The sequence below is a fragment of the Octopus sinensis genome, linkage group LG13 (assembly GCF_006345805.1).
Source record: "Octopus sinensis linkage group LG13, ASM634580v1, whole genome shotgun sequence".
Taxonomy (NCBI): Eukaryota; Metazoa; Mollusca; class Cephalopoda; order Octopoda; family Octopodidae; genus Octopus; species Octopus sinensis.
This window is the reverse complement of record NC_043009.1, coordinates 62529034-62659033: the sequence shown is the minus strand read 5'-3', so window position 1 is coordinate 62659033 and position 130000 is coordinate 62529034. Positions and strand designations below refer to the sequence as shown.

At 38.7% G+C, this 130000-nt stretch overlaps 1 protein-coding gene across 1 annotated transcript; it reads right to left on the bottom strand.

Annotated features, from left to right (window-relative positions):
• Window positions 1–51087: 51087 nt before the first annotated feature.
• On the bottom strand, window positions 51088–111030 carry LOC115218356 (kinase D-interacting substrate of 220 kDa). Its single transcript, XM_029788120.2, has 23 exons — window positions 110493–111030; window positions 90195–90408; window positions 89179–89277; window positions 87336–87434; window positions 86040–86138; window positions 84706–84804; window positions 82608–82706; window positions 81331–81429; window positions 79072–79170; window positions 76602–76700; window positions 73713–73811; window positions 72179–72277; window positions 71726–71903; window positions 70047–70208; window positions 68657–68836; window positions 66719–66872; window positions 65778–65926; window positions 60770–61461; window positions 59624–59804; window positions 56715–56877; window positions 55720–55907; window positions 54552–54871; window positions 51088–52396 (listed from the first exon to the last, which is right to left on the bottom strand). The coding sequence occupies exons 2-23, from the start codon at window positions 90309–90311 to the stop codon at window positions 51299–51301; spliced, it is 4572 nt and encodes a 1523-aa protein (XP_029643980.1). The 5' UTR covers window positions 90312–90408; window positions 110493–111030; the 3' UTR covers window positions 51088–51298.
• Between the last annotated feature and the right edge of the window lie 18970 nt (window positions 111031–130000).

Genomic DNA, 130000 nt, shown 5'->3' with positions numbered 1-130000 from the left:
ATTAGTCATTGTAAACCATTACTGACTTTCCATTCCAGAATGATGTAAAGCTTTCACTTTTCTCGCAACCATATAATAATAATAATATCTATGTAAATGGTTATTTCCTTTGCTGCTTTCGCTCTTCTCCTCGACCACGGCCATATTTGCACATCATAGCTGAAAGAAACTAGGTTTATTCATGATGCAATGTCGTTTATACTCCATAACAGTGCATGGAGACGACAGAATCAAATAATACTTTTATACAGAAGATAAATTTGTTTATTTATGCGTTTTAGCTGATCTTCGTTAAAACGTCACCACTATTAACAATACTAATAAAATGGTTGGAGATAACTACAAAGTAGCTAGGACAATGTTAGAAACAGCATCGCGTAAGCAGTCTTGTCTCTAACAGATGACTAATTCTGTAACTACTAAGGAACTCCTTCATCACTACCATTGCATAGCACCTTTATCATCATCAGCTTCTCTCCCCAATTACCATCACACAGCTACGATTTCCAAGTCCCTCATCTCAACCCATCGTCTCTACCACCGCCATCTGCACATGTCAATGTGCAAAATCGGTCACAAGAGATAAGTGGGACGGCGGCGGTGCAGCGAGAAAGAGAGAAAGAAAGACAGAGAGAGAATGTAACCATGGAGATCTCACAGATTTAATGCAAATAACATTGAATAGCAATTAAAGAATGCAGTGTCGAACTCTCTCTCTCTCTCTCTCTCTCTCTCTCTTCGTCTCTCTCTCCCTTTCTCTTTACTGCTTCGGTCATATTTTATCTCTCTCTCTCAGCCGCATCTGCCTTACTTCCTCTATTTTTCTTCCTCTGTCTCTTTCTCCACTCTCCAGTCGATTACTTTTCTTCACTGATATTTCTTTTTTTAGTCTCAATTACCTTTAGGATAAAGCTTTTCACGATTACTCTCTCTCTCTCTCTCTTTCGCTTCACTACCTCTTCCCCTACATCTGTTATTCCTCTCTTATTTTTTCACTTTCAGTCGTAGCATTTTCCACCCCACTTTATTTCCCCCGTCACTGTTTCTACACCTCCCTTTCCTGCTAAAAGTAGCAGCCAAATTTCCCTTAATTCCCACTCCACCATCTTTAACAGGCTAATATCTAAGGCCACACTGGATTATGTGGTATTAAATACATGATACCCGAACAAAAGACGAGATGGTCATAGCTGGAATGCTTTTGATTTATATTTACTTAACCAGGACTGACCTCTAAACAACCCTATCTCCTCCAAATCATTCTCCATCACTCTTTGACACCCCTCCATTTCCTCTTCTGTCTATCTCTATACTTTTTCATCCTTCCCCCCCTCTCTCTCTCCTCTTGTACTATTTCTTTCTCCCTTTCTTCAACAATAACTTGTATAAATAAAGAGAAAAACCAATGTTTTATATACATTACAGTAAGAGGGGAAAGAGAGCGAAAGAGAGAGAGGTCAGTTTCGGAAGCGGGGCGGTATGATGTAGGAAGAGGAGGAGGAGGAGAGAAGTAAAATATGGTGTCGGTGAAGATTTCATGGCAACCTTATAATTTATAAAGATATAAAGGCAATTAATAATATGACGAATTTATAAAGTAGAGATAACAGTTGGGATATGTATGTGTATGTACACACAGCGTATATCATACATATATATGTGTGTGTGTGTCTCTAGTGGATAAGAGTCTGTGATTGGTTTCAATTCTTTGTTTCAGTTATTCCACTTCACTAACATACTTTAAACAAAGAAAGAAATCTCACAGCTTCCCACCCATCCACTGCCAACTTTCCCTAGAATATTAAATTTCATTTAAGCTGGTGAAAGAGACTGGAAACATTCCAAGGGACTCTCTCGAACACACATAATTGTGAGGTTCTCAAAAGCTACAACTAGAAACAGTTTGCGTTTTAACAGAAGAAAAAAAAGAGTATATAATGCAAGAACTAGGCATTGTTTCCTCGATAAAAGGTTTCCAGAAAGCATCTTTTAACTCCAGCATTTGTCTTGGACAAAATGCCGCAGAACATTAAAGCATTTTATCAAAACTATCGTTTATTTAATTATTTTCATTTCATTGCATTTCAATTTCATGATAAAGCTAAAATGTTACAAATGACTTGAAAGAATCTGTAAGAATTTATGTTGTCTCGCCTTGTTTGAGTGATCATTCATTACTTATTAATTTCTCTCTTCTTCAGTACACTGCTTAAATGTCAATATTTACTTGAATGTCTCTTTAATATGCCATTCTTTGATGCTAACAATAGGAAAATGGGAGCTGAGAAGGAAGGCAGTAAACGAAAGTTACTTTTTTTTCTTCTTCTTTGTTCTTTTTATTCTTGTATCGTATCTGTAGTTAAAGTGCTTCAGCCAAGTGTGCATATCAGCACTAGATGCTGGCAGTTTGTAATAGCTGATAATAGCAAAGCTGGTGAAATATTATGGACTGGCTATCGATTTTTCTGGCTCGCAACCAAACCTGGGTCGTGTCTTGAAAATTAATGAAAGATTTGCAGTTTTATGGTCTGCAATAAATGAATGGAGTTCATTGCACTATCCCTTGTAAAACCATCTTCTTAAATGGCCTGGAGATATAAAAGCTTAAAGCTTTATTAGCTTCTAACGACATCACCTTAATGAAAATACTTAATTAATCATTATATGTCGTTTTTGTAGACAATATCATTATTAAATTTTGGTAATGGGAAGATAAAAGATTAACAGCCTACTTATTACAACTCGTCACACATAAATAACATTATACACACATACCTATCGACCCACATACTTATATACATGTGTGTGTGTGTGTGTAATATCTTTATAGCTGTTATTGTTTTAACATCTGGTTATTTCATTTTATCATTTGCATGGGTTGGACAGTTGTGCAACATTTTCCATACCATTCTTACTTCATTTCATCTTTGACCCTGAACTTTCTCGGGTTAAACACGACTAATTTTCTTAAATGGTGAACTAAGTGCTAACTTAATATGGCGAGCATGATACTTTTAATAATCATAAACACATCGTTATGATAGATGTTGAAGAATACTTAATGAAATCAAACAAAGCTAAGGGTAACAGCTCAAAACAGACATAAAACAATAATTATTGAAATTCGTTATTCGCAATTCGTAATTCGTGCCAATAAAAACCACAATGTCGTGTGTTCAGGCCCCATATTGGCCAGTTGCTTAGTTTTTATAGTGATAAGAAGTTTGCATCTCAATTACATGGTTCCAGGTTCAGTCTCACTGCGTGGAGGCTTTGTAGGTGGATTTGGTTGACGGAAACTGAAAGAAACCTCTTGTATACATACATGTGTGTGTGGGGGGGGAGTACGTGCGCGTGCCTTTGTGTATGTGTTTTCCTCCACTGACCCTTGACAACCAGTGTTGGTGTGTTTACGTCACTCGTAACTTAGCGATTCGGCAAAACAGACCGATAGAATAAACACCAGGCTTTAAAAAATAAGTACTGGGGGTCGATTCATTCGACCAAAAGTACTCCAAGGCGGTGTTCCAGCATGGCCGCAGTCAAATAGTTGAAACAAGTAAGAGATAAAAGATAAACTGCAATAGAGTTCTAATTTGGTAAACCCGGAAACACGTCATGTAGCGAGGAGAAGCATTGTCTGATCTTTAGCAGAACATGCTGACAACTCTGGACTTTTCGGTCTTATCAGACCTCTTCAGCAATGCATGGTCATAAGTTTCTCTCACTTGCTATCTTAATCTCGGACATCCTTACTACTTCAGGCCTTTTTTTCAAATGCATCTTAAAATGGAAACTTTGCCATCTGCATCTAAAAGATGTTATGATAGCAAGTCATGGTAGAGTCAGGTGTTGTAAGGTGTTAATTCTAGGACGAAAGAGACTAGATTTAATCACCTAGTGCTTACAGGTATCCTTCTCTGTTTCTCTTCTCATACTCTGTTCATTCTCGTCCTACATTTTAGCTCCTGTAAAGAATTTCAACAGCTGTCTCAATGGAGACAGGTGAACTTGTTATTGTTGACGATTATTCCCAAGCTTGCTTTGATCGAGCAAAACCTATGATCAAATGGTTTCCAGCTGTGACTGTGACTGACTTTTTGTATATCTAGGAGTGTGGCAGTTGTTTCTCTAAACTTTATAATTGGGTGCAAGGGTATCTCGTTACAAGATATTAACGTTGCTATTTGTGTGCATGTGGTTGTTTGTCTGCACAGACTGTGGGGAATAGTGTTCTTAGGAAGGTGTTATGGATGTGTCTGTGAGTTTGTGGGTGATGGGTGATTGTATACGTAAGTTTGTTGGAGTTTACTGAAGAAACAAAGTGACCTTCTTATACGTAGATGATGTGTTTCATTTGGAGTATTTTTGTTTTATTATGTAAGTGAGATTCAATTCTCTGAATACTTCAGAATGTTGTAATTGAGTTTCCATCATCGCCCTGCTAAATAACATGGTCTACAAATTGTGCATTTAAACCTAATCACACCATAATTTGTGTCTGTAGACAGAATATTGTATTTGATGACAAAAAAATGTCTCAAACATCAACTCAGGTCCTGTAAGCGAAGTTGCTTAAAACATTACATTCTTTAATGCAGTAAAAAACTTTTCTCACTGAATATGCGCAGCTGAAATTAGAGAACAACTAAATATGCCCGTATGTGTATTTTCATGCCATCAAAATTCGGTTTATTTCCCATAAAAACCTTATGCCACACCCATTGATGTTTCTACTCCTCTTATAATTAAATTCTGTCAGTCACGAAAGTTTTGTTGACGTCATTTATATTTTCTAACATTACATTCAACATTAGATTACCCTCAGGTTCACCTGACCTCGTAATATCTCCGTCTTTATCCTATATTCAAATCAGATCAGTCAGCGATCTGCATAACCCCTTATATCTGTCTACTTCCACTCGACATTCAACATTAAGATCGCCATGTAATTAAATATCTCCATGTAGGTTATTGGGAAAATTATTTATTTGAATAAAAATAAGAGAATTATTAATAATTATAAATACTTCCTGAAAATGTTCCAGTTTGTTTCAAGAATGCGTATTTTTTTTCTCTCTTTTTCTACACTAAATATCTCTCTTAAAAAAAACCCATTAATATCGTGAGATGCCATCGTAAGTAGTGTTGTCAGGAACTCTACAGGTTTCCAGATGGCTGTGTGTTTATTAAATTTCTGACAGTGATAATAAACTCAACACAAATACTTGAAAAAAGATTTCTTTCACAAGCCAGTTTGTTTTACAACCTTTTTCTCTAATGTTCCTCTCTCTTTCTCTCTCTTTCACCCTGATGCTATTATGACATTAAGATAAAAATAAAACGCTTCAAGCATGACATATTGGAAACATATCCAGTCAGTCGTACACTAAATAGGTCAACAAAGGGAAATTGTACTCTAAACACAGTGGAAGCTAACAAGGGGTGCTGCAGACATAAATAGCCTTCCCAACCTCCTGCTCTCGATAATTTCTGTCTACATTCTTCTTTCTCTCTCATTGACTCATGGCTTAGACTGGTATTCTTTCCCCATAGGCGTATGTCTAATCTTTTAAAAATAAAATAGAGAAAGGATATCCCTTTCTTTTACAAGAGGGCGACTAGTTTATCTAGAGAGATTTATTGAAAATGTGTGTTTCGGTTAAGAGTAATACGATACAAATGACATGCAGTAAACCTGTTATATATAAAGGACAGCTCGTAATATACATTTTCACTTTCTATATTTGGAATGGAGGAGAGCTCTTATGGTCTGATATATTAAGTACATACTCTGGAAATGAAGGAAATAAATGAATGGTATTGATTTTTTGATATACTTCTCAAAGACTGAAATAAAACAAGTTAAGTAGGAGGAGGTGAATTCTATATAGAAGACCAACCATGGAAAACAAATACAAACAAGATATAAACCATTTTGTGAAGTTGTAATGTCAGATTGTAAATATAAACAGAATCACATTCTTTTTTGCTGAGTCATTTTAGCTCATTAGAATTACATTAGAGAATGGTATAGCATGGTGCTAAAAGAAACACTTGAATTGGTTCTATCTTGTTGATTCGAGGTGGGGAGAGTCATTCAGTAAGATTACTCCAGAGATTTAAACATAATATAACAATACAGGAAAATAATTAGCGACTTGTTTAATAAATGAGGCATGTGTTCGTCAATGGAGTGAGTCTTATTACATTTACCGTTAGTAATTTGAAATACTCTTAAGAATAAGAACTGTGGAAATTGGTGCCTACAGAGGAATGGTTAATAATTGCAGGTGGCAAGCCGGCAGAATCATTAACACGCTGGACAAAATGCTTTGCGGCATTTAATTCTGCTTTTACATTCTGAGGTCAAGTTGTAAGGGGAGCGACTTTGCCTTTCATCTTTTCAGGGTCAATAAAATAGGTACCAGTTGAGCACTGGGGTCAGTGTAATCAACTAGTCCCCTTCTTGTAGAAAGGGGTGGGAGAAATATTGCAGAATCTACTTATTTGAAACTATAAACAAGTTCGTGATGAAGAATGAATGGACACCCGAGTAAATTAGATAATAGTTTGATGTCTCATGCAGTAAATTTAACCATGCATAAAGATATATACATATATATATATTTAGGTAATTGTTTGGTTTAGTTAAATAAAAAAAAAGGGTAAATAAGGGGGAGATAAGTAGTAAAAGAAGCAAAGGGACATAGGGTATTCGGTGGCATAGAGAGTCTCAAGAAAGTGCTTTTGCGTTGAACTACCTGACCGCAGAGAAGAAACTTTTAACTGAACTAATTAATACAAAGATGGGTTTTGCCTGGGTCTCACACAGTCAGCGATGGATGGCGAGCATATAATAACATGGGTATCCTCAATGGTGGTGCCTACACGGCACGATGTGATTATACACCAACATTTTGTTGATCCTCATGATCAAGACGTCCCACACACAAAATGTGGAAAGTATGTGGATGCAGGTGAAACGGAAATTGAGGCAACAATTACCATATACACACACACACACACATGTACATATATATAACTTGACTCCGTTGGTCACGAAGTTCTCCGGGGTACAAATCTGAGCAGAGAGTTGCTTCACCGGCGAACGCACAACTTAGGGTTGTTTTTATGGAAGACCAGCAATCGTCCATGCATACCAGCCTCCCTTCTCCACACCACCGATGTTATCCATGGGAAAGGCAAAGGGGCTGATACAGCTTGGCACCAGTGATGTCGCAACTCATTTCTACAGCTGAGGGAACTGGAGCAACGTGAAATAAAGTGTCTTTCTCAAGAAAACAATACGCAGCCCGGTTCGGGAATCGAACTCACAATCTCAAGCTCGATGATGAAAGCACTGAGCCAAGCGCCTTGGCTGTGTGGTAAGTAGCTTGCTTACCAACCACATGGTTCCGGGCTCAGTCCCACTGTGTGGCACCTTAGACAAGTGTCTTCTACTATAGCCTCGGGTCGACCAAAGCTTTGTGAGTGGATTTGGTAGACGGAATCTATATGCGTGTGTGTGTGTCCCCAACATCGCTTGACAACCGATGCTGGTGCGTTTATATTCCCGTAACTTAGCGGTTCGGCAAAAGAGACTGATAGAATAAGTACTAGGCTTCCAAAGAATAAGTCCTGGGGTCGATTTGCTCGACTAAAGGCGGTGGTCCAGCATGGGCGCAGTGAAAATGACTGAAACAAGTAAAAGAATATATATATATATATATATATATATATATATATATATATATATAAATAGATAGATAGATAGACAGACAGACAGACAGACAGACAGACAGACAGACAGACAGATAGATAGAGAGAGAGAGAGATACATTTTTCCTGTTTGCATCACCAAATCTCTCTTTATATACACACACACACACACACAATATGTGTGTGTGTGTGCTTGAGGTTATTCAGGTAAAGATTAATTGGAGCAGTGAAAATGGTTTGCTAAAGTGTCAGAACTGTGTGAATAAAATCTAAAATATCCTGTTACTTTTGTGATACTAATGAATATGTCATGTTTGCAGTGAGTTCAAAAGAATTATAACCGATAGTGTATATATTAACTATATGATGGGGTTACTAATGAAGTTGGAGCCATTCTAAAATTAGGGAGATAGGTGTGAGGATGGTGGATGAACATAAATACAGAAAACTGATAAAGTATTGCTTCAACAGCAGAGAAAATATATTACATGGACAGTGAGTATTGTTGTTGTTATTGAGTATTCATAAGCGTGGAAATAGGGGGTGCAAACGCAAACCCTAAAGATTTTTTTGTTTGGGGGTGCAATGAAAATGCTCAGTACATATGTTGTATGGAATCCAGCTGATTCCTTTTCTGCATATCAAGTTTGGCCACTTTTTGTTGAACACAGTATTGTCCTAACTTTAAAAATAAATAAATGCACCCTTTTAAAGTCTAACCAGGCTCATGGGCCCAGTTTCTCGGTTTCAATGGCGTATGTGTTCCCCAGCTGGACGGGACGCCAGTCCATCGCAGCGTTACTCATTTTTGCCAGCTGAGAGGACTGGAGCAACATGAAATGAAGTGTTTTGCTCAAGAACACAATGCCTTGCCTGGTCCAAGAATCGAAACCACAATCTTACGATCATGATGCTGACACCCTAACCATTAAGCCATGCACCCCCACATTGTCCTAACTTTACTGCTAGCCAAATCTTTGATCTTTGCTTTGTTTTCTTTGAAGTTTCTTGATTCTAAGATTTGCTTCTAAGTTGGGAAAATTTAGGTCTTTGACTGATTTAACTATGAGAATAAGCTCAGTGGTATATAGGAAGTTCTGTGGACAACTGGTCTTAAACTCCTTTATTATGGCCTGGAAGGTTATCATAAAATTAAGGGGTTGAAAATGGTGCACCAGCCTACCTGTTAAAGTTTTTCACTGAACATAGTATTAACATAATGAGTCAGAAGAAACAGCACTAAGCATTCTGCCTGACACTCTAACAACTCTGCCAGCTTTCCACCTTAGAAGAGGGAGTAAATATGAAAGACTTGTGGATAACAATAAAGGTAGGGATGACAAAAGTAAGGAGTAATTGGGAGAGAGAGTGGGGGGAGTCATTGGTTGTGAGAGAGGGGGAAAGAAAGAGAAAGTGTGAGTGTGTGTAATGGCTAGCAATATAAAAAAAAGTGATGGCTAGTTGAGGATTGAATATGGACAGATGCAATGTAATGTTATCCCTTGTTGCACAGGCTGCTTGATAGAAAAAGGAGTGACAGCATCTCCAAACATGGCTTGCATGGCTCTCAAGCCATTTGTTTGCTCCTAGATTTTTAGCAACCACTGCTAGACAAGAAGAGATCATGGGACCTTATCAAAGGCTTTTTTCCAGTTCACAAAAGTCAAGTAGAGTGGTTTACTCCTAGCAAAGTACTTGCAGTTGTCTCACTAGAAAGAAGACATCAGAAAAGTGGTCCTGGCATAAATTTAAACTGCATTTTGTTGAGGCCAATTCTCTTCTTAATCAGTTGTGTTATGTCTCAGTAACTTTGACAGCCTGGTCTATCGACATAACACATCTATAGTTGTCTTTCTCTAGAACAAGCATAAGCAACTGTTTTTGAGAAGCAGATCACATGGCACATGGCTTATCATTAGGTGAGCTGCACTACTAAAGATATTCAAGCTAATTTTTCACTAGTATGCCATTCAGAAAGTCTCACAGGCCACAGGTTTCCCACGACTGATCTACAGCAGTGGTTCTCAAAGTGGGTGGTATTGCCCTCTTGGGGGCTTTGAAGAAAAGTGGGGTAGTGATTCATATAAAAACAACAAAGTAATGGGTTCATTAGGTTAAGTTTTATTTGTGAAATACAGTTGCTTTGAATTTGTTTCAGAAAGAGGTCTATGTTTGTGATGGTTAGTTGTGGGGGGGAGGTGCTAGGAATGTGGCCTGGGTGTCAAGGGGGCACCAACCAGAAAAAGTTTGGGGACCACTGGTCTAGAGCAATTCTTTATGTTACTTGACGGTATTGCTCCACTAACCATTGACTATAATACCTTCCTGTTTGACTATGTGTGTGACTTACACATGACCGACTTTGCCAGGTATTTCCAGCACCTCAGGGACTGTCCCTCATGCTTCACTTCACTTCTCTGCCTTCACATCCATAATTGCACATTTGGCTGTCCCATTGTCAACTTCAATAAATTTTCTTTCTCTCTCTCTCTCCCTCTGTCCCTGCAATTGACTCCTTATTTCATACCACTTTCTTTCTTAGCATTAATGAGGGCAAATGTGTCTCTTTTATTCCATACAGGCTTCTCCTTTACAATACCTCCCTTGTAATACACTATCTTATTTCTTTATTGCCCACAAAGGGCTAAACATAGAATGGACAAACAAGGACAGACAAGGGGATTAAGTCGATTACATCGACCCCAGTACGTAACCCTGAAAGGTTGAAAGGCAAAGTCAACCTCGGCGGAATTTGAACTCAGAACATAATGGCAGACGAAATACCTATTTCTTTACTACCCACAAGGGCTAAACACAGAGAGAACAAACAGATTAAGTCGATTATATTGACCCCAGTGCGTAACTGATACTTATTTAATCGACCCCGAAAGGATGAAAGGCAAAGTCGACCTTGGCAGAATTTGAACTCAGAACATAGCGGCAGATGAAGTACTGCTAAGCATTTCGCCCGGCGTGCTAACGTGTCTGCCAGCTCGCTGCCTTAACACACTTGTAATACACTATTATGCCATGCAGAACATGTTATACCCCAGGGTGTTGTGTGGCTGCCATGTTTTCCTAATGCTATGCAGTTGTGGTGGTTGCCAAGATCCATCATACTGTCTGGCATGAAACGTGGCTGCCATGTTTATATTTTTCATTCTCCAGTTTGTTTTATGGTTGTTTGGTTAAGGAAAACCCATTTCACAATTACAGCTACAGAGTTCTAGATTGAATCTCACTGTGTGACACCTTGAGCAAGAATTTTCTACCATAGTGTTTAGGTTGTCCAGTGTCTTGCAAAACTTAGAAGCCTGTCACTTATATCTATTATCTTTTACTTGTTTCAGTCATTAGACTGTGGCCATGCTGAGGCACCTCCTGGAAGAATTTTAATCAAATAAATTGACCTCAGTACTTATTTAAAAAATTTTAAGGCTTGCTACTTATTTTGTTGATTACTGTTGTTGAACTGCTAGGTTACGGGGACATAAACACACCGACACTGGCTGTCAAGTGGTGGTGGGGACAAACAAGGACATGCACACACACACAAATATACACATGATGGTCTTCTTTCAGTTTCCACCTACCAAATCCACTCACATGTATGTATATATGTATATATGTATATATGTATGTATGTATGTATGTATGTATGTATGTATGTATATACATACATATATATATATATAATATATATATATATATATATATATATATATAGATAGATAGATAGATAGATAGATAGATAGATAGATAGATAGATAAATAGATAGATAGATAAATAGATAGATAGATAGACAGACAGATAGAACTTCTTTCAGTTTCCATCTGTTTAATCCACTCTTGAAGCTTTGTTAGGTTTCGAACCATAGTAGAAGACACTTGACCAAGGTGCCACACAGTGAGACTGAACCCAGAACCATGCGATTGGGAAGTAAACTCCTTACCACACATTCATGCCTGCACCTTTATAAAATTTTGGCACAAGACCAGCAATTCTGAGAGAAGGGTCAAGTTGATTACATCGACCCCAGGGCTGAAACGATAATTTGTCAATCCTTAAAGCATGAAAGCCAAATCCGAACTGGGCAGAATTTGAACCCAGGGCATAAAGAGACAGATGAAGAAATGGCATTAAACATTTTGACCCACATAGTAATGTTTCTGCCAGCTTGCTGCCTTACTGGATTTCATAATATCAAACAATAATACAGACGAAGTAATGAGATGGATAGCAGATTAAATCTCTGATATTTCTGAAGTAAATATGAGGAAAATATGAGATTATAATCTGTTAAGGCTGAATATTAAGAGGGTCACATGGCCACAGAATGGATATGTCTTCACCAAGAGATATATTAATTCTTATTTTATTTGCAGGAAAATGAAACTCAAGAAATGTGTGTGTGTGTATTTTTCACCTTTCCATATATAAGATCTCTGCCTAAATGAAGATCACACAACATATTCTTTGGGTGAAAGTATGACTGTTTGGTTAAGAAGCGCTCTTTGTAATCACATAGTTTTGGGTTCAGTTCTACTGCGCTGCACCTTGGGTATGTTTTTCTATTGTTCTTGGCGGATGAATGCCTTGTAAGTGAATTTGGTAGACAGAACTTACATATATATATATTCTTTTATTTGTTTCAGTCATTTGATTGTGGCCATGCTGGAGTACTGCCTTTAGTCGAACAAATCGACTCCAGGACTTATTCTTTGCAAGCCTAGTACTTATTCTATTGATCTCTTTTGCTGATCTGCTAAGTTACAGGGACGTAGACACATCAACTGTTACATGTTCATATATACATATACCTTCGCATACACATAGATATGAACGTGTAACATGCCATGTTATGTATTCTTTCGGTTTGTGTTGGGACAATAAACAACTCACTGAAGGCGTTATTATGATTCTACGTGCTTATTTACTTGGCATGTTTACAAACTGTATATGTATAGCGGAGTGATACACACTGCGCTTAACAAAATAGTACTAATAGAGGGGATGTATTCATATATACGTATACACATAAATGTGTGTATGCATAGATATGTGTACGCATACACATAGATATGAACATGTAACACCAACATTGGTCGTCAAGCGATGGTGGAGGGACAAACACAGACACAGACACACATATACAACAGGCTTCTTTCAGTTTCCATCTACTAAATTCACTCACAAGGCTTTGGTCAGCCCGAGTTTATAATAGAAGACACTCGCTCAAATTGCCATGCAGTGGGACTGAACCCAGGGTTATGTGGTTGGGAATCAAGCGTCTTACTACACAGCCACTCCTGTGCCTATATATATATATGTGGGGATGAGTTTTTGTTTTTTTACCCCCACCACTTGACAACAGATTAGTATTGGGATCACTTTATTTGATGAAACCCTACAAAGCAGTGCCTCAGCGTGGCTGTAGTCCAATGACCGAAACAAGTAAACAGTAAAAAACTAGATCCTTTCTCAACCAGTGGAGAGCCATAAAGGTGACATGGCATCATCTAATTATAACTAATTCACTTCATTTATGTTATTAGTCTGCTGGGAAAATACATGCAGGAATCATCATCATTATCTGGTTGAGCTTGCTCAGACATTTTTAACCCATGCAAGCTTGAAAACAGGAAATATTTTATTTTATTATTCTCTGCTTCTGAGGTACCATAACTTCATATTTTACCTCCAAATTTTAAATCATGTTACTATATAAGAAATGAAATACACTGAGCCTTAACTCCTTCTATCATCCATTGCACTCTACCTCTCCTACCCTTCACTAGATCTAGGTATAAAAGAGATTTGAGCCATTTTGGCATAGTTGTTTTGGCACTGATTCGATGCTGACTTATTTGACATTACTGATTCGATGCTGACTTATTTGACATTACTGATTCGACGCTGACTTATTTGACATTACTGATTCGATGCTGACTTATTTGACATTACTGATTCGATGCTGACTTATTTGACATTACTGATTCGACGCTGACTTATTTGACATTACTGATTCGATGCTGACTTATTTGACATTACTGATTCGACGCTGACTTATTTGACATTAGATGTTTTAATATTTTTCTTCTTCTCTCTCTCTCCCTCTCTGTTTATGTGTGAGTATATTTCTCTTTATGTAAATTAGAAGAAAAGTACTGTCAATCATGCTCAACCGATGAATTGTAATCTCTCTCACTCTCTCCCTCTCCCTGTCTTTCTGCATGTATATATTTGTGTGTGTGTGTGTCTGTTTGCCTCCAGTGCCAAAAACTACTGTTACTAAACCATGCTGAATGTCTGGTCAGTTGTGCCCAAATTGTCAGTTGTCCAAACAACTGCACCTTGTCATCTCAATCTGGTACAGGAATCAGCTTTATCACTCTACCTCAATCTCTCTCCACTGAGGCTATGAATAAGAAACTGTGTAAAAGCTGGTATACCCGGTATACTCTAATTTTGCTCTTTCTGTACTGCCATTCATTACTCTCTCTTCTTTAGATCACTTCTATTGTCATCAGTGGCATAGTTAAAGTGTGTTCTGCCCTAAGCAGAACCTTGAGTTTGCCTTCTCCTCCATGCTCCAACTCTGTCTGTACAGGCTTATACGGAAGACCCAAGCATGCCATTTCCATAAAAGCATCGCCTCGTCCTGCTGTTGTCTACCTCTGCTCTTACTCACCACACCCCTCCCATCTCTACCATCATACTGTTTCTCCTTTCATCTACCCATTCTTGCCTTTCTGCTGTCATCACCCTGACTCCTATTCCCTTCCTTGGTGACATTATCTAAATAAAAGTATATGTCTTAGAGTAGTGAGTTGTTGTTTGTTCCTTCTTGAGCCAAGCCTGGCTTATAAGGGCCGGTTTCCTTGGCATATAGGTTCCCCACCTGGACGGGATGCTGGTCCGTCGCAGGTGAGGAGGAAAGAGTGAGAGAAAGTTGTGGTGAAAGAGTCAGCAGAAGTTCGCCATTATCTTCTGCCGGAGCTGCGTGGAGCTTAGGTGTTTCACTCATAAACACACATATCGCCCGATCTGAGATTCGGACTCGCAATCCCTCGTCTGCAAACCACTAGGCCATGTGCCTCCACAGAGTACTGAGTACTCCATACAAAACACCCTGTCTTTAGGGTGAGTTAAAAGAATGGGCAGAAGTGGGATTGAAGGGTCCTTTTAGTCTAGGATTTGAACCTTCTACTGCTAGTGCCACGAAAAAAAATACACCCTGTACTTAATATAAAGCTGGTATGGGTAATTTTTTTCGAGAAACGGGTCCCATCAGACATGACTCATCAGGTGGGTCACATTACTAGAAAAAAAAAGATGGAGGTAACTGTTCGTTTGGCGTGCCATTCAGAAATCCATGCAGGCCGTTGGTTCCACATGACCGATATAAGGCAAAGAGCAAAGAAACGAAGTGTTAGGTCAAGTAGTCTCTTTAATTTTATTTCGCGAAGGACATGACAAACTTTCTAGATCTAGTGTCACGAAAAATACGCAAAGTACACTCTGTAAAAGTGATTGGTGATAGGAAGGATATGAGGCCGTTGAAACCAAACCAAAATGACAAACGTACGGGCGCTAGTCTATGAAAGCAGCAGATTTTAACGAGAACTGACTACATTCTTGACCCGCCTAACCCATGTCGGCATGGAAAGCGAGCGTAAAATGATGTTGATGGTGATGATAACAACGTGGTATGTAACAAGGCCAACACTGGAGTATTTTATGTTGTAGCTGTGAACTTCCTGCAGACATAGATGCTTTAAAACACATCTGCTCTCCACGTTTTACATAAGTTTTCAAGACTAAATTATCAAGTGAACTTTCCTCTGAGTGTTAGAAAGGATCTAACACAGTTGATGTTTCCACATCTGGTTATTACTTGTAAGCCATTTCAGCAATCTAATTTACTGTGATGGTGGAGGCGGTGGTGGTTGAGTTGGTGATACATTAAGAAAATGTCAGTGAAGAAGTGTTTTGTTTGAAGTGTTTTGTTTGGCTGAGTGTATTAATATCTGCAATATTGGCAATGTGTTTGAAAGAGAAGGACAGAGAGAGAGAGAGAGAGAGATTGAGAGAGAGAGGGGGAACAGAAAGACAGAGATGGGAGGTGAAGGAGAGTCAGAAAGAATGAAAGCGATCCAATAATACACTGACTGACATATTGCTTTCTATCTAAAACAGAAATTAAAATGGAAGCTTCTGTCAAATTATGTACACACACAGAACCCCCCACACTCAGACATACACACGGAATCACACATTGTTAGTAGTAGTGAATAACTAGTTCAACAGAGCACTATCAGGTGTACGCGTAAACAGGAATTAAACTGCTTATTACACAATAGAAATATTCAGAAGACTTTTATATTGGTTGTTCAAGACAGTTAGGCAATATTTAACACATACTGCCATCTTTTATGTTTCTAGAAGTCGACATATTCTATCAGTGGCCAAAATACGGCAGCAATATCTTTAGAAGATAAAAGCTGTGAATATGGACTAAATCTGCTCTAAGGTTCACAAGTTTAATTAACTAGCTAACTTGCAGATAATTAACAATTATCATAAATTATTCAGCTGGTAGATAATTATCCTTATTGGTGGTATACATTAAATCCTTTGTTTTTATTTTGTGTGACATGTCTCTACGACATTTCACGTATGGTCGGTCATTGATGTGTATTACTTCGCCATGTCACATTTAAAAGTGCTTTTATTACGACCGGCTTGTTTAACAGAAGTATGAATGCTGTGTGTGTATGTGCGCCTGCCAATATAAGTCACTGTATGCTTCTGTTATTTTTCCAAGTGTGGCATTTGGTGCACAGTATGTACGTATAATTTGTGTTTGTGTCGGTGTGAGTGATTGTTCCGAAGTGAATATATGGCCAGTTCATGTATGCGTGTTAATCTAGCTAAAGAGAAAGAGAGGTATACGGAGAGAGAGGGGTACACAGAGAGAAAGAGAGGTATACAGAGAGAGAAAGAGAGGTATACAGACAGAAAGAGAGGTATACAGAGAGAGAAAGATAGGTATACAGAGAGAGAGAAAGAGAGGTATACAGAGAGAGAGAAAGAGAGGTATAGAGAGAGAAAGAGAGGTATAGAGAGAGAAAGAGAGGTATACAGAGAGAGAAAGATAGGTATACAGAGAGAGAGAAAGAGAGGTATAGAGAGAGAAAGAGAGGTATACAGAGAGAGAAAGATAGGTATACAGAGAGAGAGAAAGAGAGGTATAGAGAGAGAAAGAGAGGTATACAGAGAGAGAAAGAGAAGTATACAGAGAAAGAGAAAGGGAGGTATACAGAGAGAGAGAGAGAGAGGTATACAGAGAGAAAAAGAGAGGTATACAGAGAGAGAAAGAGGGGTATTCAGGGAGAGAGAGAGAGAAAACAAAGCATAACCTGCATACTTGGATCTTTCTCCTTACCCTGACTCCTAACTAAACCAGTCAACTCTCTCCCCCCCTCTCTCTCTCTCCCCTCCAACACATCTTCTCACTATATTAATCCAGACATACATACTTACAGGTTCACATTACCCGCCAGCATTTGCTGTTCTTTCATTCACACAAATCTTAACGATTGCTTTACGTAATCTGAACATCTCAGATTTATAAGGCTGGTGTAGTCAGAACAGGCAAGATTTGGGTATTGGATGCTTCTCCTAAAGCTCTTTTAGCCTACCTTTGTAAAAGGAGCTAAGCATTTGCTAAGAGGACTATGTTGATCTGCCCAGAAGAATATTTGATTGAAACTACTAAATAGAATGGCAGGTATATATAGGGAGGAATAACAAGAACGGCAATGTTTCTAGTATTGAGCTGGTTAATTGCAAGAAGCAAGTGTTTCTGTACAGCTGTAGCAATCGTGGATTATGAGCTGTAAATAAAGAGAGGAAAAGGTAAAAGAAACATAGAAAGCAGGCATCGAGTGCTTGTGTGAAGGAGAAGGTTGTAAACTGGGCTAAAGTCTGCAATGGCAGGGGTGGGTGGTGAAAGAGAAGGAGAAGGAGGAGGAGGAAATGGATTGAATTATTATCTTTTGAAAGCTAAATGAAATACAGGATAGTTAATAAAATGTTGTCTATTTTGCTTCAGTTGGACAGTCAGCAAGGGTGAGGTGGGGGTAGGCGATGTGGAAGAGATGAAGAAGGAATGGGAGGGACAAATGTAGAGAAAGAGAAAGCGAGAGAGAGAGAGAGAGAGAGAGAGAGAGAGAATGAGTGAGGCGGAGATATATAAAAGCGAAGGCGGGCGGAGATAAAATTAGAGTGAACGAGGAAAAGAAAAAATAATGGAAAATGAATGACGGAAAAAGGTGGAAGAAAGCAAAGAAGAAACAATCTGGAATAGTAACAGGGGAAAATGGTGGTGGTGGTGGTGGGGAAGTGTGAGACTTAGTACAAAGTAATATATGTGTGTGTGTGTGTGTGTGTGTGTGTAATTGAGAAAGATGAGATTGTTTAGAAAAGAGAACTAAATAAATAACATCTTGGTGCTTAAATCTTATTGATTTTTTTACCTTCTTATTCTATTTAACCATTGACTTTTATTTCTAAATCTTTCTTCCGTCATTTCTCCCGCCCTCCGTCTCTCTCCTTACTCTCCTGTATCCATGCACTCTATTTTTTCCTTCTTGGCTCTATCTTTTTTATTTCTTACTGTCTCCCTAGCACTTCTATCTCCGGCATCTTCAGTCTCCCAAGGTCCAATTTCACTAGTACTCCCTTAAAAAAAATATTGGTTTGGTTTGTAGGAAGGAAAGATAAGACTGATGCACGGATAGGTCGATAGCTGCAGGGAAAATGTACAGGTTAAGAGTTGTGGCCGGCTGATGTTCAAGGGACGAAGGATCATGAGCGTTAAGTGGGGCCTAGGGTAGTGGACATAATGTAAGTGATGGACAGAGGCAAGAGGAGTTATACTAAGATGGGCCTGGGTTAATCTGATACAAGGCCAGTCACCTCAGAAAACCAGAGACCCCTCTAATTACTGTAGAAAATACAGACAGGAGACAAGCCGGTCTGTGTACCAAAGGTTGGAGTTCGTTGCTGAGCGATTGCATGTTAATCAGTCGTTGAATCTAAGCATCATTTATAGCACCCTGTCTCTCTAAACCTCCTCTTTAATCTACCGTTTTCCGTAACATCCTGCATCTGGACTCCCTGCCTTTCTATTTCACTCTCTCATAACCTCCTGCTCCTCTTTTTCCTAATTCCTTACTTTTCTACTCTCTCTCTCTTTTCTCGTCCGTTGTTCCTACCTGGCTACATCCTTACTCTACCTCTCGCAATGCTTCTCCGCCTATCTTTCTCGTTGCCCAAAACTCTCTACCTCTTCCACTTCCCCCAAATCCCTACCTCTCTCTCACAGCTCCCTACCTCTCAACTTCCCTGCTTTTCCCTCCATTTTCTTACCTTTCCTATTCCCGTCCCTTTAGTTTTCTCCCTCTCTGTTCCTCTTACTCTCCTTTCACATGCCTGCAACCTCATCCTCCTTTCTTTCACTTCCCTTTTACTCCTTAATTTTTCACATTCCTCCCTCTTTCTTACTCCTCTCTGTCACTCTTCTCACTCCTTCCCTCTCTGTTCTCATACCACTACCTCACATTCCTCCTCTCACTTTATCACTATCTCTCTCTCTCTCTTCGTATTTTCTACCTACTCTCCTCCTCCTTCTCGTTTACCAAACTACTTCTTCCTCTTCTTCTCTCACATTATTCCACTCATTCATTTATTTCTCTTTTCAATATGTCACATAACTCACGCTACCTCTCTTCCACTCCTCTCACTTGCTCTCTTCTCTCACTCCATCAATTCTTTCTGCATCTTTTCTTACACTTCTGATACACCGCCACCATTTACATCGTCGTCATCTTAACGAAAGATGCTTGTATTTTTATAAAGATGGTCGAATGTAGTTGGGAAGTGAAAGCAATCGCCATGCTTTTACGGAAAGAGTTTAAACTAAAATGTTCAAGACATGATATCGTGGCGGCGGCAGTGGTGGTGGTGGTGATGGTAATGGAGGTGAACATAGATGTAATAGTTGTGTTAGCAGTCGGATGGTGGTGGTTGATGGTAGTAACTATGGTGATAGTAGTAGTGATGACGTGAGTGGGCTGGATAGGAGTTGTTTAGCCCAAGGTAGTACTGAATGAGCGCACTATGATCAAAGGTATTCCACCAATCCATGACTATCCCCTCATTTTCACGGGCGCAGGGAATCCAGGACTACATTATACAAGGCATCCTTTTTTTTTTCTAAGACGGTAGAGAGTGATTTAAGGGAGATTCGGTTACTATTTCTACCCTTTCGAGCAGCCACGAACAGGATCTCACGTTGACTTGTGGTGATAGTGGAGACTTGGTGATGACTAGTAAGATGGTGGTAACGGCGACTATGGTGAAGATAGTGATAGTAGAAGCATAACGGTGAAAGTGATGGTGATGATGGTGGAGGTAGTTAGAGGGGACAATGGTGGTGGTGCGGGTAAGGATGACTGAACGGGAGAAACTACTCCCCTCTTTCTCTGTCAAGAAATAACGAGATATTGACAAGAAAGACAGTAATAGAGGAATCTTCTGGAAACAAAAACAGCAGGTTTCATTGATTTTCTTTTCTTTTCCTTTTTCCAGCTATAAAGGATAAATAAGTGATAAATTTATCAGGTAAACTCCGCTGTGCAGAAAGTCGTTTAAGGGTCAGAATGTAGTGCTGCTTAGGTAAGAGGGATTTAGTCAAGGCTGTGGAGAGGGAAAACATACATAATGCTATATTACTTCAAAAAGCCCCTCTCTCTCTCTCTCTCTCTTTTCCCTGAAGCTAGGGAACACTTGAGAATATTCCATTTCAATAAAGCTGTTCTTTCACCCGCCCTTTGGTCTCTCTTGTAGCCCCTATTCAGATACACTTTGTGTAAACACACACACACACACAAGCACAAACATATCCATCTGTATGAATATAGGTGTAGAAGTAATCGAACACACGCATGAGTATATTAAATAATATGTGTGTTAGTGTGAATAACCAGGAAATAAAATGACTGAAACAAGTCTTATTTTTAAGTTGGAATTCGTTATTTCTTCCATTAACACGCTCGCGCACGCACCCACACTCACACTCACGTGCACATACATGTATACGGGGCCAAGCGATGGCATTGAAGTTAAATAGATTGTAGTGTATATTAATCGGAAGTGACCTTTTAGCTAAGCTGGGTCAGCAGCTGAGGACCTTGTATATATCGATAGCACTGACTGTCGTTATCTCTCGCTCGCTCTCGCACAAAACAAAATGAGCTAAGAGAAATAACTCGGAGAGGCCAGTGATCTGTATATGAACAACATCGCCAGATACAGGAAAATCAAATGCCATGCAACATAAATTCTCGATTTATTAAAAATATCTCCACTTTTAGAGAATTTATCCTAATTACCAAATGGTAATAAGAACAACCTCTAACGAGAAGGGGAGATAATTTTAAAATTGAAGATTTTTCTTAAGTTGATATGTCATTTGGGGACGGACAAATTTATTGTCTGGAGACAAGAGGACAGTCGTGGACACGAGTTTCTACCTCAACAGGCGTCCCCAGCTCTACAATTGTCTTATAATTCTTGAGATTATCTCCCTTTCTCAGCTTCAGCTGTTCCCAGTTACCATTTGATAATTGGGACACGTCTTCTAGAGGTGGAGATAATTTTAATAAATCAAGAAGGTATGTTGTAAGGTATTGATATTCCTGTATTTCCTTCTCTCTCTCTGGTACCACATAGGCCCTGTCAGCGCTGGTGCTATGCAAAAAGCACCCAGTACACTCTGTAAAGGGGTTGGCATCAGGAAGGGCATCCAATTATAAAAACCATGCTAAAACAGACAATGGAGCTTGGTGTGGCTCCTGGCCTTACCAATTCCTGTCAAACCATCCAACCCATGCCAGCATGGAAAATGGATGTTAAATGCTGATGATTATAACACACACACATGAATACACAAATATATACACACACATACATAATAACAATTTGCTTTATCTCCATATAATTTAAAGTTTCATGGGCATGTAGAACTTGTCCATCTCATTAGACATTAGGAGGAAAACAAGAGATTTGAAACAAATTCTAGATATTCGTTGGAGTAGGCATAGGAGTGGCTGTGTGGTAAGTAGCTTGCTTGTGAACCACATGGTTCCAGGTTTTGTTCCACTGCGTGGCACCTTGGGCAAGTGTCTTCTATTATAGCCTCAGGCCGACCGAAACCTTGTGAGTGGATTTGGTAGACGGAAACTGAAAGAAGCCCGTCATATGTGTGTGTGTGTGTGTGTATGTGTATGCTTGTGTGTCTGTGTTTGTCCCCCCAACATCACTTGACAACCGATGCTGGTGTGTTTACATCCCCATAACTTAGAATAAGTACTAAGCTTACTTATGCATTTTTTTCATTTTCTTGTTCTGATAAATAAAGTTTACCAATACTGTTTGGGGAGAGCTATGCATCAACTCTACTTTCATGCCTCTCCTCAAGTTCATTAGCTATCCTAATGAGGTTGGTATTTTTATGCCTGCAAACTCGAGCAAGATATTTACTGACCTCTTTGCTCTGCTGCTGATGTTGCTTCAGTGTCACAATGCAGGCTTCATATGACGTCAATACTGATTTAAGACCATGGCCACCACCCTTGCATGGAAAGTATAGCCTGTCTACATCTCCCTTGTTGTTGAAGATTCCAGTAACACTGAGTAGCTTGCAATTTTGTACATCTATGTCACTGAGCTCTTGCAGCAACAGAAGGCCAAATGTTGCAGTGAGGATTGGCACCGCAAAGGTGTTGTACACACCTGCCATAGGCCATGAGGTTATGGTCTCACTTGGCTTGCCAGGTCTTCTCGTATAAACTCATCAAATTTCATTCCAATATCTGTAGAGAATTGGGTTATGAGATCCAGTTGCCTTTTGATGAGGTTAATATTTGGCCCATACAGCTTCAATTCATCAACAAAGAGAAAGTCAGACATGCTTGTTGTATACTGAGAGTTCAGATGATCATTTTGTCTTTAACTCTCTTGAGGTCCTCATTCTTTGTCCTCTCCTTATTGATGGGTTCATCATAGATGACATTTTCCTCCAGTCCAAGACTTTTATAGCTTTCCTCAAAGAGTAAAGGCTGTTTTTTTAGGTTGTTCATGTTTAGTGTCTTGGGTAAGAATAAGATTAGGATGGTCAAAGTTCAGAGAGCTCCTACCTCTGCTGGCAACAAAGGGCCTCTCACTCAGAGTGAAAGGCAGATTGTTTGATACCTGTGTGCAAATAGCTATGCTGCATAGCAGTGAAACATGGGTTGTGACAGTCAAGGACATGCGTAGGTTTGAAAGAAATGAAGTCAGTATGCTTCGCTGGATGTGCAATGTCAGTGTGCATGTTTGAAAGAGTGTAAACATCTTCAGAGAAAAGTTAGGCATAAGAGACATCAGATGTGGTGTGCAAGAGAGATGACTTCACTGGTATGGCCATGTGATGTGTATGGATGAAGACAGCTGTGTAAAGAAGTGCCAATCTTTAACTGTGAAGGGAATCTGTGGCAGAGGTAGACCCAGGAAGACATGGAATGAGATGGTTGAAGCATGATCTTCGAACTTTGAGCCTCACAAAGGCAATGACTGGTGACCAAGATCTATGGCAATGTGCTGTGCTTGAGAGGACCTGTCAAGCCAAGTGCACTCATGCTGGTGGTATGTAAAGAATGCTTTTCAAGCTTTGGGCCTCACAGAGGCAAAGTTGCTGAGTTCCTTTTGAGTCTTGGGTCTCACAGAAGCAAAGACTCAGACCTTTGGCATTATGTCGTGCTTGAAAGGAAGACCTATCAAGCTGAGCAGAATTGCAGTTGTGACAGACACCGGTGTCATGCAAATTGCTATCCATGCTGGTGGCATGTAAAAGCACCCATTACACTCTTGGGGTGGTTGGCTTTAGGAATGGCATCCAGCTGTAGAAAACTATGGTATATCAGACTGGAATCTGGAGCAGCTTTCTAGCCTGGTCAAACTGTCCAACCCATGCCAGCATGGACAAAGGACATTAAATGATGATGATGATAAGGAGGAGGGCACAAGTTTCCCACATTTTACCACCAAAAATATACATATAAACTCACCAAATTTCATTCCAAAATCTGTAGAGAATTGGGTTGTGAGATCCAGTTGCCTTTTAATGAGGTTAATATTTGGCCCATACAACTTCAATTCATCAACAAAGAGAAAGTCAGACATATTACTGGATCCATTCCTATGCTGCTATATTCTGTGATCAAATACGATAGGGAGTTTAAAGTGAAAACCAACACTAATACTGATGGGCTTTCACCCTGTAGGATGCCTTTTTGATAATGTTTGTTGCCTTTAAGGAGTTGGGAGGTGTACCAGTTTTTGGTGAGGTAGTGGAGGGACATTGGCTAATTGCAGGACTTTGGTATTCCACTTTTTGATAATTCAACCACATCACAACCAAATTCTTGCAGTTCCTTCTTGAATCAGTTTGTTAATCACTAGATGTTCAAAACATCCCTACCACTTTCTATCTTCCCACAGCTTGTTAACCCTTTTGTTACCAACCCAGCTGAAACCGGCTCTGGCTCTGAGTACAAATGTCTTGTTTTCATAAGTTTTGTATTAATATCTTCCACCAAACTTTAGTCACAATTTATGTGCTTAACACTAGCTTAATTTTACTAAATTCTTTGTTATATTTAAAGTAATTGAAAGAAACAGAGAGCATCTCAAAATAAATAGAGTAACGAAAGGGTTAAGGAATTATATTCTTAGTGATAGAATGATCCTGTAGCAACAGGTTGAAGCAGCCAAGGTACTATATCTTATATATGATATTTGGCAGGCTATTGGGTGATAATTTTTAGCTTCTATAGTTTCACTATTTCAGGGTATGAGAAGATTGATGTATGTTGACAGCCATGTGGGTGTGTTTAATATACCTGTGATACTTTTCTAATACAGTGTTCATAAATCTTGCTTGATAATAATTAAGATATCTACTAATATCCTGTAATATGATCTGGGTCAGAGAATTTCCTGTTTGGTATTTTTTTTCAGGATTGTTTATAGTTCCACACTGTTGATTTTGTAAAGCTTTTGTTCAACATGCTTGTAATATCCTTCTTGTAATTCATCAGCATTTATGTTGAATCCATTATTGTTTTCCCATACTGGTCTCCAGTAAATTTCAGCTTGTTCTATTGATAGGATGTTTTTTTATTGATATTGTGTTATTATTGTTGAAGCTGTGTGTGTGTGAGATCATCATCATCATCATTTGCTGTCAGTTATCCATGCTGGCATGGTTTGACTGGGCTGGAATGCTGGAATGTTGTACCAGACTTTAGTCTGATTTACCATGATTTTCTACGGTTGGATGCCCTTCCTAACACCAACCACCCCGAGAGTGTAATGGGTGCTTTTACGTGCCATTTGCATGACACTGGGGTGTGTTTACGTGCCACTGGCACAGGTGCCAGTTTGCATAACAATGGTATCTGCCATGACTGCAATTTTGCTCGGCTTGATGGGTCTTCTTCTCAAGCATGACATAATGCCAAAGGTCTTGGTCATTGCCTCCGTGAGGCCCAACATGCAAAAGGAACTCAGCCACTTTGCCTCCATGAGACCCAATGCTCAAAACGATGCTTTTGGCCATTTGAGTCGATGAGTCACCTATATGGCTATCCACCTTATAGATGTGAAACCAATGGTCACTCTATGACCAGCCATAACAATGTATTTCCTAAAAATATATATTAATATATAGGCACCGGTGTAGCTGTGTGGTAAGAAGCCTGCTTCCCAACCACATGGTCCTGGGTTCAGTCCCACTGCATAGCACCTTGGGCAAGTGTCTTCTACTATATAGCCTCAGGTCAACCAAAGCCTTGCGAGTGGATTTGGTAGAAGGAAACTGAAAGAAGCCTGTTGTATATTTATGTATATATCTATGTGTGTGTGTCTCTGTGTCTGTGTTTGTCCTCCATGACCACTTCACAATGGGTGATGATGTATTTACATACCTGTAACTTAGCAGTTCGGCAAAAGAGACTGATAGAATAAGTACTAGGCTCCAAAAAATAATAAGCCCCAGGGTCAATTTGTTTGACTAAAACCTTTCAAATGACTGAAATAAGTAAAAGATAAAAGATGTGTGTGTGTGTGGGTTACTGTCTCCTTGCCTTGGTATTGTCTAATAGTTGTAAACGAGAGTCACTGTTATACTAGCAGTATCATTCATTTCCAGTTTTCTGTGAAAAACTCGTCTGGTCACAGGGGAAATGTTACCTTATTTGGAAACAAGTGAGGGGAGTCATTTACAGGAAGGGCATCCTGCCATAGAAAATCCACTTCAACAAGTTCCATCTGACTCATGCAAGCATGGAAAAGTAGATGTTAAAGTAGTGATGTATATAGTAAGTAAAATAAATACAAAAAAACAACTTGATGAATTGATTAAGTTAGGAGGGGGGAGACCCCCTCTTTCCCTTTTTCTCTTTTACTTGTTTCAGTCATTTGACTGTGGCCATGCTGGAGCACCGCCTTTAGTTGAGCAAACGGACCCCAGGACTTATTCTTTGTAAGCCTAGTACTTATTCTATCGGTCTCTTTTGCCGAACTGCTAAGTTACATATCACCATCGGTTGTCAAGCAATGTTGGGGAGACAAACACAGACACACAAACATGCACACACATATATACGACAGGCTTCTTTCAGTTTCCATCTACCAAATCCACTCACAAGGCTTTGGTCGTCCTGAGGCTATAGTAGAAGACACTTGCCCAAGATGCCACGCAGTGGGACTGAACCCGGAACAATGTGGTTGGTAAGCAAGCTACTTACCACACAGCCACTCCTACTCCTATATATAAATCAATATTTTATATTTTACTTATATATACTATGAATCATTTGATATTATTAATATAATAAATTCCTAGAATCCCCCAATTCACTGCTTTCCTCCCAATGTCTCCTTTTTCTCTACCCCAGCGCCCCTTAGGCACCAGCGTCCACCTTGGACCGTCTCAACGCTCACAGGGGTGGGGAGAACGGTAGCGCCCACTTTGTGAACCTATGGTCTAGGTATATTGTTACACAATGAACTTTGCATCGTTTTAGCATCTGATCGGAAGGGCTCTTCTGTTGCAGCTGAACGAACTCAAGCATCGTGAAATGAAGTGTTTTGCCCGGGAACATAACGCGCCGCGCGCTCCGAGAATCGAACCCACGATCTAGCGATCGTGAGACCAACATTCTTAACCACTAGGCCACACGCCCTCACATGAGAAATATAATGCCAATGAAATCGATTAACTGAAATATTTAGAATATCAGGTATCATTGACGGGAGTCGATTGTAATGTGAAAGAAAGGCCTTTTTTTTTTTGGTATCATTAAATTTCGAGGGAGATGTTAAATTCTGCATGAGATAGAAGTTATTAATATATCTACTGCAGTTCACAGGCAAACTGCGGCCCGTGGAACTTTCTGAATAGGGCGTCTAATGAAAAATTACCTTGAAAATTTTTCTAGTGGTGCGGCTTACCTTTGATGAGTAATGTCTCATTTGGCCCACTTCTTGTGAAAAGGTTGTTCGTGCATGATCTATATTTTAATAAAGGAAGTATACAGAACAGAAAAAATGCAATGACACTGAATATGGAATATCAACAACCTTTATAGGCCTAGCATAACATTCAACATACTCATATATATACATACCTTTGCGCTTACACACTCACCCACAAACACGAACACACACACACACACACGCACGCACGCACACAGATTCAGTCGTCTTTTTCCATGGCTTCCAGTGTAGTGGGAAGAGGGAAAAAAACATAAGCAGCCATGAAGAACAATAAAGCATAAAGTCATTCTGACTTAACTGTGTCAGCTGGTTGTCAGGTTAGTTAGACATAGCTTCCCTTTACTCTTAAAGTGCTTTTCTCACAGAGAAAATATATACTATACTTGCTTCCGCTTCCCCCACTATCACCATTGTGTCAAACACACACACAGACACACATTCCTTGTTGCTAGTTACAATTTCGCTTCATATACATGTATATATATACCGGAGTAAACACATAAATGTGAAACAAGGTGGAAAAAAGAGTACTCAAATACCAATGGTAGAGTAATATGCTTTAAATAAAGCATATTACTCTACCATTGGTATTTGAGTACTCTTTTTTCCACCGAGTATGTATATATATATACTGTTGTGTCTGGGGAGAGTAATTTTCTTTTTGTGCCTTATAATTTAACACACTCACCGGTAAAATTTCCACTTTTTTTCCTTATTTTTATTTTCCTAAAATTTTCGTTGCGTCTTGCAACCTTTTCAATAGTATGCTTCAACACACGAACTCATATAAAGAATCTTGCAAACCAAATCCCAAAACGAAATATATATATATATATATATATCTTCTGCCCTTTTGTTTCACTCATTGGATTGTGTCCATGCAGGAGCAACCACCTGCAAGGCCTTTAGTCAAACAAATCGATCCCCATTACTTTTTTTTTTCAAGATTGGTACTTATTCTATCGTTTTTTTGTTGTTGTTGCCAAACTGCTAAATTACTAGGAACGTAAACAAATCAACGCCAGTCATCAAGCGGTGGCTGGAGGACAAACATAACACAGACACACACACACACCTTGATAGTTCATCAGTTTGTACAGGAAGGTATATTACAAAATGACTAGCGAGTAGCAACATCGTCAACTGTTACAAGGGTAAATGAAATGCCTAAGAGAAGCAATTACAGAGGCATCGAATTGCTAGACCGGGTCATAAGAATTACGGAAGGAGTTATAAGCTAAGTTAATTAGGAGGAAAATTAGCCTAAATCAGATGCGGTTTGGTTTTGTGGTGGTGAGAAGTACAAGTGATGCTCTCTTACCAGTAAGGCAACTGCAAAAGTGTAAATAATGGACAAAGTCAAAACTATTAAAAAGGTTGCAAGATGCAACGAAAATTTTAGGAAAATAAAAATAAGGAAAAAGTGGAAATTTTACCGGTGAGTGTGTTAGATTATAAGGCACAAAAAGAAAATGACTCTCCCCAGACACAACAGAAACTGCAAAAAAAAAAAGCTTAAAATGAAACCACTGTACTTGGCATTTGTCAATCTGAAGAAAGCCTTCACCAGGATCTCTTATTCTCATCAAGTGGGTCTAGTGGAAGCTAGAGGTAGGCAAATGGCTTGTGAGGGTTAGCAACAAGTACACAAATGACTGCAGCAGTGTGCAGGTAGAAGTTCACCAAGGCTTGGTTCTTTGGTCACATCCACAATAATCCCCTCCCCTAAGTTATAACACCGGAGTTTAAGATCGATTGTCTGTTGAGGCTTCTTCATGCTGATGACTTCATTCTTATAGCTGAATCTGCTCTTTTACTTGTTTCAGTCATTTGACTGCGGCCATGCTGGAGCAAATCGACCCCAGGACTTATTCTTTGTAAGCCTAGAACTTATTCTATCGGTCTCTTTTGCCGAACCGCTAAGTTACGGGGGACGTAAACACACCAGCATTGGTTGTCAAGCGATGTTGGGAGGACAAACAGAGACACACAAACATATACACACACACACATACATGCATATATATACATATATACAACAGGCTTCTTTCAGTTTCCGTCTGCCAAATCCACTCACAAGGCTTTGGTCGGCCCGAGGCTATAGTAGAAGACACTTGCCCAAGGTGCCACGCAGTGGGATTGAACACGAAACCATATGGTTGGTAAGCAAGCTACTGTAGAATTAGAAAAGAAATTCCATGTGTAGAAGCAAAACCTGGAAGCAAAGGGCCTTAAAGTTAATTAAACAAAAGACTAGAAAACTGACGCGAATTTATTCCTTTCAGGAAAATAACTTTGTTTTGTATTTAGGAAAGGTATTGGCTGGAATTTCACACAAGTGTTACAGTGGAACCCTAGGAAATTTAACAGAGAAAGTAGTCTCTTTGTATTTGGAAGATGCATAGAAGCGATACACACTCTGGGAAATAGATTTTCTCGAATGCTTCCTAGAAGTAGTAGATAGTTTCTGTTACCTAGGTGATCTAATTAGCAGTGGAAGAGGATGTTCTGAAAGTATAGGTGTTAAAATAAGAATAGGCTGGAGAAAGTTATATGGTACTCTGTTTGTTACGATGATGAGGGCTCAAGCTGATCCGATCATTGGAAACAGTCCCTTTGTGAAATTAACACATGCAAGTGGCTGAACACTGCACAAACACGTGTACCCTTAATATAGTTTTCATGGAGATTCAGCATGACACAGAGTGTGACAAAGCTGGCCCTTTGAAATGAAGGTGCTACTCATTTTGCCAGCTGAGTGAACTGGAGCAATGTGAAATAAAGTGTCTTGCTCAAGGACACATGTCAGAAATTGAACTGATGACTTTATGACTGTAAGCTGAATACCCAAATCACTAAGCCACTATTAACTCTGTTGGCAACAAAAGGTTTCCTTCTCGAAGTGAAAGGTAGACTGTATGATGCTTGTATGCAAAGAGCAATGTTACATGATGGTGTGACATGGGTCCTGAGTGCAGAGACATGCAAAGACTAGAAAGGAATGAAATTAGCATACTCCTTTGGATTTGCAACACCAGTCTGCATGAATGTCAAAGTGCAAATGAGTTGAGGAAATTTAACAATTGGACTTGATGGGAATCAGGAATATGTGCAGGGGAAAGACTATGATGATGTGGTCATCTAATGCATACAGATGAGGACAGCAACATAAAGAAGTGCCGATTGCTTAAAATGGATGGAACTTGTGGAAGAAGGAGGCCCAGGAAGATTATGGGACAAAGTAGTGACGAACAACCTCTGGATGTTGGGCCTCACAGAAAAAGCAATTTGCTGAGCTTAAGAAGACCCATTCATCACAGAGAAAGTAAGGTCCTAAAAGCATTATATTTATGTCTGTGCACACAAATTGGTCCCTGTCCCTGTCAAGCCTACGTCTTTCTAATGCTCATCCTACCATCACTCAACTATCTACAGCACTATTCAACTGCTGTATTCATATGAGAGCAGAAATACATTTCATTTTCCCTTTATGCTACAAGTGATTCCTCTCTTTGGAACCACTTCCTTTTGACATCCATCCCTCTTTCTCAATATCTTACTTTATTTTTCCACTGATCACCCTTTTCTGTGCCACCAGGTACCTCTCTCTTTCCTCTGATCCACACACACTTACACATGTATGGGGAGAGAGAGAGAGTGCAAACAAAGGAGAGATATGTGTGTGTGAACGTGTGTGTGTGTGTCTGTCTGTGTATGTGTGTGTGTGTGTCCGAAATGGTCGTGACTTCTGGAACTTAGCTGAGGAAAGAAAACCACGAATGACCAGTCTCCTTTTGTCTGTCCTTCTAATTGTTGTTTCTCTTGTCCTTTGTATCATCTATCTGTCTGAATGTTTTAATGTCCTCTATTGTGTTTTTGTTCCATTTATATATATATATATGTATGTGTGTGTGTGTGTGTGTGTATATATACATACAGGGTTGGCCAAAAGTCACCCGACAGTACATCAAAATTCCATAAATACTTTTTGTAATTCTGTGTTGACTCAAATGGGAAAGTATCGGTTGTCAAGCGATGTTGGGGGGGACAAACACAGACACACAAACACACACACACACACATATAAAATATATAAATATATGCACATATACATACATATATGTACATACCTACATGTATATATGTATAAATGTTGAACCCAATGAGAAACGAAAATACAAAAACAAAAACATAGAAACGAACTTATTTTCAAACCATGAAAAAAGACAGAGAAACGAGACATACAACACAAAGAATATTCCCCTTCTTCAGTTGTCCCTGTTTCATCTACTCCGCATTTCGAAGGTAAGGACATATATATATACACAAACACACACACATATATATACGACGGGCTTCTTTCAGTTTCCGTTTACAAAATCCACTCACAAGGCTTTGGTCGGCCCGAGGCTATAGTAGAAGACACTTGCCCAAGGTGCCACGTAGTGGGACTGAACACGGAACCATGTGGTTGGTAAGCAAGCTACTTACCACACAGCCACACCTACGCCTATCTTGTGTGCAAAGTAATGCAATGTGTGTAAATGAATATGTTGGAGTGGTACTTCATCAGAATAGTAATAAGTCGTGCAGCTTTGCATTGTGTGAAGAGTACGTACTTTGTGTGGCTTATATAATGAGGTAAACAAATAATGAGTTCAAAAATAATAATTATGTTGGAAAATGGTATAATTAACAGCAACAATAATGATCCTTTTTACTAAAGGCATCGGGCCTGAAATTTTGAGGGGATGGGGCTAGCCGATCAAATTGACCCCAGTGTGTAACTGGTTTTTAATTTAGATAAATTAAGTACTTGATTGGTCCTTAATTTATCGATCCTGAAAGGATGAAAGGCAAAGTTGACCTCGGTGGAATTTGAACTCAGAATGTAACAACAGGTAAAATACTGCTAAGCATTTCATCCAACATACTAATGATTCTGCTAGGTCACCGCCTTAATAATTATAATAATAATCCTTTCTACTGGAAGCACAAGTTGTATTGCATTACTACTTGATATCCTGTTGCTCATTTTGATTATATACATATATCTATCTATCTATCATATATATATATATATATGAAGATAGAGATAGATATGTAAAACTTAGATAAATTTAGTCCATGTTTAACTTAATAGCATCCCTTCACATATTCATACACACGTGGGTGCTACTTTGGTATGTGATCTATGTAGCCAACATGAACTACAAGAGTCAAATTCTACTTTAGTATGCGATTTACATGTTCCATTTATTTATAATGGCTTAAATAAAACATTCTTACATTTTTATACATTTATTTGAAGAAAATTAAAATGAAGCAGATTTGAAAGAAGTTTACTAATTTTATGGGCGAATCGAACAAATGAGTAAATCAATCAAACATCAGCTACATAAGTAAAAAATAGATAATTGAAATTTTTATAAAAAGAAATTAGAACAAAGCAAATTTGAAACAAGTTTTCTAATTTCATCATTAATACATTTATTATTAAAATTTGTTCTTGATCAGTATAACTTTTTTTCTTGTAGATCACATACCAAAGCAGTTTCATGACACATAGATCACATACCAAAGTAGCACCAACACGTGTATATATACACATTCAAAATGTGACTGCATGTGTACTGTTGGCGATTTTTTTTCCTCTGTCTTCTCTTCTCTGGATCTTTCCTTTTCCTATGTTTCTGACGAAGAGCTCCGCTCGAAACGTAAAACCCTCCTCCTTCTCGAGCATCCAATAATACTATATTTGTTCAACATCCTCGCGTTGTTGTGTTTTTTTGTGTTTTCTTGTTTGGATTAACTTTATATATATACATACATGTGCACACAGACACACCTCTTTCCATTCCCAATACTTTATTTCCTCCTTCATTCTGACTTTCTATCCGCCCTTCTCTCGTCTCTAGTCCAATAGGGTATTTTCATTTTTCCTTTGCATTACCGCATATCTGTCTTGCAGCTGCACAGCTTTTTTTGTTTGTATATTCTATTTTGTTGTGTTTGTTTTTGTCATTGTCCTCTATGTTCATTAGCTATTCCCAGTAGCTTTTTTTCACCGGCGCTACCGAACGTGAATAATATCAGCGTTAAAGGCCCGAAATTGTAAGGATCCTTTAGACGTTGACTGATGAGGAATTAGCTACGAATTTTCTGTTTGTTATGTTTTTGCAAAATTTTCCGTTTATTGGTTTTTTTAATACATACATATACATGCGCGCGCGCACACACACACACACACACCTACAAAAATATTTCAGTCGCTAAGATTTGCGCTCTTTATTTCAGTTACTGGATATTGGAGGGGGGGGGGGGAACTAAAACATTCACAAACTATACAATACTGTTAAAATGGATTTTATTAAACTTATTGATTCAGATACTTGTAGATACAACTGTGTTTTTACTGGCTCTCGAGTTAGGTCACTCATTAATTATTATACAGTACATTTGACATTAGAATTCGTGAGGCATTGTAAAGTTTCTTGCTATTGTTTCTTTATCTGACTTCCTCAGATAAACAAACGCGTTACTTTTTTATTGCTTCATCGTTCTGAATAGCGAAGTCCTATAAAGTTAGTTTCTAAGGAGGTACTTTCTTTTAGTGATTGCAAATCGTTATGGAATGGATCAAAGTCGTCAGATTTGTGACTACAAGAAATCAAGAAAGAAAGCAGACACCCGTTAAGAGAGAGAGAGAGGCTGTAGAGAAAGAAATAGACAGTGGCAGTCATCTTTCATTGATGGAGATGAGAGAGGTGAAGCAAAATCATCCTCTGATAACCAAGTTATATCTAAACGACAATGTAGTTATTTCTGCTATGAGAGATGTCTAATGTTAGTCCAGGTAGAATTTACCTGGATCTCATTGTAAATGCCATATTATTTTTGTGAGTGTCTATTAAACAATGACATTGTTTAAACATGGAATATTTCCTAAAGTGAAGCTGGATGCATGGCGCCATTCTCTCCACAGAGAGATGAACCACAACTTCCGGTGTAACCTGCTCAATACACCATCACATGACCTCTTACACAATTATATCGCTCTTTTCCCTCCTTCTTTCTCCTCTACCTTTCGCATCTCTTCACCCCCTCTCTGTCTGTTTCTCTCTTACTCTTTCGCTTCTCTTTGTCTCCTCCCCATTTCACTTCTCTTTGTCATTTCCCTCTCTCCGTCTCTTATCCCTCCTCCCTCTTCTCTCTCTCTATTCCGCCAATATTTACCGTAAATCTCTTGTAGCCAAGCTTTCACATTGTCGATGTTTGACACATATGCATACACTCGTACATACACACACACACACGCATGCACACACACACACACGCACACATGCACACACACACACACGTGCGCGCGTGCACTCGTACTCAGCATACATTCATATCATCCTAGAACATTCTCGAACATTTTAATTTATATCCATACATATATCCGCAAGCACATCTATGTATATAAACATATATATACTATAGACATTACTTGGATACACACACATACAGTAGAACTTCGGCTGTCAAACACTGCTACATGCTGTAAATGTGTGTGTGTATATATATAATATATATATATATACATACACATTTACACCATGTAGCAGTATATATATATATATAATATATATATATATATATATATATGCACATAAAAACACCGTTACCAACACACACATTAAATGTGTGTATATATATATGAATGTACATATATTGCGTGTATGCGGGCATGCACGCATAATACTATGTACATATATAAATACCATTTCCAATTAGTATATGCAGAAGTGATCATTTAAACTAAAAACAAAAATGCATTTATAAAATATACTTCCGTTCTATTAAGCATGATCATCAATTAGTTCTTTTTTTTCCCCCCTTGGAAGTTGCCTGTAAAAGACATCAAAATGGCACGTCGTGTGCTAGAAACCTGTCTTTCAAGCTAATATGTGAATTGGCAGCTGTAGACAGAAACTGGTTCACAGATCGATAGTATTATATAATACCAGCACTGCAGTTTGATTGAATGGAGGAGGGAAGAGGAGAGGATGTGAAAGTCACATTTTACGTTAAGAGATCTGTGTTTGATTATTTAGATGTGTGGGTGTCATACCTGTAAACATGGACATTAATATTAAAATGTTTTGATCGTTCTTGTGTAATGAGAACAGATGGATGCAGCATTAAATTACACTTAGATTAACCACTGCAGAACAGTTGTATTATATATAGCATTAGTTAACCTTGGTTAACACTATAAAATATTTGGTCGTGTTATTAGGTAAACCTAGGGTAACACAAAAGAACAGGTACGGGCAACCTTTCTTTGTAAAGCAGGTTGCATCATTAGCATGGCTCATCATTAGTCGAGCTGCACTAAATAAATTCAGAGTAATTTTTCGTTTGGCGGGCCATTTAGAAAGTCCTACATACCGCAGATTGCTTATTGACTACTATAGAACAATTTGAGATGTCACTAGAGAACCTAGGTTGACACTGTAGAGCAGCTGGGCATATTTGTTAACCTAGAATAAATACTATTTGTTACTTTTACAAGTGAACTCGGACACTTGTTCCTCCTGTAAGTACAAGTGACCTCTTGTACTTAGCAGAAGGCAGATTTCCCAACTTTATCCTAGTATTTTGTACCAGATGGTCGATGTACATAAAGTGAGGCCTTTCACTTGATATTTCGCTGTGAATAGGCTTTCATAGCAACGAATGGTGTACTACCTCGTTTTTGCTTCTTTTTTTTTTCTTTTCGCTTTTCGAATTGTGATCTGTAAACTTTAACCTTTGTTATTGCAGTGTGGCTGTTACTGGAAGTAGACTGTCATAGAGTTCGGCATTGGTTTTATGCTTCTTCTATATTGTGTTGAGTGTTCGTAGTAATCTTGTATAAATTGCGTTCAATTGATTTTGTAGGGCTTTTGTTTGTGGCCTTCTCTCTCAGAGGGAATTGTAACAGCCATCCAATATTCCCGATAAGGACACAAAGACCCAACTATTGCGTCCTGATGGAAAAAATTGCAGTAGTGCTCTAAGAGGATACTCTGGTATCCTTCCATTTCAGTATAGCGTTAGATTATGCCATGAGAATTGCGGCAACTAACTAAACTATCGGATTCACACCAAAAGAAATAACAAATACATATTTTGGAGTCGATATTGCATTGTTTCAACCGCTGTTGCTAAGAATGGAAATTACAGCTACTCAAATTTAGGTTACACTGGAACCAAACAAAGTTCGACCCTCTTTAATCAGCCTTCAACAGACGTCGTTACGTGAGAAGAAATCTAGCTGAAAGAAGTAAAAGATCTCCGGAAAGTTGGAATCTGGATAACAAACTTAGGAAAGGATATTAATGGTCATACAGACGAAACTTAGGTCAGCATCTAATGAAATAACAATATGGAAATCAGATCTAAATTGAAACCTGGAACTTAGATTCTTCAGAGTAACAGTAGAGAGAAAGAGAGAGAAAGAATTTCTTTATTTACCATAAGGTTGAGAAAAAGAGGGGACGATACGAGGACAGACAAAACAAACATTGGGGTCAGGGTATCGAATGAGACGAAACCTATGAATAAACAAACAATTAAAATATATACAATTAAATGAGAATGAGTAATTTACAAAAAATGAAGTGGAGGATGCAGTCGACCCCACAAACCACATACTCACACTGAAGACTTTGCTTTCTCCTTTTTTATATTCTCGTTTAAACAGGTTCTTTCACTCGCAACATATTTGCTGAGAGAGTACTGACTATTGATACCGAAACATGGTCATTAGTTAACCTAGGATAACACTATAAAGCAGCTGAATATGTAATTGGTTAGTCTAGGGTAACACTTAGTAGGGCAGTTGGACATTTCATTGGTTAACCTAGGCTAACTTAATAGAACAGTTGAACATATTAGTTAACCTATCTTAACATAGAACAGTTATACTTGTCATTAATTACATATAGGACAGTTTAATAGCCCTGTTGGATATATTCTCTTATATGTTTCAGTCCAATGACTGTGGCCATGCTGGAGCACTGCCATTGTAATCATCTTTCCGCTGTCCACCTTTGTCAGAGCGGCTTCTGGTGAAGGATCATAGAACAGCTTTAGATGTAATGAGTTAACATAGGGTTACAAATACTATAGGACAAATAAAAATAAGAGCTTTATAAGTCATTAAGTTAACCAAGTGGAATGTTGTAGAACAGTGGGACAGGACATTAGTTAACCCAGAATATAACTTGAACATTCGGGTGTGACATTAGTTTACCTAGGATAACATTACAGAATAATTGAGCATATGAATAAGCCGAAAAAACTTTATAGAAACTAAGTGACCTATCTTGATGTTCCTTCTGGTAGCCTTAAAACAAAAAGCAATTATACATCAGAGTTGCCTCCTATCTTCACATTATTCTTCAATCTTTCTCTCCTTGTCTTGCTTTCACTTCCCAAATCTCAGAAGGTAACAGGAACCGAAAAACAACCATCACTTTTGTTATGTTGAATCTCTGTCAATATTCTATCATCAGATCTACTAGAGACTTGATATTATCTGTCACCAATGGTTTGAAAATAGTTTTATTGCTCTTAACATCATCTAGGATTTTAAACATGACCTATCTTGTCCAGCAAGTAGCTCCACTGTCTGTCAGCTCTTTGTTTAGAATTACAATTACCTATCAAACTGTTACAACAGATTGCCCCCCCAAAAGATTTAGCTACACCACCTATATCAGTGTACTGTGAAGCTTGGTTATATCTCTTGTCTCTTATATTTTTTCTTTCTGCATATTTATTTATTGCTATTTCTAAACACAAATATTCCAGTGTAGAAAATATACGGCCACATTTATGGTTACACGTCACACCAAACTCTCTGCTTCCACGATCAGAGAGACCTCAAAAACGTATTCTGCAATTGAGACATAACAATTTAAACTCCCATCAACAGTATCAGAATATTCTCATCACACACATATATCAAAGGAAACTTCATTTCACCTGGACCTTCACCATGCATCAAAGCCTCAAAGCCTTTATAAATGCTCGGCCTCATTGCTCATATTTGTGACAACTCTCCCATGTAGAATAGCACTGCCAAAACTTCATCACAAAAACTAGGACATTCAAGGTCAGAAAAGAATTCAACATTAATCAATTGCTAACATTTTAAAATGCACAAATATTATATAATTTGTGATGGTGTCACTAGAAACATCCGAGATCCAAAAAAGACAAAGGACATTCAATTAATTCCTTCATCAAGACACAGCAGCCATTAGCACACAAATATTGTTACTTCTACTTGTGAAGGCACATGGCTTAATGGTTAGAGCATTTGGCTCAGGATTGTAAGGTCATGAGTTCGATTCTTGGTGGCACATTGTATCCTTGAGCAAGACATTTTATTTTATGTTGCTCCAGTCCACTCAGCTAGCAAAAACGAATAGTACTCATATTTCAAAGGGCCAGCCTTGTCCCATTTTGTACACGCTGAATCTCCCTAAGAACTATGTTAAGGGTACACATGTCTGCGGAGTATTCTGCCACTGTCACATTAATTTCGCAAGCAGGCTGTTCCATTGATTGTTTCAACTGGAACCCCCATCGTCATAACCAATGGAATACCAGTTACTTTCTGCTCCTTTGAACTAGTAAGGAGTATTTCCCTATCTATCAAGGCTCAAGTGATTCATCTGTTTTCCCTCCACTTTATTATCCCTATTGTATCCCATTCTTCCAACCCTTCACAAAACACTTTACACAGTCATTCTTCTCCACTGCTACAAAACCCTTGGAATCCATCCCTTCCCAAAGCTTTTCTAATGAGTGTTGACTTACAAAAGTTCAAATTGAACATCATCTGCGGCAATCTCACCAACCAGGGATGACTGACAAAGGTCACGAATGGTGCTGCCTCTCTTATTTCTGTACATACCATATAAAGCTTCTTAATTATTTATCTACCCTACTTATGTATTAAATCTAGATGAGATTTCTGTTGTCTTGTATTACTTCTTATATAGCCTTTAGGAAATCTCCATTCTACAATCATACACATTTTAATCATCTTTTCATTTCCTCCTCCTCCTTTCAGGCCAATTTGCTGAATGCTTAGATTCCTTTATGAATATTTCCTTGTGTCTATGTGTCTATCAGTTTTTGTAAACTAAGTTCTTTTCACTCACCCCCTCTCTCTCTCTCTTTCTCTGACAATATTATATCATTGGTTGAGAGAGAGAGAGAGAGAGAGAGAAAATATGTGTGAGAGACAGAATGCAGTGTTGCAGCAAACGTAGCCGTGTAAACGTAATGGCCAGCAAATAGAGCAGTTTCATAGGAAATAACAAGGATTGTGGCTGCTGTGGACGTGGGAGACAAATACACTGTCAATTGATGGTCGCTTGGTGAGAGAGAAAGGAAGAGGGTGTAAGTGGGGGGAAGAGGAAGATAAAGGTAGAACGAAGGAGAGAGAGTGTATAATTGGGGGGGGGAAGGTGAAGGTGAAGATAGAAAGCCACGTAGGGTTGAGAAATAGAAATGGATGCTGAAAAAGAAAAGTAGGGAGTAAAAATTGGAGATGGAACGAATAAAATGAATAAGAATGAGAGAAACGGGCAATGATGATAGGGAGAAAGAGAGAAGAGCATATTTTAGTGATTTTTTAATTAAATATCTCTCCTCCGTATAATATTCAGAAGGAAAGAAAGGTTTTAGATATTATAATTTTCATTCCTTGGGGTCATATTTGAAAAGGGACGATTTATTTGTTAAAATTTCTCTCCTGAATTTTTGCCAAATACACAGAACTAAGAGAGAGAAATATGTAAGCCAAGGGAAATAACTCTGTATTATAAATATATGTCTACCTGTGTGTGTAACAGCTGATTACAATGTTGCTACCTGACGACTGCCGTAGAAGCATTATAGCCAGCTGTTACAAAGGACCCTTAGATAAAAGTAATTAAAGAGGTATCAAATTGCTGAACAGGGTCATGAAAATTGTGGAGAGAATTACAGTCTAGTTAATTAGGAACAGAATTAGGTTAGATGACAGTTTGGTTTTGTGTTAGGAAGAAGTACGACTGATGGCATCTGCTTAGTAAGACAACTGCAGGAGAAGTTTTTAGTTTAAAGAAAGCCATTGTACTTGGCGTTTGTCGATCTGCAGAAAACCTTTGACAGAGGTTCTCGCTCAGTGATTTGGTGGTTCCAGAGGAAACCAGGGGTAGGCAAATGGCTTGTGAGAGCCATATAAGCCATGTACTGGGGTGCTAAGGTGAGAGTTAGCTACGAGTACAGTGTAGAATTTAGAGTACAAGCAGGAGTTCATTACAGTTCAGTTTTTAATCTCCTTTTATTTCTCAGAGTTCTACAGGCCATGACTGAGGAATTTAAGACTGGTTGCACTTGGGAGTCACTATGTGCTGTTGACCTTCTTCTCATAGTGGAATCTATATAGTAGAATTAGAAAAGAAATTCCAGGTGTGGAAGCAAAACCTTGAATCAAAGTACCTTTAAATTGAATAAGCAAACACCAAAATTTTATTCAGTAAGAAATTGGATAGGACTTTCTTCCTATTAGGTAAATAGTCCTGCTTGATATGTAAGGAATGGTGAAGGCAGGAATTCCATACAGTGTCCACAATGCAAGGTGCAGTGGAATCCCAAGAAGGTTAACAGAAAAAGTAGTCTTTGTATGCAGAAGATGTGTAGGAGCAGTAAACACTGAGAACACATGAGATGGACAGTCACCCCAGTGGTACTCAGATCGAGATCTGATCACCATAGGGGTGACTGTGGGCTGGGATTGATGGACAGTCACCCCAGTGGCGCTCAGACTTTTTGGAATGCCCAAGAGGTTTCCTAGAAGTAGCAGATAGTTTCTGTTATCTTGGTGGCCTAATTAGCAGTGGAAGAGGATGTTATGAAAGTATACTTTTCTACTCTAGGCACAAGGCCCGAAATTTTTGGGGAGGGGGGTCAGTCGAATAGATCGACCCCAGTATGCAACTGGTTACTTAATTTATTGACCCCGAAAGGATGAAAGGCAAAAGTCTACCTTGGCAGAATTTGATGTTATGATAGTTGCTAGAATGAGAATAGGGTGGAGAAAGTAGAAAGTTATTTGCTCTGTTGGCAACAAAAAGTCTCTCAGTGAAAAGCAGATTGTATGATGTTTGTGTTCAAAGTGCAATGCTACATGGTATTGAGATGTGAGCCCTGAATGCAGAAGACATCAAAAATTAGAGAGGAGTGAAGCTGGTATACTCTGTTGGATGTGCAACATCAGTGTGTATGTTTGACAACATGCAAATCTGCGGATAGAAAAATTAGTCACAAGAAGAATCAAATAGTGTGCAAGACTGTTGTGGTTTGGTCATGAAAACAGCTGCATAAAGAAGCGCTTGTCACTTAAAAAGTGGATAGAACTTGTGGAAGACGAGGAAGACGTGGGATGAAATAGTGGATCTCAAGATGTTGAGCTTCATGGAAAAGATGACAAAGGACCGAGATGACTGGTGATTCACTGTGCTTGAGAAGATCCATATGTTACAATGAAAATGAGGTCCCTCAGAGTATTTTGTTTATGCCTGTACATGCTGGGCCCTGCCTCTGCACTTAACCTGCTCCAGTAAGCATCCCCAACATCTCTTCCTCCTAACACCCATCCCTCTATCACTCTCCTAACTATAGCACTACTTGGCTTTTGTAGTCACTTGAGAGCCAAATCAGGACATGTGCCCTCCACCCCATCTTTGCATTACCAGTTGCCTCCTTCTCCTCCTTGAACCATTTCCTGTTAACATAGGCATCCAGCTGTAGAAACACTCCCAGATCAGACTGGAGCCTGGCGCAGCCTCCTGGCTTCCCAGACCTCGGTCGAACCATCCAACCCATGTTAACATGGAGAACGGACGTTAAACGATGATGATGATGAGGATGATGATGATGATACATTTCTCATTTTCATTCCTTCTCACAATGATTTTCCACCAATCATCCTCTTTCTCTGCCTTCGGTTAGCTCCCCCTCTTCTATGCGTTCCACCTGTAGCAGCTGTGGATGGGAACATCTGTCAAGAGCTGGACTCATTAGTCACCAGTGGAGGAGCCACAAGTGTAAAGTATTCTTAGTGGTCAGTGATGATCTTTCTCAGTCGTTAGTGGACAGCTGTTATCATATATGTGCGTTTGTGTGTCTCTTTTTGACCCATATTCTGTGGTGTGTCTCAAGGTTCAGTTTTCTCCTTATACACCAATGAACTATTTTGCCATCATCTCCATCAATGCCTACTGCTTCACCAATTACACCACTCTTCTTTCTTTTTGTTAACCTTCCAAGCATCACCCACAAGCAACTAATCCACATTACACCAAATTTGCATGGATTCCATGAACAGGAATCTCATATCCATTCTCCAATGCAGTTGTGCCGATCTTGTTTCTTTTAACAGTACAAAGATATAATCACTACATCATCATCATCATCGTTTAACGTCCGCTTTCCATGCTAGCATGGGTTGGACGATTTGACTGAGGGCTGGCGAACCAGATGGCTGCACCAGGCTCCAATCTTGATCGGGTAGAGTTTCTACAGCTGGATGCCCTTCCTAACGCCAACCACTCTGAGAGTGTAGTAACCACTCCGAGAGTGTAGTAACCACTCCGAGGTACCAAAAAAAGGGGTGGGTTGGGATAAAAATGCATTTAACTAGAACCTCCAATGATGTTGCTATAAGTGCTAGGCTTCACACCATCACTGATGATCTCTCTTAGCAAATACATCTTCAACAGCCAAAACTGCATCACAAAGGCAGGCTTTCCACTTCAGAGCTAGAAAATACTTTAGTCTCTTCTCCCAACAACTACTCATTGGAACTCCCAACAACCCACATTGGAACACTGGAAAATACTACTGCTATAGAGACAGGCATCTGAAACCAACAGTCTTCTACCATTTATTATTGCATTGCAAACTACATAAGCTACATGCATCAAAAGAGAGAGAGAATAGGAACTAGAGAAACATTAAAATATCAAATATCAACATTATTTATATTATTTACATTTGACAGATATTTGTCCTAATCTTGTTTGCTGTTAACACAACGTTTTGGCTGATATACCCTCCAGCCTTCATCAGGTGTATTGGGGAAATTTCGAACCTGAATTCTCATTCCTAAGGTATTTTTCGACACATATGGCATAATGGTTAAGAGCACAGGCTACTAACCCCAAGATTCCGAGTTTGATTCCAGGCAGTGACCTGAATAATAATTAATTAATTAATTAATAATAATAATAATAATAATAATGATAACATCGAAAAATACCTTAGGAATGAGAACCAAGGTTCGAAATTTCCCCAAGACACCTGATGAAGGCTGGAGGGTATATCAGCCGAAACGTTGAGGACAAATATCCATCAAATGTAAATAATGTAAATAATTCCTCATCTTTTAAATATAGAACTGTATCATCTAATATCAAATAAGTCAGTGTCAAATCAGTGATACCAAACAGGCAGTGCCAAAATGTCTTATACCCTGTTAAAAGCATATGTTTACAAGGAGTGATGATTAGAAATTGTAGAGCTTAATATTTGTAATAAAGTTGGAAGTTTATGTTTGTTGGTCATAACTAAAGAAAAACACAACATTGTTTCCTTGATACATGTATATGTGTTGGACATGGGAGTGTGTGGTGTAATTGTTACTCTTTTACTTGTTTCAGTCATTTGACTGTGGCCATGCTGGAGCGCCACCTTTTGTTGAGCAAATCGCCCCAGGACTTATTTTTATAAGCCTAGTGCTTATTCTATCGGTCTCTTTTGCCGAACTGCTAAGTTATGGGGACACAAACACACCAGCATCGGTTGTCAATTGATGTTGGTGGGGACAAACACAGACACACAATGATTTACACACACACACACATACATATATATATATGCATATATACGATGGGCTTCTTCCAATTTCTGTCTACCAAATCCACTCACAAGGCTTTGGTCAGCCCAAGGCTATAGTAGAAGATACTTGCCCAAGGTGCTACGCAGTGGGACTGAACCCATGATCAAGTATTTTAAGTGGTACTTACAACATTGCCACTCCTGCACCTATCTATGTATCTATAAAATTAAAAGTTTTAATAAAATATAACTTGAAAATTTTCAAACACATTCAAAGCAGAGACCTCACTCTCCAGTTGACCCTTTTTGCAATCCCTACACAGGTCGGATTACGGATGATCCCAAAGAATGCACACAACTTATTGTTGCTTTGTTGGCATTTTTCACTGTTGAAAATCCAAATATACTATCTTCATCACTTTTAACATCAAATTCTATAACACCTGTGAAATTTACACCTGCAATGCTGCAGTGATGCCACCTCAAGAATAAACGCAACTATGTCTCTCTTTGTCTTAATGATGTTATTTATCTGTTTCTAAAACTCAGCAGGTTCTTCCTTTTGCACCAGTTTTTATCCTTCTTCCGATTCTACCTTAACATCTGTGTTACCCCAGAGCAGTGGAAAATTGTAGTGTCATTCCTCTGTTCATAAAGGGTGATCACACATACCCTGTAAACAACCGTCCACTCAGTCTCACTAGCCGCATCAGTAAACTGATGGAGTCCTGGGACTTCTGGGACCACTCACAGCCATATTTGTCCCTCACAGTTGGGATTTATCCCTAATTCCAGCTGTTGTAGCTCACTCGTCATGTTTCTTGAAGACATCACCTGAATCACTGATGGTGGCCCATAGGTGGATGTTTACCTATCTTGACTTTGTTAAAACTTTCAATTCTGTCTCCACAGAAACGATTTACAGAAAAACTCTATACAATGGGTGTAAAAGATGATCTTTATATCTGGGTGAAGTTCTTCATTCTCAGTCGAAAAGAGGTAGTTATGGTCGTAGGACAGCATTCTTCACCCTATGAGATTATGAGATGACATCTGGTGTATTAAGGGGACCTGTTCTTGGACCCCTGTTGTTTGTTGCATATATTAATGACGTAGATACCAACTTGAAAATTGCTTGATTTTACTTAAACAGTCAACAGATCTTTCAACTACTTGACCATGACTCATTTATTGTACATCATCAATAAATCGTTTCACGCTGATTCAGTTGTATTTAAAAGTAAATTCTTGTCTGTGCAAAGCCCTGGCAAGTATCAACTTGATTTTTTCATGACTCTTGATAACATCATTAACATCTTTGATAATTACTTTGGTGCATAGAATACTTTCTGATGAATAACAAAATGATAATCGACAGCTTCTATAAACTGCTTTACAGAACCAGCATTTAATAATGGAAACGATTTTCACATATCTGTCTTTGAATGATGAAACATTTACACAAAGCATTCACTTGTCTTCTCCTGACTTGATCAACTCCTCATGAATAAAATCTCTGTTAAGGTATTGTGCATCAATCCTTTCTATTATAGGCTGAAAGTCTGAAATTTGGAGGGAAGCAGGTATAATAATAATAATAATGAAATTATTGTATACAGTGCTCAGGTGCACCACAACTTGTCAGAAAGTGCACACAAAGTACATGCAGCAATGTAAAAATGTCTGGAAAGCGAACAATGTATGAGTCAGATACATGCTTGTGTGTGTATGGAGGGGAGAAAATCAGGTGTAGTGTTGGCGAATCTCAGAAAGCATGGAAGTTTTGAAGGATGCAGTGCTCCGACTTTGTTCCATGCTTCAGCAACTCTCAGCGTGAAAAAATGTTTCCTAAAGTCATGGGAGCTGTGCTGTTTTCTGACTTTGTAAATACGACCACAGGTGTTAGACGGGTGGAGTTTGGAAAGGTACAGTTGATGTACCTATTTTATTGACCCTGAAAGGACAAAAGGCTAAGTTGACTGGTGGAATTTGAACTCAGAATATAAAGATGGGCAAAATTCTGCTAAGTGGAGGCGCAATGGCCCAGTGGTTAAGGCAGCGGACTTGAGGTTGGAGGATCGCGGTTTCGATTCCCAGACCGGGCGTTGTGTGTGTTTATTGAGCGAAAATACCTAAAGCTCCACGAGGCTCCTTCAGGGTGGTGGGGGGTGGCGACCCCTGTTGTACTCTTTCACCCCAACTTTCTCTCACTCTTTCTTCTTGTTTCTTGAGTAACGCTGCAATGGACTGGTATCCTGTCCAACTGGTGGGGGGGGACACATATGCCATAGAAACTGGGAAACCGGGCCCATGAGCCTGGCTAGGCTTGAAAAGGGCGCATAAATAAATGAAAAAAAAATGCTTAGCAGCATTTTGTCCAGTATGCTAATGCCTCTGCCAGCTCACTGCCATATTGTGCAATAGTAACTAAGCTGATAGCATTAATGTCAATGGTTGTATCAAGACAAATATTAACTGTTAGCATTCATTTTCATTTAACAGTATTTCTGTCTATTGTATGATAATATCCTTATGAAAAACCTCAAATGAATAAGGCACATATTTAACAAATGTTTATTTAACTCTTAAATGGTGAATATCATCAATTAATATTTCATTAGAGAAGAGCAGACATTGATCATCATCATCAACATAATCGTCGTTTAACATCCGCTTTCCTTGCTAGCATGGGTTGGATGATATGACTAAGGACTGGCGAACCAGATGGCTGCACCAGGCTCCAATCTTGATCTGGCAGACTTTCTACAGCTGGATGCCCTTCCTAATGCCAACCACTCCGAGAGTGTAGTGGGTGCTTTTACGTGCCACAGGCACGAGGCCCAGTCAGGCGGTACTGGCAATGGGCACGCTCAAAGGGTGCTTTTTATGTGCCACCTGCACAGGAGCCAGTCCAGCGGCATGGGCAACGACCTTGCTCGGTTTCAAATATTTTACATGGATACTGCCATCAACAAAGGAAAGTGAATATTTTATGACACTTTATTATAATGAGATTGAAAATTTTATAGTGTGAGAGACTAAAAATCATTATAGTTTTTGTAGTTATTTAAAGCAAAAATAAGTATTAAAAAATTATCCTTAGGGAAAAGAAGTATTTTTTGTTTTTTTGACCATTTGGCACAGACATTCTTGCAATCCCTTGCTGTTAGTTTAAGGGTTAATAAACTCATCATCACCAAGTGATTCTCTCTTTTCTCTTTTACTTGTTTCAGTCATTTGACTGTGGCCATGCTGGAGCATTGCCTTTAGTCGAGCAAATCAACCCCAGGACTTATTCTTTGGAAGCCTAGTACTTATTTTATCAATTCCTTCTTTGGAAGCTCAGTACTTATTCTATCGGTCTCTTTTGCCAAAGCGCTAAGTCATGGGGACGTTAACACACCAACATCGGTTGTCAAGCGATATTGGAGGGATAAACACAGACACACAAACATATATATATATATATATATATACACACACACACATATATACGATGGGCTTCTTTCAGTTTCTGTCTACCAAATCCACTCACAAGGCTTTGGTCAGCCCGAGGCTATCGTAGAAGACACTTGTCCAAGGTGCCATGCAGTGGGAACGAACCTGGAACCATGTGGGTGGTAAGCAAGCTACTTACCACACAGCCACTGAAGATCAATAATAAGTAAAATACTAAAACTTACACCTTCTAAATTGGAATTCCCTGCCAAGAACTTAAATACTCTGACAGGGAGTGTTTCCTTGTTAGCCATTTGGATATATTTTCTTTGCATCCTTCAAAGGCGTTTTGATACAAAACTACTCAAACACCTTTCTACATTCCAACTGGTTCCTCATTTGTCACACAACAAAGAACTTTATCACCCTTAGCAACTATGGTATTCTTTTATTTGCTTCAGTCATCTGACTGCGGCCTTGCTGGAGCACCGCCTTTAGTCAAATAAATCAATCCCAGGACTTATTCTCTGTAAGCCTAGTACTTATTCTATCAATTCCTTTTTGCCAAACCGCTAAGTTACAGGGATGTAAATCAGTTGTCAAGTGATGGTGGGGACACACACACACTCATACAGAATCGTTAAGCACACCGGGCAAAATGCTTAGTGGCATTTCATCCGTAGTTATATTCTGAGTTCAAATTCTGCCATGGTCGACTTTGCCTTTCATCCTTTCAGGGTAAATGCAATCGACTTAATCCCTTTGCCTGTCCTCGTTTGTCCCCTCTGTGTTTAGCCCCCTGTGGACAATAAAGAAATAAGTGAGTCCATCCCAGCCAGCCCACTTATGCATGCCTTTCCTCCCTTGGACACACGAAGACCTGTTGAGGCAAGCGAAATCGAAATCGAACCTTATCTGATGACAGCCACCCATGCCAACCTACCTTCATTGGACACTAAACTCTGCTTGCAAAGACCTGTTGGGGCAAGTGAAATCGGAATCGAAATTGAACTAATCCTATGACTGGCACCCGGCAGTTGCCAGGGCCGCTGGACTGACTCCTGTGCACTATGTTCAGTCCCACTATGTGGCATCTTAGGCAAGTGTCTTGTACTATAGCCTTGGGCCAACCAAAGCCTTGTGAGTGGATCTGGTAGACAGAAACTGTAAGAAGGCGGCACGCTGGCAGAAACGTTAGCATGCCAGGCGAAATGCTTAGCAGGTGGCAAGTAAAGAAACGCCGTTTCGATCCTGTGCCTGAGGAGATCCATTGAGTCAAGTACACCAAGATCAAAAATCATTGGAAACTGCAGTTGTGATCCCTGTGCCGGTGGCATGTAAAAAGCACCATCCGAACGTGGCCGATGCCAGCACCACCTAGACTGGCTTCCATGCCGGTGGCATGTAAAATGCACCAATCCGATCATGGCCGTTGCCAGCCTTGCCTGGCACCTGTGCCAGTGGCACGTAAAAAGCACCCACTACACTCACGGAGTGGTTGGCGTTAGGAAGGGCATCCAGCTGTAGAAACACTGCCAGATCAGACTGGAGCCTGGTGCAGCCTTCTGGCTTCCCAGATTCCCGGTCGAACTGTCCAACCCATGCTAGCATGGAGAACAGACGTTAAACGATGATGATGATGATGATAATACGACAGGCTTCTTACAGTTTCTTATTTCTTTATTGCCCGCAAGAGGCTAAACATAGAGGGGACAAACAAGGACAGACAAGGAGATTAAGTCAATTACATTGACACCAGTGCATAGCTGGTACTTAATTTATTGACCCCGAAAGGATGAAAGGCAAAGTCAACCTCAGTGGAATTTGAACTCAGAACGAAATGGCAGATGAAATACTGCTAAGCATTTCGCCTGGCATGCTAACGTTTCTGCCAGCGTGCCGCCTTCTTACAGTTTCTGTCTACCAGATCCACTCACAAGGCTTTGGTTGGCCCAAGGCTATAGTACAAGACACTTGCCTAAGATGCCACATAGTGGGACTGAACCTGGAACCATGTGATTGGGAAGCAAGTTACTTACCACACAGCCACGCCTGCACCTATATCTATTTTTTTTTTTATCTTCTCTCTTTTACTTGTTTCAGTCATTAGGCTTTGGCCATGCTGGGGCAGCACCTTGAAGAATTTTAGTCAAGTGAATCGATTCCAGTAATTACCATTTTTTTTTTCTGAAAGCCAAGAACTTATTCTATCACCCTCTGTGACCATGCTGGGGCACTGCTTTGAAGAATTCTTAGTCAAATGAATCAACCTTAGTACACCTTTTTTTTTGGAAGCCTCGTACAGGGTGGTCCGAAAATCTTGTCACCACCTGTAAATATTGTTTTAATTTTCTATTATCAAGGGGAGAGTTTCACAAGAGTGTTACCTGAATACCCAGCAGTTGAAGGATGCTGTTTCGGCATTTTTAACCCTTTGAACCCTAGATACCCATTGTCCTCAGTTCTCTCACCCCAGGTTCCCTGGGTAAAAGAGCCCCCCCCCCCCCAAAATGATTTCCCACCTAATATTGTTTCAGTGTCACTAAAATGTGTTTTTTGTCTCTAATATTGAAATAAAATGCTAACTAGAGGGCAACACTGTCCTTACTACTTACTCTTTTACTTGTTTCAGTCATTTGACTGTGGCCATGCTGGGGCATCGCCTTTAGTCGAGCAAATCGACCCCCAGGACTTATTCTTTGTAAGCCTAGTACTTATTCTATCAGTCTCTTTTTGCCGAACCGCTAAGTTACGGGGATGTAAACACACCAAGATTGGTTGTCAAGTGATGTTGGGGGGGACAAACAGACAAACACACACACACACACGCATATATATCATCATCATCATCGTTTAACGTCCGCTTTACATGCTAGCATGGGTTGGATGATTTTGACTGAGGGCTGGCGAACAGATGGCTGCACCAGGCTCCAATCTTGATTTGGCAGAGTTTCTATATATATATATATATATATATAATATATATATATATATATATATATATTATATATATATATACATACATATGTATGACGGGCTTCTTTCAGTTTCTGTCTACCAAATCCACTCACAAGGGTTTGGTCGGCCTGAGGCTACAGCAGAAGACACTTGCTTAAGGTGCCATGCAGTGGGACTGAACCCTTTTTTTTTTGCCAATACTGACACTTGTGGTGCTAGTTGAACCAGCAGTTACTATCTGGTTTTCCAATGAAGAAAATACTGACCAATAAGGTGACCGCCAGGGTAGTTGTAGCTGTGGCTGGCGACCGAAATAGGGGCCGCTGGAGTTCTGAGGGTTAAATTAATAAACGACAACAACAATAAAATGTAGTTAAATTCAATTGGAATCATTTATTTATATTTCCAATGTTTTACATTACCCTTTCCCAATTTTAATTAGAAGTTGAAAATAATTAACTTCTGATAGTTCTTTTCCTAATTGTTGTTGCTTTAGCAACAATCTCCAGTTAAAGATTTCCACAGGAATTATAAAATACTGCGAATATTATTTGAACTGTGTGATATCACCAGATACATCTATAGCATTTCGTGATCTTCAATATCAATTACACCCGAACCGGATCGTCTTTTTGCGTTTGTGTTTTGTACAGATCTTGATTTAGAATCTTGGACAAATTGGATAAAACTAGATTGGTCAGAAGTGGACTGTGGTTGCAAGTCTTGCATGGATATCATTGTAGGGACAGCATTAGGATCTGTAGAGTCTGTATACTCAGCTATCTTCATCACCACAGGACGGTTACACACAAGATCGGATGGTACTTCTTTAGAATGGGGTAATTTCAAACCAGATTCACCAAAAGTATGGGTGTTTAACTGTCCAAGGGAACGACTAGCGGGGATCAATGTGACGGAAGCAAAAATGTCGTCACTTGAGGCTTGTTGTAAGAGAGGAGCTGAGTCCGTTTGATCAAGGGATTCATCAGTATCTTCTAAGTAGAAACTGCTTGTCACAGCCAGAGAGTCTGTCTTCAAGTCATCCAATTCTGTATCGATATCAAGAGCACAGTGTGCCAACGGATACTTTGAATCTTGTGTATGGATGGACACCTCAGATGAAACATCCATTTCATTTTTGCTATCATCCATTACAGTCTCTGTAAAATCTTCAATTACTTCCCTTAACATACCACATTCCATGTCCATCTGGGCGTAAATACTATTTAAACGTTTCGGTTGGATCGGAGACAGGAGACTGCTCGAAGTTTCCTGCTCGTATTGCTCTTCTAACGGACATTCTAAGATGGAATCTGAATCTTGGTTACGTGACAAATGAGGGTCACTGGGTTTGGATTTCATTTGTGAAAAATGATTGTTCCGGCTTGAAGAAGGAGTTTCTGCAGCGTTTGATCGATAATTAGGGCTCAAAAGTTGAGCAACTTCCTGATCTCGTAATTCCTGAACCATAGCTCGAAACAACTGCCAGTCTCCGAATCGCATACACATGACACATTTTAGTTCATCGAAATCACAGCAGAGAAGCACAAGGCCACTAATGTTGTTAGTTTCTACCAATTTGGAGTAAGTGATGAGGTTTTCTTCTTTAATACCTTGAATTTTGGAGAGAAGGTTGCAAACATCCTGCACACTGTAACTGCTGATCCTCTTCTGTGACTGACAAAGAGAAATACAAAACATTTGTTAGGACAAACACTTACATAAAAAAAAAAGATCAACAGTTGTCTCTTCAACTTACTTCTCATTGTAAAATATGATAAATAAACGGGTGTTTTATTTCACTAAGGTTTTATTATTTGTCATATGTGGGACATTTTTTTTGGAAAATATCTATATTTGCATATAATTCCTTCCTGGAATAGCACTTGATCAATTTAACCCCAAAACATTTTCTGCTGTTATTTCATGGTCAGCTTATTGTAAGTCTTAAAAGTTTAACCCTTTTGATAACAATTCACCTGAAACTCCTCTGGCTCTGAGTATAAATGTCTTGTTTTCAAAAGTTCTGAATTAAAATCTTCCACAAAACCTTAGTCACAATTTATGTTCCTAACACTAGCTGAATGATAACTAAGTTATTTTACTAAATTCTTTGTTATATTTTAAGTAATTGAAAGAAACACAGAGTATCTCAACAGAAATAATGGTAACAAAAGGGTTAATGGAGTCATTGTTTTTGAATCATTATCTTCTTTTACTTGTTTCAGTCATGTGACTGTGGCCATGTTGGGGCACTGCTTTGAAGGGTTTACTTGAACACATTGATCCCAGTACATATTTCTTTTTTTAAGCCCGGTACTTATTCTATTGGTGACTTTTGCTAATCTGTTAAGTTATGGGGATGTAAACAAGCAAACACCAATTGTGAAACCCCTGTGGGTGGCAAACACACACACACACACCACACACACACACACACATACATACACACACATGATGTACTTTGTTTGGCCTTGAGCTATAGTGGAAGACATCCAAAGTGCTGCACAGTGGATCTGAACCCAAGACCTTACGGTTGGAAAGCAGGCTTCTTACCCACACAGCCACATCTTCCTCTGGGTTGGTCTAAATGAAATTCTAAGATGGTAAGTTTCAATCTTGCAGTAAATGGATGACAAATAACGCTGTCATTGTTACACTTGATTTGGATGAAACTCAGCTTTGTAATTCTATAGAAACACTAATTGTCTTCAGTTCGTTATTCTTATTAAAAGTACTAATTAATAAAATATAAAGGACCGCTGCAGTCCTTTCTATTCAAGGATACACTTAAAGCCTCACTGAAGAGCTTTGAGACCAACCTTGGCACCTGGGAAACGCAAGCAGAAGACCACCTTGTCAGGTGAGGTTGCATCAACAGAAGTGCCAGAACAGGATCACAGAAGCATAAAGAAAATGTGAGCTGTGCAAGTCCAGAGCCATCTTGTTGCCTTCAGTCCCAACAGACCACCACTGTCTGACCTTCTGAACACACAGTGGATTAATTGGCCATTGCCGGACATATCGTGACCTGTTTTCTTCCATGCAATGTCCTTGGTCATTGTGGACAACAATGGATGTTCTTGGTGTTATTATCATTATTATTATTATTATTATTATTACTCTTTTACTTGTATCAGTCAGTTGACTGTGGCCATGCTGGAGCACTGCCTTTAGTCGAGCAAATCGACCCCAGGACTTATTCTTTGTAAGCTTAGTACTTATTCTATCGGTCTTTTTTGCCAAAAAGTGATGTTGGGGGGGACAAACACAGACACCAAAACATATACACACATACATCATCATCATCATCGTTTAACGTCCGTTCTCCATGCTAGCATGGGTTGGACGGTTCGACCGGGGATCTGGGAAGCCAGAAGGCTGTACCAGGCTCCAGTCTTATCTGGCAGTGTTTCTACAGCTGGATGCCCTTCCTAACGCCAACCACTCCGTGAGTGTAGTCTATATATATATGATGGGCTTCTTTCAGTTTCTGTCTACCAAATCCACTCACAAGGTTTTGGTTGGCCCGAGGCTATAGTAGAAGACACTTGCCCAAGGCGTCACGCAGTGGGACTGAACCCGGAACCTTGTGGTTGGTAAGCAAGCTACTTACCACACAGCCACTCCTGCGCCTATCTTATTATTATTATTATTATTATTCTTTACCAAAATATTCATGAGATATTTCTAACTACATCCTGTATTACCTTCTGCTATTGAAATAGAGAAATAGTCTGGTTTCACCCTTTTGCTCTGTAACTAGGCCGGTACCAACACCCTCTGAAACTAACAAATTCTTTGTTATGAATGAAAAAAAAGTTGTTCTAACCTTTGGCAATATTGGTGGAATCGTCAATTGATGTGGACGTGGTATCTGGTGCGGGGCTGCTGGCTGTGATATTAGATATGAACCAGATGAGGTTGTAAACATGGTAGGATGAGGCATTGGAATAGGTTGATTACATGGCGCCATGAAACGATTTGATGCTGAGGAAGGTAAGACAGTAGGATATAAACCTCGCAGACCAAGGTCTCCATCTCCCCGAGGACCAATTAATGACGGTGCTGGTGAAGGGCCGGAAGGTATTACAGGATAAATGGAATTATAAGAATATTCAGATCGTTGAAGATCCATATTTTTTTTAGTTTCTGAAATATAAACAAAATATAAATCCTTAAAAAAGTTCAATATTTCATATTTTTAATGGTGGAACTTGAAGTAGATAAGGCTAGAAAAAATGATTTCATATTTTGGCACAAGGCCAGCAATTTCACGGGAGTGGGTAAGTTGATTTATATTTTACTAAATTCTTTGTTAAATTTAAAATTAATTGGAGGAAACACAGAGCATCTCAACAGAAATATGGTAACAAAAGGGTTAAGAAATGTTTAGTTTTTTCATCCATTAAGTTTTGCTTATAAAACCAGAGACTGATACAAAAGCTGATGTACTGAGACCATAAAAACTGATGATGTTTCCCACTGAGATTGAGTTTATATATTGAAATATACAGCACAATGGTTGTACAGTTAAGATGTTGTTGAAAGAGATGAATAGTTAGAAATCAGTGACACTGGAAGTTGCCGTGATGCAGTTGATCTTTTGGAAGTTACCACAATGTGATGCTTCCATGCTATTGTGTTAAGCCCATGAATAAAGCACCACACTCCATTTGTTCCAATTTCTTGACAGACAAATCAAGGACTACTTCAAGTTCACAATCCAATGGATTACAGCAGAAAGGGTACCCAACAGTAAAAACAGTTGCTCCAACAAAAATCATCTCAGGCACATCTGTATAAAAATAATTCTAAGCTGACAGAACTTTTTCCATTAATTACCTTGGCATTCGCAGAGAATAGCGAAGTGATTTAATGCTCTGAATAATTTAAATATTTTTTTGTAAGCCAATTAGCCACATCTTCTATATGTCTGTGTGACAAGATAACTACAAGGACTACAACATGTTATATGATAAAGACAGATCAGTACAAACCTCGAATAAGTTTTCTTAAGTAAGGGTCTAAATTAATGGTACATGGCAAGAATTTCTTCAGATCCCCAACATTCAAAATTGGTTGGTTTCGATTGGAATTAGCAAGAAAAACCTCCAGTTTCCGGACATCTTTGTCAATTTCAAGTAGAGGATCAATGTCACGGGATGTTGGAATTTTGTTTGCAACTCTGAGGAAGACAGAAAACAATATAAGCTAATAAAAAATATAAGCTACTAATTACAAATATTGATCTGGAAGTAAATGAAAGAAGAGAGGATAATGAGACACAGGAATTGTAAGATTAAGGTACTGGATTACTCACAAGGGGAGCAGTTCAAACTTCTGGTACATGCTGAATATTATTTTAGCAAATTTAAAGTGATTTCTTTTGTGCCGTAGACCTTTTACCATTTCTGTGATGTGCCCCCACCTCTGCCTTCATGCCCAAAACATGTGCTTATTTTGCTCAATGATTAACCCAGAGCTGGGTGATACAGGCAGCAGATCAGGAGGGGGTAAGTAAGGGGCAGAAGTGAATGTAGTGAGTGGTGGACAAAAGAGGAGGAGCAGTTTGATGGGACATAAACTGGCACCCTGTCGGTTATGACAAGGGTTCCAGTTGATCAGATCAATGGAACAGCTTGCTTATGAAATTAATGTGCAAGTGGCTGAGCACTCTACAGACACGCGTACCCTTAATGTACTTCTCAGGGAGATACAGCATGACACAGAGTGCGACAAGGCTGGCCCTTTTGAAATACAGGTACTTCTCATTTTTGCCAGCTGAGTGGACTGGAGCAACGTGAAATAAAGAGCCTTGCTCAAGGACATAACACGTCACTGGGAATTGAACTCATGACTATATGATCGTAAGCTTAATAACCTCACCACTAAGCTATGTGCCTTCACAACGAGAAATGATGCGGCTTAAAATATTTCTTCCTATCTTGACACAGTTAAATACAGAATTATAGCCTACACATCAATTACTTACTTTTTGTAAATAGAAATCAATGTTGTTGAGTCGTCCATGTTTTCTGTATCTTCAAACTCTAGAATTACCCATGAGGCATGATAAGGCCACTGTTCCACCAAATTGATCCATGCGGCAAGGCGGTACCAACTAAATTCTATACCATATGCTCGGAGAAGACGTCCTGTATTGGAAGAGAAGAAAGTTCAATATTTCAGTTCTTTAGAAACAGCTGGAAACCAATAGAAAATGATTGTAGTTAATGCAGTTAAGGTGTTACGGTTATTTATGTGCCATTGTTAAAGCACTGCAGATGCTGTTGCCAATGTGTTGTTTAATGTTGCTAAGGGGTTGTTAAATGTGTCACCTTTGTTGTCAGTGTTTCTGAGACAGTTGCTAGTGTTGCCATGCTTCCTAAAATTCGCCAACAATACACCTGATGTCCCTTTCCTTTTAAATGGTTAATTCACTACTCACCTCCAGTGCATATTCTGTCTATTGCCCATGCTCTTTTGGCTACTTTTTCTAACGAGTTGTGGTGCACCTGAACACTGTACATAATTGAGACTAGCACTCTCTCGGTTGCGACGACGAGGGTTCCAGTTGATCTGATCAATGGAACAGCCTACTTGTGAAATTAACGTGCAAGTGGCTGAGCACTCCACAGAGTGTGACAAGGCCGGCCCTTTGAAATACAAGGTACAACAGAAACAGGAAGAAAGAGTGAGGGAAAGTTGTGGTGAAAGAGTACAGCAGGGTTCAGCACCACATGGAGCTCTAGGTGTTTTCGCTCAATAAACACTCACAACGCCCAGTCTGGGAATGGAAACCGTGATCCTAGGACCGCGAGTCCGCTGCCCTAACCACTGGGCCATTGCACCTCCACTGTACACAATAAGTTTATTATTATTATGTTGTTGATTATGTTACTGTCCAGCTGACTGAGCAACTGGACACTCATAGTCAAAAGTCACCTGACACTACATGAAACTTCCATAAATACTATCTGTAATTCTGTGTTGACTCAAATGGAAAAATTTGTCGCTCATGAAGGAATTCAGTTTGAACAATTTTCACGATATTTCATATTTAGATGCTTTTATTAAATTCATTCACTTGTTAAACATAAATCTTGGAATGAAATGGTTTTGATTTACTGTCAGGTGACTTTTGACCAACCCTCTGTGTGTGTGTGTGTGTGTATATATATATACATACATATATATATGTATGTGTATATATATATATATATATATGTGTGAATATATATATACATACATATATGTATGTATATATATATACAAACAATATAAGCTAATAAAAAATATAAGCTACTAATTAATTACAAATATTGATCTGGAAGTAAATGAGAGAAGACAGGATAACGAGACACAGGAATTGTAAGATTAAGGTACTGGATTACTCACAAGGGAAGCAGTTCAAACTTCTTTACGCAGTGTGTGTATATATATATACATACATATATATACATATACATATATATATATATATATATATATATATATATACACACACATACACACACACACACACATATATATATATATATATGGGGTGTGGCACAAATGGTTAGGGTGTTGTACTCACAATCATTAGGTCGTGGTTTCAATTCCCAGACTGGCAGTGTGATGTGTTCTTGAGCAAGACACTTCATTTCACATTGTTCAAGTCCACTTGACTGTAAATAAGTAACTCCAGAGAATGTTGTGATTTTAGTCACTGAAGCACCATAGAAACCAACCCGAGGAGTCAAGACCTAGGACTACACACCGACAGAACTACACAGCTTTCTATTGACCCCTTTAGCATTCAGATTATTCTGTCAAAAGTAATTTTTCTTTATTCCCTTTGTTTTGAATTAATCTTGCATTGTCTTAGAGCTTTCAGATTTTTATGAGGTATCTTTCTTTTCTTTTTATTCTTTTACTTGTTTCAGTCATTTGACTGTGGCCATGCTGGAGCACTGCCTTTAGTCGAGCAAATCCACCCCAGGACTTATTCTTTGTAAGCCTAGTACTTATTCTATCAATATCTTTAGCCGAATCGCTAAGTTACGGGGATGTAAACATACCAGCATCGGTTGTCAAGTGATATTGGGGGGACAAACACAGACACACAAACATATACACACACTTACATATATATACATATATACGATGGGCTTCTTTCAGTTTCCGTCTACCAAATCCACTCACAAAGCTTTGGTTGGCCCGAGGCTATAGTAGAAGACACTTGCCCAAGGTGCCATGCAGTGGGACTGAACCCAGAACCATGTGGTTGGTAAGCAAGATACTTACCACATAGCTGCTCCTACACCTATCTCTTTACTCTTTTACTTGTTTCAGTCATTTGACTGCGGCCATGCTGGAGCACCGCCTTTAATCGAGCAACTCGACCCCGGGACTTATTCTTTTGTAAGCCCAGTACTTATTCTATCGGTCTCTTTTGCCGAACCGCTAAGTGACGGGGACGTAAACACACCAGCATCGGTTGTCAAACAATGCTAGGGGGACAGACACACAAACATACACGCACACACATATATATATACATATATACGATGGGCTTCTTTCAGTTTCCGTCTACCAAATCCACTCACAAAGCTTTGGTTGGCCCAAGGCTATAGTAGAAGACACTTGCCCAAGGTGCCATGCAGTGGGACTGAACCCAGAACCATGTGGTTGGTAAGCAAGCTACTTACCACATAGCTGCTCCTACACCTATCTGTTGATTTTTAGAATGATATTGTAGGGTAAGTGTGAGAGGCCAGATCTGGCCAGGTTGAATATAAAACAGGTAGAATATTTAGGTAGATACATATACTGCTAGTTTAAATGCTAAAGAGTTAAAGCACATTTGTTCTTCCCTTGACGAGAGTCATTCTAGCCACCACAGCACCAGATGCTCACCTGTAACTGCAACGATGTTTAATAAGCGTCGCATGCTTCGAGGGTTGATATCACTGAAGTAATCATTTTTAACCAAAGTGTGTGAAAGATCAAAAGTTGAGGTGGTTGTGTTGGACAGTTGGAGACTGGCTGTACGCCATTGTTTGAGCTTCTTCAGTTTTGATTCTGCTGGTTCCTGATGCTGCACACCAAAAAAGAGGAATGATAGAATTTAAATAATGTTGTACAAAGCAAGTGTGGAGTATGATAGGTTTATAAATTCAGACATTTATTCATCAATTAGTGGAGAAATAGATTTTTTTTACTTATTTTACATATTTATAGATTTATTTACATACACACACACATGTATTTTTCCCACTCTTCTTAACATAAAACCAATGGTAGCCTTAATTCACAAATAAAGAATACACACACACACACACACCACACACACACACAAGGAGGTGCTGAAAAGTTCCTGGTTTTAAGGGTATTGTGAAAGGCCTGGTTGGAGGTGCAACTTTCTGAGTTCTTTTGAAGGGCTTAGAAAAACTGAAGGACTGCTGCAATTTGTGTGTGAATCTGAGAGAGGATTATGTTGAATAAAATCATAACCAATTCCTCCTGTATTTTCTTTTACCCAGAGCCAGGAACTTTTCAGCACACCCTCATATGTATATATATATATATATATATATATATATATATATATATGTATATATATAGTTAATCCAAACAAGAAAACACAAAAAAACACAGCAACGCGAGGACGTGGAACAAATAAAGTATTATTGGAAGCTCAGGAAAGAAGGGAAGAAGGAGGGTTTAATGTTTCGAGTGGAGCTTTTCGTCGGAAACATAGGAGAAGGAAAGATCCCGAGAAGGGAAGACAGAGGAAAAAAATCGCCATATATATGTGTGTGTGTGTGTGAGTGTGTTTGTATATATGTATTTATTGTCAGAATATATTTAGTTATATACATACATACATAATATTGTTCATAACACCATTTCTGTAAAGAGAGCATTGTTAAAGCCACTGTTGCCCTCATGCATTGCCTGATCCTTCACACAGCCATTAACTCCTGCTAGTTCCTTACTTAGACACATACACACTCATTCCAACAAAGAAAACCAAAATTGTGAAACCAGATGAAGAATTACCTTAAGTTTTCCTGGAGAATCTGCGTAATCAGCCGTACTGAATGAGCTGAAAAGTAGTGAGTCCCTTTTCTGGATCCGTAATCCCTGACTCTGTAGGAAGAATGGTAAATGTACAATGTTTCTAAGGTAGTCGTAACCATGAACATTGGAGTCCAGAACAGACACTCGAAGATTCTGCTCGATTCCTTTGATGATGATATGAGGATCGACAGCTAGAATGGTGATAAATGGAGAGTTGTCGTCGGAGAACAAAGTCTTGACTGTGTCCAGCACACTCAGTACTTTGCCCTGCTCACAGCTGTCGAGGCCGTCGACGATAACTACAAGTCTGGTTTGAGTTCCAGTGAATGAATCTAAGCAGAGGACCATTTTACTCATGAGATCAACTTCGTGCTTCAATTTCTGCATGAACCCGTCCATCTTCAGCAGATCGAGTTGGTCGGCAGCTCGAATGACCCGTTTCTTCTGTGATACAGTCAGCGATAGCAAAGCGCGTCCCCACGTACGGATGTTCATAATGAAAGACAAGACGACTATACTGAACAGAGTGATTGTTGCTGCATTTATCGACGTGTTCTTGGTGCCGTTCTTCACGATAAGATACAAAGAGATACAGAAACAGACAAACACCAACATCGCTATCACAAAGTAAGGGATGCAGCAGGCAGTTTTAAATTTACCTTTGCCTTTTTCTACAACAAACAAAAAGAAACATTATAAATAGTAAAGAAACAAAACATACAAATAAGAATTTTCATTTAGTTGCATTCCATTTCATCATCATCATCATCATCATCATCATTTAACGTCTGTTTTCCATGCTAGCATGGGTTGGACGGTTCAACTGGAGTCTGTGAAGCCGGAAGGCTGCATCAGGCCCAGTCTGATCTGGCAGTGTTTCTACGGCTGGATGCCCTTCCTAACGCCAACCACTCTGCGAGTGTAGTGGGTGCTTTTTACGTGCCACCTGCACAGGTGCCAGGGGGGTCCGGCATCGGCCACGATCAGTTGGAGCTTTTAACGTGCCACCGGCACGGGATTTATTAATCATATTTTATTGAGAAATATAGAAATGTCTAACAACTGATAAGAATAATTCTTTCCAATGCAGTGAGCTGGCGGAATTGTTATCACGCTGGGCAAAATGCTTTGTGGCAGTTTGTCCATCTTCATGTTTTGAGTTCAATTTCCACCGAGGTTGACTTTGCCTTTCTTTCTTTTGGGGTCGATAAAAAAGTACCAGTCGAGCACTAGGGTTGCTGTAATTGACTTACACCATCCCCTGAAATTGCTGGCCTTGTGCCAAAATTTGAAACCAATACTAATTCTTTCTAGCATAGGCACAAGGCTTGAAATTTGGAGAAAGGGCTTGGTTGATAATGACCAACCCCAGCACTTGACTGACACTTCATTTTATTGACCCTAAAAGGATGAAAGACAAACTTGGTCTTAGTGGGATTAAACCCACATCATACAGGGTCAAAAGAAATACCATAAAGGCATTTTGCCTGTGGCTCTATTGATTCTATCATTCCACTACTCTGTTTGGAAATAATCCTTTCTACTTTAGGCACAAGGCCAGAAATTTTGCAAGGATGGGATAGTTGATTACATCAAGCCCCACTACGCAACTGGTACTTGTTTTATCAAACCTGAAAGGGCAGAAGGAAAAATGGACCTTGGTGGAATTTGGATTCAGAAAATAAGGACAGACAAAATATCACAAGGCATTTTGTCTGGAGTGCTAATGATTTGGTCAGCTAATCCCCCACTTAACTCTCTTTGAAAAAAAAAATAATAATAATAATAACAATAATAGTAATAATAATTTCTTTATTAACCATTAAGGATTAAGAATCAATTGCTTCTAACATAAGCACAAGGCCACAATTTGAAGGAAAGGGTTAGTTGATGAAAATGGCCCCAATAATTTACTGGTACTTTATTTTAAATGATTCTGAGAGGATTTTAAAAGAGACAGCTAAATATTTGGTTTTCTACTGATTCTGCTATTCACTACAAATTAATATAAATAACGATGATGATGATGATGATGATGATGATGATGATGATGATGATGATGATGATGATGATGATGATGATGATAATAAGAAGAATGGTTTCAAATTTTGGTTCAAAGCCAGCAAGTCTGGGAGAGGGGTAAGTGGATTATATTGTTCCCAGTGTTCAACTGGTACTTATTTTATTGACCTTGAAATGATGAAGGGCAAAGTTGACCTTGGCAGAATTTGGACCCAGAATGTAATGATGGACGAAATATTGCTAAGCATTTTGTCTGGCGTGCTAATGATTCGGCCACCTCACTGCCTTAATAATAATAATAATAATAATAATAATAATAATTTCTACTGAAGGCACAAGGCCTGAAATGTGGTGTGGAGGGGACTAGTCAATTACATTGACCCCAGTGTTTCACTGGTACTTAATTAATCAACTCTGAAAGGATGAAAGATAAAGTTGACCTTGGCAGAATTTGAACTCAGAACGTAAAGACAGACAAAATACTGCCAAGCATTTTTGCCCAGCATGTAAAAAATCCTGCCAACTCATCACTTTAATAATAATAATAATCATAATCCTTTTTACTAGAGGCACAAGGCCTCACATTTATGAGGACTAGTTGATTACATCAAGCTCAGTGTTTCACTGGCACTTAACTTTCACTGGGATTTGAAATCAAAACACAGAGAGCCAGAAGAAATACCACAAGGCATTTTCTCTAAGGTACTAATGAATCTGCTAATAATGATGATGATGGTGATGATGATATGCCTCTTTGACAACAATAAAATGGAATAGTTATTTTATTTTTCATTCATTTCAAATCATTTTCTTAGCTTTAAAAAAAAATTGAATAAAAAATTTTACTTGAAGTACAAAAAAAAAGAAGTTTTTTAAAGACTTGGTTTGGTCTCAACAGAAGTTAATGATATGCAGTGAAACATTATGGGAAATGGCTAAGGTTGCCTGTAAAGTCAGTTAAAGATAGGTAAAGTATGGTAGGACGGAAGATGAGAATATTGCAAGGCAGATGAAAGAGCTAAGGGTCATCCATAGTAAAGACAGGGAATGGCAAATGTACTGTGTATGGCAGAGAAGTATCTGTAGATAAATTATTATCAGACAAGCCATGGAATTACAGCCATAATATATAATCATTTTCTTGGTTGGGTGTTAAATGAACGACTGGGATTTCACCCTAACGCTTTAGCATTCAGATTACTCTGTCAATTGTAATAATTATTCATTCGTATTGTTTTGAATTAATCATGGATTATCTTAGAGATTCAAACCTCTGGTGATGTTCTAGCAGCTGTTGTTGGCTGTTCAAGTGCATGTTGTTAAATGGGAAAACAGTTAGTACAAATCACCATAAGACATTTTTGGAATAAAGTCCTATATTTAAGAGATGAGGAACTGATGAAGGCTGGAGGGTATATTAGCTGAAACGTGTTAACAACAAACAAGATCATCATCATCATCATCATCGTTTAACGTCCGTTTTCCATGCTGGCATGGGTTGGACGGTTTGACTGGGGTCTGGGAAGCCAGGAGGCTGCACCAGGCTCCAGTCTGATCTAGCAGAGTTTCTACAGCTGGATGCCCTTCCTAATGCCAACCACTCCGAGAGTGTAGTGGGTGCTTTTATGTGCCACCGGCATGAGGGCCAGTCAGGTGGTACTGGCAACGGCTACACCCAAATGGTGTTCTTTTTACGTGCCACCTGCACACTGGCACAAGTGCCAGTAAGGCGATGCTGGTAACGATCACGCTCGAATGGTGCTTTTTACATGCCACCGGCATGGATGCCAGTTAGCCACTCTGGCAACGATCACACTTGGATGATGCTCTTAGTGCTCCACTAGCACGGATGCCAGTCATCGAATTTGACAAAATATATGGGTTGGCTATGGCTGTTTTAAAAGCTAAAAGATTAAAATGGGAAGTTTTTATCTAAGAACCAGGGTCAGTCTCAGGCAGTTAGCTATTAAAATGGTTAAACTTCATATCTGTAAACAACCAAAAGGCAGGTTGTTCAGGCTGACCAATAAACTGTAGGAGGACAAAGTGATCATTGGTGACCTGACAACCAAGACAGTATTTAAGTCAAATCATCATCATCATCATCGTTTAACATCCGTTTTCCATGATAGCATGGGTTGGATGGCTCGTCCGGGGTCTGGGAAGCCAGGAAGCTGCACCAGGCTCCAGTCTGATCTGGCAGTGTTTCTACAGCTGGATGCCCTTCCTAACGCCAACCACTCCATGAGTGTAGTGGGTGCTTTTTATGTGCCACCGGCACAGGTGCCAAGGGAGGTTGGCAACGGTCACAATCGACTTGTACTTTTTACATTCCACTGGTACAGAAGCCAGATGGTGCTTGTGCTACCAGCACAGGTATCACAACTACAATTTCCATTTGATTTTTATTTGATGTTGATGTACTTGACTCAATAGGTCTCCTCAAGCACAACAGGTCGCCCTACGATTTGAGTATTAAGTCAAATGTACTGTGGTGTAGATGATGTTTGAAGGAGACAAAATATGGTGAGAGTAAGGGTGGGTGGAGATGTGGATACATCAGTTGAGGGGAGGGAGAATAAATGGGTTGAAGCGAAATCGAAATCGAATTGAACCAGCCAGGATCCCTGGTCTGGTGGTACGTAAAAAGCACTATCCAACTCGTGGCCGATGCCAGCACCGCCTCGACTGGCTTCCGTGCCGGTGGCACATAAAATACACCAATCTGACCGTGGCCGTTGCCAGCCCCGCCTGGCACCTGTGCAGGTGGCACGTAAAAAGCACCCACTACACTCACGGAGTGGTTGGCGTTAGGAAGGGCATCCAGCTGTAGAAACATTGCCAAATTAGACTGGAGCCTGGTGCAGCCTTCTGGCTTCCCAGAACCCCGGTCGAACCGTCCAACCCATGCTAGCATGGAGAACGGACGTTAAACGACGATGATGATGATGATGATTATACTTACTGTAAGACTGTGTCTTGACTATACGGAATAGTCGAGCTACTACGACACCATAAGATCGCTCTGCCTCGTCACAAAGAGTCCCAATCATGGCAGCTAGGGACTTCTCACCTCCAACACTTGTCAAACGAGTACAGTCAGAGAAGAGAAATCTGAAAATGAAAAACGTCGTCAATATAAAACTATATAAATGATGGTGAAGATTGGGTCAAAGTTGACTCACAAGACTTTGTACTACTACTACTATACTAGTGCTCAGTTGGTTACAATGATGAGTGTTCCAGTTGATCTGATCAATGGAACAGCCTGCTGGTGAAATTAACATGCAAGTGGCTGAGTATTCCACAGACATGTATACTCTTAATGTAGTTCTCAGGGAGATTCAGTATGACACAGAATGTGACATGGCTGGCCCCTTTTCATTCATAGGTACAACTCGTTTTTGCCAACTGAGTGAACTGGAGCAATGTAGAATAAAGTGTCTTGCTCAAGGACATTATGCTCCGCATGGAATTGAATTCATGACCTTACGACTGTGAGCCGAACACCCACACCACTAAGACATGCACCTTCACAAAACTTTATATTGATAGGATAGAATGGAGGTGGGGTAGAAGATAGGGTATAAAAGAGGACACAATTTAGTCATCCTGTGAGGTCGACTTTGCCTTTCATCCTTTTGGGGTCAATTAAATAAGTACCAGTTACGCACTGGGGTCGATGTAATCAACTTAATCCGTTTGTCTGTCCTTGTTTGTCCCCTGTGTGTTTAGCCCCTTGTGGGTGGTAAAGAAATAGGTATAATAGAAGACACTACATACAGGTGTGCAGCAGTTTGAGGCAGTGCTTTCTACTGTAAGCATTGACTAATAATGTCTTGTGAGTGAAAATTAGTTGACAGGTAAAGAATTTAAATTTGCCCTTAAGCAAGCATTGAGCCTTACCTGACGTGAGGTACTTCATTGGAGCTCAGCTTGCGAGGGTTCCAAAACAACAAGTACAGCAACATTTTCAAACTTTTCATCTGTCGTTGGAAACTGTATGATATGCGTAAAGTGAACTGGTTGGAGTAACGGTGAGTAAAATATTTGATTACAGCTGAAAATATAAACATAGACACATGTTAGTTAGTTAGTTAGTTAATTTTTGGCTCAAAAGCAAATAGCAAGGCCATGTAGGGGGACATGGAGTTAAGTACAGGGTGGTGTTCATGTAAAGAGTTCAGGCCACTTGAGGTCAAGGGAGACTTTGAACAAAGTGGTCGTCGGCATCTTCACCATCTCGTCTGGCAGCTTGTTCCATGGATCCACAACCCGGACGGAGAAAGCTCCAATCCTTTGATTGTGATGAAATTGTCGCAGGTAGAGCTTTTCGGAACGACCCCGCAGCCGACGCTCTGGAGCAGGAGTGAAGAACAGCTCTTTCGAGAGGTTACACTTTCCGCATATGATGTTGTGAGCAAGAATGAGATTACCACGGCGGCAGCGTTTTTCTAGAGAATAAAGGTCGAGCGTCCTTAGCCTTTCTTCATAAGACAAATGCTTGAGACCAAGAACCATGCGGGTAGCCAGCTTCTGGACTCTTTCGAGGTACTGTATGTCTTTGAGGAGATAAGGAGAAGAGGCTTGAATCCCGTACTCCAATATGGGTCTCACCAGCGTGACATAGAGTGGTAGGAATATGGCTGCTGTGAGCATTCCGAATGAACGTCGAATCAAGAACAGAATTCCGCGTGCTTTGTTGGCAGCATGGACGCACTGGGCCGAAGGCGAAAAGGAGGAATCCACCAAGATACCCAGGCCCATGTATATATATATATATCACCATCATATATATATATATATATATATTTCATCATCATCATCATCATCAACATCATCATCACCAAATTATTATTATTATTATCAACATATTTTTCTGAATGTATGAGTCTGCATACGTTCATCTTTATCTTTTATCTTTCACTTGTTTCTGTCATTAGACTGTGGCCATGCTGGGGCACAGTCTTGAAGAACTTGAATGAATTGATGCCAGTACTTATTTTATCGGCCTCTTTTGCCGAGCTGCTAAGTTATGGGGATGTAAACACACTAACACCAGTTGTCAAGCAGCAGTGGAGAACAAAGACACTCACACACACACAAATTTTTGTTTGTATGTGCGTATGTATGTGTGTGTGTGTGTATATATATATACATACATACATACATATACACACATATCCGAAAGAAGAAGCACATTCTAAGATGTAGAGCAGTATATATTAAAGATGGGGGAGGCAGGTTTATGGGATTACCTTAGGTTTCCCATCCATAAAGGGTTTAGCTTTATGGTGTATTGTCAGATCCCAAAAACCTGTTGGCCTAAGACCTCCTATAAATTTTTGGGATCTGGCGATACACCATAAAGCCACACCCTTTATGGACAGGAAACCTAAGATAATCCAAAAAACCAGCTTTTCCCATTTATATATATATAATATATATATATATATATTATATATATATGTATAAATATAAATTAAATTAGAGATAAAACCACTATTAGGCAAATCAAACAGTGAAAAACATAAACTAAAACATAGAAATAAAATAATTAATATAATATACAAAATATATAAAATATAAAATTCAAAATTTAAATTATTTAAATTTAAATTTAAATATTTAAAATTATTAATTTATATTTATAAAATTTTATATATATATATATATTTATTTTTTAATTTATTTATTTAATTTTTAAATTTTTTAAATTTTGATTTTTAAAAAATTTATTTATTTATTTATTAAAAAAATTTATTTATTAAATATATATAACTATCAAAAAGATAAATAGTATATATATTTTGTACTGCAAAGAGAGTACTGTAAAATACGTACCAAAAACGATAGCCTGTAAGAATAACAATCCAAATCCAACACTGATCCCAACAATCCAGTTGAAAGCTAAACTGAGGCCAAACCCGATGATAAAGTTTAAGAAGAAGAGGAAGAATATCAAAGTTTTTGTGAAATGGAAGTTGATTTTCTGATTCTGTTGTGTAAAAGATTTCATCTCCTCTGTAAAATAATGGGAAAACAGTGATGAAGATTTTAACACAGCATTTTATTGCAGTAAACTTCGTTATAATAACAATAACAACAATAACAACATTTTACCCCAGTGTCACTTTGACGGCATGCATTGCTCTCTCACTGAACAACAACAACAACAAAAAATCCTTTCTCTTAAAGGTACAAGGTCTGAAATTTTGTGGGAGGGGACTAGTCGATTAAATTGGTCCCAGTGTTTCACTGGTACTTAATTTATCGACTCTGAAAGGATGAAAGGCAAAGTTAAACTTGGCAGAATTTGAACTCAGAATGTAGCGACTGGTGAAATACTGCTAAGCGTTTCGTCCAGTGTGCTAACAATTCTGCCAGCTTTCCGCCTTCTTAAATAATAATATAATAACCCTTTCTACTGGAAGCACAAGGCCTCGAATTTGGGGGAAGGGATTAAGTTGATTACATCGACCCCAGTGTGTAGATGTTACTTATTTAATCGACCCCGAAAGGATGAAAGGCAAAGTGAAACTTGGCGGAATCCGAACTCAGAACATAGCGACTGGTGAAATACTGCTAAGCATTTCGTCCAGTGTGCTAACGATTCTGCCATTCTTAATAATAATAATAACAACAACAACAATAACAACAGCATCAGCATCAACAACAACTGCAGCAGTAGTAGCAGCAGCAACAACAACAGCGTAATATAAATAAAATGTCAAATGTTTAGGTGTGTGTGACTTTTGGCCCGCCTGGTATTAGCCAGCCTTTATATCAAGACATAGGTTTTAAAACACGATCAGCTATTTTCTACATTATGAGGGAGATATCAAGTTACGTCAATTAACCTCCATACTATGATTAATATTTTAAAACAGTTCAGCTACTCAGCACAGCAGTGGTCCTCAATTGGGGCCCATAAGACTCTTGGGGGGGGGGGTCCACATAGGATTTTGTTGTTAAAATGTATGCGCAATAAATTGATAATTACTTCTGCAATGCACAAAATGTCTTAACGAGTTTTTGTTTAGACAATTCCTAATAATATTTAATCATAAAAATATAACGGGATTTTTATTAAACATTGAATGTCCATGAGGGTCCACCTGAACAAAATAGGAAACAAAGGGACCCAGAGGTTAAAAAAATGGTTAGGAACCATGATCAAGGTATTAGGATCACCAAAGTCAATTCAGGTCCCCTCTGAACAATTCAAACTTACTTTGTAATTTGTTGATTAAAAAAGATTTCCCACTGCCCCACTTTGCATAGAGTCCAACTGTTATCGGCATACTTAATGACGGTTCACTCAATACGTCTGCCAAGGCACTACTGTAGATTTCATAACCAAGAAGGTTTTCAGCATCGTTAGCATTCAGGTTTCCTGGAAATAGCAAAATATTTTAAAGAATATAATTAATAGATATGGAGGATTGGTATATACAAGAAGGTGCTGAAAAGTTTTTGGCTTTGGGTAAAAGAAAATACAGGAGGTTCAGTTAATTGTGATTTTATCCAACATATTCCCCTCCCAAATTCACACACTTATTGCAGTGGTCCTTCAGCTCTTATAAACCCTGTAAAAGGACTTGGAAAGGGTGGGCCTTCAACCAGGCTTTTCATGACACCCTCAAAGTCAGGAACTTTTCAGTACCCCCTCATAAGTAGGAGATAGATGGAGAAGTGGTGGGGTATAAGTAATGGGAAATGGTACATAGGTGTGGGTAAGAAGTGGTGTATATGTGGGTGCATGAGGGTGGTGATAGCAGTGATGTACAGGTGTAGGAGGCATCAGTGTATACAAGGGCAGAATAGAAATTGAATAGAAATATTTTTTTTGTGCCGGTGGCACGTAAAAAGCATCCACTACACTCATGGAGAGGTTGGCGTTAAGAAGGGCATCCAGCTGTAGAAACACTGCAAGATCAGACTGGAGCCTGGTGCAGCATCCTGGCTTCTAAGAACCTGCTCGAACCGTGCAAACTGTGCTAGCATGGAAAACGGATGTTAAATGATGATGATGATGATGATGAATGTGGGACAGGTGGGATAGCATTTATGTAGAGGTGAGCAGTAGTGATGCACAGGTATGTGGAGAGAACAATTGTTTAAATAATTGTGAGGTAGAATTAACTTTTAAAATCCTGTTGAAAAGTCCAAAGTCCAGTGATGTAATGATTCCGTTATAAAAGACAAATGAATGATAGAAGAAGGGTTGAACTTTTCTCCCTTATTTCAGAGAAATCCTCACTTCAAAATGAATGTAAACAAAGTTACTATGAATCTTGTGATACTGTTTTACGTGCTGGTGTCACGTAAAAAGTACCCATGCAGGCACCACGTATAAAGCACTTGTGCTGGTGCCACATATAAAGCATCCAGGCTGGTGCCACATAAAAAGTACCCATCCAGGTGCCACATAAAGCACCCATGCTTGTGCCACATAAAAAGTACCCATCCAGGTGCCACATAAAGCACCCATGCTTGTGCCACATAAAAAGTACCCATCCAGGTGCCACATACAAAGCACTTGTGCTGGTGCCACATATAAAGCACCCATGCTTGTGCCACATAAAAATTACCCATCCAGGCACCACATATAAAGCACTTGCATTGGTGCCACATATAAAGCATTAATTTTGGGACCATGTAAAAAGCACCCAATGCACTCTGCATCAGGAAGAACATCCAGCTGTAGAAATGATACCAAAACAACAGACAATAGGAGCCTGGTGCAGCTCTCCAGTTCCTGTAAAACTGTCCAACACATTCCAGCATGAAAAACGGATATTAAATGGTGATGGAGATGAGTGTGTTTGTGCAGGTGTGTTTGTGCAGGTGTGTTTATGTGCAGGTGTGAATAACAAGGTATATGAGACAACTGCAAGAGATCTTACTTACTGTGGCCAAAGATCTGTGTTAGTATTCCTTTATGGTAATAGGCATCAATACTATAAGGTGTCTCCCCTACTTTGTTGCCCTTGTATAACAGCTGGCTGTTTTTGGGGTTCCGTAATAGCATCTCGGTAATTCTTTTGCTCCGTGCCCGCAGAGCAATATGAAGGGCGGTGTCCCCTTTCTGTTAGCAAGACAATAGAACACAGTTGAGTCAGATAGAATATAGTTTTGGCAGAAGAAAAATTTTAGAGTTTTATGTCATAAATTATAGAGAATATAAAGTAACAAATTAAATAATTAGATATATACAAATTTATAGGAACAGGAATAGATACACTGGTGTATACAGGTTGAGATTTTCAGGCCAAAAAAGGTCAATTAAATTAATAATATATGCTGAAGAGAAAAGAGATTGAACTGCTCAAGCCTTCACTGAAATGGACGATTCACACTAACCTTGTCGACAGCTGATACTTTGGCTCCTTTTTCCAGCAACATATACACACATCCTTCATTTCGATGTCGGACAGCTTTCAGTAACGGAGTGTCACCATCCTTCATGTAAAGCAAATAATAATTTGATTATATATATGTATGTATATGTGTGCGTGTGTGTGTGTGTGCATATATATATATATAAAGTTAATCCAAACAAGAAAGCACAAAAAAACACAACAACGCGAGGACGCGGAACAAATATAGTATTATTGGACGCTCAGGAAAGAAGGAAAGAAGGAGGGTTTAACGTTTCGAGCGGAGCTCTTCGTCGGAAACATAGGAGAAGGAAAGATCCAGAGAAGGGAAGACAGAGGAAAAAAATCGCCAACGGTACACACGAGGTCATGTATGTATGTGTGCGTGTGTGTATGTGTGTTTATGTGTATGTGTGTGTATGTATGTATGTATGTACATTGCATTTGATGGCATTAAAGATGTACAGGCATATTTGATGCTCCCCAATTCCAGCAGCTCTTATTTAAGGAAAACGTTTTTAGCTCATTAAAGCTTATGGCAAGCCCAACCTTATACATAGAGCCAAGGGTGATTTTTTGAAACACCTTTTTTTGGGAAAAAGTGCATCTTATATGCCATCAAATATGGTCATTTCTATGATCTTCTCTTCCTTCCATACTACAACAAAACATTTTATATACTCGGTACACATTAACAAAACATTATATGCCACACACAAACACTTCAAATAAGGAAAAAAATCATACACAACAAACAGCGATCTTCTCTGCAGCAACAGAAGAGGGGTGCTTCCCAGGTATGTGTTTTATAGCTTACCTCCTTCAATATGTACACTTAATTGATGTTATCACAATACAAATAACATTCAAACATCAAATTATCATTCTCTCCATTCTAAGGGGCAATTTCTGATGTTAGTATGGGTTGGCAGAGTCTGGAAAACAAGATGTTCTCACTTCTTTTCATCTTCTGTCAACTCGTCTAAACATTGTGAAATCCAGTATTCACATTTCTTCCTACATCTACCTTGGTCTCTCTCTCTCTCTCTCTCCAGCATTTCACTGTCTTCATCCATATATCAACATGCCATTGTCCTTTGTCCTGCATTGGTTGAGGGAGGTCTTCTTGTAATCCACATACTGCATCACTACATCATACCAGTTACAGATGGGGAGGTCATGGTTGAGTTGCCTTTGGTTATAGGTTTGACTTGGAGCTAAATAACAACAATATACAACTATACGCCACACACCAACACAACTGCAAACACCACACACCAACAGAACTACAAACCATACTGGCATAACACAAACCCACTTAAACCCACCGAAAAAATGTTCACCCACACACATTCCTAACATTTCACATGTGACAACTTCACACACACACACACACACCATTCTGTATGTGACAGTCTCACACATACTTGCCAGTCCACCTCACACACACATGAATACCAGTAATTAGCCACATGACCACCACTACTGAGATAAACAAAGAAATATGGCCAACTAACCTTGTTACAGATCTCCAGGTCAGGGTCCATAGCCAGAAGTTGTTTGACAATATCATTGTAGCCCTTATCGATGCCCCAGTAGAGTGCAGTTTTACCTTCCTGGATACATTATCACCATCATCAACAGCAAGAACAACATTGTAAAACAAAAAAGGGTAAATTTATAGATTTCTCTTAACATACATCAACATCAGCAATATCAAAATATCAAATCAAATGCAAATTGTAGTTGTGAGCTCTGTGCTGGTAGCACATAAAAAGCACCATCCGAACGTGGATGATGCCAGTCCCGCTTTGACTGGCTTCTGTACCGGTGGCATGTAAAAAGCACCATCTGAACGTGGTCGATGCCTGCTCCTCTGGCTTCTGTGCCAGTAGCACATAAAAAACACCATCCAAACGCGGATGATGCCAGTGCCGCTGAAATGTAAAAAATACCATCTGATCATGGTCGATGCTAACTCCTGTGGCACATAAAAACACCATCTGATCATGGTTGATGCCAGCTCCTCTGGCCCCAGTCCTGGTGTCATGTAAAAAGCACCCACTACACTCTCGGAGCGGTTGGCGTTTGGAAGGGTATCCAGTTGTAGAAATACTGTCAGATCAGATTGGGGCCTGGTGCAGCCTCCTGGCTTCCCAGTTGAACTGTCCAACCCATGCCAGCATGGAAAACAGACGTTAAACGATGATGATGATGATACACACACAGTGCATTCTTTTACTCTTTTCAGTCTTTTGACTGTGGCCATGCTGGAGCACTGCCTTTAGTCGAGCAAATCGACCCCAGGGCTTATTCTTTAGAAGCGTAGTACTTATTTATCGGTCTCTTTTGCCGAACTGCAAAGTTACGGGGACGTAAACACACCAGCATTTGTTGTCAAGCGATGTTGGGAGACAAACACACACACAAACATATACACACACATACATATATATATATATATATACGACAGGCTTCTTTCAGTTTCCGTCCACCAAATCCACTCACAAGGCTTTGGTCAGCCCAAGACTATAGTAGAAGGCACTTGCCCAAGGTGCCACGCAGTGAGAATGAACCCGGAACCATGTGGTTGGTAAGCAAGCTACTTACCACACAGCCACTCCTGCGCCATTGTTTAGTTTTTTTTTTAACTTGTCCTAGATTCCGACCTAGCCTCACATATGAGATATGTAATAATGTTTATGTATTTATATTTTAGAGAGATGTGATCACGTTTATAGGACATTGATGATATTTATGTGAGAGGGAAATGTCACGCTGATATAATAATAATAATAATAATAATAATTGTGTACAGTGCTCAGGTGCACTACAACTCATCTAAAGTGTATATATAATCAGGTGTAGTTTCGGCGGATTTCGGAAAGCATGAGGGCCTTAAAGGATGCAGTGTCATGGCAGTCAACAACTGACGCAGGCAGTTTATTCCATGCTTCAGCAACTCTGAGCGTGAAAAAATGTTTCCGAAAGTCATGGGAGCTGTGTTGTTTTCTGACTTTGTAGGCATGTCCACGTGTGTTAGACACATGGAGATCAAAAAGGTGTTCAGTGAGAGACAAGTGACAATGTACAAATGTTAAAGACATTTTCGTTTTGCTTGTTCATAACATATGTGATGATGCTTGTATGTTGGAATCATAATAATATTTATATGTTTAAGGTGTGTTTTTATTACTTCAAATGACATCCACAATGAAGGGCTCTAAAATAGCTGTGAAGTGAAAGTGCTGGGCTACTGACCACATGGTTGTCAGTTTGGATAAAAAATACCAACCACTGCCTTGTGTTTCTAAACCATGACACATTAAATCTAGTTCCTGCTACGGGAGAGAATTACAGAGGCCAAGGGGCCAATTACGACATCACTGCATTTTCAATGATGAGATTGACAGTAAAAAGGCAGCATCCGTGAAACTAAAGTAAAACTGCTGTAAACAAGGGAGGTGAGCTAGAACATTAAAACTTAGTTGCTAGTGCCGCTGGACTGGCTCCTGTGCAGGTGGCACATAAAAAGCACCATTTGAGAGTGGCCGTTGCCAAGCATCCACTACACTCTCAGAGTGGTTGGCGTTGGGAAGGGCATCCCACTGTAGAAACTCTGCCAGATCAGATTGGAGTCTGGTGCAGCCATCTGGTTCACCAGACCTCAGTCAAATCGTCCAACCCATGCTAGCATGGAAAGCGGACGTTAAATGATGATGATGATGATGATGTACATGCACAGCAGAGTTCAAGGTCAATCTGTGCCAAGTGACTTCACTCTGTGTGCTTTAGCTTCGTTACTATGGCAACAGTCCGGATACTTATTGATCAGACCTTGTATGTATTCACCCACACACTGCTTTGTCTACCAAATTCCACTGACAAGACATTGGTCAATTTGAAGCCACAGTAGAAATACTTGCCAAGGTACAGTACACAGGAATTGAACCCAGAACCATGCGCTTGTAAAGTGAACTTCCTAACTATACAGTCACAACTTTTACAGTATTATAAGTATATGTGAAGGCATGTGGCCATGTGGTTAGGGAGTTGCACTCACGATTGCAAGATCATGGTTTCAGTTCCTAGTCTGGCAGTGTGTTGTCTTCTTGGGCATTGCTCCAGTCCGGTCAGCTGTCAATCGTTAACCCTGTGATGAACTGGTGTTCCATTCAGGGTAAATGTTGGTCTGTCAGCCTAACCAGCAGGTTGGCATCATTTGAAAACTACAACAACGTGAGGAAGGACATTGTGTCCAGTGGTGAATGGCAATGTTCGATAGTTTGATTGATTCAGTGATATACACATATACATACATATATAAACATACACACACATGTCATTAGTGAAGGGGAATTACATTGTTATAGTCTTCCAGTAATAGAGAAATGTTCAATACTCACCGAACCAGCAATATCTACATCAGCATGTTTACCAAGCAAGGCCTTGACGATATCAACGTGACCTCCTTTCACAGCATGAATCAATATTGTATCACTCGCCTGGACAGAAAAAAAAAAGAAGAAAAAATAGAAACAACAATATCAGACAATTCTTTAACCCTTTTGATACCAACCCGGCTGAAACCGCCTCTGGCTCTGTAGTACAAATGTCTTGTTTCCAACTTCTGAATTAAAATCTTTCACCAAACCTTAGTCACAATTTATGTTCCTAACACTTGCTTAATGATAACTAAGTTATTTTACTAAATTCTTTGTTATATTTAAAATTAATTGAAAGAAACACAGAGCATCTCAACAGAAATATGGTAACAAAAGGGTTAAAATATATAATAGAGAAACCATTCTTAACCCTTTTGATACCAACCCAGCTGAAACAGCTCTGTAGTACAAATGTCTTGTTTTCAAAAGTTCTGAATTAAAATCTTCCACCAAGCCTTAGTCACAATTTATGTTCCTAACACTAGCTGAATGATAACTAAGTTATTTTACTAAATTCTTTGTTATATTTAAAGTAATTGGACGAAACACAGAGCATCTCAAAAGAATATGGTAACAAAAAGGTTAAAGATATTTTAGGAAGTTTGTTGAAATTTGGATTTTTCTTTGGTATGGTTTAACCTTTTAGAATTCAGATGAATAATTATTCATTAACATTGTTTTAAATTAATCATGCATTATCTTGTAGCTTTGAGACTTTGATGATGTGATTGTTATTTTGAGAATGACATTGTAGGGTAGGTGTGAGAGGCTGGAATTCACTGGTTTGAATATAAAAGAAGAAGAATGTTTGGACCCGATATGATTGGTTTAAATGCTAAAGGGATTAAGTTTTTTTTAAGGATTACAGAAAATGACAGAAATATTTAACCAATATAAACTCAAGTCTAATTATACATTTATCATCGTAAAATTATATCTACGTCTATTAGTTAGACTGGATTTCATGTAATACAACATATTAACCTTTTCAATCCTTTGTCATCTTATCAGTTCCCAGAATGGAATGAAACATTGCCATTTATTCCTTTGGTCTTCCTCTACCAAACTATATATCACCATCACCTCACATCATAAGACAGTGTGTGTGGGCTCCAAAAGGGGTCTCAGGGAGTAGCGTCCCCACCTTCCTGAGCTAGTTTTCCACCACATTTCTTAAAAATCATGGTAGAGGCCTTGGTCTCTGGACCATTCATGTCTAGAAACTGAGGTTGGGAGTAAACAAGGGCATGCCTCTGTAGAAAATCCAGCTCCAAAAATGCCTCATGATAGCAAAGGAGTATGGGTGCCAGCCAGCCGAAAGTTTGGGGTGGGCTGCACCTGCCTACCTCAGTTGCTATGGCATTGAGGTAGATCCAGCCACCCCCATTAACGGGGATAAAACCTGGATTTAAAACACTGGATGATGATGATGATGATATACATACTAGCAAACCATGTGGTGATGACAACGGAAGTAGACCTCAATATCAGCTGTGCAAGTCCAGTGCGTGTGGCACAATCAAGTATAGCTGAAAATGAGCAACAATCATCAAAATTGTTGAAAGAGAAACTTAAAGTCCTGTATGTAAGTCTCCATCCCTGTATCAATCAATATCTATCTATCTATATCCACACAACTTTTATGAACATTTTATGCCTGTTTTTCCATGCTTGCCTGGGCAGGATAGGTCTTCTTCAGGATAGCATCTTGATGCTTGTAGTTATCTGATTACCTTCTTTGTGAAGTTCAGCCTCCTCTGATTAGTTTTCATCACTGCCTGCAAGATAATATTTCCCCATCATGTGATGCCAGGACACGAGTACACACACCCACACAATGGGCTTCGCTCAGTTGCCATCTACTAAACCTACTCACAATGCTTTAGTTGATCCAGGCTTGTAGTAGAAGACATTTGTTCAAGGTGCTATGTAGTAGGACTGAACTTGAAACAATGTGCATGGGAAGCAAACTTTATATCCATACAACCACGTCTATGCCTACCAGCCATGCCCGTCATCATCGTCATCATTGTTATTTGACGTCCATTTTCCAGGATCTAGCTAGGCAGAAGACAGGGGCCAGATAGGTAGAAGACAGGGGCCGGCTAGGTAGAAGACAGGGGCTGGCTAGGCAGAAGACAGGGGCCGGCTAGGCAGAAGACTGAGGCTGGCTAGGCAGAAGACAGGGGCTCGCTAGGCAGAAGACAGGGTTTGGCTAGGTAGGAGACAGTGGCTGGCTAGGCAGAAGACTGCACTAGGCTCCACTGTCTATTTTGGCAGGGTTTTTATGGTTGAATGCCTTCCTAAAATCAATATATAGTTATTATCTATAATTATATTTTCTAGTAGTGATAGACATCAACAAACAACAACAAAAAACTTCACAAAATATTGGAAATATTAAGAGTAAAATAGTGAAAATGTGACTAACTTTATCAACGATGTTAACATAAGCTCCTTTGGCTAGAAGAGCCTGCGAGATTTCAGTGTAACCTTCTTTGGCACTGATAGCAAGGGCTGTGAAACCATCCTAAAGGAAACAAAGCAGACAAATAGCATTGGTTATTCATAGAATTTAATGAAAAATTAAATGAAAAATAGCAAAACAAAACACAACAAAACATGAACAAAATTGTTAACTGATTTCTGTTTACGGAAAACAAACAAGAAACAATTTATATAATTTCTGACCCTCACAACATCTTAAAAATATAAACCAAGACTTTTATGACAATTAAATATATTTTTCTACTTTTGGGGTTGATGTAATCGACCCCAGTACTTAATTGGTACTTATTTTACTGGCCCTGAAAAGGTGAGAGGCAAAGTTGACATGAGTGGAATTTGAACTCAGAAACGTACAGAGCTGGAAGAAATGCTACTAAGGAATTAATTAATTTCTCAATCAATTTACATGCAGAGGAGAAAATAAATTGGTTCAATTTGTTTCTTCAAAGATCAGATGAAAAGGAGAATATCAGATCCTTGCCATGCAGGTAGGGGACAACCAAGGACATGTTTCAGTCTATTAGACCTCATCAGCAGACTATAGTCTACTCTTACATGTGTTTGATCATACGAAAAAGATTTTTATAAATAGAAAAAGAGTTATGAATAATTTTGGGCCAGTGTAATCTGCATAATTAAAGAGAAATAGAATAAGTTAAATGAATCAATGCCATAAATTTGGGTAAGTTAAGGGTTGACGTACAAAATGATGTATGTCAAAAATTCTTAATTATTTAAATCCCGCTCTTAATTAGAGAAAGAAGACAAACAAACCTAGCAGCGATGGTGAGCACACTTCAAAGTAAAGGGAGATAATTTCAAGGAAGTAACCTTTCAAAGTTAATTTAAAGGAAAGTCTATTGGTAAACCTTCCTTTAAATTTACTTGCAATCAAGGGACAACTATGTATCTGTTTCAGCCTATTTAATCTCATCAGCATAGTACAGTCTACTGAATGCCACCTTGCTGGTTGACAAACATTTTTAATATAGAAAAAGAGTTTATAAATATTTTTTGGCCACTAATTAATAATAATAATAATAATAATAATAATAATAACAACAATAATAATGGTTTCAAATTTTGTCACAAGGGCAGCAATTTTGAGGGCAGGGGGGGATGAGTAAATTACATCAACCCCAGTGTTTAACTGGTACTTTTGAATTGAGAACGTACCAATGGGCGAAATACCACTAAGCATTTTATCTAGCGTACTAACGATTCTGCCAGCTCGCAGCCTTAATAATAATAATAATAATAATAATAATGATGATGACGATGATGATGATGATGATGATAATAATAATAATAATAATAAAAACAAACTAAAGGAAATAACTCAAAAGAATCAGTTAATTTCATCCTTGATCTCTTACTTGTTTTGGTCACTGGACTGTGGCCATGCTGGAGCACTGTCTTGAAGAATTTTAGCCAAACAGACCAACACCCCAAACACTTGTTTGTAAGCATGATACTTATTCCATTGGTCTCTGTTCTTTCCAAATAAATGTATACACGGACAGGCACAAACAAAGGCACACATACACATGCAGAGGCACACATACACATGCACACATGTACACACACACACACAAAGGTGCATATACACACAGAGGTACACATACACATGCACACACACAGGCACACATACATGCAAACATACATGCATGCACACACACAGAGACACACATACACACAAGACAAGCTTCTTTCACTTTTTATCTACCAAATCCACTCACAGGCTTTGGCTGGCCTGGGGCTATAGTACAAGACACTTGCCCAAGATGCTGTATAGTGGGACTGAACCCCAAAAGTCATGTGGCTCACCCTCATCATTTGATATTAATTTTCCATGCTGGCATGGGTTGGACAGTTTGACAGGATCTGACAAGCCTCAGGGCTGCATCAGGCTCCCAATCACACATCCATACCCGTAAAAAATCTTTGTTAATTGCTTAAATGAGCTTCAGTAGATATACTACACTGATGATGGCTAATAGACTGAAACATGCTCCTATTTATCCCTCTTCTCCAAACAACAATCATATTTTCCTCTAAGCATGTAAATTAACTTTGAATGTGGTTAAACTAAAGAGTTGAAGGTGATTAAAAAAATAAAATGATTAAGACTTTAGAGAAATTATTTTTAAAATGTCAAAAGAAAAAAAAAATCTTTCCTTACTTTATCAACTGCATTAACATGGGGGTCTCTCTCAATTAATTTGTGCACAATTTCTGTGTAACCACCACGAGTAGCAACAAGTAAGGCTGTCCATGAATTCTACAATAAAAATGACGAACATTATGATAATGATATATATATATAAACAAAATGGGACAAGATCGCAAAACATCCAGATAGTTAGGTGATACAAAAATGGGACAACAAAACATCCAGACAAACGATACAAAGAAAACAAGGATGGGTCATTCGGAGTTTTCTTTCCTCAGTTGAGTACCAGATTATCTTTGCAATTTCAGCTGATTCATACAGTACTTTATTCACATGATGGGATTTTTTCAGTTTCCCTCTACCAAGTTCACTCACAAGGCTTTGGTTGGTCTGAGGCTATAGTAGAAGGCCTTTGCCCAAAGTGCCAAGCAGTGGGACTGAACCCAGAGCCATGTGGTTGGGAAGCAAACGTCTTACCACACAGCCATTCCTGCACCTATACATACACACACGCATATATATATACCACCTGAATCACCTGGATCAGCCAGGCTGCCTGGTGCTGAGTTGGCTCCACTGGCCACAGCATTTGCTTCATTCTCCTTCATGTTGTTCCAAACATTTTTCTTAAATCCTCTTCCCACCTGACTGGAGGTGTTCCAAGTGGTCTCTTCCGTTCAACAAATGCATGGGTCCACCGATTGTCTGTGGACCTTGCGACATAACTGGCCCAACATAGCTTTGCGTGGTGGTATTCTTTGACAACATCCTTCACTCCAGACATATATATATATATCTATTTCTTTATTGCCCACAAGGGGCTAAACAAGGACAGACAAAGGGGTTAAGTTGATTACATCGACCCCAGTGCGTAACTGGTACTTATTTAATTGACCCCGAAAGGATGAAAGGCAAAGTCAACCTTGGCAGAATTTGAACTCAGAACATAGTGGCAGACGAAATACCACTAAGCATTTTGCCCGGCATGCAATGATTCTGCTAGCTCACTGCCCTTCATCATCATCATTTAGCATCTGCCTTCCATGCTGGCATGGCTGGGATGGTTTGATAGGAGCTGGCCAGGCAGAAGCTTGCACCAGATTTCTGTGACTGTTTTAGCAGGAGTCTTACAACTGGATACCCTCCTAACACCAACTCCTAGCAGAATATATATATACACACACACACATGCCTTGCATTTTATCCATCTATCAAATTAATCAACCAAGCAACCCATCCCTAAGCTGAATATATACAATGTCAATAAATGCCAGGCACTGACTTACCATTCCTGAGATATCCACATCAGCTCCATGGTCCAATAATTTTTCAACAATGTTCAGATAACCTTTACGAGCTCCCCACACCAATGGTGTTGTTCCATACTGGAAAGACAATGAAAGCCGTGAAGCAGCAGAGAAACAACAACAAGCAAACAACATATGACAACCATATGCAGAGGATATACAGAGGATATGCAGAGGATATACAAAAGATATTAAGGTTTGGGGATACAAACAGGAAAATAGAACTCAAAACACAAGCATCTCGTATCTTTTATCTTTTACTTGTTCCAGTCATTAGACTGTGGCCATGCTGGGGCACTGCCTTGAAGAAGTTTTAGTCAAATGAATTGTATCAAGTACTTGTTTTTTTTTTTAAGCCTGGTATTTATTCTATTGGTCACCTTTGCCGAACCACTAAGTTACAGGGACATAAACACAGACAAAAAGACACGCACACATATAAATATATATGACAGGCTTCTTTCAGTTTCCACGTACCAAATCCACTCACAAGGCTTTGGTCAGTCTGAGGCTATAGTAGAAGACACCTACCCAAGGTGCTATGCAGTGGGATTGAACCCGGAGCCATGTGGTTGGGAAGAAAGCTTATTACCACACAGTCATACCTGTATAAACATTTTCTTTATTATTAATCAACAAAAATTACAAAATGATTAAAGGTCCAAGAGTTTCATGCATTGGCACTACAAAATCCACTCACAAGGCACTGGTCAGCCTGGGGCTATAGTAGAAGACATTTGCCTCAGCTGCTGCACAATGGGATTGAACCTGAAACAACATGGTTACAGAACAAGCTTCTTAACAACACAGCCATTCTGGCACCCAAGAAATGAATTTCCTTCGGGTGTTGTTTGTACTGTTTGCTACAGATTTTGGAGAAGGGACAGGTGGTTATATCGACCCCAGTATTTAACTGGTACTTTATTTTATTGACTGCAAGGGTAAGTTGACTGTGGTGGGATTTGAACTCAGTCTAAAAAGACATAATTAAATACAGCAAGGTACTTTGGTTGGTACTCTAATGATTCTGCTAACCACTTCCTAATCTTGGCACAAGGCCAGCAATTTGAAGAGAGGGACCCAAGTTGATTACATCACTCTCCTACCACACTCCCGAAAAGACAAAAGGTAAAAGCTGACCTAAGTGGGATTTGACCTCAGAATAAAAAAAGTGGCAAAAGAAATTCCACTAAGCATTTCGTTTGATGCACTAATGATTCTGCCAGCTTCATGCCTTACCATTCTAAATATCATCATCATCCTTATTTAACATCCATTGTCGACGTTGGACGGTTTGACTAGGCTGGCATGCTGGAAGGCTGTGCCAGGCTCCAGTCTGATTTGACATGGTTTTCTATGCTGGATACCCTTCCTAACCACTCTGAGAGTGTAATGGGTGCTTTTATGTACCATTGGCACAGGTGCCATTTGTGTGACACCAGTATCTGCTACAACTGCAATTTTGCTCATCTTGAAGGGTCTTCTTCTCAAGCACAACATAATGCCAAAGGTCTTGGTCATTGCCTCTGTGAGGCCCAACACTCAAAAGGAACTTGGTCACTTTGTCTCCATGAGGCCTAACAATTGATGATTTCAAATTTTGGCACAAAGCCAGCAATTTCAAGGGAGGGTTTAAGTTGATTACATCAACCCGAGTGCTCACTTGATCCTTATTTTATTGACCCTGTAAGGATGAAAGGCCAAGTCGACCTCGGTGGAGTTTGAACTCAGAACACAAAGACAGATGAAATACCACAAGGCATTTTGTTTGATGCACTAACGATTCTTATTTCTTCATTGCCCACAAGGGGTTAAACACAGAGAGGACAAACAAGGACAGACAAACGGATTAAGTTGATTATATTGACCCCAGTGCGTAACTGGTACTTAATTTATCGACCCCGAAAGGATGAAAGGCAAAGTTGACCTCGGCGGAATTTGAACTCAGAGCATAGCGGCAGACGAAATACCGCTACGCATTTCGCCCGGCGTGCTAACGATTCTGCCAGCTCATCACCTTACTGTCCTAAATAATAATAAAAAAACCAACAAGAAAGTGAGAAAAGACAGAGATTACCTTGTCTGTGGCATTAACTTTAGCACCATGGTGTAATAAATCAGAGACGATCTCTGAGTAGCCTCTCCCAGAACTCCATGCAAGGCACGTCATATTATACTGTAATTAGAATAATGCGAAAATAGATATAAAGGTTACCATGGATACAGTGGTTAAAATACAGAAATGAAAGTTTCTGCAGTAAATTTATTGTATTGTTCTTTTTAATTTCTTTTTACTGTTACAGTAATTTGTCGTGTGTGTGTGTGTGTGTATGTAAACACGTGATTATGCTTATGCACATACGTATCTGTTCTTATACATACATGTGTGGATACTGGAAGAGGTAACAGATACAACAGCAGTGTGTGTGTGTGTGTGTGTGTGTGTTTGTAAGTATCATCATTATTATTATTACTAGCAGTATCGCCCAGCGTTGCTTGGGTTTGTTTTGACCCTTTAGAATAGGAATTTTCGAAAAGTAAAAATTTTGCATTATGTAGCTTGTTATTCTCTTTAAGTGAACATTTCTCTGGTTGAAATACACTGAAAAATGGTGACACAGCAGTCAAAAAATCATTAAAAATAGGGATTTTCATAGAAAAAAAGCACCTTTTTGATGTAAATAATTTTTGGTGTTAACATGGTCTGATTCCAATTTTATCTTCTACGGAAGGAAGAGCAAGCCTTCTTCTATCATACTCTCAATTTTGGTGAACTTGCGCCGCAGGGTCTCGGAGGAGATAGTGTTAGTTGAAGGCTACCAAACCTGCCATACACAGACAACTTCAGCTTTATATATAGAGAGATTTAGCCTTTCATACAGGTATAGACTGGATGACGGTCATAATGTGTATCAGTCCTCATTGAAAGCTACTGTCCTCTTAGACAGGTGACACAGAGAACCATATCTCGCATATAGGTTCCATCTTTGGCTTGGTTTCTTAAGAGTGATTGAGGTTAGAAGATGATAGAAGAGAGAGAAAGAGAGAAGAAGTGCAGGGTGGTAACTAGAGGCAATGGTCAGAGAGAGACAGTGAGAGAGAGAGAGAGAGAGAGAGATTGGCTGTAGAGAGAAAAAAATGATGGTAGACAACAGCAAGCACAATTGGATCCTCTCAGAGCTGATCTGGAGTTAAACAGTAGCAACTAACGGTTTTTGTATGGCTTATAAACACCTTCCCTGCTGCAATTGTTTTCGTTCCAGCACACGATCTTAGATCAGGTCACTTGCTATGCAAGTACATCTCCGAAAAGCTAATTATTAATTTAATTGAAAAGCAACCAAAAAGATGATAAAAAACAAAACAAAACCAAAAAAAAAGGTTCGCACTGAAACTAAAATGAAATCTTACCTCAGCTTTAATATTACAACTGGCATTTTTCTGTAGAAGTTCTTTCACTATATTATGATGACCAAGATAGCAGGCCCACATCAGAGCAGTCCAACCACACTAAACGAGAACAGAGACAATATATCAGCATACATTCACTTTGTTGTGATTTAGGAGACTAATCTTGATTAAAAACCAGTGAAAATGGACAGAAGAGAGGATTGAGCTAATTATGGTGAAAATGAAAAGCAACATTGATTATAGAAATTGAACTCAGAATGTCGAAATGTGAAATATCTTGATATATAAAATTGAAGTTGTGTGTGTGTGAGACTCTGTCTCCTCCGATTTAGATTCCTAACTACTCCCACATTTTGCAGTGCAGTTTAACCAAAAGCGGGTATCTTATAGTCGTCATTCATATCGAGCCCTTCTGGGTATTAGTGCGTGTCTACGATTTAAAAAAAAATTTACCATCAATTTTCCGCATTTTTAATGATTTTTGCTTGGGTTATATAAGGGAAGTAACTCTCTAAAAATGCTTATATAGTCATTTCCCTTACAAACCTGAGCAACGCCAGGTGATACTGCTAGTAAAAACTATAAGACATATATTCTGTCACTCCACAATTTCTGTTATGTCACAGACATTTTGAATTGATAATATAATGGAAATTATATGGCTTAACACATTTTAAAATTATGTCTTTTAGTCAAAATGTTTTCGTTGTGATGTTTGATTACATAATGTAATGAGCAAAACGTCCACCCCCATCCAATGGACGATGCTGAGTTGTCAAACATTTAAACCAAATTTTCTCAAAACAACTTGTCTGACCGTCCCATTTTGTGGCATTATTTCAAGCCAACCGCCTTTTTTGCGCAAACTGCACATGGATTTTTCTCGCATATGCGTAGTATCGATCGCAACAGATGATGTACTTGCATGTACAAATGCACATTCCCACGGCTTTATCGATCACATTCTCGCCCCCCCCCCCAGTGGTGTCGGGCGTCAATGAAGAGTCCTCGACTACAACAAGACGACCAAATTTTTTTTTCCCCAAGGTCTGGAGTCTCCCGCCCCTAAGCCCTAGACCATCACCTAAATCATCCTTACCCATCTTGTTGCTTAACAACAACAACAGCAGCAACAACAACAACAACGACAACAACAACAGTTATAACCACCATACATTAGATAATATAATCCTTTATACATTGCATTTATAAAAGACATGATGATTGCAGTTGAAACAACTCTGATCACAGGTAGACTCAAAGAGAATTAATCTGGTGCTAAATACAAGAACTTACCAAATCTCTGTGGTCAACAACGGCATGTTTCTCCAAGAGTTCTATCACAATTTCTTGATGTCCTTCTTTAGCTGCATACATAAGAACTGTCCAGTTGTCCTGTGACCATAGACATAAAATATATGTTAGACATATCTGACCAAGTAGATATTTGAGACAAGTGGTGGCAGAGTGAGGAGCGAGGGTCAACTCTGGAAACAAGTAATGGAGAGGTGGGGGGGAAAATTATATATATATTTTTTATTTATTTGTTCATTGAAGTCAGAGGGTGTCATCATGCGATGACACCCATGATGTTTGTTGTCCTCCATGAAACTCATGTGGTCTTTGAATAATTGAAAGTGTGTAAAGTCAAGATGGGGACATACGAATCAAGGTAAACTTAGAGGTAACTAAAGAATTATTATCATTATTTTAACATCCTCTTTTCCATGCTTGCATGGGTTGGATGAAGCTTATCGGGGCAGATTATCTGCAATTGGGTGCCTTTCCTGTCATCAAACCTTACTTGTTTTCAAGCAAGCTAATATTTTCCCCACAGCCAGAAACATTTCATGCAAGTTTGGATATTTCATATTGTTGAAGCAATGCTTTTTTTTTATTCAAGATCCCCCTTGTACAACAAACTACTTGTAAAGTGGAAGTACTCGTTGCCAATCTGGCAAAATAAAGCAAGCAGAATAAAATAATCTTGCCAAGAGCCGTGACACAAAGTATGGAGAACTGAAGTAACATTTGGACTCCTGACTATGTAATCAATAGTCCTATATATCAACCTAATAACCAGATATACATACATCATCATCAACATCACCATTTAACATTCATGTTCTGTGCCGGTGGCATGTAAAAAGCACCCACTACACTCTTGGAGTGGTTGGCGTTAGGAAGGGCATCCAGCTGTAGAAACACTGCCAGATCAAGATTGGGGCCTGGTGCAGCCATCTGGTTTGCCAGCCCTCAGTCAAAATCGTCCAACCCATGCTAGCGGACATTAAACAATGATGATGATGATGATGATGATGTTCCATGCTGGTATGACAGGATCTGATGGGTTCAAGGACTGCACTGTGCTCCAATGTCTGTTTCTGGTTTCAATGGCTGGATAACCTTCCTCATGCCAACCACTTTACAGTGTGGTACTGGGTGCTTTTTATGTGTCAGCAGCACTACTGATGTTGCCCTTGTAAACCTATGAGCTGCAAGGGGGACAGGGGTAAAAGAATGAGAGAAGGTTGGGAATAGAACAGGTTCTTGTAGAAGAGCTGCATGGTTATCCACAGGGAAGGGAGAGAATAATCAGTAGGAACTGCAAAGGGACAGACAATACTGGTGGCGAGCTGGTGGATTCGTTAGCACACCGGGCGAAATGCTTAGTGGTATTTCGTCTGCTGCTATGTTCTGAGTTCAAATTCCGCCGAGATCGACTTTGCCTTTCATCCTTTCGGGGACGATTAAATAAGTACCAGTTACGCACTGGGGTCGATATAATCGACTTAATCCATTTGTCTGTCCATGTTTGTCCGCTCTGTGTGTAGCCCCTTGTGGGCAGTAAACAAATAAGACAATAGAGATGAGATATCCAGATGGGTCCTCAAGGCATATATATATATACACACACACACATATCTATATAATTAATGGCTTAGTTAAAAGCGGAAAGACATATGGCCACGTGAGGAGGGTGCTGGAATCGTGATAATTGAAATGTGAAAGATTAGTGGGTGTATATAACTGGAATTTAAAATGTTATAAAATGAACAGTGTGCGTGTGTATATAATTGGAAGGTCTATGACTGGTTGCCGTATACTGTTGAAATTTGGAAAGGAACAGAATACTTACATTATCAACATCATTGACATCCATATCAGCATCCAAAAGTTCATGGACAATTCTCAAGTCCCCTTTTTCTGCAGCCAACATTAAGAAGGTGTGACCATCCTAGGGTTACGTAAAAGAGAGAATATTATTAAAAATTCGTTTAAGAGAGTGTGCATAAATATACATGTATAATCATATACAGGGTCTGATAGAAAAGCATCAGGATTGGTGCTGTAGAAAGATAACTACAACACATTTCAATTGGCATTTAATCTCCTTTGAAGTAGTCTCCTTCTGAAGACAGGCAGTCAGGCAGTACTGGCATCGGCCGCAACAATGATCTCACTTGACTCAATAGGTCTTTGCAAGCACAGTTTATTGCTCAATGATTGAAGGGTACTCTTATGCGACACTGGCACAGGCCATGGCTATGGCCTTACTTGCTTGCCAGTATATATATATATATATGCATATATGTAAACATATATGTGTATATGTATATATATATATATATATATATATATATATATATATGCACATATATATATGTGTGTGTGTGTGTATGTATGTATGTATATATATGTGTATATATATGTAATGTATGTATGTGTATATATATGTGTGTATATATATATGTATATATGTATTTATATATATTTATATGTATGTGTGTGTATATATATATATATATATATATGGAGAACGGACGTTAAACGATGATGATGATATATATATCATATATATATATGTGTGTATGTATATATATATGGGTGTATGCACATATATATATGTGTGTATGTATGTATATATAGCAGAAGCAACAGAGTTACTCAAGGGCTGCGAGTTTCATGTGTTAGCATTTATCAAGCGAAACTCTCGGCCCTTGAGTCACTCTGTTGCTTCTGCTAAGTATTAATATATATATACATACATTTATGTTTTAAATTCAATTCTTCCTGTTTGCATCACCAAACCTACACACACACACACACACAAGTGTAGTGGAAAGAAAGTATATTAGGAGGGAAAGATCTTACCACATCTCTTTCTTGTAAATTGATGTTTCCAATGTCCAACAAATGTTTGACACTGTTGAGGTCACCCTTATGGATTGCTTCCCGCAACATGTCACCTTTGAAAGTTGTCACTGCCATCTTTTCTTTATTCTATACTCACTTATTGAAGAAAATTCAGCAGAAATATTGAAACATTGGTACAACTCAACTTAGCCATATTGTCTTCTTCACCTCCCTGGATTGAAAATAGAAATACTGATGTAGAATGTGTATAGACATGTACAGTGAAATTATGATTAGCTATTGCATGCGTATGAGTATATATCTTAACCCTTTCGATACCAACCCGGCTGAAACCGGCTCTGACTCTGAGTACAAATGTCTTGTTTTCATAAGTTTTGAATTAAAATCTTCCACCAAGCCTTAGTCACAATTTATGTTCCTAACACTAGCTGATTGATAACCAAGTTATTTTACTAAATTCCATGATATATTTAAAGTAATTGAAAGAAACATAGGGCATCTCAAAATAAATATGGTAACAAAAGGGTTAAAATATATAATAGAGAAACCATTCTTAACCCTTTTGATACCAACTTGGCTGAAACTGCCTCTGGCTCTGTAGTACAAATGTTTTGTTTTCATAAGATTTGAATTAAAATCTTCCACCAAACCTTAGTCACAATTTATGTTCCTAACACTAGCTTAATGATAACTAAGTTATTTTACTAAATTCTTTGTTATATTTAAAGTAATTGAAAGAAACACAGAGCATCTCAAAATAAATACAGTAACGAAAGGGTTAAACAGTTTACAAAAAAAAAAAGGAAATCTCAAATGTAGAATAGCTGTGGAAACAGCTTACAAGATTGGGTAAACACCTTAGAAGATAGAAAAAAAAAAAGGGCCATCAAGCTGCAACAGAGAAATGAATCCTAAACATTCTGGTTGAACACTCTGCAGCATTAAGCTAAGTGACCCTTGACAATAGATGCTGTCTTTTATAATGCTAAATAACAGCTTTTTGGAATGTGAGAACATTTTTATAAACAAATTTTGAAGCACTGAGTTGGTATTTTACAGAAAATAAAGTACATGAGAAATGTTTGAATTCATCTATGAAGCAATTGCCCCGGATCCTCTTCAGGGTTGGCGAAAGCGATGTGGTGGACAACAAAGAACCTGGCTGATGACAGTCAAGGCTGATCTGGAACCCATCCTAGGCCCCCATATCTACGGCATTTGCCGCTGGAATAAGGAGTGGTTGGAGATCACGCAGTCGTTAGCCTCAAATCGCCAGGCCTGGTCAGTGTTTGTGAGAGATGCAGCACTGAGGATGAATGAAGCCAGCTCAACACACCCGGGGTGAATGCTGTCTCAAGACAGAAGAAGAGAAAATAAAGGAAATGTTGAATGCAGAATAGCTGTGAAAAACAGCTTAGAAGATTGGGTAAACAATCTTGGAAGACGGAGATCATCATTACATCCATTTTGTCCATGTTACCTTGGGTTGGACAAGTTTTTTTTTTCAAGCACAAAGTTCTTGTGGTCTTTTGTCATCTTTAAGAATTTCTACTTTCTGAAGCCAGCTTTCACCATTTCTGTCTCTTTCGCAGACTTTTTGCACTTAGGTTCCGTGGTACTTCTTCACCCAACTGTGAATTTTCATGCATGAGATGTGTGTGTACCAGAGAAATCTTCCTCTTGTACACAACCAGGCTCATCTTGTACCCAGTTTTTCTCTCAGCTCATTTAGAATCATTCATGCACACTATTATTGCACTTTCAACGAAGCATGCTTGCTACATTTCTACCCAGACATTTTACACATCCTTTCCATTCAAAGACCAAGTATTCCTTCCTACCAACCAACATCACACTCCACACACAAGCATTATAGAATCTGCCTTTCAGAGAGAGAATCTCTTTGTTGCCAGTAGCGCTAGATCTCAGAACTTTTTCAACTCCATTCTTACTTTGGTTACTACACTTTCAAATCACCTGTATCCACTGTTGATTAGGTCACATAGCTAGGTTATTACTTTCAGGACACCTGTATCCGCTATTAATTAGGTCACATAGCTAGGTTACTATGCTTTTAGAGCACCTGTCCACCACGAATTTATGTCACCTAGCTAGATTATTACACTCTCAGGGCACCTGTGTTTACTGTTAATTACGTCATCTAGGTAAGAGAAGATATCAACAGTCCAAGTATTTGAAATATATTACGTGTTCTCTAACTGCTAAACACACCTGTGCATCTGTCACATATATCCTTTCCAGTTACTCTACCTGTGAGCTCATTATACCTCTTGTGCACTCAATTTACATTGGGTACATCATATGGAATTCTTATCTTCCTTTTTTTTTGGCATATCAAGTATATTTACTTCCCTGATGACAATAATATCATGACATCTTTCCCGCTAAAACTTTTGCCGTTATTCAAATAACTTTGAAGTTTCTCAGTTCTAGGTTTTGCTTCTCTGTATAAAATTTGTCTAAATCTTTGATAGATTAGGCAAAGATTTCCCATGGACAGCTGATGTTAAACTTCTCTGCTTTATAGCTTGGAGGAACTATAGCAGGTGGGGGCTGAAAAGCTTTCTTACTGACCACCAAGCTACAGGGCATATCAAATCTTTCTTCAGATTAATGAATATTTGTTCTAAGCTAAGAATTTCTCCTGCGGTTGCCTCATTAATCCATTTGTGTTCAGATTACTTTGATAAATCTAATGCTTATTTAATCACATTGTCTTGAACTAATCTTGCATTATCTTGTAGCTTCAAGACGGGTTGCCTTCTATGCAGTTAGCTGAGTCCATGTTTTGTCCATGCTGAATTTCATTCAGGGCTACTGTCTTTTCAGTCGGAATATCTTTCTTCTTTCTATGTCTCTCTGCAATGTTGCTAAAAGTATTTACAGTGTGGTGGCAAGAAGAGGGAAGCTTATAGAAAAATGGTTGGTTCAATAGGAGTGTATGAATTTTTACGATTGGCATATTTAACAGATTTGGGTCAAAAATGGAGTAGTAGTGGCTCCCACCCTGTAATGATTTGTTAAAACAGGGTATGCAGAGAGGTTACATTTGTCAAGATAGGGAGAGTGGGTGCGTCATACTTGTCGAGATAAGAGCAGGATGTACTTGAAGGATGTGGGTTGTACTTGTGCGAGTGGGAGGATGAAGTCTACAATTGATGTGGCTGGTCTTGCATCGAACAGAGACAGAGAACATATATATATATATCACGTGATCAACGAGGCTATCAGATGTTGCTACACATCTCTGGTAACAATGCGCTTCGCATTGTTTTAGCCTTCAAGTGACGCCACCCAACTGGCTAAGCGAGCAGGCCAACAGAAGAAAGAGTGAGAGAAAGCCGTGGCGAAAGAGTACAGCAGGGATCACCACCACCTCCTGCCAGAGCCTTGTGGAGCTTTAGGTGTTTTCGCTCAATAAACACTCACAACGCCCGGTCTGGGAATCGAAACAGCGATTCCCAGACCGGGCGTTGTGGGCCATGCGCCTCCACACACACACACACACACATACACATATATATATATATATATATACATACATAATTGTTAAAGAAAACAACAAATGTTAAGGCAAGACAAACATCTCAAGTTATATATGTTACTATTATTATAAAAATTTAAAGTCTTACAGCTGTTTCTGGGACATCCCAAAATATGGGATATTCCATCATTGGAGACAAATAGAGAAAATGTGAAGGGTATAAATTAAGGACACAATGAAACAAAGGACCGGAAAAACTGAATAAAGAAATGAAGAAAAAGAAGAAAAATGAAGCATATATATATATATATATATATATATATACACACACAGACATGCAGGGTGTAAATAGATTTTTTTAATTTTCAAAATCTTTTATTTAATACACAAAACAAACAACTAAAATGTAATCGATAGGTAGGACTACATACTTTAGTATTTAATTGACATTCCCTTTGCAGTTTTTAATTCAGAAACTCTTTTTGGCATTGAACTGATGAGCTTTGTGATTGTCTCTTGTGGAATTTCTGCCCACTTTTCACGCAACAATCGAAACAATTCATCTTTAGATTTAGGTTTCTATCGAGTTTTTAGTGTAGCTCTATCTAGTATGCTCCAAAGATTTTCAATTGGGTTCCCATCAGGAGATTGGGTTGGTCAAAGAAGCTTTTTGATCCCATTTTCAGTCAGCCACTGTTGATTCCTCGTCGCTGTGTGGCATGGAGCCCCATCTTCCATGAATAAAAACTCATCTTTCGTCATGTTATTGTGTGAATACATTGGAAGTAGTCCTTGCTTAAGCATTTCGATGTATTTTTCAGAGTTTATGGTTCCAATACATTCAATCAGCTCAGAACAACCATTGCTGGTGACAACTTCCCATACCATTACAGAGATACCGCCATGTTTCACAGTTGGTTGGAGTCGTTTCAAATCAAATTCTGGATTGGGAAGCCTCCAGACCCAAACACATCCACTGTCTGAAAATAATGCAAATCTGGATTCATCTGAGAAAATCACTCTATCCCAAAATGAACTGGATTTTTCTGACATCTCCTTAGCCCATTTCTTACTTTTCATGATATTAATTGGTTGAAGGAGAGGTTTTCTTCTAGCTGCTTGCCCATAATACCCAAGCTTATGCAGATAAGTAACACACGTTCTTGGACTAACACCTAGCTGTTTTGCAATGTCAGAAGCCATCGAATGGGGTTTGTTTTCCACAATTGTCTTCAAACAGCGAAGCTTCCTTTCCGAGGGCCCAGGCCGGCCAGGATGAGAATCTGTCAATTCTTTTCTTTGGCTTTTGAATTGCACTATCATTCTATTAACAGTTACAAGAGGAATTTGAAGACTTTCGGCAATTTTTCGCTGGCTAAGGCCAGACTCAGATTGCCCAACAATACAAATTCTTTGAAAATCTGACAGTTCTGCCAAATTTTTTATGTGTGGCATGGTTACTCTTCGCAAATGTTTAATATAATGGCACCTGGAATGAAAAAGAATAATTACATTGTAAATTCTACACCGCTGAAAACATATTAAGACACTTAGATCAGAGATTTTGAAAACTAAAGGCGTCTATTTACTTCCTGTCTGTGTAGATATATGTAGAAGGTTGAAAAGTAACACATGAGATGATATGTAAAGGGAAAATAAGACAAGGTAGAAAATGCTAAAATAATTTTTTTCATGAAATACATTTTGTAATGGTTAGTATCGGTTTCAGTCTTTTGAACTTTTTCAACTAAGAGTAAAACAAGAAAAACAATTAAATTTCAGAAAAAAATTAAATGAAATGTTTTGTAAATATTTCTATAGTCTTCAAATAGGTAGGGCATTTTCCTTTTTTCTGTTTCTCTCCCTTTTCCTTTGTGAAACAGATCTGAAAGAATAGTGTTTATGGGTGCAGAAACAAATTGAAGACTATGGAAATATTTACAAAACATTTCATTTAATTTTTTCTGAAATTTAATTGTTTTTCTTCTTAATATCCACCTTTGTTTTACTCATAGTTGAAAAAAGTTGAAAAGACTGAAACTGGTACTAACTGTTACAAAATATATTTCACGATAAAATTATTTTAGCATTTTCTACCTAGTCTTATTTTCCTTACATGTATATATATATATATATATATAAGCAGTTGATAGTTTCTGCTACCTAGGTGACCAAGTTAGTAGTGGGGGTAGATGCTCAGAGAGTGTTACCACTAGAATAAGAATAGCCTGGGCAAAGTTTAGAAAGCTTCTTCCCCTACTGGTAACAAAGGGTCTCTCACTCAGAGCATGGAAGGTGGACGTTAAACGATGATGATGATGATATATATATATATATATATATATATATATATAATCATCATCGTTGAACTTTCATTTTTCATGCTAGCATGGATTGGACGGTTAAACCGGGATCTGGGAAGCCAGGAAGCTGCGCCAGGCTCCAGTCTGATCTGGCAGTGTTTCTACAGCTGGATGCCCTTCCTAACGCCAACGACTCCATGAGTGTAGTGGGTGCTTTTTATGTGCCGCCGGCACAGGGGCCAGAGCAGGCTGGCAGACAGCCACGATCAGTTGGTGCTTTTTATGTGTCACCGACACAGACGCCAGTCAGGTGGCGCTGGCATATATATATATATATATATATATATATATATATATATATATATTATATATATATATATATATATATATATATAGTTGGAATTCACAAAAAAAAAAAGAGGACAGGTGTATAAACAACAAACAGGTATATTAGTTTAAAGCTTGGGAAGGTGAGAAAGTCTTTTATGTTTCAAGTTTATCCTCTTCAACAGAAAGGAACATGAGAAAATAAACAGAATAAAAAAAGCTTTAGTGGCTAGAGGCACACACACACACACACACACACACAGTGTGCAATATATAAGGGCAAGGAGTTAACTACGAATAAAAGTAACATAAAAAGAAAATAATAGATAACTGAAACACTTCTGAGAGAAGAGAGAAACAAAGAGTCATGAAGTTTGAACATGTATCAATCATAGAAAATGAATTCAAATAAATTACAGAGGAAGAAGGGGGTGAGTGAGTGAGTGAGAGAGAGAGAGAGGGGGAGGGAGAGAGAGAGAGCTGACTGAACCACTTGTGTGTCTGATACAAATGGCTAACCTTGATTTTGACCCAGTGCTGTTCCAGCCACTTCTCACATCTCTAATATCCTCTAATTTTAAGGATTGTCTCTTCCACTGAGATATCTGGATTTAAGCAAAACACTTTGTCACATTTCACATTAGCAGAGGGTGATCACTGGACTGATGATTATGATGACCTTTGACATGGCTGGACAACAAATCCTAATCAATCGCGGTTCTATCGATGAATAAAAGACATGGCTTGCGAGACCTCCATTTGGGTGATTTTCTTGAGTCCCCATCTGACCCTTGTGTGCTAATCTCTCACAAGGTTACCCATTTGCAGCTGAGTGGACTGAGGCAACATAAAATGAAATGTTTTGCTGAAGAATACAATGCACAGCCAGTTTGGGAATTGAAACCACAATCTCGCAATCAGGAGTGCAACACCCTAACCACTAGGCCATGTACTTGACTGAGTCACCAATGACTTCTTTATACTGTCTTCAAGACTATTCACTCTTTTACTTCAGCCATTTGACTGTGGCCATGCTGGATCACCGCCTTTAGTCGAGCAAATCGACCCCAGGATTTATTCTTTGTAAGCCTAATACTTATTCTATCGGTCTCTTTTGCTGAACTGCTAAGTTACGTGGGCGTAAACACACCAGCATCGGTTTTCAAGGGATGTTGGTGGGACAAACACAGACACACAAACATATACACATACATATATATATATATGACGAGCTTCTTTCAGTTTCTGTCTACCAAACCCACTCACAAGGTTTTGGTTGGCCCGAGGCTATAGTAGAAGACACTTGCCCAAGGTGCCACGCAGTGGGACTGAACCTGGAACCATGTGGTTGGTAAGCAAGCTACTTACCACAAAGCCACTCCTGCGCCTATTTGTCTAGTCTTTACTAACTTTTTGGGCATTTAAAATGTTCCACTGTAGTTCCCAAATCTGTGTAAATCATGGAGGTGGAAATGTATTGAATGGTGAACATGAAAAAACTCTAAATGAATTGTAACTTATCTCTTGGCTGGAGGATAAAAAGAAAAAAAAATCATTGGCAATTGCTGGTAACTCTCAAAGATAATTCCATGAAATTAATAATTGGTTCTACAGAAAATCTAAATTTCATGCTTAGGAAAACAAACTCATCTTTGTTAGTAGGCAATTTAATCAGCTATAAGGAATGTTTCAGTCTTATTAAACCTTATCAGAGAAGCATAATTTTTTTAAGCCTCCTTTGATCAGTGGATACAAATTTGTACAAGTAGAAAAAAAAATGCATGAAGAATTTAGGAAAATAGCATGGATTTAGTTAATTTGGATATGTGAAGATGTATATATGAGATACAAAAAATTTTTAAAAAAAATGAAATTTGCCTCTTAGTTAAAGAAAGAAAGCTAAAAACCTTGCAAAATTGTTGATGGCTTGCAAAGACAATGTAAAGATTCCTTTGGTTCAATTATAAATGAACAGAAGATAAACTAAAGGGAGGTAAATATGAAGAAACTGAAATGAAAGGTGGATAAAGGAGCAGAAACTAAAACACCAGGGCAAATAACTGGCAATAATTGTCTTTCTCAACAGAACAGATGCCAAGATCAAACCTACCACACTCAAGTAAACATTTAAACATGGAGAATCAACCTATAACTTTACTAGCAGTATAGCCCAGCGTTGCTCGGGATTGTTTCGACCCTTTAGAATTGGAATTTTTGCATTATGTAGCTTGTTATTCTCTTTAAGTGAACATTTTTCTGGTTGAAATACACCGAAAAATGGCGACACAGCAGTCAAAAAATCGTAAAAAATAGGGATTTTCATAGAAAAAAAAGCATCTTTTTGATGTAAATAATTTTTGGTCTTAACATGGTCCGATTTGAATTTTATCTTCTACGGAAGTAAGAGCAAGCCTTCTTCTATCGTACTCCAAATTTTGGTCAACTTGCGCCGCAGGGTCTCGGAGGAGACAGTGTTAGTTGAAGGCTACCAAACCTGTCATACACAGACAACTTCAGCTTTATATATATATATAGAGATATAGAGATTAAACAGGAATATTCCATGTTTTATGGGGTCATTCAAACTGAAAGAAACCGCAACCTATTCTTCATTGAATATTACCCAACTGTTAAGAATGGTTAGTCCCTGTTACTTGATAAGGAGCAGAGGGCTGGTTTCCTGGTTTCTCTGGCCTATATATTCCTCCCTTTATGGAACCCTTGTGTGTGACAGGATTATTCATGAGTACCAGCTGAGTCAACTGGCACAATGGGAAATGAAGTGGTTTGCTCAAGAACACAATGCATCGCCCGGTCCAGGAATTGAAACCAAAATCTTACGATTATGAGTCCAACACCCTAACCACTAAGCCATGCACCTCCACCACTGTAAAGTATACAGGATACAATTCTATCAGAAAAGAATGGGATGGTTGATGCTGGAGTGCTGGTTGAATAATAAATTCTTCGTCCATGCCTTTACAAAACATACAAGCAGCCCCATACGCAAATAATATCATGTCCACCTCTACTCTCCATTCTTGAAATCCTGCTTCACAATTACTCAACCATTAGGATTGATCGATTAGGGATGACCTGAGAGTAAAAAACAATCATTGCAGCTGCAATCTCAACCCTTTTCTTTCACCTATTGACCCCTGTGATTCCTATTTTATTGGAATGGCCCATAATAGCCATTTGATTCTTTTATTCTTATATTTGTTTCAGTCACTTGACTGTGGCCATGCTGGAGCACCGCCTTTAGTCGAACAAATCGACCCCAGGACTTATTCTTTGGAAGCCTAGTACTTATCGCTAAGTTATGGGGACATAAACACACCAGCATCGGTTGTCAAGTGATGGTAGGGGGGACAAACGCAGACACAAACACACACATATACAAAAGGCTTCTTTCAGTTTCCATCTACCAAATCCACTCACAAGGCTTTGGTTGGCCCAAGGCTATAGTAGAAGACACTTGCCCAAGATTCCACGCAGTGGGACTGAACCCGGAACCATGTGGTTGGTAAGCAAGCTATCTACCAGATTATCTATCTTTATTCTATTAAGTCAACAATGGAGCATCCCTTATCAGTCAACCTGCTAGAAATAACAGTCATATTTTCTAAAAATTACATCTCACTGTCTTAAAAAAAGAAAGTGACGACCACCACAACTTACAGGTTTCTCTAAAAAATACACAAGTTGAGGGTGGTTGCAACAAGAATGTCCTTCCTCAAAAGTTGTTAATCACGGCTGACTTAGAAGAATTTGTAGCATTCATGCCTGTTTCAAAAACATCAGCAAATATACATGAAGCAAAAAAGTTCTGAGAACTGGATGGTGACAAGTTTGGTAATTAATAATTCTTAAGATTAATGTAAAAATTAGTAGATCTACTTTGTTAATTCTACTCCAGTTACCATCCAACCATTCACTACCAACAATCTCCACTGTAGCTACTATCCACTGCTATGGTAGCTATTTTACACTATTCTTTAGTTACCATCTAATGATATGTATCTCTGCTGTAGGTACCATGCACTACCATTGAACTCTAGTTATGAGCCAATACCATCTACTTTTACTCCAGATGCCACCCTCCTTCCCATCAACCATCCATCAGAGTAGGGGTGGCTACCGCTGTTAAAAGTTCCTAAAATATCAACCGATATTATAGACAACTGTTTACTCGGACTACAAGTATTTATTATTGGACTAAAATTTTGTGAAAGAAATAAAAATAATACTGTAAATGGGAATAGTTTGAAAAATCAACTTTTTTAAAACTTATTTTGTGAATACAATTCTTGAATTTACGGTGTGGGGAAGAAAGTGAAGGAATGATAAAGCAGAGTGAAAGGTGTGAGAGAAAGAGAGGGAGAGAGAGAGAGAGATGACATGCCTATGACCTAATTTGAACACTAAATATATCTAGACTTATCTTAGAGGTGAACTACAATGACATTGGAAGAAATAGAACAGCAAGTAATAGTTTTGGAGCTAGAGGAAACAAGTTCAACCTCACCTAACAGTGGACCTTAGCTTGGCTCACCTTTCCCACTGCAATTAGGTCAGTGTTATTTTTATTTAGAAACAGGTGAGTTCTAAATGAATAGACCAGAGATCATAGGCATTCCAAATGTGACCATTCCTTCTTTATTTTGGGTGTAAATAGTACTATGTTATATAATGTGTTCCTTTTTTTTAAAAGATATAATGTATGATTTGGGAGAGATTTGGCTGTTATCTCTAGCAGATTAAATAACTATTTAAATTGTGTGGGCAGGCGCAGGAGTGGCTGTGTGGTAAGTAGCTTGCTTACCAACCACATGGTTCCGGGTTCAGTCCCACTGTGTGGCACCTTGGGCAAGTGTCTTCTATTATAGCCTCGGGCCGACCAATGCCTTGTGAGTGAATTTGGTAGACGGAAACTGGAAGAAGCTCGTCATATATATATATATATATATATACAACCGATGGGTGAAATATAAAGAAAACAAACAGAGTGTAATTAATGTTTAATTAATTATTCAGAAAGAACTAAGAATTTTAGAAAATTTTGAAAGGAAATAATGAGAATTTGTAGCATTCATGCCTGTTTCAAAGACATCAGCAAATATACATGAAGCAAAAAAGTTCTGAGAACTGGATGGCGGCAAGTTTGGTAATTAATAATACTTAAGATTAATGTAAAAATTAGTAGATCTACTTTGTTAATCTTGTTTAAAGCGTTTAACATTTAAACTGGCCTAAATATCCTACCATGGCCTATCCTGAAGTAACCCACCCCCAACCTTGACAAATACTGCTCTGAGGTAATATTTATCCCCAAGGCAATGTGGCCGATGCTGGTGTCAAGTAAAAAGCACCTTTCAAGTGTTGGGCCTCACACAGGCAATGACCGAGACCTTTGGCAATATGCTGTGCTTGAGATGAAGACCCATGAAATCAACTGGAACCTGGGCCAGTGGCATCTAAAAAACACCCATTACACTCTTGGAGTGGTTAGCATTAGGAAGGGTATCCAGCTGTAGAAAACCATGCCAAATCAGACTGTAGTCTGGTGCAGCCCCACAACTTACCAGCTCCTGTCAAACCATCCAACCCATGGACAATGGATGCTAAATGATGATGATGATGTGTGTGTGTGTGTGTGTATATGTACCTCTAGCCACTAAAGCTTTTTTATTCTCTCTATTTTCTCATGTTCCTTTCTGTCAAAGAGCGTAGGCTCGAAACATAAAAGACTTCCTCACCTTCCCAAGCTTTAAACTAATACACCTGTTGGTTGTTTATACACCTGTCTTCATCTTATGGTTTTTTTTTGTAAATTCCAACAAGCTGAATGCTGTTGTTTTTATGGCTGGCTGCCCTACCTGTTGCTAACCTTCACTTGTTCTCAAGCAAGGTCACTATTTCCCCATAGGTGGACATGTTTACACAGAAGATTGGAAACAAAAGACACCTGTTGTAGCATAGTGACAGTTGCTTACAATTATCATATGATGTCAAAACAAAGAGAGACAAACAAACACACATATGTGTGCAATGGGCTTCTTTCAGTTTCCTTCTACTACATCCACTTACAAGGCTTTAGTCAGCCCAAGGTTACAGAAGAAGACATTTACCCTAAGGTGTCAACAGTGACTTTTGCTGTTCAAGCTGGAAAATACAGACATGATAAGAGAGCAGCTACTGTTTTATCAGATAGACTGTTGATTCTGCTTTGTCCTTCCTATCTGTTAAGGTGACATATTTCATATAAGCATGACCGGAATTTAATTGAAGTCATTAACTTTATCATCGTTGTCACTGAAAAATAATGTATATATTTCCATTGTTCGTTGGGAAATAAAGTGTGAACAGTTACTGGTGAATGGACATTGGTGACCAGCTACAGGTCATTAAATTTCCACCTTTTCAAACTCCACCTGTCTAACACCCGTGGACATGTTTACAAAGTCAGAAAACAGCACATTTCCCATGACTTTTCGGAAACATTTTTTCACGCTAAGAGTTGCTGAAGCATGGAACAAACTGCCAGCATCAGTTGTTAGTTGTCGGAGCACTGCATCCTTCAAAACTTCCATGCTTCCTGAGATTCGCCAACACTACACCTGATTTTCTCCCCTCCATACACACGCAAGCATGTATCTGACTCGTACACTATTCGCTTCCCAGACATTTGTACATTACTGCATGTACTTTATATGCACTTTCTGACAAGTTGTGGTGCACCTGAGCACTGTATACAATAATTTCATTATTATTATATATTATATAAATACTAATGATGGACAGTCAAAGGCGAAAGTAGTGACCAGTTATCTCTCTCTATATAAACGGCAGTTTGTCTGTGCATGTTTCTGTGTGTCTGTTTGCTTGTACCCTCACCCTGACCACGGCTTTCAACTGATTCTAATGAAACTTGACACACACATAGCCCAATGTCATAATTCAAAACTAACGCAGCGAAAATTTTGAAAAGTTCCCCCAGTTCTCAAAAAAAAATTTACCATCATTTTTTTTCCATTTTTTTGCTATAACTCTCTAAAAATTCTTTATAGTTATTTCCCTTACAAACCTCAGCAACGCCGGGCGATACTGCTAGTTAGTAATAAAAGACACCAGTGACTACTAGTTGTGATTGAACACCTACATGTGAGAGAGGCAGTAGCAGCAGAAGCATAGACAAGTTCTATAGTGAGAAGAAGCACATAACAAAAAAGGCACGGGTGACATATATTAAATAATTGTTAAACTCATATCTCAATCGTTGAAAAAACACCAATTTTGAAAAATGTGTTTGTGGGTGGTGATGAGCCACTCCCCTTGCTCCCATTAGCTGAGCCACTGAGTAGTAGTACTGGTGGTGTTGATAGTAGTAGTGGTGATGGTGGTGGTGGTGGTGGTAGCAGTGGCAACAGTAAGAATCTAGGTGGATGTTGTTTGTGTGATTAGTATACTAAGCAAGATTAGTAAACCAAATCTATCACTATTCATGCTAAAACCTTCAGATTATCAATTACTACAAAACTACTCGTTTGCCAGTTCTCAGATGCAATATTTTCACTTCACCTTTGCTTTGCTGATGTCTTTGGAAAAGGCATGAATGTTACAAATTCCCCACTATTCACGTTCCTTCAAAATATGCCAAACTTCTGATAAATTAATTGTTTCTGATTAATTAATTAAACTCGGTTTCTCTTTTTTTGTATTTCACCTAATCTATATTTAGAGGATTAAGCCACTGCAGTCGGCCTAGCAGGTAAACCCGACCCAAATTAAGTCAAGGTAGCCACTGTCTCCTTGAAATAGTAGCTAAATCTCCTCCAAATCCATACTTTGTCTTAAAAAAGAAGGACACATTACATAACATAGATTCTTTGATACATGGTCTGAAATTAAAAGGGAACAGTCACAGTTGAAATGTTTATGATCAAATGCAGAGCTTATTTGATTGCCAAACAATGTTGCCCAATTCTCAGGCAGAGAGTTCCAAACTAAGGCCCACTGCTAGCTGAGACAGAACCTGCTTCCTCTAGCACCAAAACCCATTCTGTTGCTGAGTATTTCTATCTCTTCCAATGTCATTGTAGTTCACCTTTGGGGTAAGTCTAGATATATTTAGCATTCTAATTAGGTCGTCTCCCTCTCTCTCTCAGCTTTACCAGTTCTCTCCTCTCTTTCTTCCGCAGACCTTACATTCAAGAATTACATTGACAGGATGTGAAAGGCATTCTAGTCATGGTTATGTAGTTTTCAAAGGTATATAATGTGTCCTTTCACTTTTTAAAATGATACAATGTGATTTGAGTGGGATTTGGCAGCTATTTCTAGCAGGTCAAGCAACTACATGGAGGTTTCCTCATTCACGCTTGGGAAGACATGGTAGTTGTTGTTGTTGGTGGTGGTGGATGTAGGCTAATGATGTCCCATGGAGAAGTAGACAAAACCTGAAAATTTTAAGATTTACATGTACGATGACGACACAGAATGAAGAGGTTTACAGTTCAGGAGTTGAACCACTGAGCCCCAGGATGGTGAAGAGAATCCTTGCCTAAGCAATAACATGAACCTGCACAACTGACACAACTCTAAGTGATGATGGGTTTTCCTCTCCTTCACAGGGGAATAATTACTGGTACGAAGCACAAAGACTATTCAGGTTAACAATGTGAAAATGTAGATATTTGTATAACCATTCTACCCACACAGGAAAAATGTATTTATGTATGTGAGGGGTGCATACGTCTGCATGTATGTATCTTTTTATCTTGTTTCAGTCACTGGACAGTGGCCATGCTGGGGCATTGCCTTGAAAGGTTTACTGGCACAAATTGACCCTGGTACATATTTTATTTCGTTGGACTTCTTTTTAAAAGCTGGTGAGTCACGGGGACAAACTAACACCAGTTGTCAAAAGATGGTAGCGGAGCACATAAACACTCACATACACATTACATGCTTCCACACAGTTTTCATCTACCAAAATCATTCACAAGGCATTGGTCAGCCTGGGGCAATAGTAGAAGACACTTGACCAAGATACCCCGCAGTGGGACTGAACTTAGAACCTTGTGGTTGCAAAGCAACTTTCTTAACACACTGCCGTTATCACACCTATATATACACAAGCATGTGTGCATATTTTGAAATCTATATATATATCTTGTTTTTCAGGGGTGGTCATCATCATTCAGGAAATGGGTGGATGGGGGAAGGGTATTATGTGCTTCTGCTATGAAATAACTACCACTTTTCTTGCTTCTGAAGGCACATAATAGATGTATCATATCTGTGTGTATGTGGCTTTTGCATCCACATGTCTGTTGGCTGAAATATGACACATTTTCTCTGTTTACAGGTTTTGTTTAAGTTCGACTGATATATTCTCAAATGTTTGATGCAAATAAATGATGTACTTATTGGTTAATAGTACAACACAAACAATTGAATTGGTATGGCAGCAGGGTGGTTGTACTCATTATCATCATCATCATCTTCGTTTAGCGTCCGCTTTCCATGCTAGCATGGGTTGGATGGTTCAACTGGGGTCTGTGAAGCCAGAAGGCTTCATCAGGCCCAGTCTGATCTGGCAGTGTTTCTACGGCTGGATGCCCTTCCTAACGCCAACCACTCCGTGAGTGTAGTGGGTGCTTTTTACGTGCCACCCGCACAGGTGCCAGACAGAGCTGGCAAACGGCCACGAACGGATGGTGCTTTTTATGTGCCACCGGCACGGGGCCAGGCGAGGCTGGCAATGGACAGGAACGGATAGTGCTTTTTATGTGCCACCGGCACGAGGCCAGTCGGGGCAGCGCTGGCAACGGTCACGAACGGATGGTTCTCTTACATGCCACTGGCACTGGTAACATCTGCAATTTCCATTGATCGATTTCGATTCTGATCCGATTGTACTATTAACCAATAAATACAGACTGAATAGGGTTAACAGTGTACTTCTTGGGTAAATGTCTTCTACTATAGCTTTCAAATTGACTAAAGCCTTGTGAGTAGATTTGGTAGATGGAAACTGAAAGAAGCCTGTCGTATGTATGCGTGTGTTATTACTGTATTTTTGCCATAATCTTATGTGATAGTTATAAACAAAGAGTGGCTGTGTGGTAAGTAGCTTGCTTACCAACTACATGGTTCCTGGTTCAGTCCCACAGCGTGGCACCTTGGGCAAGTGTCTTCTATTATAGCTTCAGGCTAACCAAAGCCTTGTTAGTGGATTTGGTAGATGAAAACTGAAAGAAGCCTGTCATATATATATATGTGTGTGTATATGTTTGTGTGTCTGTCTTTGTCCACCCTACCATCGCTTGACAACCAATGCTGTCCCCATAACTTAGTGGTTCGGCAAAACTGACCGATAGAATAAGTACTAGGCTTACAAAGAATGGGTCCTGAAGTTGACTTGCTCGACTAAAAGCGGTGCTCTAGCATGGCCGCAGTCAAGTGACTGAAACAAGTAAAAAAGTAAAAGAATAAGTGTCACTACCCTTCGTTTCTACTCTTGCACGAAAACATATTTGGACATGAAATATTACCCAGCTTGGGTACAGGGGGAGGGTTGGCAACAGAGAGAGCATCCAGTCAGAAAATCTGCTAAAAGAAAACTCTATCTGATACATGCAAACACAGCAAAATGGACATAAAACGATGAGGATGGTGATTAATAATGCTTCACTGCATTTTGTAGAAGAGAAAGTAAATTCTTGGCAAAGTAAAAATCAGCAAACTAGTTTCTATTTCTAGATACAACTGTTTCCTTTGTATTACTCACACCCAAGTAAAGGTCACAAACTTCCCTAAAAGTTCGGCTTCTCTGAATATTCATGGAATTGTTGTTTGATAGGATATATATTTCTGTAGCTGAGTGTACAGGGTTTACATTCTGCTCAGGATGATTCAGTCGTTTGTCATTTTGCATGTATGTATATGTGTGGATGTATGTGAATGTAAGTATGTGTGTGTGTGTGCATGTGCACATACCTGTGTGTGTGTATGTCTCCTTTGTTTTAACATTTCACAATAATTGTAAGTAAGTGACATCATCATACAAGTGACTCTAGGATATGGTCCTGCCTAGAGAGATCGTCAGTGGTAGTAAAGCCAAGCATTTGGAGTGACTGTGATGGCTGCAGCTGAGTGAGCTCATGTTGAGTCATAGGTTTGGTGCAGTGATGTTTTCTCAATATGAGTAATGCTTGAGTGTTTTTGCTGTTAAAGTAGACAAGATTGGCATGGGCCCCACTGATGGACGCTCTTAAGATCTTTGTTTATGGAGTCAATGCAGGTTTGGTGTGTGGTGTCTGGGCTGCACATAGACGATGCACGATTGGGGAAAGTTATGGAGGAATAAAGGCTTATGTCACCTGCATGAGAATGGCTATTGTTGGATGTGGCAGCAAGTAGGTCTTTGATAGAAGGAAGTGAGTGGCAGACAAAACTAAACATTGAGGAATATTAGGGCTCATTGAGAATGGGGAGGAGAAAGAGTTTTGTCAACAGATGATCAGATGGTACAATTAGATAGACATTTTTTTTTGGACTTGGGACAGCATTCACCCAGGGTGGGTTGAGCTGGCTTCATTCATCCTCAATGCTGCATCTCTCACAAACGCTGACCAGGCCTGGCAATTTGAGGTTAATGACCGTGTGATCTCCAACCACTCCTTATTCCAGTGGCGAACGCTGTAGATATGGGGGCCTAGGTTGGGTTCCAGATCAGCCTTGACTGTCATCAGCCAGGTTTTTCGTTGTCCACCACATCGCTTTCACCAACCCTGAAGGGGAGCTGGGGAAATTGCTTCGTAGATGAATTCTCCTGGTTGACGACGGAGGGCATGACCCAACCAATGCAGATATCTCGTTAGGATGACTTGTCGGAGGGATGTGATTCCCCCTCACATCCCAATCACACAATCACAATTAGATAGAAGGGTATCATCTCGCACTGCATCAGTGTGAGATGATTGCAAGAGCCATGAGTTGTGAATAGTGAAGTTGTTGAGGACAATGACTACAGAGAGGTGAGGAGAGGAGAGAGGTGAGACAGACGTTCTCAATGTAAGAGATGAGGTCAAAGGAGTAGCTGTGGTCTGAAAAGTTTGGAGAGCAACAAGGGGAGCAGATGTATTTGGGGGAATGAGGACGGGAGAGTTTGAGCCAAGTTAATGGGAAGGTATCATCATCATTTAATCTTCATTTTCCATGGTATGGGTTGAATGGTTTGACAGGAGCTGGCAAGACTAGGAGTTGCACCAGGTTCCTTGGTCTGTTTGGCTTGATTTCTATAGTTAGATGCCCTTCCTAATGCCAACCACTTTACAGAGTGTACTGGGTGCTTTTAACATGGCACCATCACCAGTGCTTTTTATGTAGCACCATCATCAGTGCTTTTTATATGACGCCATCACTAGTGTGTTTTACGTGGCACCAGTATCATTGCACAAATCCAGGTGAGTGAAGTGAAAAGCAGAAAGAGTGGAGTCCATATATAAGACGACCCCACCTTTTGAAGTGAAATCTGGGTAGTGTATCATGGACAGCAGAAATGGTTTGAAGATCAGGGTCAAGAAATTTGTGCAAGAGAAATATGATGTATGGGAGAGAAGACCTTGGATGTTTGAGAAGAGGGAGGAAGTAGGATTGGTTGAGGGATCTGGATCTATTGTCTTTGGCATTGAAGGAAGTGTAGTAGGGAATAGTCAAGTAGATCCTTGTACTAGAAGTCTTGTATGAATGCTTGCAATGGAAACAAACTTTGCTAATGCCACTCAAGGACCAGAAGATGGTGCTAAATCAGGCAACATGATGCACCTATCCCCACCCTGAAAGGGGACATTCCATGCTCAATAGAAGGTCCATTTTAGTTACAAAAGGATGAACAACAGAATGAGAGAGAGAGAGATCATAGTAGTAGTAGTAGTGACACCTTTAATGTCCCTGGTCAAACTATCATTACAATTGTTTTTTCTCTTCTTACTGTGAGCATTACAAGAAAAGGTAGTACAATTAATGCATGAGGTCGTGGTTTCGACTCTTCCCGGGTCTTTCACTCATTTTAAAGAGTTCTGATGTTGCTATAAACAATATACTTCGATAATGGATGTTGTGAATTTTAGCCCAGACCAAACTGAATTTGTCTTTCAGCCACCCAGAGCTTATTCCAGTCATGAAATGTGTCGAACCAATTGACTAAGAACCAGGAATAGATTGTGAAAGAATGGTCAGTGCCTTCACTAAATGATCATTATTAACGATGTTAGTCAACACAACAGGGAATAGGAAATTGCATCTAAGTTTTGGTCCTTAGCTGGACTTGATTTTTTTAAAGTACCAAACTCTTGTTCATAATTGTGTAATTTCATGTTTAAGAAATTATATTATTAGTGTGACAGAATAAAACAGAAATAAAACAACCTTGATATATAGTAGCACATTACTCCAATCACGAGTTTCGATTTAAAAATATGAGTCAAGTTAAGTAGGATACAGACAAACTCACACATTGGAAATTAGCTTATATATTCATTCCTTGAATATTAAAACTTATTTCTGTTGTTTAGAGAGATGGCAGGTTAATAACAAATTTAGCAATAAAAAAAAGAAATATTTTTTCTTTGCAGAAACGTTGGAGTTCCCGTCTCCAGAAGTTGAATATTTTGACTTGTTTACAATCAATTCCACAGTAATAACTGATAGAACACAAACAGAAATATTATTTTACTGCAAAACCTGACAGAAAGTGCCCCAGTTAAGATGTAAACGATGTTTAAATGTAGAGAGAGGGAGAGAGAGAGAATATAAGATTTAATTTAAAAATGAAATACATAATAAAATTTGTGCATCAAGTCCGCGAGGCCGGGTTTTTATGTGTAGAAAGTAGTGGTGTGTGTGTATGCGTGCGTGTATGCATGTGTGTATGCGTGAGTGTACGCATTGTGTATATGTGTGCGTGTGCGTGCGAAAAATGAGGAGTTGTTTTGTTTGGCACAAGAAAAATAATAATCAGATAAAAGAGGTCGATTCAATGACACTCCGACGAACCAAGGAATAAAAGTGCACACTAATTAAATCGAAGCACTATTTCTGTTTCCCTATATGAATGCACCGAAAACAGTGTTAGCAAAAGCAAGTACTCACCATGTGACTCTGGTGGTCCGATCTAGTTTTCCAGTTTGATTATAGAGAGGAGAAGTTAAAGCAAGACATTGAAATTGCCACCAATTGGCCTCTTGACAAAAGATTTCATATAATTACTAGTTGTGTCCGTTATAAATGAAAATCATAGAAACCGTACGGAATATATCTCACGTAGAGGTGGAAACAGAGACAGAGAATGTCATAATGAGGCGATTTACTCTAAATAATATCAAATTAAAACACACAGAAGTGTGTTTGTGTGTTGTTTACATGTTGGTAAAAAATTAGAGAACTTTCACATGCAAAACGCAATATTATTCTTCCGGTGTCATAAATAAATATGTCTTCATTAGTCTTATCGTCCACCGGTCATATGAATATATATGTCACCTTCGTCTTATATTTCTTCTATTCTCGTCAGACGAATCCCTGAGAACGATACCCTGTACAAAAATCGGTGTAGTTTATATCAAAAGAGGGTTAGAAATATATAAATACTTAATGATGTGTATTAGATTGTATGTGCCAGGTGCTTGTCTCCAGAACTATTCTATCATAATAATAACCATGGCAGAACTATATTACGTTAATGTAACTTTGTTTATGTAACAACAAATGGGAAGTTGTAATTTGATGTTAATAACCTTGCAAGTCGAGGTGATATATTTATATAATATTGTGTTCGGCAGTCTCGTAGACTACTTTTAACGTTGCTCAGCAAATTTAATCATTGGTGACATAACGCGCATACGCATCTATCTATCTATCTATCTATCTATCTATCTATCTATCTATCTATCTATCTATCTATCTATCTATCTATCTATCTATCTATCTATCTGTGTATGCATGCATGCTTGCATGTATGTATGTATGTATGTATGTATGTATGCATGCATGCATGTATGTATGTATGCATGCATGTATGCATGTATGTATGTATGTATGTATGTTGGACAAAACAAAAGAAAACACTACTTTGTATTTAACTATTTGCTTTCTATTGGCTGTATGACATAATATTCAAAACCTGTTTCAGTCTGTATGTATGTATCTCTCTCTCTCTCTCTCTCTCTCTCTCTCTCTCTCTCTCTCTCTTTCTATCTATATATATGTTCATATGCATTATGTTTGTTTTGACATAGTCACCCGTTCCCCCCTCCTTTCCACCCGCCAGATTTTTAAGTGAGTTAAAATGCGTGCGACCTATCTGATTTATGAAGAGGACAAATTGTTGGAGTGAAGATGGCCTACAACTTCAGTCACAAAAACCGTGAAATTGTTTAAGATTTTGGGAGGTAATCTCTAAAACGATGTTCGAATTGGTACTCAAATTCCAAAAACCAAAATAAAATCAGCTCTGGCAAGCATAATTCTGGACGAAAGGCAAAGCTTGGAGGGACCGTGGAATGGTGAAACGTTTTGTGTCTAAAAACCTTTTGAACTACGGCAGCAAAAGTGACTCCAGAGTTAAACGACCATCTTGCCGACCAACCATTTTTCTATTAAAGCCATTCGTCTTGAGTCCCATAAAGCCGAATGCTATAAGAGTGCTGTAGTTATTAAATCTCTCCTGTCCCTCATCAACACTGATAAGCAGAACTCACCCTTTTCCTCACACTTCAGAATGAGTTTATGCCTAGAGGCAGTTCAAAGAAGCCTTCTACTCTGTCTGGCCCCTACCATGAACCGTGAAGGTAGCTCCGTAATCATTTGGGCAGCCAAATTATGGAATTCTCTTGGCTGTTTAGTTGGCTCGAAATTCTATTGTAGGATTTCCCATTACTCTTAACCCCACCACAAAAATGCACCAGGATAGCAATTGACTAAATGCAGGCAGAGATCACCTGACGTGAACTATCGCTGTCAAATATAGAAATTTGATATGTTGTGGTTTTTGTTCGTCACAAAACTATCATTGTCTCGAAAACTAAGCTATAGCAGCACTAGCAACGGATATTTCTTGGGTTATCTAAGTTGATCTGAACTTGACTCAAGGAGGTGAGGAAGTTGACAGCTGATTTTCATAGATCGTGCAAATCTAGAGAACAATGAAAAGAAGCATTCAAACTGAGGCCACAATTCCCGATTGAGAATCCAGGATCAACAGTGACCTTAATATATTGTTTTAAATGCAGAGTCCGTTTTTGTGTAGTTTCCATTAATTCTTTTTAAAGTTATTACATGTGTTTATTCTCCTTCCCACAACTCTATATATCTCTCAAGTTATCTCTGTTAGCCTGCACAAATGATGGAGAAATTATTCTTAGCAGAGAAGATCTAATTAGGTTAAACCATAATCAGAGTTGTCACCGTATAGCCAATATCAGATTCGCTTCCCTCTGCATTGACCATATTATATTTTTAATTAATTGATTAATTGATTAAGGGGGCGAGCTGGCAGAATCGATAGCAAATCGGGCAAAATGCTTAGCGGCATTTCGTCTGTCTTTACGTTCTGAGTTCAAATTTTGCCGATGTCGACTCTGTCTTCCATCCGTTCGGGGTCGATAAAAAAGAGTACTAGTAGGTGCTTTGAGGTCAATATAATCAACTTATCCCGTCCCAGATATTGCTGGCCTTGTGCCAAAATTTGAAACCCATTAATTAATTAAAAGTCAGAGATTGTTTTGCTTGCCTTTCTTGACCATAACTGATCTTTGAGCAAATGATAATTCAAAACAATTGCAGCGTGGAAGACACCAGTTAACCATTCAGAAACACAGAATGACTGCTAACTTCACTTTGTAATATGGTGTCGAAATTTTTGTCGCTCAAAACCGCGACACAGTCAGACAAAGAGATAGATACAGTGATCCAATCAATACGGCTTTCGGCTGTACGGTGACATCAGTAACGTTCATTCTCTCCATCCACCCTGCCATCTTTATCCAGTCATCTATTCGTATCAACCCTTATCTATGACCCTAATGTTCAATGTAACTTTTACACTTAACTTCAACCCTAATCTCTCTCTATAAAGCTGAAGTTGTCTGTGTGTGGCAGGTTTGGTAGCCTTCAACTAACACTATCTCCTCCGAGACCCTGCGGCGCAAGTTGACCAAAATCGAGAGTATGAAAGAAGAAGGCTTGCTCTTCATTCCGTAGAAGATAAAATTCAAATCGGACCATGTTAAGACCAAAAATTATTTACATAAAAAAGGTGCTTTTTTTTCCACGAAAATCCCTATTAATTACGATTTTTTGACTGCTGTGTCGCCATTTTTCGGTGTATTTCAACCAGAAAAATGTTCACTTAAAGAGAATAACAAGCTATTTAATGCAAAATTTTTATTTTTCAAATATTCCAATTCTAAAGGGTCGAAAAGAAAACAAACCCGAGCAATGCCGGGATATACTGCTAGTCTTAATCTAAACCTTAAACCTCGCGTCTTTAGCGAAGGGTAACACCAGAAACAGCTTTGAGAAAAATGTCACAAGGAGAAAACGTCATGAAGCTATGAGCTGGACTGTGTGACAAAAGGAGTCTTTTGTTTGTGAGATACAGTATATCTGCTGCGATTGTAATATGTACTTTAAACAATCTGTATTGGATTTCGTTATAACCTGATCCACACCAAGGGCTACTGTTCTTTCTCATAATATTGTCCTACACAATATAGACCAGACACGATGCGCATGACTTGATCCATATGTAATTATAGACGTATATATGATAGTTTTCTTTTTCTTTTTTAAATAAATTCTTTGAATTTTTCCTGCAAAGAAAAGGCTGTTGTCTCACGATGAGAGCAAAAGCTATCAGAATTTAGACATCAACATGTTGAATATTAAGCGAAAGCTTTCCTATTTCTCTTATTTTGTAGGATCAATATTTGGTGGTCTTTTCTTTTTCAAGGAAACCCAACCTTTAAAAGATTATTGAATATTTATTAATATACGCAAGTCCACCGATAATCTCAAGTACGAACGAATAATCTGAGAGGAAAGATCGGATTTATTTCCCACTAAAATGTCCGCATTTAATTAAAATTCCAGGGTTGTCTCCCTTGGTCCATTATTCCGCTAATGTTTCTCCCGTCAGTTGCAATCATGATTTTTTGGGGCTCACTATACCATATATGACTTTAGTACTGAATTTTCACGCAGAGCATGTCCCTGGGGTTCTCACTGATTTTTTTTCAAATGTTCATCGGCTGTGCAGCTGACCTTCACAACAGCTGGGAGGCTTTTTTCTCTCTTAACTACTTGAAACCTGAGTATAAGCATTTAGTGGAATATTGATGTGAGTTCGTGTGTTGAAGCATATTCTGTTGTGCCGGGGGAGAGCCATTCTCTTTTGGTGCCTTTATAATTTAACACACTCACCGGTAAAATTTCCACACACAACGAAAATTTTAGAAAAATAAAAGAGGAAGAAGTGGAAATTTTACCGGTGAGTGTGTTAAATTATAAGGTACCAAAGAAAAAAAAATTGATGGGAATATTCCGCCAATATTCTTTTGTCCCGGATCAGTTTTTCTTGCTCTGGGACAAATACATGGTCCTGTACATTGTTTTAGCAACAACGTCATATCACGTAGGAAGGCATTATCTTAATGACATCCTGGGAGAGGCTGTTTCATTACACGCAACATCGTCCGTAAAAAAAAAAGGTGGCACTCCGTCGGTTACAACGACGAGGGTTCCAGTCAATCCGACCAATGGAACAGCCAGCGCGTGAAGTTATCGTGCAAGTGGTTGAGCACTCCACTGAGTGGTCGGGAGATTCAGTGTGGCACAGAATTTGACAAGGCTGTCCTCTTTGAAATACGGGTAAAACTAATCTTTGTGAGGTGAATGAACTGGAGCAACATGAAATAAAGTGTCTTGCTCAAGGACACGACATGCCACTGGGAATCGAACACGCGACCTTAAGATCAAGAGCCCAATACCTTAGCCACTAAGCCACGCGCCTTCACATAATATCATTCAGAGATATATGAATTAATGGATATTAACCCTTTGAGCCCGTAACACCAGTTTATCGGCGGATGGCTTATTTTTCTCTATACCGTAGCACCGGTGAAGGGTACTTTTTGGTTATTTCACCCCCATTAAAACTTTGCCATTAAAAATCTGGATTAATTTCCACTAAAACCTGAGTTTATGTGGCGACAAGAGTTTGAATTAAAGGAGATAGATCCTTTTGATTCAATACTTCAAGACATTGTTGACGTTTGGCCTCTTCAATAGGAATGGTATGATTTGTTATAAAGATCTTATCAGATTCCGTAAGATGTTTAATTATTTCAGTTTTCGTGTTTATTAATCTTTCCAGTTTTGTATGATTTGTTATAAAAATATTATCAGATTCAATACGTAGTTTCATCGCTTCACTTTCTTGTTTTGCTTTATTAAGGGTTAAACAATTCTTTTTAGTTGAGGGAGATAACCAAAAGTACCGATATTTCTCATAAAAACGTGGGGGAGATAACCCGATATTTTAATGTGGGTGAGAGAACCAAAAAGTGTCTCCCCCGGTGGAGTGCCAGATACATGGTAAAATAAGATTCAGGTGGTCAGGGCTGAAAGGGTTAATTTGGTCTCGTCTTGAAAGTTTATAGATTTCAGTTTCTTGAACTGCAAACGTGTTGTCTTGTGGTGCACCTGAGCACTGTATACAATGATTTCATTATATATATAGATTAAAGTAAAACGTATAACGAATCCTACAGAAACGTCACTTCTTGTTGATGTTGGAATGATTCTTAAGTTTCAAAGACATGAACCCCATGCATCGTAACCTTTCTTTGATACCTATTATCGTTTACTTGTTTCAGTTATTGGGTTGCGGCCAGGCTGGGGCACCGCTCGAAGATTCTTTTTAAAATTTTATTTTAGCCGAACAGATCAACCCCAGTGTTTTTAGTTTTTCTTTTGAAAAGTTTGGTACTTAAAGGTTGTCTGAATTTGTCTTATTACTGTATGATATCTTGAGTTGGTGTCAAAAGACTTTAGGTTGTGAGGACGAACAATATAAACTGTTCCTACGTAGTTTCCTGATAAAACATCATGGCTGTTATCTCACTAACAAATTACAATAAATATTAACACACCAGGAAAAGGTAACCACAAGCTTGGTTTCTTTGTTATTCCAGTAATTTTTAATGCAGTGACCCTCGGCCTTAATGTTGCATTTCAACAATCACGGGGGAACGAGATAACTGAAGCGATAAGGTATTGAACTGGAATCCAATGGAACGTACCTACACAACTGTACCCACCACCAACTTTCTTTTCTCATAATTTTCAGAAAGTGGATATATTTTAATGAAATCTTCTCCAAATTGGCTCAGGCGTGACTGTGTGGTAAGAAGCTTGCTTCTCAACCACATGGTCTTGGGTTCAGTCCCACTGTGTGGCATCTTGGATAAATGTCTTCTACTATACCTCGATCCGACTAAAACCTTGTGAGTGGATTTCGTTGACAGAAACTGAAAGGAGACCGTTGTATATATATATATTTATATATTTATGTGTGTGTGTATGTGTCTGTTCCCCCACCACCGCTTGACAATCAGTGTTACTGTGTTTATGTCCCCCTAACCAAGCGGTGCGGCAAAAGTTACCGATAGATTAAGTACCAGGCTTTACAATAAATAAATAAATAAATAAAATAAAGTATTGTGGTCGATACGTATGACTAAAATTCTTCAAGGCGCTGCCCCAGCATGGCCGCAGTCTAACAACTGAAACAAGTCAAAGAAAAGATAAAGAAAAGAATACCTTTCGGATGGAATAGATTCTGATTTTATCAGAATTTAGCGTGAAAAAAAAAAAAAACCCACACAAATAAAAGTAATTTATACAGGTGCTATTTTGGCGTGTGATCTACAACTTCAACGGTGATTAATTTAGGTTAGCTTTTAGTTTCTTTACGTTGCAAAGCACGCGGATGCCAAACTTGTGTGATCTACGCGCTTTATTTGAATTATTATATTGTTACCTCCGACTTCGTTATTGTTTTCAGTCGCATTTGTTTGTTTGTTTGTCCGTGGACAAGATATCTTAAGAACCGCTTGATGGATTCGGATGAAAATTTCAGAAATGTTTGGCCTCGTGACTGGCTCGAACTGATTAGATTTTGGGATCGATCCGGTACCGAATAAGGATTCTGGATTATTTTTCCTGTTTTTTTTTTACTTAATTTTTGAGAGCGGTCGGGTTCATTTTTAGTATTCCCGTTTGTGAAAGCAGACGAGATTATTTCAGTTATTCTCATTTTAAAAATCATCTCTGGTTAATCGTCGTGGGGACGTTGGTGTTGCCTTGGTGGAGGTTTGCGCTCTCTGAGTTTTCTTGTTATTATCAAAATAGTAAGAATTTTGAAAAAATTAATTTACAATGCTAAGTATGTACAAAAGAATTTATTGTAAAAAATCTTTAGCCAACATCTTAAGGGATTCTAGAAATTCAAAAGTTAACTAAAAAATAGTCGCCCTTTAAGTTCTAGATCACACGCCAAAGTATTACCTATGGCATATATCTACAAAATGGAACTTAGAAAAAATATTCTTTTCTACTCTAGGCACAAATCCAGACATTTTTTGGGGAGGGGCCAGTTAATTAGCTCGACCCCAGTACGCAATTGGTACTTAATTTATCGACCCCGAAAGGATGAAAGGCAAAGTCGACCTCGGCGGAATTTGAACTCAGAACGTAAAGACAGACGAAATATCACTAAGCATTTCGCCCGGCGTGCTAACGCTTCTGCCAGCTCGCCGCCCTAATTTAGAAAGAATATTACGTAATAAATGTCAGTATGCATGAATGCGCGTCCACCATTTTTTGTTGGCACGTGAAATTCCGATAAATTCGTTATCTGTACAATGTGGAAGGCACTTAACTCCCATCTTTTACTTGTTTCAATCATTTAATCGAATGAATCGACCTCAATAGTTATTTTTAATGTCTGGTACTTATTCTATCGACCTCTTTTGCTATCAGGAATAGTTAGCATGGAACTGGGGGATGGGGCGACCTGTCAATTGATTGGAGGCATTCTATGGTTCAAGAGGAGTTGGGGACCGAACTATATGTTTTGTATGTAGTCGCCGTGTGTGTGTGATCGAAAGAAGATTCGGCTGATGTTTCTTGCGGGTGAGGAGACTACGAAGAAGCTCTCTCGATGGCTCTGGCTCATCGAAGTCCATCGCTTTACACAAAAAGTATAAACTCAGCCATTTGATAGATATTCAGTAAGATAAGCACCAGACTGAAGTACTGATAACCGGCATTTTTTCGTGTTAAGTATGGCAAGTATCAAACTTGTACCAGCTTACTTCCTCGACTCCATGACACGTCATTCTCGGTAGTTTACGGGAAAATTACTCATTTATTTGAAAATATATTTGTGCGCGCGAGCGCGTGTTCGGCAATTTCCAGCATATGAAAGACATTGCCGAACACAGAAATATATGAAAAAAAAAGATAAAATTTTCCGTAAACTGCCGAGAATGACGTCAGGATATCAACCGACACAAGCTTAACTCTTTTCATACTTGAAACTAAAGAATTCTCTTACAATCAATATGATCGACTAAAGACCCTTCCCTCCCTATAGGCTGTACTCCACCGAGGAGTACCGACATGAGCGAAGTCAGTAAAAGAGTAACATAACTATATCGATTAAAATTCATTGAATTTATTTGCTTTCAGCAACATCCGTCAACTTCATTCTTCCTTCTGTCGTCTGGTGTCTTTTGTTAATAATATAATTGATATAACTGATAGTATAAGACAGAGAGATGAGATAGAATTCATTGTTATTAGTGACAGAAATATTTTAACTGATAAGTCGTGCAGTGCTGAGCATAATTAACTTTCTAAAAGTACAAAACCTATTCAACAATCACGGTAATATCACAATAACAACAATAGATCTCTCATTATCATATCGAAGTTTTGTGGAAAACCTCGATGTAATATCAATACTTTAGTATCAATAATGATTGTTGTTTGAGTGGCCATTTGTGGTATTATAAGATGTTTCAGTTCGTCGATACAGCTTGTACAGTTAAATCTGGTTCTGATTATAGAAACAGTGTTATTTTCAACCATGAAAAGCTAAAAACCTTAATATCAATTCCATATTTATACCATAAGGATATATCCATAGTTACACATTCAATAATTTCAAACAAATCTCAGTAATATAGTATTTTTGTCGTATATAATATATGCATTTATATGTATTGATATTTTCCTTATTTATTGATTATTGTCTTTAATCAGTAAGCTAATATAATTATAAGTGTGAAAAGCAATTTTAGAATTTGCAAACGAATACACAGTAATCTGCAACCAGAGTTCCAAAATATATCTTGCACTCTGAAAATCACAAGTTTTTTTACCCTTGTATTAAGATTATGCTAGAGGTTAGGAACGCGAATAAACCTGAATCCTCCAACATTCTTCTCGAAGTTTTTTTACTCTTTCTCATCGGTACAGTTTTGTAGTCTTAACTTGAACCCGTTACCCCAAGGTAGTAGCTTTTCTATCACTGCTTAACCATTTTCATTCTAGAAATACTCGAGTCAAAAACTCCAACAATCTTAGATTAGTGTAATTATTATTATTTTTTTTTCTGTTAAGAATACTTTAATTAGTTAAATTCTGTATTCACAACGTGCGTTGCAGAAAAAAACCAGTTTGAAATGTTATCTTGAGATCAAAAGGATAAGAGAGAAATATTTGAGTAGCACTTTATAGGAGAATCGTTAGATCCTCTATCGGTAAATTCTTTTGCCTGACAATCACTGGAATTGCAGAGAGGATTTCTACCTGATCGTACTGATTCTGAAGAGCTTTCTAATTCATAGTTTTCAGTTAGAATGCGTCCTTTACGATTCTTGTGAGTCATTGCTATGGAGTGGTTCTGCTTGGACGAAAAGCCATCTTTATGTTTGCCTCTTTCTTTTAGATTGGCATTGAAATAAGCACAGGCATTGGTATACCATTCTTTTTTCGAATTCCATGTCATAAAGGAGGTGATTTCTTCAGCAACTGTCTCAACACGCCATAATTCTAGGAGCCGCCGATACAACTCTCCATTTCCATGCTTCTGGAACGTCTTTTCCATACTTTCATCAATTTTCTTGTATTTCGTTGCACTTTTTTGCACCTTATGAAGAAGCATCAAAGTCTCTGCTTTGAAGCAGAGGGGTATAAGATACTCCCCTAGTTCTGCTAGTGCTGATATATCGCCACAAGGAGCATTACTGGCTGAAAGAATATTCAAAACAGTAGCTGCTTGGTTGCTCCAGTTCATATTTATTTTGGCCAGTTGAAAGTTTTTTAAAGCGCGCCAGAAAGAGTGTTTTCGTTTCGTGAGGTTAGCAATACGTTCCTCCTGCAGCATGTCGTATACCTTACGGGCGTCCACCCTGAGATTTTTGTCCTCCAACGATTCATTGGTGTTTGAAGATTCGCAAGGTAACTGCGACGAATTCGAGGACGTTACTGGCGATTGGTTCATGATGGAATTAGTGTCATTGAATGTCGGTGAACTGGTGTGAGGTAGAACTATGCCGACCATTGAGGGACAATCGTTGTCGTCGCTTGCGTGTGAACGCATTTCTTGTTGTTGTAAGATATTTGCTTCACCGTTGCTGTCCCGACAGAGGTGAAGCTGCAGCGGGGTACACCTCTCCACTGCAGCCGTCAAGTTTCGATCGTGGTTCATGCTCATTGCTGCCGAGAAAATATCGCAGCTCTCTTCACTGTCGGTGAAATTTGAGGAGCTCGTTGATGGCGAGACAGTAAAAATCATGCTGTCGTGGTTTTCCATCTCAGGAATCTCCATCTTTGTCGAGTAGTCGCAATGTATGGGATATAAACGTTGGATAGAAATCGCACGCAGTTGCAATCCTTTCCCTACATCACTTCCTCTCTGTATGACGTCATAAGCGAATCAATGACTCACTCCTCCTCCTCTCTCTTCATCATGCTATACCGATATTTTCAGCAGACGACAGTCTCAGTCTGTAAGTTCTAACGGATATTTATTCTTTCTTTTCCAGCCTTCTTGTTATTCTTCGTCGTTTATCCTTTCCCAGGAAGACAGTCAACTCTACATGATGCTTCATGCTTTAACTTTGACGTCCATATATGTGTATGTGTGTAAGTGTGAACAAAAACAAATGGATAGATTAAAACAGCACTACACACGTTTCACTAGCGTGGATTAATTCAAATATGAGTCAATTACATGATTTATTGGATAACATCAGATTTATTGGATAACTCACTACGTCTATACACAATCTACCAATATTGTACCACCACAACCACCACCACCACCACTGCCAATATAGCAGCTCTCACCACCATCACCTACACGCCAAGACATTAGCACCATCGTTGTAGTGAGACACTACCACCGTGTCTATTATACCAACACACCGCATAAGGCGGCGAGCTGGCAGAAACGTTACCACGTCGGGCGAAATGCGTAGCCCTATTTCGTCTGCCGTTACGTTCTGAGTTCAAATTCCGCCGAGGTCGACGTTGCCTTCCATCCTTTCGGGGTCGATAAATTAAGTACCTATTTCTTTATTACCTACAAGGGGCTAAACATAGAGGGTACAAACAAAGACAGATATAGGTATTAAGTCGATTACATCGACCCCAGTGCGGAACTGGTACTTAATTTATCGACCCCGAAAGGATGAAAGGCAAAGTCGACCTCGGCGGAATTTGAACTCACAACGTAACGACAGACGAAATACGGCTACGGGTCGATAAATTAAGTACCAGTTACGCACTGGGGTCGATGGATTCGACTTAATCCGTTTGTCTGTCCTTGTTTGTCCTCTCTGCGTTTAGCCCCTTGTGGGTAGTAAAGAAATATATACCAACACACCACGCCACTGTTACCCTTACATCAACACACAGACACACACACCGCTCATCACTGTACTAACGCAATATAATTTATGCCAAGGCCAGGCGATCTCTCTCGTTTTCAGGCTGTGGATTGTTTCTTTGCAGGAAATATTCTCGACTCGGTTCCGAATCACAATTTGCAACTGTTTCCTCTTCTGTCACCCAAATACTTCCAAATGCGGACTTAACTGTCGCTTGTGCGCTTCTATATGGCACATAAGATTGTTGTGGTTATTGTTCCGCCAGGTAGCAAAGAGGAAATTGCTTGTATAACAAGTATTCACAAACGTCAGAAACTGCAAAGGAGTGCAAAGAAAAATGTGTGGATTCAACGGAACTTGAACACAAGGTGAGCTCCTTATGAACAGAATCTATACTTCCGGCCATGACAATTTCATCTTTAATAAAGGCAGTGAGCTGGCAGAAACGTTAGCACGCCGGGCGAAATGCGTAGCTGTATTTCGTCTGCCGTTACGTTCTGAGTTCAAACTCCGCCGAGGTCGACTTTGCCTTTCATCCTTTCGGGGTCGATAAATTAAGTACCAGTTGCGTACTCGATCGATCTAATCGACTTAATCCGTTTGTCTGTCCTTGTTTGTCCACTCTATGTTTAGCCCCTTGTGGGTAGTAAAGAAATGGGTATTTCGTCTGTCTTTACATTCTGAGTTCAAATTCCGCCGAAGTCGACTTTGCCGTTTATCCTTTCAGGATCGATAAATTAAGTACCAGTCGCATACTGAGATCGATCTAATCGACTGGCCCCCTCCCCCAAAATTTCGGGTCTTGTGCTTAGAGTAGAAAAGAATATAGGCAGTGTATGCAGGACATGATATCTGCTATGTTTTTCTCGTTGTAGGACGATAGATGATTTAAGGAAGATTAGTTTTCTATTTCTAGCATGTCAAGCAACCACGCAGAGGCTCTTTGGTTGAACATATTTGAGTATGTTTAACATTTGTCTTCGTTGAACTCCAAACAATGAAATACTCGCACCGAACGAGCTATCGAGGGTGCATTTATATGGTTGCTCGGTTAACGAGCTAGAAATAGCAGCCAGATCACATCCTACCCTCTCAGAGGATGGAATGATACATTTGATAATCTAGTTCTAGAGAAACTCTACTTGTTTCAGTCATTTGACTGCGGCCATGCTGGAGCACCGCCTTTAGTCGAGCAAATCGACCCCGGGACTTATTCTTTGTAAGCCCAGTACTTATTCTATCGGTCTCTTTTGCCGAACCGCTAAGTGACGGGGACGTAAACACACCAGCATCGGTTGTCAAGCAATGCTAGGGGGACAAACACAGACACACAAACACACACACACACATACATATATATATATATATATATATATATATATATATATATATATATATATATACATATATACGACAGGCTTCTTTCAGTTTCCGTCTACCAAATCCACTCACAAGGCATTGGTCGGCCCGGGGCTATAGCAGAAGACACTCGCCCAAGATGTCACGCAGTGGGACTGAACCCGCAACCATGTGGTTAGCAAGCTACTTACCACACAGCCACTCCTGCGCCTATAGAGAAATCACGGTGAAGTAGTGGCTGAAATGTTTCGATCGTATGTCTACTCGGTCGTGTCTGACTAGGCTCCAAACAACAACAATTAGAACCATTTTGGAGTCTGATTTAAAACTGAAGGGGGAAGAAATACGTCAGGATTAAGAGAAGGAAGGATGGCGAGGGAGAGAGATAGGGCTTAGATTTGACTATTGCAATGTTAGAAAGAGGCACAGAGAATGGTTTCAACAAAGGTCTGCGAATGTTGTTGAGAGAAAAAAAAAAGGGTTAAACTCCAGTTTCAGACCCTGACAAAATTTTTTTTTTAAAGTAGCGTAATATGTGTAACATTTTTTTTTGTCTTGGTGTGAAAAAGGAGTGTGACCGAAAATACAATTCTATGGGAGGACATGGTGCTATGATTGATACGTGGAAGGTACCATTGTTCACAATAAAGAACACAATGTTGTAAGCCACAGACAGGAAGATGTGTCTCACCCAGAAATAAGATGTAGAGCACGGACAGTAATATGTCGTGATTCACGAACAGGAATATGTCAACCCACAGGGAATAACATTTTATAAGGGTATAAAGTTGACTGAATCTATCCTAGAACTAATTTTATTGACCCAAAGCGAAATATCAAGACTTTTCCCTGTCGGGATTTGAACTAAGAACGTAACCACACTCCAGATTTTTATAATATACCATACACATAACTGCGGGAATGAAATTTGCTGAGAGGGTGCAAACCCAGATTTTTAGGAAGATGTTCAAAGCGTTTACATTGCCCCCAATCATACCTCGCTACAAATTTCCCGACCGTAACCATAAAGTATTTTAACCCTACTCTTCTGATTTTTTTACAATCAATCGCCTCTTTTATAATAATTTTTCATTCTATAATCATTTTTCCTTCATGATATTTACAGGTTAATTATATTCAGTTTTATTTAGGCAAACGCAAAACGAATCGTTAGACAGTTTTTTAAAAAATATTTTCAATAAAAAAAATCGCGTGGCGATGAACGGGACGTTACACAACGACATCAAACATTTATATACAAATTAACAAACAATCATAAATGCATATAAAGACAACACGTAATAAAATGTTTTAAATACTTTCTTTAAAAATGAAGACAAAAAGCAACAACAGAGGCAGCGGCAACAATAAAAATATAAAAGTGTTGAGTGAAGAAAGTTCCTCTTTATTGAAAGCATCTGTAATAGCAGGCAGACTCCAGTAAAGTGTAAATATACATCTAGACTATAATTAATTGCTATTTTTTAACCAGGCACATAGGAAGGGCTATCGTCTATGTATGGCTCTACCACAGAATATCACTGGTACTTGTATTAAGGCACCGTCATAGGTTAACTTCATCGCCAGATGAAAGTTTTTTTTCTTTTATTCTTGTTTAAAAAACATAAAAGGGATTTAAATTGCAAATATTTTCTCTGTTTCAGAGAAACTTCCGACAGATTTGTCCGTTTCTTTGGGAACGCTGTGTGTGCGTGTATGTGTGTGTGTCTATATGTAGGTTTATATATGTACGTGTGTGTGTGCGTATGTACGTACGTATGTATGTATGTATGTTGTATGTATGTATGTATGTATGTATGTATGTATGTATGTATGTATGTATGTATGCATGTATGCATGTATGTGTATGTATGTATGTATGTATGCATGTGTGTATGTATGTACGTACGTACGTACGTATGTATGTATGTATGTATGTATGCATGCATGTATGTATGTATGTATGTATGTATGTATGCATGTATGTGTGTATGCATGTGTGTATGTATGTATGTATGTATGTATGTATGTATGTATGCATGCATGCATGTATATACGAATGTATATATGTATGTATATATGCATGCGTGGGTGTATCTATGTCCGTGCATGTACGTGTGTGTAAGTCGGTAATAACATCAATAAATCTATGTATCGTATACCATGGGTTTAATAGAGATCCTCAGTAAATGTAAATATCATGGAGTGGATTATATAGTCTCATACACACGTGCACACGCATTGTATATGTACTTATATGTATGCATGTATATATATTATATATATATATATAGTTGGTTAAAGATTAGAGGTTTATACAAATCAAATTTTTATTAATGGAGGTGGAAATAGCATAGAAGTAAATCTAAGACATTTCAATTTAAGAAGGAATTTAATAAAAAAGGATTTTAAAATTATAAAAAAAAAAAAAAATTACCTGTTTCGATGATGAATCTCATCTTATCAAATATCAGTAAAAATCTATAAACATTTGAAGTAAAAACATGTTTGTGACCCCCAGACAGAAGATGAATTGTTTTTTACTTCAAGTTTTTATAAATTTTTACTGATATTTGATAAAACGAGATTCACCATCAAAACTGGTAATATTTTTTATATATATAATTTTTAGAATCATTTTATTAGATTCCTTCTTAAATTGTTACTTGTCATTTCCACCCCCATCACATATATATAACAGATGTATGTATGTGTATATATATATATATATATATATATATATATATATATATATATATATATATATATACTATACACACATACATATATATATATATATACATATACACACACACACACACACACACATATATACACATATTTATAAATACATATATACATATATTTGCATACATTATATATACATCTATATATATACATATATATATATGTCTAAATTACACACATATATATATATATACACACATACATATCTGTTCATATGTGTATATTTCTGTTATATGCGTATGTGTCTATGTTTCGTAACGTGTGTATGTTAATGTATATACAGGTATGTGTGTATATCACATACTATCATCTACAAGTATGTGAATATATGCATGTTTAGGTTACGCACTATAAAGTATATACGTGCTTAATTGTTACGTAATGTGTATACATGTTTTCTAATTGGTGTATATACACGTGCATACGTAACGTGTGGTCATACATGTATATACATTCTATGTAAGGTATATTCGTATATAGCAGCTCTTGCAGTTTTATGCACTACCTAGTATGGGTGAGTATGGGTACCCTCTCTCCAAATGCGGTTGAATCACAGAGATTCCTGGAAAAAAGGGCACCACTGGGGTTGGTTTCTGAAAATATTCTGTCTGTTTTGGTACAAATTTTTGTATGTATGTTTTTGTCCTGTGTAAAAATATATGTGTACATGTTTGTGTATGTGTGTGTGTGTGTGTGTGTGTGTGTGTGTGTGTGTGTGTGTGTTTGTGTATTTGCAGGGGTGGATAGAAGAGACAGAGAGATAGGGTGAGATTGACCGCACGCACATGCTTGGGATTAAGGGTGTGGTTCACAAATATCAGAAACATTCCACTGTGGAAAGTCTAATAAAACCACTATTTCCATTCAACCTGTTTTTTTTAAAATAAATATTTATGTATTCTTTTTTGATTTTTACTTTTCTCTTTTTAAATTTTTTTTTGTTTGTTAATGACTTTTCTTTTTTAAAAACACATATTCTTCGTACCGAAACCAGAAGGCGAGATTTAATCCTGAAGTAAGAAGAGAAGAAAGCTGGGTCAGTCAGGTATCAGATGTATCGTCCATCGGGAATGTCTGGGCAGACGATTTGATTTCACCACTTTGCTCGGAATAATTCACCAAGTCTTGTGGGAACCGAATTTGTAATATTTTGATTTTGGTTAAATTCGTTGTGGAATCACTTTAAGAATCTCCTAGCTCCACGACGCATATCAGCACAGTGTATCTCTCGCATGGCACTATAGGAATGGTTTGGATAATTATCATTCGAGAAATTCTTTTTCCTCTGGCAGTGTACGGTTCTGATGTGGCGTGTGGTTCGCCTGTAGTTCCTTTCAGTTTTTGGAGTCTTCGACTCCAGCGAATTCACGTGTATATAATTGCATTTTGCATTAGATTCTTTAGATTTTCTTTTGGTGACAATAACTGAGTCACTCCTAAATTTATAATTCCTTCCTTGATATTTCGTCTCTCTTGGATAAACAGTTTGGCGAAAAGACCTTCGTTTGGTTCGATTTGTAATTTGCTCAGGAAGTCTGGAGCGTTTTGATTGATCACTATTTATTTTCAATTGCCAATTGACATTCTTTCTGGAATCTCTTGGATCATTCTTGAAGCAGGACCAGACATTATTACTATACCATTCTTCTTTTGAATTCCACGTCAAAAACGATGTAATTTCCTCAGCGTCTGTCCCAACACGCCATAACTCAATGAGGCGTCTACAAACTTCCCCGCTACTGTAAAATTTGAAAAGATTCTGCATGATTTCGTCAATTTGTTTATACTTGGAAATGTTTTTTTGAACTTTTTGCAGCAGAATCACTGTTTCCATTTTGAAACAGAGTGTCGTCAAGCATTCTGCTAATTCTTCAATGGCTGATTTACTCCCTTGAGACGTTTCAGTTGTAGAGATCATATACACTAGAGGTGGATTCACATTGCTCCAATTCATATTTAGTTCAGCTAAGTGAAAATTTTTTACTGCGTGCCAGAATGAATATTTCCTTTTCGTCAGGTTTGCCAAATGTTCAGTTTGAAGCATATCACTCAGAGACTGCACATGATAATGGATGTCATCCTCATTTGCTGAAGATATAGGAGAGGGATGCAATAAAAATGTCATTTCTGCTTCGTCAGTCTCTTCAGCCATTTCATCACTAGATATTTGTGAACCAGTCGACGGCGAAACAGTAAATATCATACTTTGGTGGCTTTCGTTTTCATTATTAATATATTCCACATCGTTTTTAGTAGTTTCTCTTGTCTGATTAGCTTCGTTCAATGTGTCTTCTGTATCTTCTTGCGTTTCTTTTTCAAACTCTGGTAAAACCGGTAATGACAGTTCTTCGATGTTGTAATCATTATATTGGTTCGGCTCTTCAGAATAGTTCTCGTTATTCATATTCAAATCTTTATTCGAGGCGTGAATCGCTTTCGGCTCCATTATATCTCTTACTTCAGTCAGCTGATCTGCATCAATAATTGTCTTCATTTCCATCAGTAGATTCTGCATCTTATCTCCGTCCAACTCGGCAATTTCTGTAAACATTGCATTGGAGAAAAGCTCCTCTCTCAGTTGTGCCATCATGACTTTGAGACCTTTATCGATTTGTTGGCTTGTATTCCGAAGCATTTTGTACATTTCACTCATATCTGACCGTGTTGGTCCAGATTTGAAGTGCAAGTGAGACATTATTTTATTGTTTCTACCCCGTCTTGTCGACTATCGATGATACTTGTACAAAATATAACCGTCAAAGAACATAATAAAACAAAACAAAACAAAAACTAATTCTGCGACAAACGCAGCTTCACGTTGACCATGGTGCCAAGTCACGTGTCACGTGGCTTCACAAACAACAAGATTTTCCGAAGCAACACATTCTAACGGTTATTCCTCGTTGTTCAGTGACTGACGTTAAAGATTTCACGAACAGATTCGATTTCCTTCCCGTAATTTTATTAGTTATAAATCACAAATACTTAGGAACAAGTTAATTATATCAAGCAACAATATATATTGCATTGCTTCAATGAACTTGTTGACTTAATTCGTATTAGAGTATGCGACAATGAAATAAATTACAATAGAGCCACTGTCTACATTTTGTGGTATTAAAACTGCATTTCCTTACATTTCGAGTTCAAAACACAGTGATCGATTTCTCATTAAAAATACCCCCGAGGGTTCGGTAAAATAAATTCCATTGAAGTTCCTTATTACTAAGCTATTATTGTGAACTTTGTTATAAGATTTATACTATAAAATATAATACGATAGTGGAATGACAACGCAGATAGAATGCTCTAAAAGACGTCTTTCAGCACATAGTTAGGTCTTTTTGCGCCCTGAGTTCAAATCTTGCTAGTGCCCCGTTAATTCCAAATACTTCTCCGTTTAATTATAATAATAAAAAAAAAAAAAAGAAAAAATGATACCCAACTGATAATGTACTGGAGACGAATCAATTGACCGAAATATTTTGCTTCTTTGCCAATGTTAAAAATTTATATTTTACTATTAAAACA

Coding starts and splice junctions, on each gene's coding strand:
- LOC115218356 (XM_029788120.2), bottom strand. CDS start 90,311: ATGGCAGTGACAACTTTCAAAGGTGACATGTTGCGGGAAGCAATCCAT. Junction 84,805..86,039: donor GTTGTAATATTAAAGCTGAG/GTAAGATTTCAT, acceptor TTCTAATTACAG/TATAATATGACGTGCCTTGC. Junction 82,707..84,705: donor AAGTTAATGCCACAGACAAG/GTAATCTCTGTC, acceptor TTGTCTTTCCAG/TATGGAACAACACCATTGGT.